Below are 144,179 nucleotides of genomic sequence, written 5' to 3'. Positions count from 1 at the left end.
TACTAGAGAAAACTGTCTATCGTTACTTGATTTTAAAATTTCCTTTCCTGTGTCAGGAGCATCTTGAACATCATTTATCTGAACATCTGTGTCATAGCTGAACTGAAATGGGTCATTTTTTTATGGCTGTTAAGTCATGACTAACACAGTCACTCTGGATTTTCCTGGGAGATAAGGAGGGGGTTTGTTATTTTGGTTGCAAGTAAGCAAGAGTTGAGAACTGCTTGCAGCCCTTGCAATGCTGAGAACTCTTTTTAAAGCATACAGAGGAGTTCTGTATGTACTTTGAAAAAATGTACTTTTAAAATTCTCTCAAAGTACTTTTCATGGACTTTGAGCTTTATTCCCTCTACTATTATGTCCAGGCTCCTGAAGCTCTGGGAATTTGCCAGCAATGGTGCCCATGTGGCTGTGTGTTTGAGGGGTGTGCAGGTGACTGAGGGCTGTAACCAACCTGCCAGATACTGCTGCTCATCTGCCAGGAGCTCCAAGGCTTTTCTCCTTCCAGTTTCCTTTAGGATTCCTTACAGCTTCCAGTACCTAAAGAGGAACTTTTTTACAAGGGCATGGAGTGACAGGACAAGGGGGAATGGCTTCAAACTGACAGAGGATGGATTTAGATTGATATTAGGAAGAAATTCCTGCCTGTGAGGGTGGGCAGGCCCTGGCACAGAGAAGCTGTGGCTGCTCCATCCCTGGCAGTGTTCCAGGCCAGGTTGGATGGGGCTTGGAGCGACCTGGGCTAGTGGAAGGTGTCCCTGCCCGTGGCAGGGGTTTGGGAAGGGATGGTGCCTTCCAACCCCAACCATTCTGTGATTCTGTTTTTCTAATGAATGATTTTCCAGCTGTTCAGCCCTTGCAGGTGGCTGGAGTAACCTCCAGATGGGAGACACAGATTTAAATTCCAGCTCTGCATCCACCATGAGTTCCATCCTGGACTTAAAAAAATATCTATCAATCAAAACTGAACCCTGTGATAGCATCAGCAAAAAATGTCCAAACTGACCTTTTAACTTTTCTGAGAGATGCTTTTTTCCTATTTTCTGCACCAGCCATTGCCTTGATTTGGGGCATTTTCTTTAAAAAAAAAAAAGCAAAAGCAGGACAGGAAAAATTACTTTCAGCTGAAGTGAACACTTCTCTCCAGGTGCCGAAGACTGAGAGAAGGTGACAAAGAGGAGGCTAAAGATTTAATACAGGAGCTTAATAATATCTGGTTTCTACTTTCTATCTGTAACAAGATGCCACCTGCTGCTCCCTTTTTCTTTGTTTGTAAAATGCCAGTAAAGAAGAAGGTTGGAAAAGTAGATGACCGAGCAGCTTTGCTAAAGTGAGAAAGATTTAGGCAAAGCAGAAGTTATTACTTACATATAATAGTAATATTATAGACTCATAGAGTACCCTGAGTTGGAAGGGATCCATAAAGATGATTGAAGCCCAGCTCCTGGAAAAATTATTTATATTACATTACATTACATTACATTATATTATATTATATTATATTATATTATATTATATTATATTACATTATATTTTAGCCATGCAACCCCCTCCCAGACAGTACCCTGAAAATCCCTGCCCTGTCCACATGAACACACTCCTTTCCATGAGTAATTTAGAGCACACAGTTAATTGAATACTCTCGTGTTGCCACGGCTGCCTCCCGAGGGATGGAAAAGGCTCTTAGATAAAATCAAAATTAGTCTTTAATATCAGCAAGAACAAACAAATGAGCCCTTGGAGTTGGATGCATTTGGTAAAAGAGGTTGATGTGTCACTCCTGAATTGAGCTAAGTGTGCTCCAACCCCATTGACTCTGAGCAGGAGGGTTTGCTGGAGGAGATAATTATATAAAGAAGAAAATCAGCTGCTCTTCAGACAAATTAAGGATGTCCTTCTCCCTCATCTCCCCTCTCCGTGCTGATGTGGGAGTCCTGCAGCTCTCCAGGAATGAAAAGCAGTTTCAGGTTCAGCCCTAGTAAAAGGCTTGCACCATCTGTGGCTCCTGCTGCTGGTCAGTGATGGAATTCACCAGAAAATGGGATTTTTTTTTCTTTTCCACCCATTTTTTTGCTCAGGTGATTTGATCCAAAAGGCTTTTGGTGTCCTTAGGTCCGAAGTCTCTCCTGTGGCTGGCACAGGGCTGCCTTTCTTGCACCAATAAACTGAGCTTGTTAGGGGTGAGTGAGCTGGGCTGCCTGAAAATGTAAACAGCCTCAGAAAGTAAATAAATTGGGAAGTGGTTCAAGCCACAAATGGCAGTCAGAGCCTTTTCCTGCAAATAGCAGAGATTTTTATCTCACTATCTTGAAAGTGACATTCAGAGAATTGCTCTCTTGGGGCTGGAAAAGAAGTTCTTCATTACAGGAAACAGGCCTGGATATGATTAAAAAGCAAAAACGTTCTCCTTGGGGTTTGGGGTTTTTTGTTTTATTGAAGGGAAATTGAAAATCTGGTGATCTCTGGGCTGTCAGCGAAGCAGAGATTACTCCAATGGCTCCATTTATAAACTGACAAATGGAATATGAAGCAGACATTTACAGAGGTGCTGCCTTGCATTGGGCTCTGTAATCTCTGTATTCTCTGTCCTTCGTACTGTGTCAAAATAGGCCAAAAATACATTTATTGAAATGTCAAACTTCAGTGTTCTGGCTCTGTCCATGTGGAAATAGCTTTTCTATCTCCCCAACAGGAATTTTGCAGTTCTCTGTGAGATTGTTTTGCAGTTTACTGTGTGTTCTTGGAAAGTCCTTTGGAAGAAGTGCGCTCGGAAAACTTTCAGCCTCAAAATCCCAGGAACATTCTGAACCTACAGAAAGAGCCCTTTTTTTCTCACAGATCCTGCAAGTGACCTCCTGTTTTTTCCTCACCAGCTGAAGAGCTTAATCCAAGTGTGGAAATAAAAATCAAATTCTGGAAAAACATTTTTAAAATGTCTTCTTAATGATCTTTTGCCAGCTTCATCCCTCTTCCCCTCCTGCTTGAGCTCTGCAAACTTTTCATTTCAAGCTGTTCTAACACTCAAAGGACGGATTACTGTGGGTAAGTTTTCCTTGGTAAATAGTTTCCAGGGAGATTTAGATTTCTTTAAGCTGCAAATTTCTGCTCCTTGAAATGCAAAGATAATTTTCTGGGGTTTCTTTTGGTTCTATCCAGCCCCAAAACTCCTTTCTGTCAGTGTGCATTGGATGCACTGTCAGTCAGCATCAGGCAACCTCCAGCAAGGGTAAGGAGGAGCTCCCTCAGAGAGAGGAAGAAGGGGAAACTGAGGCAGGAGAGGCTGGGTGTGCTGGAATCCTTTGGATACACGAATTCTGGAAATCAGAACTGCTGCTTCTTCAGAGGCAAGTGCTGCCATCATACCTTGGAGTATGTGGATTGCCTGAGCCTTGGACAGATGAGAGGGTTGGGATGTGCTGGGGGGTGTCCTTAGCAAATCTGCTCATCCTCCACGCTTTTCTTCTCTCTGTGCAAACAAGAATGGCTTGAAGAAGCATTATCCTGCTTAAAACACCGGATCACATGGCAGGGGAAAGGCACAGAAAAGGGCAAAGCGAGGATTGGGTTTGGGAGTTACCATTTCTCAGCACTTGGTTGTCACAGGAGCCCGACCTCATGGACTTCAGCCAAAGCAGTTTTTGCTGGGGACTTTCTGCAGCCACAGGGATTAATTCTTAAAGCTGGTCCTGACACAGGATGGGGCCTCTGACTCCTGTGACTCAGATGAGGCTCGAGGCTTAGACCGCCTCACTTCGCCAAACAGAAACCAGATTTTTCTTTAAAATTAGGGGAAAATGGTGAACCACAGTGGGCTGCAGCTAACGAAACAGAAATAAAGCAAACCACCTCCTGAAACAGCAGCTACACCAGAAACTGTCTCAGCCTGGGCAGCTCTCTGAAATCTTCCTGGAACAGGCAATGGCACTTCTAAATCCCTGCTGCCCATCACAGCCATCCTGGTGGTCACCCTGCCTTGGGACACGGCTCCCCTTCCCCAGCAGGGAGAGCAGAAGGACCCCCTGGCCATAAAACTACAGCCACAGTCATATCCCCATGTCTCCTGGTCATTTTCCACATTTCTGCTTGTTTTCCAGCAAGAGCTTCACCCATTTGCCTGCAGATAGTGAAGGCAGTGATGGGGTTGGCATCAGTTTAGCTGTAAACGTGTGGATGCAGGGCTGGGGGCCTTGACTCCTCCTGGTCTCATCTCCCAGGTCAAAAGTGGCAGAACAAGAGGAAATGGCCCCAAGTTGTGCCTGGAGAGGTTTGGATTGGATACCCATGAAAATTTCTTCACTGAAAAGATTGTCAAGCCCAGGGCAGTGGTGGAGTCCCCATCCCTGGAGGGATTTCAAAGCTGCAGGGATGTGGCACTTGGGGACATGGGTCGGTGGTGACCTTGGCGGTGGTGGGGGAATTGGTTGGACTGGATGATCTTAGAGGGCTTTTCCAACCTAAATGATTCCATAATTGTCCACATTGTTGCTCTGAACACATGGTGTTCACTCAAAAATCTTGAGGTACAGACCCTATAGAAAGGATTTGTCTTTTTGAGAGAAACATTTCATCCAGAGCAGCCACTTTTTGCTCCATGGGATCACCTGGGCACCTTTCAAAGTCAAAATTTACAGCAATTCAAGACTTTTCTCCTTCTGAAAGGTTCTGTAAAGCTTCCAGCTGCTTTTCCAGGCCTGGATCCTACAGCCGTGCCCCACAGTGCTCTTTATGTGGTTCAACAAGTATTACCAGGCTGCTTCCTGAAGATCTGGAGTATCTGCATCGCATCTGGATTCTGCTGGGAGCCTGCTCTGCCACTGCCTAGGTGATCCCACTCGTCTGTGTTGGGTGAATAATCTGCAGCAGCAGCAGCTCGGGCTTGCTGATAAGAGCTTTACATAGAAATGAGGCAAGAGAAGGTTGGGATGCACAGGTCTGATCTCTCCACTTGGTTTTTTAATAGGAAATAAGGGGGGAAGCAGGGAGGCAAGGCTGTGCTGATGGATAAAGCAGTGCCACAGGGCAGAGGGCACAGAGCTCCCATATTTTTATGTGCTTTACACACTGGGGCAAACCAAGCCTAGTGAAACAGATTCTTCCTTCATAGTAAGTGCCTCAAATAGGGTGGGATAACACAGGTGTGGAAAAGGGGTAAAGGCCTGGGGAGGGAGAGGAAAGTGCCAGGGATGGGAAATCAGAGGTGTGGAGCTGGTGAAGTGTCCCCAGTGTCTCCTGCATGCATGGAGATGGGCACTCTGGCTTGCTGGGAGGAGGATTTCACAGATAATTCGGGACTGCAAAGCATGACAACAACAGGATACCTGTTGCAGAAGGTCAGGAGGGTCTGCACTGGAAGGGCAGCACTTCATTCACCTGAGGAGTTCTGTGTGGCCAGAAGGAGATCCCTGAGCAGGTCGAGAGGTGGTAAAAAACTGAGCTCCTGGTGCAGAATGGGCTACCAGAGCCTACAGAAAGACAGAAACAGGGTAGAAAAGCAGCCCTGTCTGCAGCGAGGTGTGTGCCCTCCTCTGAGAGGACTGTGTCCCTCAGCAAAAATATACAGCTTGTGATGTATTTCTGCCAGGCTGATGAACTGAGCCAGCTCCCAGAAAGGTTCAGCTAGCAGAGGAAAAGCTGAGAGCAAGGGAAGGGAGAGGTAGATGTCCATATATCAGCTGTGAGAGCAGCTCAGCCACCATGAGTGACCTCCTCCAGCTCCCAGCTGACCGCTGGCAGCACTGGCCACCCTCCCTGTGTGTGCCCCCATGGAGCAGCTTCCAACTCGGTTATAAAATAACCCAGACTGACCCCTGCTCTTGTGTCCATCTCCTCCAGGAGCACAATCACCTGCCCTTCAGCCTCTGGCTTTCCAGCCCCCTCTGATTAACCTTTCTTCCTCCAGCATGGTGTGGCAGCGAGGGCTCTCCCGGGGGAGCAGGAAGGCAGTGGGACTTCTCCAGAAGCTGCTCCCAACTTCTGTGTCCACCTCATCCCTGACATGCACATGGCCAGGGAAGGATCACCTCCTTCTCATCCAGGGCTGCTTAGCAGAGAGATGAGCCTCCACTGGGATGGTGTAAGCAGGCAGATAAATGTTGTCGTGTTTAAGAGCAGGGAATTAATCACATCTGCCAAATCCGTCTTGGTAAACAAGCTTAAGCTTTGCCCGGGAAACCTGAAATGATAAATCCTACTTTTCCATTTGGAAACTCCGTTGTTTCCTTTCAGTTAAGCTTTTTCTGACCTAAGAACTCTTTTGGGGTTATTGTCTGTTTCTGGCCAGGCACTGAGAGGGGAACAAACAATGAAAATTTGTGCAAAAACCCTTTCTTCTGGAGGTAGGAGGTGTGGGCTGCATCCTTCTGAGCCAGCTGTGTCCACTCTGAAGGACATCAGGGAGATGGATGCTCAGGGATCCCTCAGAGCCTTCACCATGGCCACAGCTTTACCTCATCAGCTCCCTCCTGGAATTGAGCCCAAGCCCATAAACTTTTCAGAAAAAACACTGTGGGGAGAGATCCCTTGGCTGTAAAGGACCAAGAGGCTACAATCCATAAACCTTTAGGAAAAGTATCACTGCAGCAGAAGGTGTGGCAGGTTGGGAACCTGGTCAGGGCTGATAACGTCACCTCAGGGGGTGGGAAGAAACCCCACACTGTTCTCTCAAACCAGGCTCTGCTCTCCTGATCTCCCAGCACATTTAACCCCAGATCTCCATCTGGGATGAAAAGTTTCATGTTAACAGGCTTTAATGGTGTGGGCAATGTGCTGCTTCTCCAGGTGTTGGGTTACTGCCTGTCCTCTAAAAGGAGGGACATGTCATCAAGGTCAGGGGCTTGGTGTGCATTTATTTGGTCACCAAAGTAATACCTTCCTTCTCCTGACGGTGGGAAGGTGGTGGTGCTTTCTGTGCTGTGAGGAAAATCATCAGCAGAAAACCTGAGCTGATGTTGTTCACATCTTTGGGGGCGGTTGTTTGCTTTGTTTTTCTGTCTGAGGTATTTCTTTGTCTTTTTTTTTTTTTTTTTTTTTTTTTTTAAATAATCTTTCTTGGGCTCTTTGAAATGTGCCGAGTGGATGATTAACTGCAGGAAGCATCCAGTCTCCGGGCGTGATTTGCATGTTAATCAGTGAAATCAGCACCGCTGAATCCTGTTACACCTGGACATCAAAGCAGGCCATTAGGGAAGGGATGGAAGATGATAGCCATGGGCCTGGGACCTGGGGGTGGCTGGAGGCGGCCCTGCAGGACAGGAAGCCCCGAGGGCCAGCAGGGAAAAGCTCGACTCTACACCTGACTCATCGCTGTGGGGAATCCGCACATGGTTGGCAAAATCTGACACGCAAGGGAAGAGGCTTCGGGGAAAACGTTGCCCTAAAAGCATTTCATTATTTCTCTCCTGACAGAAGCTGTCTGATGAGAAGGGCTTTAGTACATTGAGCCAAATTTTATGATGCCCTCACAGATTTTGCAAAACCTTCATTGCAGAAGAACCCCACTTTCAAAACCAGCCCTTAGTGACTGTCAGTCCCCTGACCCCAAAGGCAAAGGACCAGAGAATGGTTTGGGTTGGAAGGGACATTAAAGATCATCTCATTCCACCCCCTGCCATGGGCAGGGACAGCTTCCACTGTCCCAGGTTGCTCCACACCTCATCCAACATGGCCTGGAACACTTCCAGGGATCCAGGGGCAGCCACAGCTTCTCTGGGCACCCTGTGCCAGGGCTTCACAGGGAAGAATTCCTTCCCAATCTCCCATCCAGCCCTGCCCTCTGGCAGTTTGAAGCCATTCCCTGTGTCCTGTCCCTCCATCCCTTGTCCCCAGTCCCTCTCCAGCTCTCCTGGAGCCCCTTTAGGCTCTGGAAGGGGCTCTGAGCTCTCCCTGGAGCCTTCTCTTCTCCAGGTGAACACCCCCAGCTCTCCCAGCCTGGCTCCAGAGCAGAGGGGCTCCAATGGCTTCATTCTATAGAGCAAATAGGAAGGGTGGCCACAGGCAGGTGTTATTTTCCTGAACCTGGACACAGCTGGGCTAAGAGCAGTGATTTTCTGTGGAGGTTTTTCTTATCACAGATTCACTCCCTGCTCCAGATCTCAGTGCCCCTCTCCAATTCCCAGTGTGAGCACAAAGCCAGGTCTCACTGTGTTTAACTAGAGCATCAGGTACAGAATCTGAGTACTCAAAAGCTGGGAAATGAAGGGGGAAGAACTCACTCATTTTAACTATTTCCACATCGTAACCACTTACATGACTTTTCTTGCCAAGAAAGAAAAGCCTTTCCCTCTCTGCAGCTGCTCAATTCCAACTCAGACAGATATTTCTCTGGATTTTTGTTGAGGTTTTTTAAATCCTTTTAGTGTTTTGTAATTGTTTTTTTTTCCTTCTTACACAGATGAAGACTGAACTCCTGAATCTGAACACCTGGATCAGAAAACTCATCAGTACATTGCAGCCAAAGAGGAAAAAATTAGGGCTAACCTTGTATTATGTGCAGCTTAGTATCTATGTTCCCATGGTAGGAGAAGATTCCAGGGATGGGGCAGCCACAGCTTCTCTGGGCAACCTGTGCCTGGGCCTCACCACCCTCACACGGAAGAATTTCTTCCAAATATCCCATCTAAACCTGCCCTATGTCAATTTAAAGCCATTTCTCCTTGTCCTGTCCCTCCAGATCCTTGTCAAAAGTTCCCCTCTTACTCTCTTGGAGTCCCTTTAGGTTCCAGGAGGTGCTTTAGCCCAGCTGTGGGTTCACACTTGGATTCTTCCTGTCAGTTAGCTGAGAGGGAGGAAAACCTCAAGTTTTAAACATCAGAGATTGGGATCTCAGACAGGGGGTCTTGCCATGTGATGGAAGAAAAGAAGAAAACAGGGCAGAGCTGGGAAAATAAGTCGGAACATCAGCTGGCAAGGCAAAAGCTGGCACTGACTCTAGCCCCATATATCCTAATTTTTGTCCCATTCAGGTGTCCAGGACTCCAGCACCAGCAGGACCAGGACTTTAACTTCCCACCACACTCTTTCTCTAGGAGATTATTATTTTGCAGCTGCCTGAAGCCACCCCTGGATATAAAGGAGGCTTAGCCAGGCTGGGGGTGGTTTCTTCTCCCAGGGAACAAGTGACAGAACAAGAGGAAATCACCTCAAGCTGCAGCAGGGGAGGTTTATTAGGAGGATATTAGGGGAAATTTCTTCAACCAAAAGGGCCAACAAGCACTGGCACAGCTGCCCAGGGCAGTGGTGGAGTCCCCTTCCCTGGAGGGATTTCAAAGCCATGTTCATGTGGCAACTGGGGACATGGGCCAGTGGTGGCCTTGGCAGTGCTGGGGAATGGCTGGACCTTGGAGGGCTTTTCCAACCTAAATGATTCCATGATTCTGTGATATTAGACCTCAGTGGGAGTGCCAGATTTGGTGCTGTGGTGGGAGATGCTGCAAATGCTGGCACAGGACCAGTCCCTGCTGTGGGGAGGTCAGAGCCAGCTCCTAGGACCGAGAGCATCGTGTGGAGGGAGAAAAGGGAGAAGCCCCTCATCCTCAGAACCTGTGCAAGGCTGGCTGCCTTCAAAGCAAATTTCTCAGCATCAACTGAGCTGCACAAGATCCCTGTGGGTCATTAATTAAAGTATCATCTTCTTTTGAAAGATGGGATGGAGGAGGAAAAAGATAAACAGGGCTGGATATCAAACCGAGAGCAGCAGTGGGCTGTGCCCAGCTCCTCATCCTTGGCCTCAAAAGAAGGACAGGTGGTTTGGTTTCACAGGTAATCCTTCAGCAAAAATAAATTTAGGGTCTGCAAGAAGATTTTTTTTTTTTTTCTTTTTGGCCACTTCTGCTTGCAACCACAAAGTGAATCTGGAGATCCTTGGGAATGAGAAAATTCAAAATAGAAGTTGAAAGCAAGGGTTGCTGCAGAGAGGAAGCCTTCTCTTTTTTTTTTTTTTTCCCCTTTGTTCCTGCTCTAGCTTTAGCATGGTACTTTGCCACATTTCTGCCACATTTTTGGATTACTTTTAGTAATATCTTGCCAGATCATTGTTACAAGTCATCTTTACCAAAATAGCAGCAATAACTTGTTGTGGCTGAAAAGTGGGATTTCAATAAATGAAAACCAGAGAAAAATCTCAACCCAAAAAAAAACCCCCAACCCTGTTCTTAAACTCAGTGGCTTTCTGTTTATTTGGTTCTTAAGAGTGGGAGATTCTTAGGGAAAAGCAGAATTTCTAAAATATATTTTGCAAAGACCTACAGACACATTTTGCAGCAAATTAAGTGTCTTATTTTATCAATCCCTATCCCAGGGCAGCAGCAATGGCCTCACAGTCCCTGTGTAGTGCAGCATAACCAAATGAAGCTTCAGAAGGTTTTTTCTGAGAGGAACACTGGAAAAAAAAAATCAGCTCCAGCAACTCTCAAAGGCATCTTTGTGTGGCAAAAAGCTGTATTTTTAGGTCAACTTGGCTAAACTGAAGGAGGTGGTTTGTGTGTTAAGTAGAAGTAATGCCTGGCTTTTAAGCTCACCCTGAATTTGTGGGAGTCCTAAGCTGTGCTGGTTGTTTTGGGTGCTGTTTAGAACTGGGATCAAGCGGCCACCAGTGAGAGACACCTGCCCAGTATTTAATTTGAAGTGTGTATCTGCAAGGGGTGACTGCAAAAGGGTTCCTTTTTGCTCCTCTTTTCTCATGGAACAGTGGTTACTTAACATTTTAATCAAGAAAAATGAATAATTTTGGATGTTAAATCATGGCTGCATGGAGTAGCAGTTAATGCCAGGGTGGGTATCAGCTGTGTGTCAGGAGGAACAGGGAAATTTGGGGCTGGATCAGCAACACAGCAGGGTTTGCTCTGCCCCATCCCCGAGGGAGAGCTTCAGCACTGATGAGAGTGAACAAAATGCATGGAGCAAAAAGGGAGAAGCTGTGGGCAGATGGAGGATCCCCCAGATTTACAGCTCCCCAGGACTGACACAGATATCTCCTGTGGGGACACTTTGGAAAGGCTCCTGTCACGGAATCACAGAATCCCAGAATGGTTTGGGTTGGAAGGGACCTTAAAGATCATCTTTAATTCCAACCCTCTGCTAGGGGCAGGGACACCTGCCACTAAAGCAGGTTGCTCCAAGCCCCATCCAACCTGGCCAGGAAGGGAATTTAGAGGGAGAGAAAGGGGAAAAAATAGGTGAACTGGGGCAAGATAGAAAGGGAAGGAAGCAAGGCTTGGTTTTGCAAGCAAGAAGAATGATTTCTCCCATGTTTCTCCTCTCCGGAATGATGAAACGAGGTGCTCAAAGGCTGAGACAAAGAGGGAATTATAGCAAGGACCGACCAAATATTGGGCCTAAGGACCTGAAGCTGTGTCAGTGTGGGGGTTTGGTTGGATATTAGGAAAAAGTTCTTCACCCAGAGGGTGGCTGGGCACTGAACAGGCTCCCCAGGGCAGTGGTAACAGCACCAGACTGACAGAGCTCCAGCAGGGTTTGGGACACACTCTCAGGCACAGGGTGGCATTGTCAGGGTGTCCTGTGTGGAGCCAGGAGCTGGACTGGATGATGTTTGTGAGTTCCTTCCAGCCCAGGATGTTCTATGATTCTGTGGGATAAGTGTTGCTCTCCTGGCAGTGCACCAAGTGCCCTGTTTACTCCTGGTTTTATTTTTGTGTCCCTCTCAGCCAGGGCTGGATGTACCCTCAGCCAGAGCCAGCGCAGGCCTGAGCCTTCCTGCAGGAATTCGCTGGATGAGCTGTTCCCACAACGTGTCAGTAGGTGGCAAAAAGCTACAACCCTTGTGCTAAGCAAGAAATAAATGTTTTTCCTGCCTCTTTCAAGAACGGGAGGGATCTGTGGGCAGCCCTGTGGAGATGGATTGTGTTCCCACTGGGACAGAGATCCCTGCACCAGCACTTCTGGGAGGGAAAGGCATCTCAGAATCCGGTGTCAGGAGCAGGTGAAGAGGCTCAGAGAGAAACAGGACCTGCCTCCTTCCTCTTACTTCATCAGGGGACCCTTGTGCCATCGCTTGACCTTACTCAGGAATTATTTGAAGAAAGCTGGGAACTGTGAGGACGTGGGAAAACAGCAGGTTTGGGGCTGTGCTATCACAGAGCAGTCTGAGGATACCTGGTGAGGCAAACAAAGACCTGCCACGCTTGGTATTTTTTCAAGCTGGTGATAAGACTTTAATCTTCATGTACAGCCTGAAACGGAGCTGCTCAAGTCGCTGTTCTTGGGGGCTTTTCTCTGCAGCTTTGTGTAAGCAGATTGAAGCAATCCCAGCCGCCTGTCACACACCTTCCAGGGGGGCAGGGCAGATAAAGGGTTTAATAAGGTTGCTGGATGTATCCCAGTGGCTCAGATGGTGGGGTTTTTCCTGCCTTTGGATGCCTGTGTGCATCGGGGAAGGAGGATGTTACATGATGCTGAAGACTCGCATTCCTGAGGAGGTCAAACACTCTGAGCACCAGGTGGGACTGAGCCCAGGGAGGTTAGAAGATCCCATTAATCCAGACTAGTCAGTGAGATCCAGTTACAGTGTGGCTTTGTTCAGCTTTATTTACCTAACACCTCTCTTTGCTAAGTGTAATTAAATCTTTGGTTTTTTCTCAGGAACAGTAACAGAGGTGTTATAGCAACCCCAGCTGCTCTTTTAAATACAGAAGTACAGTTCGTTGACATTTCCTCTTATAAAGTGTACATTTAATTGCTAATGATTTTGCCAGGCTGGTGCTGACTTCAGGCTGAGCATTATCATTCTGATTTAACATTTCAGCAAATCTGGTTCAACTAATCGTGAGCTGGAAGAACTTGGCTTGCTCTGGCCATGTTTGTACTGACAAAAACATCCCATAACCATTTCTCTGGGGAGATCAAATGTCCTTTGGGGCAGGGATCTATCTGACCTACATCTTCTGGGCTGTACCATTTGCTGTTACCCATACCCACACCATTAACTGCATAAAATCTCCATTCTTTGCTGTTTTGGTGAAAAATGATAATGTGAATTCTCTGAAGATGCTGAATCTGGGCTGAGCAGCTTCTGCCCCAGCACAGCTCCTATGTGGAGACACCTCTAACCTGCAGGACGGGTCCAGCCTTACCCCAAAGCTTTGGGTAGTGTGGGACAGCCACAGAGACACATTTTTATCCCAGGGAGGCACAGGGGGGTCAGGGTGAGGGGCTCTGCCAAACACAGACTCTGGTTTCTGTGGGCTGTGGCTGTGTGTGCTGGGATATGGTGAGTGGCAAGTTGTGTCCTCTCTAGAGCTGCTTGTAATGGCTCAGCCTTCCAATGGTTCCAGCATTTGGAGCTGGGAACTGAAAACATCTCCCTAAAGTCTCCATTGCTGAGTTGCAGAACACACATTGTGGAAGGTTGGTTGGGGTTTTTTTCCCCATCTTCTGCAGTTTGTAGAAAAGTCCAAGTTTCACCTTTAGTAACAAAGAAAATGTTTTCATTTCCAGTGTCTGGAAGGATGTTAGAAAACACGAGAAGAGGGTGAGATGCCACTTGCCTCTCTACAGGTTGTGATGAATGAATACAATCAAGAACAGCACAGTCAAACAATTTTGAGCACCAGGATTTCATAGACTCACAGAATGGTTTGGGTTGGAAAGGACCCTAAAGACCATCCAATTCCACCTCCCAGGGACACCTTCCACTAGCCCAGGTTGCTCCAAGCCCTGTCCAACCTGGCCTGGAACACTTCCAGGGATGGGGCATCCACAGCTTCTCTGGACAACCTGTGCCAGGGCCTCACTACTCTCAGAGTCAGGAATTCTTCCCAATATCCCATGTCTTGTGCCCTCTGGCAGTGGGAAGCCATTCCCCCTGCAATGGGAACAGGCTTGCTGATTTTATTGCTTCTGCAAGAGCAAATTTTGTACACGGTAGATTGATAAATTAATGCTCAGAGTCTTCTCTGCACAGTCTGTGAGATGGATCGAATGGTCCACAGGCACTTCTCCGTGGGCAGCACTCTTCCCCAAGGCTGGCAACACGATTATTGGAAAACTAATCAGCTCTATCTGAGATAAATTACATTTCCACCAATTATAGCTTAATTGTTGACAGATGGGAACACAGAAGGGAGATGTGTCACATCATTAAGAGAACAGGTGTATAGACAAGTGCCAGATTAATTGTTCCAGCCCATTAAATCATTGACCTTTTCAGCACACCCTCAACACTGAGTTCAAAGCTCTCACGATATTTCCAGCTCACACAGGATGATGGTGTTTATCAGCAAAGTTCTCAGGGCATTTTTAAAACACACAGACTCCAGACATGGACTCATTAGCCAGGAACAGCTCTCCTTCTCATTAAAATGATTCCTCTTCTCCTTCCTTCCCTGTGCTGGGGTTTGTTTTCATGTTTTTCTAGTGAAAACCCACACGGTGTGTGGGCTTTCTCCAAAGTGCAGTTTTCCCCACGGAGCATGTAGACATTCTGTAATGGGCCATATATTTAGGGATGTCAAAGGCAGGTGAAATCAGGACAGAACAACTCAGTCCTGGGCAGCTGGGCTGGAGGCTCCAGCTCGATTTGGGGCTTTGACTGAGATTTCCAGCTCCTGCTCTGCCTGGGATTTCCAATAAAGATAAATACTTGTGAAAGTGAGTCAGCCATGGGTGTCTCATTCCCCTAAATGAGTGTAAAAATGTGTCTCCTGCTCTTTTCCTGGCTGTGTAAATCAGGAAGCTGAGGGTGCAGCACGGACACATCACAACAGCTTTGTGGGAGGGAGCACAGGTTTGAGACAGTGATGCAGCACAAGCTTCATCTGTCTTGAGCTGTCCAAGCCCTGCTCATCCTGGGTAACTGAGAACTGGCTCTAGATCTTGTTATTCTGGGTGTCCTGGATTGAAAAATGAAAGGATAAGATTTCCAGCTCAAAGTGGCTGTGATGATAATATTTGTTACACCTGGAGTCCCTGCCCTGCAGCAAGGAGCTGATCTGAAGATGTTTTGGCCCCTGGTAGTTGTAGAAAGACCAAGTGGGAAGGGAGGGAGACAAGCAGGAGGCACAAGGACGAGTTAATGCCATTTGTCAGCTCTGCAGCTTCAAACAGAAACAAAACTGATGCTGGTGATCAGACCTGTCTGTTCCCCAGGGCCAGGCCTGGTGGTGAAATCTCTCCCTCCTTTGTGTTTCACCAGTTCCCTACTTATCCAGTTTGCCACATTAAATAACCATGTGATATTTAACTGAAATCTCCTTTTATATAAATGCTTTGAATCCACAAACTTGGTGGCCTTTATGGGCCTACGGGGACAACCAGATAGGAGACAGGAGAATTGGGTGAAGTTCCCTCTCAGATAACAAGTTATTTCGTAAGGAAAAAGAGAAAATTTAATAAAAAATAGAGTCTATGTGAGATGGAAACTGCAAGAATCTCTTTGATTGATCAGACACCTTCATACAATCATCTTCTTCAATATACTTGGAAATGTCAGATTGCAACAGAGCAGCTTGTTCAAATTCCTGGTGAGTGCTGCAGCCTTGACCAGCATCCCTGGGAGAGTGTCTGCAGGAAAAGATGGAAATCCCTCCATTTCCATCATTCACTCCCCAGCACTGAAACTTGAACAGGGAAAAAAGTGAACCAAAGCCAGATTTTTTAGATTGCATATAAAACTGGAGGTTAGTACTGAAGAAAGTACATATATTTTTGTGTCCAGGACAGGGGAGGAGAGGAAATTTTTTTTAAATAGCCACAAAAGTAAAAAAGGAATTTTAGAAATGCCAAAATAAATATTTGAAAGGCTTTCTAAATAAATCATTTTACCTTGCATTTTGAACTGGGGTTTGTGGTTTAGAAAAGGTTAACCCCAAGTTAAACAGGAAGACTGAGTAACTCAAAGGCAAGTGAAATGTTTCATTTCAGTTGAAATTTAATATTTGGGGTTAACCCAGAACTTTTCCCAGCTTTCGCTTGTGGTTTTTTTGCCAGCCGCCTTCTCTTCTTTCAACCCCCATTTCCCTGTTGCTCCACCCAAGGCATTTTTCCCTAGATATTTTGATTCAGCCACACAACCCAGAGGGTCACTGTGCACCCCACATCAGCGAGCTCCTCGTTTCCAGCTGTCCTTTCCACTGGCTCAGGCTGGCAGGAATTCCATGTACAGCCAGCACTGTGTCTCCAGCCTCAGCCCATCCACCTGGGAGGATTCCAGCCCCACTGGAGCTGGGGCTCGTTTCTTTGGCACAGCCCAAGCCATGCCACTAGAAATCCCTGTCAAAGAAGTCATCAAAGAGGGAAACTCTCTCTGTCTTGGTTCTCACAAGCGTGGGTTTGCAGGGAATCTTCTCTTCCCTCTCCCACTCGTCTGACCCTGTGCTGGAGGAGTCCCAGAACAGATCCCTTGCCCGTGGCTCCATGCAGAACCACAGGTCAACCTTCCCACTCCTGTCTGGAGAGAGTTCAGCCCTGTCAGGCTGCCTGGAGAGTCCTCCACCCCACGTGTTTCCTAGGGGAGAGAAAAGAGTAAAATATCATGGTTTTGCAGAGCTGCTCAGTCACCTGGAATTCAGCTGGAAATGGCTACGGACGAAGAAAATCCTGAGAGCTCCCTGCAAGACTAGGCCCCATGTCTGGGTCAGGGTGGGGTACAACACACTCAGGATTATATCTGGTGAAGTTACAGAGTCTGGCAACTGGCTTTATTCCCAAGGGGAAGAGAGCTGAGGTGAAGAACCACGAGGGAATAGGAAGCCAAGCTTGTTCCCCTTCCTCCTGGTGAAAGTTCACCTTCAGGCAAGTTTTTCACGGATTTGAGCACTTCTGGCCTCGGTGATACATTCCCAGCCTGTGCCAAAGGTTGTCATGTGCAGGCAAAGCAGGACAGGGCTCATGCCTTGGACAGGTCAGGATGAAGTGGTGGCTGAGATCCACTTCGCTTCCCCCTTCTGTAGGGACAGTGGGAAAAAACCCTAAACTTAAAAAGTGATCAGCCTCAGTGAGCGTCACACTTACCCCAGAGAGCTCTCTGAAGCATTCCAATGCTTTGTCCTACAAACACAACTCCCAGCCTTCTCCCCCCCAGCCTTCTGAACCTGCATCTTATCACTGCAGGAGATGGAGCAGTGGAAGCATCTTCCATAGGGAAACTTCTCTGGTGACATTTAGGAGGGCTGGTGAGTTTTACATCGCCCTGGAAAATTATTCCACTTACCAGGGTGGTCTTCATGAAAATGCTGATTGTGCTCAGCAGGGATGGGGTCTCGGCTTCTGGCACTGTCGCCTCTCTGGGGAGTGCCAAGGACATCCTTGGGGCTGAATTGCTTGGTTTTTTGCTTATTGATTTTTGCCTCCCTGTGGAGATTCCGCTTCAGCTCCGCCTGGGTTTGAAAATGAGTTGTCAACACAAGCAGCAGAGGAGCAAACACATTTTAATGGCCCGATGTGGCCCAGCATTAGGGGGGTTGGCCCTGGAAATAATTGCACAGTCAAGTAGTTTAACCCAAGCAAATGGAATTTGCCAGACTGGGTACGTGACAGAACATGACTGGGACAGGGAGTTTTGGTTTCTCCATGAGTCATGGCCAAATGAGGGCAAAGCGTTGGAAAAACCACAGGGAATTGCTGATCACAGGGGCCCTGGGGATGCTCCCCACCAGCCTTCTGCCTTAGACACAGGGAAAGCTTCCTTTCACCTTCCCAGCAAGAGTTCTGAGGCCCCCTGGTCCATAGGAGAGACACCCCCATCCCCTCCCCAAATCCATCCTGGTATTACCTCTCGTCGCTTGCGGGTCAAGTCCAGCATCTGAAGCTTGTGCAAGTGCTGCCTCCTGCCAGGGAGAGGGTTCAGGCTTTGCCCTCTCTTCTCCAGCACCTATGGGGTATTTAAAGATGCAAATAAAGACACCTGCACTTTGTGAAAGAGAAAGGAAGAGCCACCAGCTCACAAACCCCTCGGGCACTCCCGGATAAAGGGAGTGAGCATCTCCCTGCATAGCCAGCTTGCAGGAATTCATCACAGATTTCCACTGTGCTTGCAGTTTATCCCGCAGCTCTGGGGCATGAGGGAAAAAAACTTCATTAAAACAATGTATTTGTGCTTCTGCCCCCCGAGGTGTTACCACGCGGAGTTGGTTCTCCAAGTTAATCAATCTCATGATCCAAAGGGAAGAACTGCTTTTGCATGTTTGGGGCTGCAGGGGGTGTTTATGGCACACAGAGTTTGCAGCCTTGAAATCACACTTATGGAATTGTTAAGATGGGAAAAGGTGTCTAAGATCATTGAGTCCAAACGTTCCCACAGCACTGCCAAGGCCACTGGTAACCCATGTCCCCAAGTGCCACAACCTCACATCATTTAAATCCCTCCAGGGGTGGTGACTCCACCACTGCCTTGGTCAGCCTGTTCTAATGCCTGACGGTGCTTTCAGTGAAGGAATTTTCCCTAAAATCCAATCTAAACCTCCCCTGGCACAATTTGAAGCCACTTCCTCTCGTCCTGTCCCTTGTTCCCTGGAAGCAGACCCCAACCCCCACCTGGCTCCAAATTCCTTTCAGGAAGAGCAAGAATGTCTCTCCCTTCTCCCACCAACTGCAAGTGATGGGTGCTCAAGTGAGCCATTTAAAAACGTGTCTCTCATATTTTCAGCCTCTAAAATATTTAATATCCTGGCTCAGCAGGTCCATCTCATCCAGGGAATTGTCATGCTGGCAATTCAGAAGCTTTTCCCTTATTTTGGATCCTCTCACCCACACCCCAGTGTTTCAGCTCAGCGTCCTGGGCTCAGCCAGAGACAGGAGCACAGCCAGTGGTTAAATACCAGCTTCTGCCCTTCAGGCTGCCCAAAGTGTGAGGGAAAGGAGCCTGCAGCCAGGAATGCCTTGTGGAAGGGCACAAACTCATGCACTTACCTTTGATTTTGGGCTTGCAGCCACTTCTCGCTGACTCCAGGGCTTTGCAGGAGGGATTGCTTGTGGAGGGATGGCAGGTTCAAGCCTCTGCAAGTCCAATATTTATAAAAGTTAGCATTGCTCTTTTCTACACAATCATAAAACTGGATATGAAACTACCTGGACATTTTTCCACCTCCTATTCTGGCCCAGCAGCTTGGGATACAGGAAGGAGTTTGGCATCTCAGGGAGATGAGCATCATTTGGTCTTTCAGGAGTGGGCAAAACTGGGGGAATCTTTTGCATTACAGCAGAAGCAGCCAGGCCCCAGTTTGACAGCAGTTTCATCCCTGCAGGTATTTCTCTTTGAGCCTCAACAGCACCCAAGTCTCCCTCCAAGACCAGAGTGAAGCCAAGCTGCAGCTCAGATTGCTTCATGGCAGAGCTGGAGCATGCAGAGGTGTCATCATTTAATTTAAAGTATCCTATCAGGTCATCAAAGGGCAGATCCCACTTAGAGGAGACCTAGAGCACCATTCCCTCTGTCCAGCCTGTCTTTGCATTGGCTTAAATAAAACTCTTTCTGCAGAACTGTGCATGGTACAAAGTCCTTTTCTGGTGGCTGGTGGAACTTGGCAGAGACTTGCTCTGCAGGCTGCTCTGAGCATGGATTTTTATCTTAAGGAGCAAAGACGCCTCCTTAAATCATGACAGGCTGGGAGGTGTTGCAGGGTCTTTTCATGGCTTGGCATTCATAGAATCACCAAGGCTAGAAAAGACCCCTCAGATCATCAAGGCCAACCAATCACCCAGCACCAGCACCACCAGGTCCAGCACTGAACCATGGCCCTTAACTGCCACATCTACACAGCTTTTAAACATTTCCAGGCGTGGTGGTTCCTCCTAGAGTTCCCTGCTAGGATGGGAGCTCAGTACAGCTTCCATAAAAATTGAACAGGACATCATCAAGGACTTTGTCTCTAAGACCTGACTTGTTCTTTGTTTGGGACACCATGAACTCCTTGATTATGAACAAGGGTCCAATAAATGGGGACACATCTCTGTCTGCACTGAGCTGCTGCTGGATCCTGAGCTGTCATTTTGAATCGGTGCAAAAATGCAGGAGGGAAAACCAGCGTCATGTAAAGGGAAAATTCCCCACTAGACCCCAAAGCCAAGTTCACGTCTCTTAGCATCAAAAAAACTCCACAAAGCTAAATATGAAACTGGAAATTTGCACTAGATGGCAGCATGTGACACCACAAGCTGTGGTCCGGGCTGGCATCACTCCAGGAAGACACCAGTGCAGGGTGGATGGAGGCAAAAAGCCTCCCACATCCCTCAGCTCATCCCCCTGCCCTGCTGGGGAAACCAAGCTTCAGGCTTTTGGGTGAAGTTCTGTCCCAGGCTGGAAAGTTCACTGTTCCCTTTAGTTCTTGTGAGCCTCACAGGTTTTTGTCTGGAAACACTCACTGACCAAGATCCTCTAAAAGTCCTTGAGAAGGCCACGTCATCCTGCTCTGCTGCCTTTGAAAGTATTCCCACAGGAAAAGGCTTTTGCTGGAGCTATGTCCACTCCCTGAGAGCACCAGCAGCAGAACAGGGTAGGATTAACAGAGTCTTTGTCCTGAAATGAGTATAAACCGTGTCTCCATAATACACAAGTAGAGCCATGATGGAAATAAATCGGTAACTAAAAAGTCTCGTGCTGGGCAGGGGTTTCTAAAGGAAACTGTGATGCCATATGACAGTTTTCAGCATGTAGGTGGGCTCAGATCAGATGCTGCTGTTGCATCATCCCACCAAACCCAGGGACACATGATTCCATAGCTGGCGGCCTCCTCTGCTCTCTGAAGCCACCAGTGACACCCAGAGCCACAGCCCTGAGTGGAGGGGGCTTAAGTGACCTCATTTGGTGGCTCTTCTTTATGATAATAAAAAGATTGTAATCACAGCAAGGAAGTCTCAAGCAAAGCATCCTTGCTCCAGTGGGTTTGCTGTTCACAGAATCATGGAACCCTGAAATGGTTTGGGTTGGGAGGGACCTTAAGGACCAATCCCCCTGTCATGAGCAGGGACACCTTTCACTAAAGCAGGTTGCTCCAAGCAGATTCAGGCTGGATATTAGGAAGAAATGCCCATGACTGAACACTGGATTCGAGCTGTGGCCTCACCAGTGCCAAGAACAGGGGGAGAAAAAAGGATTTAAAGACATTTCTGAGCTTTAGTTATGCAGGGGTAGCCCTTGTGTGGAGGAAAATCTTGACTGTTAGGTCAGGTATAGTCATGGGGTTCGGTTCTTGGGTAGGAATGGATCAGGGAAGTGCAGGACAGGGAAACTGAGGGGAGTTTGGGCAGGTACAGAGCATGAACAGCAATTCCTGAAACCCAGAATGCTTGCTCTGTCTTTCACTATCCCCTGTTGCACAGCATGTCTGTCTGCTCTATCATCTCTGCTCCTAAGCTGGTGCCTGACCCTTACGGGATGCTGGGCCTGAAGAGCCGAAACCAGCCCCACACGGTGCAAGTTGGATCCTTTCTGCAAAGGGCTCTGTCCTGGCCACACTGGCCCCATGGGAGCCAGGATTTGGCTGCAGGTACCCAGACACCCCAAAGGACAGTGGGACATCACAGCAAAGGTGGCCCTATGTCCCACACATGTCCTTGTTGGGTGTCTCCAGAGCACATAAAGCTGGTGATCACCCAAAAGCAGGACTTCCCCCTTGTGTTGCTGTAGGATATTTGCTTCCCCCACCGTGGTGCTGTGACACGTGCCCCTGTCCCCAAAACCCCACTTGGAGGAGTCAAGCAGAGCAGCTCCCAGGGAGCTCCTCACACTCTCCTTACTTGAGGCCTTCGAGGCGGGTGCTGTTTGATGATGCTGGTTCCATCCTTCCCCGGCACGGTGTTCAAAGAGAGGGGCCCTTCAAGGTTAAAGAAATGGATGAAGTTACTTTTGGGTGACCATCTGCTGCTTAGGTGCACTCAGCAATAGATTTGTGCCCTGGATTTCAGCTGGCACGTCCCACTGAAGTCCCTGTCTGTGTATTCCAGTAACACATGGAATATTCTGTGGGCTGCAGAGGTAAAGTGGGCGTAACTGTGTCTGTGATTTCTAACAGACACCCACCACGTACCCCTCCAACTTCCCTCTACAGCCACTCACATTCCTAATCATGACCACCACCATCCTCGTGTCTCCTGTGGCCTCTCCCAGCCCCTGGGACTCGGGTGGCCAAGGGACTCTTCTCCTCCCATGCCCTGTGACCATCAGCTGGCCAAGAAATCCCTGATCTCTGCTGCCTTCCCACTGCCTGCCCTGTTAAAGTCAGGCACAGGCAGCAGTTTGGGTTTTTTCCTGCTGCTCAACCCCTGAGACTTGATTATTGTTATTTTTTGGTGGGACTGAGCAGTACCTCTGCTGATTTACTGACTCTGGCAGAGCAGAGCTGAGCTGTTGCAGCAGGAGTGGGAGGGCTGTGCTCAGGCGAGTGGTGCACTCTCAGACTCTGGAAATCAGCCCAAGACAACGTGTCACCCATTAGTGATCCCATTAGGTATTAAAGCAGAGCTTTCTCCGAGGCCTGGATGGGATCTGGGCTGAGGTCTGTTCTGTGCTGGTGCTCTCAAGTGGACACCACTGCCCCTTTTGTTCTTTTCTTGCACAAATAAATACTTGCATGAGCAGAGGTATTTCTTTCAAACAACAGTTTACCTGTTTATCTCACCTATTCACCCCAAAAAACTGTCCTGGTGTGATCAAATGACATTTTATACATGGAGTTAAGTGAGGTGGGGCTGAGCAGCTCCTGCTCCCATGTGGTGGGAGCCCTGAGATGGTCACAGGGGAGGAGAGTTGGGGATAAAGTGCAGGAAGAACATAACAGTTGATGCCAAATTTAATAATCATATCTAACAAGAAAAGTAATTCTTTTGAAGGTCGGCTTATGGGGGACTTCCTTGAACCTCATGGAGGATCACCAGGCTGGGCTCCTGGAGAAGAGAGAGAAGATAATCACAGAACCCAGAATGGTTTGGGTTGGAAGGGATGTTAAAGATCATTTTTTCCCAACCCCTGCCAGGGGCAGGAACACCTTTCACTATCCCAGGTTGTTCCAAGCCCTGTCCAACCTGGCCTGGAACACTGCCAGGGATGGGGCAGCCACAGCTTCTCTGGGCACCCTGTGCCAGGGCCTCACCACCCTCACAGGGAAGAATTTCTTCCTCCCATGAGGGTGTTGGGATATGGAGATGGTGACTCCATCCGGTAAATGTTTGCTGGGCTCTGCAGAGCCCTGGCAATGTTTAACCACTGAACAAAGCTGTGGCTGCTCCACACATGCAGGAATGGGAGCCTGAAGGGAAAATTTTCAGGAAAGAGGCTCCTCTGGAGACAAATCTCATCTGCAAGGAACACGTGGGGAAATAGCAGCTTGTCAGAGCAAAAGGGGGTTCTGGAGTATTGCCTCTATCTGCAGGGCAAGTGAGTGCATAGGGAATTTCTGGGGGAAAGGGAAAGGTAAAGAGGTGGTTCCTGGACCTGGGAACAGGGACACGACACAGGGAAGTGGCTGTGAGAAGCTTGTCCTGGAGAAGGGTACGGCTTTGAGGAAGTTATTTCTCCATTATGAGGTCTGATGGTTTGTGTTGTGCATGTTTGGGGTTGTTTTTAATTTTTCCCTCCCATCCTATCCGTGCATGTGGCTTGTAGGAGATTTGCCCTTACCCTCTGCAGATACAGAACTGGGGGCTGAGGGTTCACTGTGCCCAAATCTGCTCCCCCCAGAGCAGGGAGCAGCACCAAGCCCCAGCTCAAGGCATCCTTGTGACTCCTGTTTTTCACCCTTGCACTTCAGCAGCAGCAGATCCTCCCCTCTGGGGGAATCTGGATTTTAAATAATCCAAGCTGAACCCTCATAAACCAAATAAAACCTGTTCTCTTGGAGGCTTTGCTTATTTAGACAGCAGCTCGAGCTAATACATGGATCAAGTCCTCCTGAGCACACCCTTCTTGTTTCTGCAAATGGAAAGCAATGGAAGATTACATTTACTAAATTTTTTATAAAACACACATTTTTAACAAGCATTTGTTAAATGCCCAGTGATAATTTTCCAGAACAGGAACATTTGGTTGTTCTTGTTCTCACTGAGTACTTAAACCCTGCTCTTCTCCAGCAAGACCTGATCTGTATTCTCCCCAAAACCTCAGTTCCATGAATGTCACTGCTATCATGCCAGAGATTTATTTGCTTTCACTGCTTCCTGATGTCCCCTGATGAAAGGTCCTGGAGGAAATACCCAGCCTCTGGTGAAGCAGCAGTGCTTAACAATGCTTGGCGTGGGTCAGAAATTGATTTTTGGGGAATGGAAAAGCAGGGAGGAGGATGCTGGGGCTGCAGATCCTCCTCCCTCTGCCTCGTCCTTCCTCCCACCCCGCTGGTTTTCATGGATGTTTCTCCCTCCACTCCCCTAACACGGCTGTGGGAAGCATTTGTCACCATCCAGCTCGTTGTGGAGAGGTGCACATCCACTTCCAGATGGATGCAAACCTCCTTCCTCACCTCTGGGAAGGATTTGGGTATGGATGGAGCTTAAAGGCTGAGGGGAGAGGCTGCTTGTAGGAAAACACACACAGCCAGGTCTGTCTGCCTTCTTCTGCTCCTGGCTTGGGAAATTTGTCATTGACTCCAGTTTTACCTGCCCAGAATCTAATTCTGATTAGGGCAGTGATAACGAAGTGCCTGGCAGGGGCAGCTGAGTGGGACAGGGGTGTGATGGCAGTCACAGGGTGGCTGGACAAGGGCTTGTCTGGACACAGGCAGGTGCCAGGGCGATGCTGGGGAGTTGGGCTGTTTCCAGGGGGTGACTGATGGGAGAGCAAGGAGCTGGGATCTGGGCTTGGGTGAGCGAGACGCTTTCCAAAACAGTGGAGCGGGGAAAATAAGTTTTCCCATAGCTAAAACGTCCTGGAAATGGCAAAAATGGCAAAAAGCTGAGGATGCAGAACAGCACACCCCCACACCCACCCCACACCGCAGCCAGCAAACCCACAGCCCCAGTGACCCCCCAGGCCCGTGACATTCCAGCAGTGACCCCTCACCTGCAGAGGCTCTCCCGTACCAGGTCTCCCGGAGAGGTGGAAGCTCCAGGTGGAAGATGGGCTTTCCCCACGGTGCCCCACTCGGGGGGATGTGTGGGCTGGGCAGTCCTGGCATGCTGGGGAGCCGGTGCAGGGCAGCCAGAGCGGGCACATCCCCCCGGATGGGCACCGGGGCCACCTTGGTCACCTTGGGGTGCCCCTTGGAGGAGCTCAGACCCATCCTGCAGAGCCAGGGCTCTGAGAGGAGAAGGAAATCCCCTCATGCACCATCCTCCCTGAACGTGGAGAGGGATCTTTGTGAGCGACTCAGAGCCCAGGCAGCTCCCTGCCAGCTCCCACGGATGTCCTTCCCACCTTGGTTAAACATTGACCCATTCCCAGGCATTCCCCCGCTGGGACGAGAGTGGGCTGCTGCTGACAGAGAAGGGGAAAGCAGCTTGGGAGCCAGTGCCAAACCCCAAAGAAGATTTGCTTTTACCTACAAGTGATTTTCAACCAGGACCACCACCTCAGCTGGGTGTGAGGTATTTCTTCAAGCAGCTCTTTTTCTAAATCTTCAGGTTTTGGAAGGAAATTCAATCCTTGGAGCACCAGAAGGGTTAAAATGTCTCCCATCCTGCATGGGAGAAGCAGGCTGGGAATAAGGCCTGGCCCAGGAGCATCCTCCACCTTTGCTCCTGCTGGCTGGGGGCACTGCTGGAAAAAATGCAGCTTTAGGACAATGCTAACTGGGAATAATGGTCAAAGTGAGTGATATTTGATAGTTCATAAAATCATAGGATCGTAGAAGGGTTTGGGTTGGAAAGGCCCTTAAAGATCTTTTAGTTCCACCCACTGCCATGGGCAGGGACACCTTCCACTAGACCAGGTTGCTCCCAGAAGAAAATATTCAGCACTGGAGCAACCCAACCAGCTCATGTTTTCAGCCACAAAGCACCAACATCTCTCGTGACTTTGCTTTTCCCAGGTCACCCAGGACACGAGGGAGCACAGCAGCCTGGACTGGATTTTTTTTTTGTCTTCTTCCTTTCAAATGGAAATGTAAAATCAACACCCTGCTTCCCTCCCGTGTTTCTCAATGCTTACTGTCTATTTTTCCTTTTTATTTTAATTACGCTTCCCCTGCTGAGAACAGGTCATTCCTGTTAGGCAGCTTGGGAAAATCATGAATTAAATGCAATGATGGATGTGTGGGAGCAGTGGAAACCCACGTTCAAAGTGGATGTTAAAGCCAGTGCTCACGGTGCTGCATTTGGTGTTTTACCAAGGTGCTGCCAAAATCCTGACAGGGTCCCCCTGCTCCCCACACTCCCCAATCCCCTCTCTTGTCCACACTTCCTTCCCACAGGGCTTTACTCTGTAAAGCAAAGAGGACCAAGAGCAGCAGGTGAGGGTTTGGGGTGAGGGAGAGGCTGCAGGAGGATGCACTTCCTGCAGGTCACTGGGGCAAGCTGAGATCCTGGTCAGGGATGCTCATCCTTAACTGGGGGTTATTTAATGCAATAATGTTATTTTATTTTACTTATATTTAAAGTTCAGTGAAATTCCTGAGTCCTGTGCTGTAGAAACATGGGGCTGGAGCAGCTTTGGTCCCATACAGTGCCCTTAGGGACAGCTCACAGTCCTTCCCAGCAGAGCTGGAAGAATTTAATCCCTTTCTCCCATCTAATTTACTGCTTTAAACTCTGTAAGTGACGATGATCCCACCAGAACTGGATTTCTCAGCAAATTTCTTGCAGTCAAAATGAAATCATTGACTCCTAAGCGCTCTGATGCCCTTTCTTTAAGGAAGATACTGGGAAAAGCTCAAGGGTAGGGCAGTGCCATGACTTGGGGCAGGGCATTTTCACACGGAGGGGCAGAGTTTGTTACTCACCTTCACACAGAGCAAAGGTGAACCAAGGGGAGGTGAGCCAAGGGTCACCGCTCTAACACCCAACTGCAGCAGTGCATCACCTCTGCTTAAAGCTTCTCCTCAAAACTGAATTTTAAATCACAAAAAAACCGTGGGCAAAGGAGGAGATGGCGAGTGGGTGGAATGGATTTTAGCCAAAATAACGCCTGGGCTTTTATGCAAATCCCCAGTGAGTGAAGTAGAAACAACCCCAGCAACGTGAACAGGCTGTTGTTTATCCTGCTTGCAGCACATTCAGGCAGCGACAGTGTGAACAAACGGGTCAGCAAAGAGAGGAAAATAACCCAACATGGCTCCCCTGGATGGGATACAAACTTCTGTGGCTGATAGAGCTTGTTATTACACACCTGTAAGGTCAAGAAACACGGCTTGTTCCTCCCTCTGCTCCTTGTCGCCGGCATTGACAGGGGGCATTCATCTTATCTCAGCCCAGGCTGGGGACATGGGTGGTGCTGATAACACCGTCCTGCTGCTGGCTCGCCGAGCCCTCCAGAGAGGGCAGGCAGTGCTGGGGATGCTCGGGGAGGGTTATTCACAGCACGTTTTGTTTTCCTTCCAGTGATAAGGAGAATCTGATAACGCAGCTGCCAGGTCAAAAGCGGCACTTTCCTTGGGAGATGGTGCCACAGAAATGGAACCTCACATTGGTGGGGAGGGCAGAAGGGGGTCATTTGATGGGGGTCATTATTGGTTTGCCGTTCCTCTGATGGATCACAAACAGCATCAGGCCAAAGAGCCCCCGTTTGTTGTCTGATTTCTTGGGTTTGATGGGTTTTGCTCCAGCTGAAAGGCTGAGCTGAGCTCCAGGGAAAACCATTATTTCCATGCTTAATGAGGAATTCAAACTGGAAGTTGGGCAGAGGCTGAATGAGGGGGCTCTAGGTATTGCTGGGGATGATGAGCACCCTCGGAAAGAATCTGGGAGCAGATTGCCCAGAGAAGAAATATTCCCATCCCTGGAAGTGTTCAAGGCCAGGCTGGACGGGGCTTGGATCAAGCTGGGACAGTGGAAGGTGTCCCTGCCCATGGCAGGAGTTGGAATGAGATGGGCTTTGAGGTCCTTTCAACCCCAAACCATTCTGTGAACATCAAACCAAAGCAGGGTTGCTCTGCTCAAGCCTTCCTTGCTGGGATTAGAGTCTTTTTAACACCCCGTGCCCCTGGCCATGCAATGTGTCAAGCATTCCATGAAACCTGACTCACACATGAGGATTTCACACAATTTTCCCTGCTGAACTCCCAATGAGGTTCCTTAAAGGATCCAGTCCTGGGCCTGAAGATGCTGCCATGAGGCTGCTTGCCAAAAAAGTACTCATCAATGCATACTGAAAGTTTTGATTTCCCCATGTGTTCAGCTTGGCAGGAGCTAAAATTTCAGTAAAATTTCAGTAAAGTCCCCAAAACGATCTAGCAATTTAAATGAATGTATCAGCTCCAAAACTGTGGGGAGGGGCCAAGCTGCCCTGTGCAGGGTGCTCTCAGCCCATCAGTACCTCCATAATTAACTCTTCTGGAATATTTCTAATGTCTACCTCCTCTCAAAAGCAGCAGACCAGGAGCTGTAGAGGCTTGTGTGTGTATCCAAACCTTACAGGTCTGGGTTGAGGGCACAGGGGACAGTTGGTTGGGTTGGTTTCTGCAGCCCTAGTTCTGGAGCCATGTGATGAAAGAACACAAGTTTGTGGGGTTTTTTAACATACACAAGTATTTTGTCTGCTGGGGACAGTTTAGACATGAACATTAAAAAAACATTCAATAGAAGAGTCAAATAAAAAGAGTCCAATAACTTATTATTCACATGATTTTTTTTTCCCCAGGCAGAAATACCATCAAAACCCACCCCTACTGGCTGCTAATCAAACTCACAAACTGTGGGCAGGAAAGTCAGAAGAGCTCAGCAACCTGTGATGCTTTCCAGTTGGTTTAATTCTTCCTTTAAAAAAAAGGGGGGAAAAATGTTTGTCTGCCTATCAAGTGCTCTCAAATAAAGACAGTCTTGAGTGGTCAGTCCCAGGAATGCTGTAAACCAGGCTAAATTACACATCAACAGGCTTAGGGAAGGGATTGGATTTGGCTCTAGAAAACAGGAAATGGCATTTCCCAGGGACACCGGCGATCCAGGGTGTTCCATCTCTCCTGAGACTTCTGTAGCTCAGCTGGGAGTGCAGCTTTTCTGGGAGAAAATGAGGTAAATAAAGCTACTTTTTGCTTTATTGAAGGCACCCAAACTCCAGCACTACTTCCAGAGAGGCGGTGTTGGAAAGAGGCACAGCTCAGTGTGGTCTGGGAGGGGCCGGCTCATGTTTTGCACATCATGGAATATTTATTCTGATAATAATTGGGAATATCAATGTGAACATCAGTGCCTTTCAGAAAGGAACTCTCCAAAATGCCAGAAGAGGTTTGAAATGCTTTTCCAAAACTGCTACCTTGCTGAAAGGGCACTTTATTGAAAGTAAGTCAAGACGTTAGATTTTGAGATTTAGTTGGAAATATCCAAAATTTGTATCCTCCAAAATGACTCTACTTGTGCCAGCAAAGGGAGATAAATGATGTAAACTTATCCACATTTTAAACCCACCAGTTCATCAAGACAAAAGCTTAAATGTTTATTACAAAAGATTTTATTGTCGTTATTTACACCCGTTCCTTGTTAAGTGTACAAATGTAAACATTTCTTATAGATGTATTTCTCTTATCTTACAGTTCATCCCCTGCTCAGGTTGGATGACATCTTTTGAAGCATACAGGTGGTGAGGAAAGTTAAGCTATATTCACAGAATATACATCTGCGTGCAGGGAGAGTCCTCCAGCCCTACGCCAGCGGGATGGACACTGTCCCGTTGGCTCTGCTCCTGCTCCTCGTGTGGACACTGGATTCTGTCATGTCCTCGGTGTGATCCTCACTCTTCTTCTCCTTCAGGCTGTTGATGAACCTCAGGGTGATCTCATCCCACTCTTCGGGGAGCAGCATGAGCAGGAACCCGATGCAGATGATGATGGTGGCCCCCAGCCGCACGACGCTGAAGATCATTTTGTGCTTCAACAGGTCCACGGCTGGGAGGAGGAAAACAACAGCATCAAACCTGCAGCAGGATGGATGGCAGCACCAAGGGCAGCCTGGCACATCCCTGGCTGCTAATCAAACCATGGGCTGCACTCTGGGTGTCACAGTGGCCTTGTGGCTCTCAAATCTCCAGAGGGAGCAGCTCCCTGAGCCCAGGGAACAGCTCTGACCTGACAGTGCAGCACTGGAGGTGCCACATCTCCCCTGTCCCTCACTGCTGTGGGCAGGATTGGAGGAATCCAACCCTGAGGGGTTGGATTAAGCCTGAAGATGTCCATGGTGAAGGAGCTGGAGGGAGTGTAAGGGAGCTGGAGGGAGTGTGAGGGAGCTGGAGGGGCCCAGCCGGCAGAAAAGGAGGTTCAGGGGGAACCTTCTTGCTCTCTGCAAGTCCCTGACAGGAGGGGGCATCCAGGGGGGGATAGGGCTCTGCTCCCAGGGAACAAGGACAGGACAACGGGAAAAGACCTCAGGTTGGACCAGACTGGACATTAGAAAAAAATTCTTCACTGAAAGAGTGGTAGAGCACTGGAACAGAGCAGTGGTGAAGTCACCACCCTTAAAGTGTCCAAAGAATGAGTGGACATGGCACTTCACTTTATGGTTTAGTGGGCACGGTGATGGTTGAAGATTGGACTTGATGATCTTGGAGGTCTTTTCCAACCCTAATTAATCTATGATTCTGTGATTTCTGCTCTGATAGAGAAGGCCCTTTATGGTAACTCTATCTACAACAGGCTGCACCAGCAGAGTGTTTCCTCAGGGGGCAGGGACCAGGGATGGGGAGAAAGCAGCATGTGGGGCAGAGAGCTCCAGGTGCCTCCAGGCCCAGCCTGAGCTCCAGCACCAGCACCCACAGCACACCTGAGCCCTCAGGCTCAGACATTGTTTCACAGATGCATCCCCCTAAAACCAGATGCGTTCTTGTGCTCAAACCCCCAGAGGGATGAAGCTGAGGAGACTGAGGAGCAGAGACAGAGGCTGTTCGACAGGACTCTGGAGAAAATTTCCACCCAGCAGATTATTTAGGCAATAAACTGCTTTCTGAGTGCCCATGGGCTTGTTTTCCCAGCAGCAGTCGTGGCACTGGTACCTGCATTTCCAGGGACGCTGAGCACGGTGCCGATGGAGATCAGGATGGGGTAGGTCAGCACCACCCCAACATTTACCAGGATATTGAAAGCTAAGGAAAAACAGAGAAACAGAGAAAATAATACACCAGAGTGAGACATTTCTCCTCCACCTTGACCCTACAGGTACAATACGTGGCATTAAGTATCCACACCACAATGAGAGAGTTGTCACGAAGTGATTAATTTTTGGTTTTTTCCATGTGAGCAGGAAATCAAGGGAAATTCTTCACAGGGGAAAGGGGAGAGCTGTATGGCCTTTCACAAACTGTAAGACTGAGGTTATCACACTCATATTCCATGGCTTTGCCCAGGCTTTAATCAGGTAAAAACAACCTGGCTTGGTTTTTTGGTTTGTTTGTTTGTTTGTTTTTACATGACAGCATTCCCAGAGAGCTCCAATTTCCTTGAAAGATTAAAAAAACCCTTATAGTTTGCTTAAGTTTCCTTAACCTGTCCTTGAAAGATTAAAAGCAAACTTATGTTTGATCACCCACCACCCAGTCCTGCTGCTGAGTCCCCTGCATAACAGGAACACGAGGTTGCTCCACAAGGTTGCTCCCTCATGGTTGGGTTTATACACTTGGGTGATAAATGATCCCTAATTTTGGTCCCCTAGGAGCTCAGGGGGCAGCTGCAGCTGTGGTTAGAGCAGTTCAAGGCGTTCCCAGCAGCTCAGCTGCCAGCCTGGCCACATCTCAGGACTGGATGGGCAACGACATTCTCTTTGCTGCCATTTAATAAACGTGTAGCAAGACAAAAACCTCTTCAATTATGGAGTAACAGAGACTTTACTGAAGGAAGGCTGTTGTTTTATGTGGAAATTAAAATGCCCCTGGGTTGAATCCAACAGATACTTTGCTGGCAATTGTGGCTCAGAAAGAGGGAGCCTTATGTGAGCCCTGCCCAGAACCTGCAGCACCCCCAGAAAGATGTCCCAGCACTGGGGGGCCCCCTGTCAGTGCACAAACATCCCCCAGGAGCTGGCTGGGAACATGCAGACCTTTGAAATGGGATTTACAGCAGCCAAGCTGTGCCAGAGACAGGGGCATTGGTGTGGAACTGCAGTAGGGATGAAAAAATGGGCAATTAGTACGGCTGCTTCATGTTTACTCCCTGCTATTACTGTTAAATATTAAATATTATTAATTATAACTATGCTTACATATCAATTATTAATTATATATCAATTAATAGTAATGTTTCATAAAGTGTAATGAAAAACACGAATCATTTCTAAGGAGCACCAGTTTGCACTGGGACCAGAATTAATCTGTGAGAGAGCTCTGCTGCTTAAGGGGACAGGGGGAAATTGCTTGTGCCCGAGGCTAGTTTTGCAGAAAAATAAATGCATTTTTTTATCACCTACCTAACCAGAGACCAGCTACTCCACACAGGTAACCCCACGGCACAGCAGAGAAGGGGTACCAGTACTCCACTTTTGTGAAGTACAGGATGATGGGGGTGATGGAGATGAAGATGAAGTTGAAGAAGCCCAGGGTAGACACGAAATGAGCCGCTTCTCCGAAGTTTGCACTCCCAAGAAACATCTTGAACAAAACCTGGAGATGAGAGGAGAGAGGAGAGGTTTAGACTTCATACCTATCACGGAAGCACTCCATTTCCTTGGGGAGAGTGGAGCAAAGCACAATATGCCACAGCCTGGCCCTTTTCCTGCACAAGAGTTCTGCAAGGGGATCTTTGGTCAGATTTGTGCCCTTTCCTGTGTTTTAGCAACATGTCTTTACCACGGGGATGGCTGAGTCTGCATAACTCCAAATGCCACGAGAAGCAAGTGCAGAAGAACCCAGGAAAAACCAAGAATAAACCAAGAACCCAAGGACACACCATTCATGCAGCAAATGTAGAGGATTTGGGCTGAGTGTGGCACTGTTGGGACTTGGGAGAGGACTCCAGTGACTTCCACAGCATGACCCTGCTTTGAGAGGAAAACCAGCCAGGAGGGGCTCACTCTGTGAGAACTTGTCCTCTATGAGCCTAAATTCATGAACTTTGAGTGACTTGTGAATGGCCACAATGAATTTATGAGTGAGATGAGCGAAGTCCAAAACTGTGAGGGCAGCTTCTGATCCTCACTCCAAACTCACTCCAAACTTTACACACGCAGCTGAAAATAAACACAGCCACACTCAGCCCAACCTGTTCCTGAGACACATCCCTGCCTTTTCCATCCCTCACCTTCCAGAGCAGCCACTTCTTCCAAGCAGAGGTGTCTCTAATGAATTGCCTGTGCCAGGCTCACACCAGGGCTCAGAGCCCAGCATGTGCCAGGGAGCTGCAGTGCAGACCTGGGATGAGTTGGCCATCCCTGCCCAAAGAAAGCAGCATTTCCCTGGCTCTCCTCCCTGCTGCACATGGAAAGCCCCTTTGAAACCACCCTTTGAAAGCCCCTTTGAAAAGTGCTGATAAACTTCACTGGCATGATTAAAAAATGACCTTAAACTCCTCGTGGCATGGCAGTGGAGATTTCATTAAAGACTCATCAAGAAAAGCCATTCTGGGTAATTGGCAGGTGACAACTAATTACCCTCATGGTAGACTTCCCGACATTGTGGCATCGCCTGGTCACAACACGAATGATGCAGGAGTGACGAACAGAATAAAACATTGATTTCACAGCGATTCTCCTTGTACTTGTGTCTTTTTAACAGCCAGTGGTAATGAATTTAGGAGTGCCAAGAAACAGTTGTGACCTACCTTATACAACGCAGACGTGGAGGCTGATCCCACAGCGTAGGCCACCCCGATAATTGAATCACCCTGGAAACCATCAGCATATGCCATCATGACAATTCCTGTGATTGCCATTATTGCTGCCACTATCTGCACAGACAAAGCAAAGCAATGTAAAGCTGAGATCATCACTGGGAGGGGCTCCTCACAGCGTCACTACCCACTGGCTCTGACTTGGAGCTTTCTTGTTTTCCCTTACATGGGAAAGATCGTGGGAGAGATGTAACGCATAATGAAAGTGTGTGCACTGATAGGGAAATGGACCTATCACTGCAAATTCTGCTGGGGCCTACTGACAGAACATCCATCATTATGTACTTTGTCAGCTGAACCTCCACCCTGGAGAGGCAACTGCAAGATCAAGAAATTTTAAGACAGACTGTGCTGCACAACAAGAGAAATACTTAGCAATGCCACCAATTTGACTTGAAATGCAAACATTAGATGGCCAAACATCCTGGAAATTTAGTCCAGGGGAATGAGCCCTGTATTTTGGAATAGCAGGGTACCACAGGGAGCTCTTCCAGATGTTTTGGCCATGCCCTGCCATCTTTTTTTGGACAGACATGACCAGATTTCTTCATGAAGCCTTTACCTTTGTGCTTAGGTTTTTGGTCTCTTTTGAAAACCCCACAGAAAGCATCTAAGGAGCTTCAAAGAAAAAGAACAGGAATCATTAACTACAGAGTATCTGAAATCCTGGGTCTTGACTCCAAGAACCTTAAGGAAGTGGTGGAGAGCCCAAAGTGTTTTATTCTTTTAAAAACTCCCCCTCTCCACCTAATTGCCCTCAGCAGGTAAATGTGGAGTGTGAATTTCAAAGACACTGAATACCCAACTTCCATGGAGTGCAGAGGAAAAGGTGTCTCCTGAGCCAGTGCACAACTCCTGAGCCAACACCAACGTGACATGGGCGCTTCTCTTCTTGAAAACATCACTGAACTTCATTGAAAAAATATTTAGTCCTAGATAAATCTAAGCTTCAGCCCACAGACTTCAAAGGCATCTTGATCCAAACATGTGCCCTCCTGCAGAGCAGCCTGACTCTCAGAGCTCACAGTTTTACCACGAGTCCCAGAAAAACCACTGATACTAATCCCAAGCAGATGTGAGCCAGACTGAGGCATTAAGCACAAAAAGTCCCACAAAATAACTTCAGCAGAGCCAGTCAGTAGAGTAAAACTGTTTTTCAAGGGACACACCGGACAGGGACACATGACAGACTCAGGTGAAGGTGCTCCCACACAGGGGACAATGGGGAACCCAGAATTAACTCCCAGGGCAGGGCTAATCTGAGACTCCAGGTAAAAATGTCAGTGCTCCTAAATCCCTTAGGTATCCAGGCCAACATCTTCCCAGGAAAACTCATTTCCTGGGGGCAGCTTTAAGTCCTTCCCCCTCACCATCAGCCCTATTTCACCAGTCCTTGAGGCACACAGGTGCCCCCTCACATGGCAGTGGCTGTGCCAAAGGCAGAGTCACAAACCCCACTGCAAGTCTATATCCCACATTACCTACATGTGGAACACCCCAGCTCCAAGATACAGTTGAACAAAGCTGCCACCTAAACCTGAAGGTATCACTGATAGCTCCAAATTCACCATGAAATGGCAGCTGAAATCCAGATCCCCCAATGCCGTGGGCTGGAGGCACCTCCCAGTGGTGTGATGAGATCTGGGGGGGCTTTAGCAAAAGGGGACCAGGAGGTTTCCCCCTTCTCCTTCCCAGGATAACACATTCCAGCAGTTGGGCCATCCTGGGAGACACCACAGAAGTCCCAGCCTCGAAGCAATGCCAAATGACAGCCAGGACCCCTCAGACATCCACAGCCTCTCCTCTCAGCGCCCAGAAACGCCCCCTGCCCTGCCAGACTGCCTGGCTGGATCACCTCAGGCTGCTCCACACGTCCTGCCCGGCACAGAAATTCAGGATTTCAGCTGTCAGCTGGAGTATTTCCAGCAGGGTGTCTGTCTCAGAAGGCAAAACAGAAGAGCCCAATGTAGTAATCCCCTTCTTCCAAGGGCAAGGATGGAGATTTAACTCTTGGTGCACTCACTGCTCACTCCTTTCCTTGTGTCAGTGAAAATGAGTAGATCCATCATCCCCTTTCTTCCTACCATGAAAAACTCATTCCCAGTCTGTCTACACCAATTTTAGAGAGCCAGTTTCCTAATTTAATCAAGTACTTATAAAGCCAAGCACTTTTTTGTCCCTGAAACAACTAAAATGATGGACACATGTGGAGCAACAACACCTCCTGAGACCTAAGTAAGACCTGAAACTGAAAACAGCAAAAACATTATTTAAATTTCACGCTCAAGGCTCCTCCTGCACGTTACATACCAGGGCATCAGCACAGCTGACCTGAACCTGCCTCAGGTGCTGGCTTTAGAAACCTGAGCTCACATCTGGGCACTGCTCTGTGCTGACAAGCAGCAGCAAGGTCGCAGGGAAGCAAAGGTGGCTGTCAGCTCATTAAACAAGGCTTTTAATTAATGGAAGAGCATAGAAACTTTCTTTTGGAGCCTCCTAGGTATGGAATGAAATTAGCTTGCCTCTTTTATTTTTTTCCCTGAAAGAGAACAAGGCCAACCAGTGGCTTATCAGAAACATTTTTTAACATTTGGAGCACAGTAGAAAACAAGGTGCTGTAGTAAAGAATCACAGAATCCCAGAACAGTTTGGGTTGGAAGGGAATTTAAAGATCATCCAGGTCCACCTTCCACTATCCCAGGTTCCTCCAAGCCCCATCCAACTTTGCCTTGAACACCTTCAAGGATGGGAAGAGAACTCTCTCCAGGAAAAATTCAACATTTTCAGGGCAGAAAAATGTCCCCAAACTACCTAAAAAAAATTGATTCAACTCCACAGATGAAGCCCAACCAAGGGCTTAAATATGCAAACACATAAGCATGTGTCTAAATCTAAGCAGCAAAAGCCAGCAGAACTACTCAAATACATAAAGTCTTTTAAATATTTGTGCTTTCTGTGTTCCAAAGCTGTCAGGACTTCCCAAAGTGTAACAGAGGCACTTTATTAATGTGAGAGAGAGATGTTCAGAAGTGTCCAAGCGAAGGTCAGGGTGCAGGCAGGGATTGTGCTGTGTGTCCTTGCCCAGGGCAGGAGGTACTGCAAGGTACCTAAGCTCTGCCTGCACTACTTTTATGGATAAATAGAACCAGAGGATCGTTGAAAGTTGGAAAAGACCTCATTGAGTCCAACCCTAACACTGCCAGATCCACCACTAAACCATGTCCCCAGGCATCACATGTACACATTTTCTGCACACTTCCAGGGTTGGTGACTCTACCTGGGCAGCCTGTTCCAGTGCCTGATCACCATTTCTGTAAAGAAATCTTTCCTAATACCCAACCTAAACCTCCCCTGGTGTTTTTCTCTCACGGTGTGGGTGCTACAGCTTCACCACTGAGGGCACGTGGCTGTCCCTGCAGAGCACACACTCTGGGTACCTCAAACGCAGCCACAAGCACCCGAAACTTGGTGGGGAACCCTTCTGCAGTTTTCACTGCTCCCACAGGTGGGATTGTGCCATTCCACAGGGTGGCCAGCAACGCAGGGTTGTCTTTAAACGTGGCACCTAAAAATCCAGCCTTGCAGCCCGGCTGGCAGCTGAGCAGGAGTGGTGCCAGGAGATCAGAGGGATGTCAGGCAGCTCCCACATGCCCGTGGGCATCCATGGCCAGTTTGGGGACTGCTGCAGCCACACTGGGCACACAAGGAGCTGGGAATGTGCTGCAGAGCCACTGCTGTCCCAGGCACTGGAGCATCCCCACCTTGATGCGCCCGACGGCTCTGGAGCTCTGGAAGAGCTGCTGGGAGCTGAGCTCCTTGGAAAAGCTGGTTGAGCTCCTGGGTGCAGAGTGCTTCTGCAAAAACATGGCTCAGGGTATAGGATTAAACCTGTATTTCTTTTCATGTCCTCACTGTCCAAATAACCCAATTCCTGCTGCTCTCCGAGGCGTTGCGGGCGAGAGCAGCTGAGGCATTCAGAGCACAAAAAGCTGGGTTTGTGCTGCTCTGTCGTATTTTAGCTCTCAAACTCTCTCCTGCGTGGTTATTAACATCATTAAGTGTTATTCTGTCAGGAGAGCTGCTGGAAAACGCTGTGAATTACCTCTCCAGCAATGGGCATGCAGGCTCTGCCAGTGAGCAGTGAAATCCAGTTCACGTGCAGGATTTGCTGCTCACTTTTCCTGCCAGGTTTTTCCTGTGTGAACCCCACAGTGTTTACAGCACTAATACTAATGCATATTTATGGCAACCTTTTTTTAACCAGTGAAAAATAAATAATAACTGAAAATAGCTTTTATTTCTAGATTTCTTCAACAGAGCAGGCTAGGAGAATACAAGAGCTATGCTTGCTCTCCCAGAAAGATGTTGCTTTGAGACAAAAATTAGCTTAAAGGGTACCAAATTTTCAATTTTTTCAGCTGGAACCTGAGATGATCAAGGGACAGAGGGGGGTAGTTGTTCCTGTTACTTCTGTAGAGGAGAACTGAGGTTTTTAAACCCTGTTTATTCTTTGAGTGAGTCAGTGGGCTGAGCGTGGGTCCCATTCACCTGATGTTTCTGTGTTTTCAGCTGTGTATGAAATAGGCACACAGGTGTCTGGCTTTACCTTCAAGCACTGGTTCACTTCCACGCTTTCCACGGAACTTAAATCCAGCTGCTGGTGGTCCCTTCTGGTCACACCCATCACACCTGGCCCCAACCTGCCCCTAATGAAGGTTCAAGGCTCTCAATAATTCAGTCAGGATTGTGCCCAACACGACCTTGAGCCATTTCAGGGGGGAATTTGCATCAAAGAACTGGCAGAAATCCTCACTACTCCTCATCCAAGGTGTGAAGCCAACAGTTTACATTGCTGCATGTTGGGAGATTTGTGTATGGAAAATTACAGGGAACAAGTTTGCTTTCCCCAGATCCAGGGGCACATCATTTTGAGTTCTGTTTTAAATTTCTGCAGGGTCCATTTTACTGGCAGCGAGTCCTGTAACACTTCAGTGCAAAACACGCCTTCATACAAAACAGCTTTGTTCCTTTTAAAGCAGTTTTGGCCATGCACATGTGTGTGTGAAAAGTGACAGAGTAGCACAAGAAAAATACATCACACATTGAAAATAAGGAATAAAACCTGTATGTCTACCCAAACAAGAAATAAAACCGCTTTGGTTAGAACCTAAGCATTCATCACTAAGTTTAAAAGAAAATGAACTAAACTTCAGCACAGTAAACCAAGACAGAATAGGTTTATAGGAAACTGGAAGTTCTTCTGTTGTAATTCATGAAGTTACACTTGGCTGTAATAGCTCCTTGAAATGCCCACACTGAATTCCCTCTGAAGTTCTGAGGTCTCTAACTGATCCTAAGGTTTAGGCCTGCATTATAAAACTAAATGAGAAACGTTTTCATGGTGTATCTACACCCCAGTGCAGCAGTGCTATGGCAGCACCACGGCTGATGGGTTTAGGTGCAATTATGAAAACATGAGAGAGAGGAAAACGAGGCACGTTCATTACCCTTGCTCCCATGAACCTGTCTTTGAGCACAATCCAAGAAAGCAAGAAGACAAAAGCTTTGTTACAACAGAACAGGGCAGAGACGTCTGTGGCTGTGAGCTTCTTTAAAGCCAGTAAATACAGGTAGTTAGTCAAAGTCCACAGAATAGAAAAGGGAGCAGTCCTTTTAAGAAAGAGTTTCAGCGTCAGACCATCTTCACCAAAAATCCGACTGCATTCCCTACGAAAAGAAAAGAGTTTCAGTCTCAGCCAGGGTTTTCCTTAGCATTCACTCCAGCACAACAAACATTCATTAGGCTTTTATCGTTCCTGTGCTTTTCCTAACTACTTCACACGCCCAAGAGAATCCATTATTTAATTTACATAGGGAAAACAACCTACAATCTTCTTAAAAGAGCAATTTCGAAAGAAGAAAAGAAGTAACTTACCTGGAATAATCACACTCTGGGCAACAATAATCCCAGGAACTCACACACAGAAATGAAGGTTATCTATAATGCTCTGACAGCTCCCAGACTCTGCCTTCAAGGCCATGAGCACAAGGATTAGAATCATCATTTTTTCTCTGCAGCTTGCCAATTTTCTTTTTTTGGATTGCTCCAAGCCCTGTTTTCATTCCTACTGAAATACATTTTTATGTATGGCCAAGGAAGCTTTAAGAACTGCCTAAAGATACTCAAAAGGACTGCCAGATACATCAGCGTGGTGGGGAAGGGAGCCACCAGGCAGTGGGAGTGAGCCAGGCAAACAGGAGTGTGTGAGGAAGACAGGAAAGGGAGGGAAAAGTATTTAACAGCTTCATTTTATTATACAGTGAAAATCTGTGTTTTCTAGGAGGTATTTCCTTGAGGATTAAATTCCAAAGAAAACCTCCAGCTTCCCAAACACTGTGTCACACACAGCTCAAGTGAGCTGCTTGCTTCTTAGGATTTCAGGAATCCCTGCCTTTCCCAGGAATCAGGGAAGGATGTTTTTTAGCAACTCCACTGTCTGCACCCTTGGCTGAAGGTATTCCTGAAGATATTCCCAGTGTGCTTCACTTCTTGGCATGGCAGGCTCTCTGACACTGCTCAAAACATGGGAGGTCTCACAAGTGACCCCAAAGAGCAGTGGAGTGAACCAAGGCACCCTCAACCTGCAGCACATCATTCCAAGGAAAGGGACATGGAGGGAATCATCCAAATGCCCGGAGGCTCTGGGGCTCCAAAGTGCTCACAGCCAAACATGGCTGTGTTTGGAAGACTGCTGAAGCACCCACTATGCAGAACTAATTAGCAACTTCAAAGATTGCACTGCAATGTGAAATCAAATATATTTGTTATTTGAGGGTGCTGGGGGTGGTATGCTAAATACCTTGATTTGGAAGACGAAATCGTTTTCAGGGCCCCTTAACCATTTTTACTATTTCCTGGGAATTTTGCTGTTAAAAACATTGCAGCTTTTCACTGTTAAGACTGGAAACCATCACTCTCATTTTGAGGAAAGTAGAATAGTAACATCTGTGTAATAACTGAGATCAGCTACATCTTAACCTAAATGATTCTATGATTCTACGTAATAACCACTCTTCTGCTGCCACCAGGACAGCCTGGGGTACAAAGCAGTCATTCCTGGTAATAATAAATTCCATTCTCAAACTCTGTTCCAGGGCATCCCGTGAGTTAACACTCAGGCTGGTAGATCTGCTAATTACCTCCTTCACTCTAGTTGACCTCAACGTTCTCAGAGTCCTGTTCACCAAAGATCAGGATAAAAATGCTTAAAATATAAAAAAACCCAGCTACTTGTGTGCATCATTTATCTGAGATACAAAGCCAGCACTTGGGGAAGCAAATAAATCAGTGCCTAACTTTGCAGACTTTTGTAACTGATTTCAACAGGAGTTAGAGGTGACAAGTTTCCCTGTTTGAGAAAGGACCCACAGGTGGCACTTCAGTGTTTCCTGGCACACAGATACAGCAGTTTACCTATAAAAGATGCTTCCCCTTGAGACTCAGGTGGATGCAGAGGGTGATTCTGGGCTCAGACCACATCTCACCTCAAGACAGGTGGGTGCACCATGGCTGTGTCACCATTCCACAACACCAGAGCCAGCGTGCCCCATGTCCTGACAAGAACAGACCTGCACTGTGAACTCCGGACCTCTGTGGTGGGAATTCTGCCATCACTTCTGGGGCATGACTGGATCATGATAAATCCAGCCTGCCTCAGGAGCTGTCAAGATTTTAGAGGAAAGAAGCCTATGCTGTGTTAAAACAAGGCAGAAAGGTGCCTGGGCTGCCTCCAGAAATGCGGGGCACAGCTGGACCCGGATGCCAGAACGGGCCAGGTTTTGCTGTCCTGCAGATCTCTGGGATGTCTGCACACAGACAAACCCAGAGCAGAGCCAGGAGGATGGATCCAAGTGCCCCGACAGGGTGAATCCTCCAAGGAGGAAGGCTCAGTGGTTATTACATTATTCTGGGTCAGGCTCTGGGCACCTGGTCAGTGATTTGGGAGAGGCAGCTGTGGCTGCCCCAGCAATGGCACTTATCTCTGAGTTCCCAGAGGCAGTGGGAGGGATGAGCAGGGATGCACAGCTAGGAAAAGAATCTGGAAATGCTTCACAGGCCCCAGGCGATGGGCTGTTTTAAGCAGGTGGAAGGGCCTCCATCACACAGCAGTGACCAGAAAAAACAGGCGGTGGTGGTTCCTCAACTCTCAGTGAAGAAAATATAGCAAAGTCTCTGACAGGGTCGTGCTGAGTGAGGCAGAGACTTGATGAATTCACCCCTGTGCCTAGGAGAGCTCCATGAATAATGCTCAGTCAATGAGGAGATGGGGAGAATACTTTATTTTCCCAGTCACGGCTACAGCAGATTGCCTGAGGCTTTGTGAGGGATGGTGGCTCAGTGGTTAACTCAGCCTCTTTGACATGCAACTAAAATTAAACTTGCAGGAGTCATCAGACATGACAGTGATTAAAACCCTGGGCTCAGGAGAGAGGGCTCCCTGGAAGCCTCCCCACACAAATAATGTTGCAGGCTGCTGACTTACAGGCACAGACGTAGCTAAGGGCAGCTGACCCTGAAACTATGACAAAAACTATTTCCAAATGCACAAGAAGTCTATTTAAAACCTGCTCTCTAACACAAGTAACTCCTTTTACTTGCAGGTAGCCCTCAGCCATCAGCTCTGGGCAGCATGCCATGCTCTCAGGAATTACAGCACCTCAGGCAGTCGTGTAGCTTTGCCTCTGGCACCCACTAAATAGCTTGTGTGCCCTCTCAGTTATTCTGATGCCAGGCCCTGCACAGGAACGGGTTTGTTCCCCCCTGACACACAGCAGCCTCTGGAGTGAAATCCAGCAGCTGGTTATAAGCAGCTCACAGAACAAAACAGCAAACAGGCAGAGACCTGGGGTACAGGAACACAGAGAATGCAGTGACATCACCTGGATTAGAACTTGGCAAGGCCACAGTGACATTAGGGCAGCAAACAGCACAGCAGCACCTGCTGTGAGCACAAGTCATTCAGTGCTTCTGCCTGAATGACGGCATCTGCAGCCATAAAATGCCTCCCAGCTCCACTGCAGGGGACAGGCACCAAACTGAGTGTGGTTAAGCACACTGGTGAGTTGTCTTCCCAGGACTGACCGAATCTGAACTGTCAGAAAGAGCCTGACCAGCTCTATTTGTCTGGTGGAGAGCTGGAGCAAAAGGAAAGTGAATTCTGCGTGGAACTCTCACATAAGCAGTGCCTGGCTCAGGGGGCAGCACCAAGGAATGCTGTGTCCCACAGGAATGGCCCATGGGAAGCCTAGCTTTGTGCTGATGGTGTTCCTCATGTCTCCTCTGAAAAGCCCTTTGCAGTCAAAGTCTGGATTTGCAGTTTATTCCACAAGTGGCTGGAGGAGCTGGACTGAGCTACTGCTGCAACACAGAAGGAGAGGTTTGTGGGTGAGAAACCCGCAGTGACAAGTTTCATGTACAATACCAGCTACTTATGGCTCAGCCTGCCCTTCTGCTCACTTCTTGTTCTCCAAGAAATCCAACTCTTCCTGGTGTGTTTTGTTCACATTAAACCTCCACCTACCAACGCTTTCCCTGGCCAGTGGCTCGAGGCTGGGAAGAGCCTGCAGCACCAATCTCAGCTCTGACACCGTGGGTACATCCTGGCAGGAAGCTCCTCAGTGTCACAGTGTTTGTCCCTGAGAAGCCAAGACGCCAGATGGGGAGGCAAAACGTATCGACATTGAAAATGTCACCCACCTACTCCACACCACAACTGCATGAGGACCCTCAATGAGGTCTGTGCAGCTTCTTCTGCTGTGGTAAACGCTGGCAGGGTTTGATTTCCTACTGCTGAGCTTCCTGAGCTTCAGATCATCTTACCCAGCACTAGTGGAAGGAGTTTCAAGCTCTTTATGCAGGACACACTTTTTATTTACAGTGCTGAGGGGATACCAAGAGCCATGTCCCCTGCCTGAAAACAACCAAGACCCTTCACCTAAACGCAGCAGGGAGTTCATAACCATGAATTATTTTCTCAGACCACAAGATTGAATCTCTAAGGTAAAGGGTGAAAGGTAAGAAATACACAACTTATAATCTCAAGTATTATAATAATAGAATGCTAGAGTGGTTTGGGTTGAAAGAGACCTTAAAGACCACCCAGTTCCACCCCCCTGCCATGGGCAGGGACAACTCCCACTATCCCAGGTTGCTCCAAACCCCATCCAACCTGGCCTGGAACACTTCCAGGGATGGAGCAGCCACAGCTCCTCTGGGCAACCTGTGCCACAGTCTAGAACTTATTTTCTAATAATTAATCTAAACCTGCCCTCTCTCAGTCTGCAGCCATTTCCCTGACATGTCCTTGTCAAAAATCCATCTCTCTTGCAGCTCCTTTAGGTACGGAGCAGCCTAAACTTTTCAGAAAGCCAATCTGAAGTTGAGGATTGAGACTCCTGTCCTTCCAAGTGGGATTTATTAAAGGAGCAGTGGCTCTCTACAGTTTTGCCACCCTGGGGCAGCACTCTGCAAGTCACCCACAGGATCACTGATCACTGCCAAGGTGTCACAGACACTGTTGCTTCAGATCCACTGGGAATATCTGCTGGACAAAACGTCTTAGGTCTTTAAAGCTCCTAGAGAGTAACTACATCCTCCAGAAACATAAAGACAAATCACCTCTGGTCTCTGAGGCAAGCCTGGAACAGGTACAAATGGGTTTATTGACAAGAATTAGCCACTGCACAGGAATAAAACAGGCAAACGAAGCAGCAAGAGATCTTACAAAATGTAATAAAAAGCTTTGTAATAGAACAGTATCAAGAATGCAAAGCAAGAAAATACACAAACAATCAATGCAGGTTTGAAAACGCCCCTATTCTGGGGAGGAGGCTGGGTGAAATAATCTCCAGAGATCCTTTCCAAATTAAGTCTGTCTATAATTTAAAACTACAAATGATGCTTTTCAATTCTTTAAGTTACCAAAAAAATCCAAAGCTCATCCTGAGGAGATGTCCATTCCATATCCAAACTGAAAGAGTCTGGACAGTCAAGCTGTAACACAGCACAGACCAAGCAGTTGGTCCCCATGAAGAAATCTTCATTTACCAGCAGTTACTTCCTCCTCAGGATGTGAGTTCCTGACATATCTGGAATAAGAAATACTCTGGGAAGATTCCCATCAGCTCTAACACTGGTGTCCCAACTCAACACATTCACAGACCAACTGCAGAAATTCCTGTGGGCATTTAAGACTGTCCTCAACTTTCAAAGCTGAATTCTTAACAGAAATGGGGAAATATATCAACCATTTAAGCACAGGGGTTTTTTATGCGTTGCCCCAAATGTTTTGCCCCCAAATTTCACTCTGATAGAAATATAATCAATGAACCAACAGCAGGGGATTTATCTGCAGGGATATTTCTTCTCACCTTCTTCCTTATTTGCTGTGCCATTGTTATTACTTCACCCCACATGCAGAAGCCAAGCTGACATGGTTAATGTTCTCACAAACACTCCAGCAGAAATCTAAATGAAGCATCATTAAAAGAGAAAGCACCAGGGTTTGCAGAGAAGCACTTAATTAAGTGCAACTGTTCAATTTCAGTCACACTGATTTGACAGAAATGATAATGTAGGGCCAAATTACATCCCAGATCCTGGCAAAAAGCAGCTGAGGGAAGAGTTTGGCCCTGCTACACTCCACCCTGACAGTCACAAATGGGACTCCCTGTGTGCTCAGTGACAGCAGGAGCCAGGGACGGGTCCCACGCTGGCTGATTCCTGGTGGAACAGACAATTCTGCTGGAGTCAGTCAGGTTGTTTTCACAGCAAGCCTGCACTGGAACAACAGAATTGGGTCCCAGCTCAAAATGACCCCATGAACCCCCTCCCTTCCTGGACAAGGTGTGGTATCTCTTGGTGAGCTGAGTTTTGTCCCGTCCTTTAAAGCAGCTCCCACATCACTGTGAGATCAGTGGAAAAATAACAGTGGAGGAGGAACTGTGAAATGTCACAGAATGTGAGGTACTTCCAAGCCCCAGAGACAGATTAGATGTGGTTTTCTTCAGAACTGGCTAAGGGGAAGCTAAGCCAGCCTGGTCCTGGTGGTTGGACTGGATGATTTCTTTGGGTTCTCCCTTAACCCTGTATTTCTCTGATTTCCCAGAGCTACTGAAGAGGGATTTATAAATTTCCAGCAGGATGAAAGGGCAGTTTGCATCCTGCTATACTTGCTCAGCATAGAGAGCAAGCCATGATCTTCCACATGGAAACCACCTCCTCAACTCTGAGCATCTTTCTTCTCAGCTAGGAGTTGGTTTGGTTGCACCCAACACTGCTATTCTATCATAAATGGACCAGGACAGATTAATCAGTGGCCTGATCCAGGCAACAACACAAAATATAGAGATATTAGACAATATAACAGCAAGATTATAAGCGGATTATTGACCTTTTCAACTCATCAAAAAAACCCTTTAACAATCAAGTATCCCTTTATTCAGCACACATCCCTCATCTGTCAGCCTCCTGTGAGCTATTTATGAATGAGGTTTTCTGCAGCATGACCTTTATTCTGCCTCCTGACACCACGGGTGGAACTGAGCACAGCAGTGATCTGAGCTCAGCCCTCAGGAATTAGGTTGTTTAAAGGGATACTGCCACAATAAAGCCTACCTGAATTTTTTGATTGGAGACTGCTTTTCCTGCGCAGTTGCAAGGTGCCCGGAATAATAAATTGGAAAAATCATAATGTTCCAGTTTGTTGAGAACCAAGTCATGAAAAAGGGACAGTCAAAGGTCTCAAACGTGATTTTGACAAACTGCGTGGTCCCAACCCAGGAGGAAGAGACGGACAAAATGATCAGGAATCTCCAGATTAGCTTGAGAAACGTGGATGTGCAAGACTGGCATCGTGTCTGGCTGTCAGCCTCTTGACTGCTGCTCTCTGTGTGCGTTTGTGTTCCTTCTTCTCCTGAAAAACAAAAAAAGGAAGAATAGAGAGTTGTACATGTAATGAATGCATTCACAACAACGCTTGGCAAAACCTCCCCTTCTGGTCCAAGTCACAAATCATCCCTTGCCTTCTCCCTATAACTCCTCTATGTCTCATAAATACTGAAATCCTGCACGAAAGTATTAATAATACCATCTCTGTCACTTCAAGGAGGCAGAACCAAACACAAACACAACACCGAGGGCTGAGGTAACAGTATTACAAATAAGCTGCTGTCACTATTTGCTTCATCAGCCCTTCATTCCCTCTGCCAGCAAACCTCCAGAATAAAAATACATCCCTTGGAACCAACAACGTTATAGAGTCAATTACTGTGCACATAAGCAACAGAAGAGCTCCCTGAGCCTGTAGGTCTGGAGACAGGAACAAGTTCTTATTCCTCAAGACTTTTAACTCCAGAATCACTTTTTTATTTGCAAGCTGGGATGGGGAAAAAAAAGAAACAGTTTAGTGGTCCTATGTACCCAAGCAGAGAAAGGCTTTTTGCAGTCAGGTTGGTGTACTTACATTTTTGAAGTTAACAAAGGAAGCTGGACGGAAGTGAAGCTTGGCACGCCTAGAAATAAACCTCTGCACATAAACAAGGAGCAAACGGAGAGTTGGCATTTCCCATTTTAGCACAGTGGTTTTCAGACCCAAGTGCAGATTTCCTACCATAGGTGGGGAGAATTTAATCTCACTGACTGGTGACTTGCTCTCCAGACCCATCTCCCAGAGATGCAACCCATGATCCCTGTTTTGGTTTGCTAGATCCCAGCTGAAAACAAGGAGCACTAACACAGCTGTCCTGGGAGCTCCCGGGGCAGCACTGAGCTCCAACCATTCACTCTGTTTGACCACATCACACCAGTTTGGTAGAAGAAACAGGGAAAACTCTTCTAAAAATCATGGCCTGAAGGCCATTCTCCTATCAATTATCAGTCACATGAATACATGATGTGATATATAGAAGAAATAATATGATTTTGAGGGAAGTTATAGATGCACTGAGTGATAGATGCACTGTCCAATATTCAGCTTTTATGTGACAGAGGTATCTTTTCACACTCAGGCTTGGTTTCCTTTTACATTAATGCTTTTGCTACAGCCAAAAAGAAATGTCAGACTAGGGTTCCAAGCTATTACTGTAAACCAACATTACACATAAAAAAAGATTTATCATAGCAGGGAGTGCATTTGCAGTCAAGAATTCTCCTAACTAGGACAGGGAGCTTTTTGTAGTTGTAATTGTGTGATGTGGTTTTTTTCTAAAAATAATCTGCATTTGGTGGCTCCATTGTTTAGTGGTGAATCAAGAATTTAAATAAAATTACAGGTTTATTAAAAACATGCAGAGGATAATCAGCCACGGGTCTGAAAAGGCAAGCATCCTTTTAGCATTCTCCTTGGCTGCTGAGAGAAAATAGATATTTTTATGGTACTAATAATGACTGACATCTATTGAAAGGTAAATTACAGTTTATTTGCAAGTTAGAATGGCTTAAAAAGACTATATTATAGTAGCATCGACTTGCAGGTCTTCCTGCTAAGTAAAACTACCATGCAATTAGTCCTTTTCAGCTACCACTTAAAATAATCACACAATGATAGAAGAATAAAGCACTTTTAGCCATGCTTTCTATTTTCCAATTACAAAATAATGATGCAATTGGTGTCACTATGCATGACAGTACCATCAGCATCTGACTTGGATGTTACAGTCCCAGGTCTGAGTGCAAGTGAAAGGCACAGAAACACACTCTTGTTGCAAGACCTACCTTGCATTTAAAGTCCTGAGTAAGTTTTTAGAAACAAATGTACAGTGAGGAGTTGCTCTAAGTGTTTAATCAGCAGGAATTCACCCCATGTGATGTAGTCAGCAAACAACTGAGTATTCAGGATAAACATGTTGTCTGGGGGCCCTTTATATTTAATGATAATGGAAAGGCATGGTGAGAGGGGAGCTCATTCCATCCCCATATATCTATCTCTATCTACATCTAAGCTCACTGGAGGCACTTAACTCTAGACCAGATATCTGCAATTAACTTAAGTGAAATTGTGATTGATCCCAGTGACAGAGTAGCTTGACAGCTGCTTTCAAAATCCATGGGACATGCACACCTAGTTCCTGGCCAAAGAATCAAAGGCCAAGATAAGAAATATCTTTCAAAATAATGACAGGGCTTGAACTAGAAGGCACAGGGTGAGCAGGCACATGGTTCCTATTAAAGAGGTTTAGGGATTTCCAAGTCATGAAGCTCGGGCTGGAACAAGCACTTGTGTTTAGACACCAAACGATAACGAGGAGAAAACAAACTAATAGCCAAAGTAGCTGGGAAACAGCATTTTACAGTTGGCAAGCTAGCAGGGTCTGCTTTTAGATGGGACTGGAACAAACCAAAAGACTTATCCGTGGAAGAGCACAGAAACGAGCTGAGGACTTGGCAAGGATGAAAGGACAGGTAAGAATTCAGATCACACAACAGGTGACACGAGGAGGTGGCACTGGCCATCTGAGTGGAAGGCAGTGAGCAGAAACACCCCTGGCATGGTCCTTTGGTCCACGGTGCAATTCTTACTGACAAGATGGTCACAGAAAAGCCTTTCTCTTGCAGTTTTCAGAAGAGTGAGATGAAGAAAATCAAAACCTACAGCTTTTCATTGGAACTCTTTTGGCTATTTGGCAACTACACCCTAGAAAATTATATTCTTTTATTTGTTTACCTATTGGGTAAGTCCTAGTTAGACTTCTCTGATGAGGAAGGGAAGATCAGGATAAAAAGGAAAATTAATAAAAGCAAAGTAAATGTTTAGAAGAGTATGATGTCCAGGAACTACTCAAGTGGCCTAAAGCCCTTTCTTGGAGAAGATGGGTTGTGATTTTGGATGTACCTTAGTGCCAGCAAGCACAGTTATGTCAGCCTGATATCTGGAAAAATGAGATTTGGTTTTCTGGTATCTTAGCTATGATCTTAACTGCAAGATGCTGCATCCACTCCTTGCAGCAATGATCACCTCCAATACTCCCCTCTGAGGCTTTCCATCAAGAAAGTACTCCTGGAGTACGAGATCACTCTGTTTTCCAACATGAGAAGGGCTCTTGCTGCCATTGGTGGTGAAGTGACAAGAGGAAGGTTCAGCTCCCCCAAATCCAGTGTGCAAGGGAGATCCGACCTGTTCTTCCTCCCCTTTTTGCTCACAGTATCTACACAAGCAGTCTTCCAAAGAACTTGGGCAATTAAATTATTTCTTTCCCAAAAACCTGGACAGTTAAATTACTTCACTCATTTAAAGTCTGTCCTCCTCAACAGTGTGGCTTAGCAGACTTGCAGGCCTGTGGCTGCACATTGTAACTGCTACCATCCCATCCCTGCAGCTGCCAGATGGACACCATGGTGAAGAGCTCAGTGTTCACCACACCTACAGGTTCATTTGAGCTAAACTCCTGCAGTGAAGTGGGTGATGGAAGCCCTGACGTGCAGCTGACCGATGCTCTGAACTGTGACGGTCTTCCCTAGAAATCCTTCCACCTGCTGCTCCTTCTCTTCCTCTTCATCAGACCATCCGCGGTGCGAGCCGAGGTTGTCACTGTCTTTGAGAAGGAACTCTTAAGGGCCCTGGTCTGTGGCCAGGCTGAAGCTGAGGAGACACAACCACTCTGTGAAATCTAACCGTGTGCTAGGGCTAACCATCTCTGAGGATCTTCCGTGCCTCACGCCGTGCCGGGTACCTAATGCACGTCATGTACCTGCGAATCCCAGGCTTCTCCTCCCGTCCGTGCCGCCTTCCTGCCTCACGCCCGGGCTCGGGAAGGACCTGCACGAGAATCTGCTGCTCGCAGCACCGCAAACCAAACGTCAGCATGCTCGGGCCCTGCCCCATCTCTCCGGAGACACAGGGAAGAGGCCTCTGGCAGGCACGCGGTGGCGCCAGGAGTGCGGCTGTGGTTCCTACCTGATCTGCTCTGCCTCTCGACTCTGCTGTGCCGACAGATTCCCGAGGGACTTCGATTCTGCAGCTCAAGAATGGGAGCAGCAGAATCTTCAGCAACAGATAGAGGGGAGAGCTGCCTAGTCATGCCTCTGTGTCTGCTGGGGCAGTTGCCTCCTGGCTTGCATTGGATGACAGATGATCGTGAGGCACCTGAGAAGAAAGAGTTTGCATCAGTTTTGGCTGGAAAGTCCCTGGAGGAACGCGGGGCTTTCAAACAGGCTGGCAGTGAAATGCATACAAAACGAAGCGCACAGCAAAAATGCAGGTTTCAGCTCTGCTCAGGATAAAGCAAATAAGTAAGTAAATAAATACTTAACTCTCTCCCCCCTTATAGTTAAAAAGGTGCTGCATGAAAACCAGTCTTCCCCCTGAAGAAATGAGAGCCCCATGCTGCAGTGTATTCTCAGCCCCATGGCTCCGTCCATAGGGTCTACACAGTCAAAGGAATTTGTACTCACGTGGGCCCCTTCCTGAGCACTGACACTGAATCAGGCCAAAGGAGAGGTCACCATTCCCCCTTAGGCTGGGAAGGAGGGCTGAGGAACCACTGCCTCCCTCAGGGCTGGGAGCCTCTCTAGAGGAGAGCTTCCTCTTTCCACACTCCAGAATGATCCTTGAGACTCTTGGATGGGATGAAGCCATGGTCACACACAGGTCTTTTGGATGAAGATTTCTGCTACAGGATTGAAGATGCCGATTTTAAGCCTTTACAGACACCAAATCAGAATCTCCACATCTTCAGAGAAGTTGCTTTCTCTTCCTCTGCTACATGCAGACAACTCCAAGATGAGACATTTCACATGGAGGCTGGACAGAGGCACGAGGCAGCAGAGAAGACCCAGGTCCCAGAAATACCAGTAGTACCAGATGAAAAATTTTCCAGTGAGTAGGACACCATATTTAATGAGCAAGAGCTTGAAGGGCTGAATTAAGAATCAGGAAAACAACAGCAAGGAGTGCAGTGCTGGAATCCATCAGTGTGACTGGTGATCAATCATGCATGGACTCCCAAATTTACCAAAGATGTCTCTGTAAGAGGTCAACACATGAGCAGCACAAGAGTCTTCTTCTCCAGCAGAAAGTCAGGATGACAGGCCATTTTGGCAAGCATAAATGTGTGTTCACAGCCAGCTGAGATCACCCACTGCTTGTTTTGCAGCTGCTACTTCAACTGGTGACCATCTCACCTAAACTTGTGGAATGTGCCCGTACCCAGAGCAGCCACTGACCTTGCCACGACTTGGAAGGATTTAATATGCTAATCCCAACTGTTTCATATTGAAAAGAATACAAAAATAGACACAAACCCCATGTGTAAGGTGCCACATGTGCAGCAACTGTGGCAGAAATCCCAAAGGGAGACACCGTTTATTGCAACATGAGCCATTCCAGTACACTTTGAGCGAAGAACATCAAACCCAACTACTACTTGAAAGTATATTCCAAAGCAAGGGCTGTATCCAAGACTCAAGAATTGAGATAGGACTCTTGTCAGAGTTCATACAATCACTTAAAGCTGCATTGGGTTCACCAAGTCTAACAAAGATCGATGTATAAAATATGGAATTATACAGAAAAAAAATCATCTCTCAGCCTATTTAGAGCCTGCAAGGTTACTTTTTACCCACCAAGTAGACAAGCAACTGAATCAGCAGCTGAACCCCTCCAGATGACCTTTCTCAAGATGCTCTTCCCTTTCTTCTCTGTCCAGTATGAGGGAACTCTGACTCAAGGGGGACGCCCAAGTTTACATTCCAATTGACCATGAAGTCCTACAAATCCAATCAATGCAGTAAACAACCCACACTCTGTGACAACAGACCCAAAAACCCACTTTGAAAAATTAAGACCTACATGATGAGAAGCAAGCTACGCACTGTGTTGCCTCTCCTCAATTTTTGATGAGCATTGCTTTGTAAAGAGCTTTCTAGAGCCTACCAGATGTTTTCAGACCTTTAAAAAGCCATTCACCTTCACGTATTCACTTTTTAATGGAGAAAATAATGATCTAGCAGCCACACAACTCCCTGCATGACTTTGTTCCACTTATTTCAAAACTCCAAGAGCTACCTCTCCTACTGGTCAAACAAGAATAACATCACATACTTCATAAGACTTAGTAAACATCTCACGAGTTACTCTTGCAAGTTACACCTTCATTTGTCATCTGAAAATTAGTCCCAGCCTCCATGAGGTTAAGCCAATCACTACCTTTGGGGCGAAATATTCAAAAAGGCATTTCTGATTTTTCAGGTCCACAGCTTGAAGAGGTTTTATTTTCAGGAAGTGTTTGTTTGTTGACTGCCTGTCCTTGGAGAAGAAGCCACCGAGGTGACTGGCTCCAAACCACTCCTCGTTTTGATGTTCATCACTTAAAAAGATTTCTTTATGTTGAAAGACACATGTTATGTCTCAATTCCAATTCATTTCAGAACAAGATTCACATTATACTCAGCAGAAGTCTAGCAGGTGACCTGCAACCAAAATTTGATGGAAGACTGTTTTTCCTCACATGCAAAAAGAACTCTGAGTTATTTGTATCTGGTACAACAGAGCAGCATGAATCTTCTCTTGGGCATTGACAAACCCAGCAGGTGAGACCAAAACTGTAATTCAAGAGATTGCATTAAATCGAAAGTCTCTGCTTGATTTACTGAACTCTTCTTCCCTTATATCTGAAGCAATCAGACAGCACAGCCATTTGTCAGTATTTCATTGTTACAGCCAGAAAGAGTGGGACACCTAACGCTGCTCAATCTGAACGTATTTTAAGGGTATCTGTTGATTGGGGGGGGTGGGGGGGGTTTGAAAAGATAATGCTGGGCTCACTTTCCAAACCTGGAGCCAGCAGCAGGGACAACAAATCACCATTTGCACAGCTGAGCAATGAAACCTCCCAGGTGGGCAGTACTACCCCACTGGAGAGAAAGGGAAGGCAGAGCTCATGGAACTCTGGTTCTTTGTCTCACTTCACAACTCTCAGCTCTTGAGGAGGAATCTGCTAAGACCCTCCAAATTTGGAGGGATCAGCAGCAGCATTTTCCACTGAACTTCCATACACAGAATAACAGAACCATAGAATGGTTTGGGTTGGAAAGGAACTTAAGGTCATCTAGTTCCAACCCCCTGCCATGCACAGGAACGTCCTCCACTGGACCAGGGTGCTCAAAGCCTCATCCAACCAGGCCCTGAACAACTACCCCAAGCAGAGATGTCAGCATGGGGTGGGGCTTTTTACACAGTTTGTGGCTTTAGCAGGAAGGAACCACAGGCTGAGAACAAATCTACATTTTGGGCGTGCTTTGCTATCTTAAGAGAATGCTACTGGAAGAGACTGGGAAATAACAAACAGGAATAACCTTGCCAGACTGTCAGATCTTGCTGCTAGAAGTGTTCCTTGGAGGTTGTAACCAAGTGTCAAAGCAAGACTCTGCCAACGGGATTGACCAAAGAGGAAAGAGAGAACTGGAAAGTACCACGCACGATTGCATCCTGCACATCTTAATGCACCAAATCCACCTGGATTACTTTTCATTATTGAATGAAAACAAATCCATGCTCTTTCCCATTTTTTTATGATTACTTTTAGTTTATTAATCTGTTTCAGCAAATCTATTTCCTTGCCCTGCAAATGTAGATGCTTTATAGCTTAAGAAGTGAGGCCATTTCTCTGCACAAGGAGACCAAAGGGAAACCAGCAGGGGAAACACATGGCTTTCCCCATGATTCTAACAAAGTCTGTCCCCATCTTGCATTAATTATTATACACATATCCCAGTGTACTTTGATTTAGCAAGGTAATTGACTTCCCTCCAAATTATTATAATTTTGAAATTAAGGGGCTTTCAGGCAAAGATATAAGAAATAGGAATAGCAGTTCTTTACTAGTATATATAACAAGGCAATAATACAGAAACACTGGCTTAACCTGACGGAGTCAGGATAGGACCTGACACCCTGCCGGGCAGGGTGGTGGCAGTCACAGTCCCATTAAGGGGCGGCTGCACCCTCTTTGAAATGATAGAAATGGTTCTGTCAAAGCAGTGACCCTGTAGAAGGGTCTGGTGCTCCTCTGAAGGTCCAGTGGTGGTTATGCAGCTCTTGTCCTCTGGGAATCCAGTAGGTAAGGGCTTACTGTGGTGTTCCAAACCTCAGATTATATCCAGGTAGGAATGCTTGTTTCCTCCCCCTGGGCAGAGCATCTCACAATGGGATGATGTCATTTTGAGTCATGCAGTAAGGCTTGATGGTCCATTAACAGAAGATACCCTTCCGGAGGGAGTTATCAGGGATGTGTCAGGGAAGAGATAAAGAACACTGCCCCACCTGGTTTTAACAGCTGGTGATAGAATACATACTTTTGGTTACATCTTACATTGTAACCTATGACAACAACCCATGGCATTTCATTTGGACAATGATTCAGGTCTCACAGTTGCTACTAAAAGTGAATCATAGAATATCCTGAGTTGGAAAAACCCACAAAGATCATGGAGTCCAACTCCTGGCCTTGCACAGGACAGCCCCAGGAATCCCACCATGTGCCTGTGAGCATTGTCCCAGCGCTCCTTGAGCTCTGTCAGGCTTGGTGCCCTGACCACTTCCCAACCACCCTCTGCATGAAGAACCTTTTCTTAATATCCACCTGAATCTCCCCTCACACAGCTCCATGCTGTTCCCTCTGGTCCTGGATCAAATGGATTGTCAGTTAAATAATCCATGCAACACAAAAATGCAGTCCTGGAACTAAATTCTATGGCCTGATCATCATAGAATCGACCAGGTTTTTTTCTTTTCTTTTTTTATCCAACTGCCCCGATGGAAATTTAGAACCTCTCAAACAGGTAACTTAATTCCCTTCCAAAAGCCATCTGTGCATTCAAGACACTGCATTACTGACACAAAGTGCTGGCTCATTCAGAGACAGCAACATCTGGCTTGATGGGATGCGCTAAAATACATTCTCTTTATTTGATTACACAATGAAGTCGATAGTTAAATAGCTGATGATGGAAGTGAGCTGAACAATTTCTATGTGTTATATTCCCAAAGCCCTGCAGAGCACTGGTCACCTCTGGCTACCACTGTAATCAGGAGAGAGAGCAGCTTTACCAAGAGGCCACTCAAGGCACCTACAATCTTTTACTCATCCAGTATTAAAACAGACTTATTTTACCGTGTCCTCAAAATCTCAGCTCCTGATCTATCATTGTTTCTGCACTGACTAAAGGACGTCTCCATTGCACTGCCACGGAAACAATCGCTGGGCTTCGACAGATGGATGGAGGTAGGAGTGGCTCTGGTGTGGTGTGGAAAATACGTCAGCTGAATGTTCCTGCTAAATTGGGCTCTGGAGAAAGAATTGCCAATGTTCCTTCACCTGCAGGAGCGAACAGCTGCTGCAGTGACGGACCTGCTCACACCCCACGAGCCCAGTGTCCCCAGAGCCTGTGCATGAGCTCCACCTGAGCAGCCACCTCAGCACTGGGAGGGCTGGAGGCTCTCGCAGTGAAATTCTGCCCTTATTGATGCATAGCAAGGAGATGATGTGAGTTTTGCAGCCAGGGAAATATCAGATGCACACGGAAAGGAGGTTGAGTGGTGCTGCTGCTGGGAGAGGTGAAGAGAGCTGCTTCTGTCCATTTTACAACAAAACCTCATTAGGCTGGATTTGCCATGGCTTTAATTGGATTGTTTGCTACTGTTAGCACACAGCTGGGAGCAGGGTATGCAACACCATCAGTGACTTAGATCCATAACTTAGTTTATCCCAGCCACTGCCTGTAAAATCAAATTCTGCCCTTCCCTGCACTGGTGTAAACCCACAGCGAGCCAGTACAGCCAGCTCAGTGGTCTGGGCACACACACTGACAAACCTGAAGACAACAGCTGGGAAGTTAAAATTGAAGGACAAACTCTCCCCAACTTTAAATGTGTTCAGAACCAGCAATTTGACCAGGGATATGAAGTCATGATTACATGTACTAAGGCCAAGCAAAATCAAGAAAACAAGCAAACATGCTTTGCTGGCAGCATGCTATACAAGTTTGAGGAATAAGCATCTCTTGCTCAGTGAAGAAAGTTCCTTTCAGCGTGTCTCAGGCAGTTGGAGATAACATTCTCCATTTAAACACTGCAATGGTCTCTGTGTATTAGTAACACACAGATGTCTGTTCAGAGTGATGCCTTGCTCATTTATTATTTGCTTGTTCTGGAAGTTTTTATGTTTGAAGGGGATGAGAAGGTTACAATAATTTTTTTTTTTGTCCTAGGGGAAAAGATTTTCAGATTATAATGAAAAACAAATGACTCAGTGATGGTGTACAGCATTTCTCTTGTACTATGATTAACTATTGTCAAGAGCAGAAAGCAGAAAAAGTAGGTATTTCTGTTGTGGTTTACTAGTGACATCCATCAGCAATTTCTGCCAATTATCCCTTCAGTATACAGCCCCCACTCCAGATCAGCAGACAGCAACTTTGCTTGCAACTAGGAATCTCAGCAACTTCCACGTGCCCTCCCATCCTTGCAACAAAATTAACTAAGGCAAGGAGGGGAAGTAAATAACTTCAATTTCACATCCTGTAATTCACTTAGTGCCTGATCAAGGGATGTGCCACTCTACATCCTTGCACCTAATTACCCTTCCAGATGAGCAGTTCCAGCTTATTGGTCAGGGGAGAGAATCCGAGTTAAACAGTCAAAAAAAAAAAAAAAAAAAAAAAAAAAAAAAAAAAAACCAAAAAAAAAAACAACAACCCCCCAGACCTGCATTTCCTTGGCTTTATGATGGGAACAATGTTGGGACCAAGTCCCAGGGGGCTAACTTGTGATTTAGGGCCCAGACTGCTGAAAAAATAAGGACCTTGATTCCCCTTATAGCTACAATCTGGAAAAGAAACTCAACAATCTGAATCAATTTATAAACAGCAAGAAAACCTGGCAGTAACTGGATAGACAGAGGGTAAGACATTAAATCAAAAAGATGTGCCCAACTCTGCCAACTACAAAACCACAAGTCAGTTTCGAGCAAAAGAAATACAAAGAACTGATAAGAAGGAGCTGAGTGCATCTGCATCTAACACTATGAGATCTGGCAACTTAAGCAATTCAGAATTTAATTAAAACAGCCAGGAATGGGCAGGACCATGTGTGTGTATGGTCCACGTCAGTTGTGTGAACAACCTGAGATTCCACTTGGCCCTGGCACCTGCAGCGTGTCTGCTCCCAGATGCTCTGGCTGATTTCGGACTACACAGCCAATGTGGAAGCTTCACCATGCTGCTGTCCCAGTGCCTGGTATGATGTGACAGATGAAACCTGCAGTCGGAGCACCACTGACATCTGCTCATACACCTCCAAGGTCTGGGAGAGGCCCCAGCAAGTCAAGCTGTGGTATTTGTACACACTGGCTGTGCTCGGGATGGAAAGACAGTGAGATTTGCACACATGGTACTGCAAATGCACCAGGTTAATGTTAGAACTAGTAGTAGTGATAACAGAATTACAGAATGGTTTGGGTTGAAAGAGATCTTAAATATCACCTCATTTCACCCCCTGCCATGGGCAGGGACACCTTCCACTATTCCAGGTTGCTCCAAGCCCCATCCAAGTGGCCTGGAACACTGCCAGGGATGGAGCAGCCACAGCTTCTCTGGGCACGCTGTGCCAGGGCCTCAGCTCCCTCACAAGGAAGAATTTATTCCTAACATCCAATCTAAATCTCTTTCAGTTTCAACCCATTCCCCTTTGTCCTGTCATTATCTGCCATGTAAAAAGTCACTCTCCCTCTTTTTTATAAGTGAGAAATAGTCACTACATAAGTTGCACAAAGGCATCTCCTCACACACCCCCAGATCCCCACAGCCTACTGCTCATCTCTGGGATGGGGCTTCCCTTATTAATTGCTCCAAGTTTGATGCCTCTACATGCAACCCTGATAAATGCCAGCCTGTAAAGGCATCTTTCTGTACATCAGCTACATGTTCTGCTGAACAACCTGCTCTGAGATGGAAGCTCTTGTGCCAACCAGCGAATGTGCCCTGCATGGTTGGCATCCAGTGCTGTGTCCTAAAGCCTCTGACCAAGGACAGCAGCACAACGTGGATCCAGGCTGCAACACCCCTGATGTTCAAGAGCTGCAGCTATTAAAAAACAATTAAAACAGCAAAAAAAAGACATTAGCAGGAAGCATGTAAAGGTGCCATTGGGTGTAGGAAAGCTGTGAACTACCTTTTCCAGGGCCCTAAGTGTAAAGGCCACTCTAGAGGACTTCTCAAGTTCTTTTTTTCTGAAGTAAGTGGCTCCTGTTTGTATTGCTCTGGGTCAAGGCCTTTCCTCAAAATATACAAAAAAATTTATTGGAAAAACCCAAATCCCTGTTCAAACCTTTGTTTTATCTACATTTTATTGAAAGTATACTTAAAAACATGGAAATATTTTTTTCTCATTTCAGCATAACTCAAACAAATGTATCACTGCCTCTTTTTAAGCATGGACAAGGAATTTCATTGATTTAACACCAAAAATAACACACCAGCACCAGTGTGGGAGTGTCAGAACAGATCCTGGGAAAGAGGCTTATTTGAGAACATCTGTGGTGGAACTGGCAGCTGGAATATGCACTTTGAAACACAGTGGCTACTCATATTTTAAAGTTACTGGGCATGACAGCATACTTAGATTTTGAAGGTATGTAGAAGGAAGTGGTGCAAATGAAGAATGATTTTTAGATGTTGAAATCAAAACTTCTACAACACAAAATGACCCACAAAAAAAAAAATTTAGAACACCCACTTGGAGTGGAATGTTTTGGACTGAATTCTCCTGTCAGAAAACGTTGCTGGCATCTCCACTGAGATATAAACACTGTGTTGAAATCTTGTAATTAACCATGGCAGCTCTGGAGCCTGGACACTCTGACCTCCCGTGGGGGGGGGGGGGTATGGACATCTCCTTCTTCAGCACAGAACTTTTCCCAAGCAAAGAGCCTCTGCTTATTGCTCCTTCCTTAACCCCTGGACATGGTATCTGGAACACAGCCTGGGAAGGGCGGGACCGGGCACACAAATACTCTCCCTCCCACACCATAAATGTCACAGAGAGCTAATTCCTGGCTAAGAGCTGCTGGGGGAAGCCAGGCCAAGCTGCAGAGGAAGAGGAGGCAGCACAGGGGCACCCAGAAGTGTGTCTGCACCCCACTGTCCAGCCAAGCAAAGCCCACGCCAATGAACGACTCCAGACCACGCGGATGGATCCAATCTCACACAGCTCCTGGGAAGAGCAACTGATTTTGGCTTTGGCTCAGCCCCTGGGAAGGACAACAGGGATGGTCCCACACCAGAGTACTCTGTGAGGAGCAGGCAGCTGGACTGACAGATGTTTTTATTCAGGTGGAGGCAACACCTCCTGTCTGAGGGAACAACACTGGAACTTAAGACCTCTTGTCCCCTTATTGCAGAACCAGGGCTTTATTTTAAGCTTGTGCTTACATAAACACTCCTCTGAGACCATCTCAGTGACAACTCCTGAGTGAGACCTTTGGGACTCACAGATTCAAAGGGATATCCTTTGCTGCATCAGACTAGATGTGTTTTTCCACTCCAGATATACCTGATCTGACCCCAATTCAAGCCAATCTCAGGATTCACTGGTCTGGGATCAGACCATCTTCCCACCACTCCACCATTGACTGAGCAAGATAAACACAAATCATTTGATTCAAAGCTGCACACCATCCCATTAAAAAAGCCCTCTGCTATAAATTTTGTAATGAATTGTATCAGATGTGCTTCCAATTGTTTCACAATTTATACACTCTACTCCAAACCAAAAGGTTAACAATCCATTAAAAAAAAAAAAAAATCCTCTGAAAATCAATCTTGCCATTGCTAGAATTTGGTGGCATTTCCAAAAAGGAACAGCCATTCCCAGTTAAACTCTCACTTTTGCTTTCACCGCCGTAACTCAAGAGTAGCTTCAATGAAAGCCATGAGGCTGCTTTGACGTGAAGTTGTTGCGAAAGGAATTTACACCCAGGACAGTCCAGATATCACTCATACGTATCTCATTAACAAATAATTACAATATAGCTTCCAGTTTCAAGAAACACTGCAATAAATCCAGGCTGGTTCATGGATCTCCCAAGATCCACAAAGGCAGCCGTCACACTGACGGACAGCTCAGCAACACTTCAGATTTGTATTTGATAGTGTTGACCTACACTACACAAACTCGAGTGCCTCCAGGGAGTGGTTCATTCCAGATACCAATCTTGGGAGGTGAATCACCTCCCAGAGGTGCCCAGCTCTCCTGCTGACCCCAGGAGGCTCTGACGACTTTCTTGGTACTCACATATTTAGGTGGATGTGGATGAGTCCGAGCCCGACTGCCTCAGACTTGGGCCATGGCAGCACTGCAGTACATTGAGCACATGCTTCAATTTCCTTGCCTGACTTAGAGGCTAATAAGGCACATTTCAAGAAGAGTGGGTTAAAGGAACATTTTCCAGGTAAGCAGCTGGGGCAACAGCAGGGATTTATCACCATATCCCTGCATTTCACAATCCCAGGAGATACTTCCATCTGTTTTCTCCAACACCCTTGAGGTAATTGCCCTGACAGGTCTCATCCCTGCCTTTCCATGGTGGCATTTTTGGGACAGGTCTCCTCCATGCAGTGTCCATGCCACACACCTGGCTGATGCTGGGGAGCGGAGGCTGGCCAGGCTGAGGTGAAGACACGTTCTCCAGAGGATTTGGTGGCTGTGGTGCCAGCTTGGCACACACCTCACATCCTCCAGAACCTCTCATCCACGTGCCAACCCTTCTGGGCAGCTGTCTCTGCTCCATTTCTTTCCACATGAGCAGGACTTTCTGACCACTTATCTCCAAGCACTGGGTGTCTCTTCACTACTGAAGGAGCCCTTCTTGCCTGGATTCCACTCCACTCTCCAAGAGTCAGCCGTTCCTGTGGTTTTATCACGAGGTATCTAGGAAGCCACAAACCTCAGCTGTGTGAAAACTGCCCACACAGAGCACACTCCTCCCCTGCTCTTGGGAAGCTGGCTGCCCTATCCCATTAGGATTCTTTGGGAATCCATGCTAAAATCTTTGCTGATCTGTAAAAACCACCTGCACACACATTTAATGTATGGGTCCAGTATTAATTCAGCTTGGCCAGGTCCATCCCGAGCAAGAACCTTTCCATTTGCAGCCTGTTGGATATGACAAGTGCTGTCATGTAGTTACTTCCAGTCTATTGCCCTTTCTTCCTACAAAGACTGGATTTTCCCTCCCTGAGGAACCAGGCAGCGCAGTTTTGATGCTGCTGCTGCAGCCCAGCATGGGCAGAAGGTTAAGACAGGTCTAACAGAGGCACTTGACAGCAGCTGGACTGGTGAACCACAGCTTGTCTAGGGCCCCTGTGAGGCAGGGACAATCTTTAATCCTCTGCACTCAGCACCCAGCGCGACACAAGCCTGGCCTGAGCCTTCAGGAAATAAAGAGCAGCAAATCACCCCATTTTACCAGCAAAGCCAGCTCACCTGGCTGTAACACTGCTCCTAAAAAGCAGGTGAGAGTATGAATTACAATATCACACATCCTAAAGCCTGGTGCTGTGCACCAGCAACAAGCAGTCATCTCCTCCAACTTTCCTTAAGGCGTTTTTTCCTCAAGGGAGAAACACCAGGTGACTACCAAGCCTGCAGAATTCTTAAAATCACACACACGATTCCGAGAAAAACAACGCAAACTACTGCCTGGTTTATTGAACCCCAGCCCTGTTTGTAATTGAAGGCAGCCTGAGCCAGGTAGATCAAAGAACTGGAAGTCACGCTCTGCTGACCGGTGCTGGACCGTGGCTCTTGCTTTGTTTTGCTCCTGGATGTAGGGCTGAATTCAACTCACAAAAAGGAATTACATTTTCATTGCTGGTTGGCTCAAACCAGAGACAGCACACACACCTCGCAGTTTTACAGCTCCAATGTCCTCATCAGACATGCCTGCTGGGAAAACTGCTCATTTCTGGCACAAGCAGCAACTTCAGGAAGTACCACACAGCTCTTTAAAACATTGGACACTGAGAATTATAACTCAAAACGGTGCAGTTAAAGCCTGAGATTTCTACAGACATTCAAGTCAAAAACTCAAACCTAACATCAGGAGTATTTTTAAGAAAGCTTTCTTTTTTGACCTCTGATTTATAAAGCATGTGTACCCACTGTAAATTTCCAGCACACTGACTTTTATTTGTTTCACCACCAAGGCAGTCAAATCTCCTGCTGGACAAGATCATCACATTCCCAGTGACTCTGAAGTGTGATGGGAAGTTGGTGGGCAGTCTTAAAGAAATGAGACTCTTATGTCCTATCAAGAGCATACAAAAGAATTCCTAATTTCTGTCTTGTGGTTTTTGTATTAAGAAATTGTTTCAGAGCTACCACTTCTGAAAATGAGGGGGGAAAAAGCATTTTAAGGGGACAACTGCTATACTGAACTGAGGGACAGCAAGCACAAAAGAAGTTGGTGCCTCTGTCTTTACAGCAAAACAATAAATCTAGACTCCAACAGTAAATTACTCCAGAAAAGCCAGTAACATTACAAGGACCTAATTTCATATAATTTTAAAAGCCAGAATTGAAGTACAACAACTTTATCCATTGTTCACGTTTCAACATCAGTTTCTTCCTCAGCAGCACTCACACAGCAGTTGAACACGGGCAACAGAAATTTAACTGCCACTTATCCCAGTCGATATTAAAGTGCTCAAAATGCTATCTGAGCATTACTTTAAAAATACACACACCACACACACACACACAACATTCCTGTTACTCTGCATGGAACGGAGCAGGAGGAGCATGCGGAGTGAACTCCTGCCTAGGAGGAGATATACAGGGGAAAAAAAAGCATTTACCGTCAGGCACAGGCGAATTTAATTCAGAAACATTGTAAGATGGTAGCGGTGCCACTCTTGCTGAATGTTTCTTCATCCTCTGGAATTGCTCTCCTACTCAGGCGCTCGCTCTGGCTTCAGTCTGCATCGCCCTTGGTCCCGAGTACTACAGCAAACACGGGGCTATGGCTGGTGGCTGGATGTTGTTCTGGAGATGCTGCAGGAGCCTATGAGTACTGATTTGCTGTTTCCCTGGGAAACCATTTGCAACACGTTCAAACAATGCTTGACCTCTGCCAACACTTCTCTTTCATTCAATTGTTGAGCATGGCAGATAAAATATAAATATATCAGTGGCGGCGCCTGGCAAACTTGAAACCGTGGCAGCCCCTTTGCAGGAAATTAGGATTTCACATCAAATCTCTGCGCTGTGCTGGCAACGCAGACAGGAGATTTCTCAGACAACTGCAAGGGAATTATGCAATGCAATTTTCTGGTTCCTTACACTGTGACAATATACAGATGATTACAGTAATTATTTTAAGTAAACTTTGAATAATGGGAGTCCTATAGAGCTGCTAAATCAGGAATGCCTTGGGCAAAAGAACAGGTGACATCTAGGTCTGTGTCTGATAATAAAGCAGTGGTATTGCAGGAGGCTCTTCTATAAAAATTGTCACAACCAAGACAGATACAGAAATACACACATATATATATATGTATATAAATATATATATATAGGCTATGGCTGGTCTACATTTCTTCCTCACTTCCCTTGAGACAGCCAGGACATGTTTTGTCCCTCCTTCCCTGACACCTTCTCTCTCTTCGACTTCCTTATTATTACTATTAATATTTTTGGAAGTTGTTCACTTGGTGCAATGGAAAAGTTACACTAAGCAAACTGGTGTCAACCCACACAACTTCTGGAACTCTTGGAAGTTCCCATTCCCTTGTGCAACCAGCACTGTGCTGGGAGCTTCCTTTGCCAGGAAGTGGTTACTGACACCTCTAAAGAGCCCTGGCTCCAGAACTCTTCACCAAGAGATCAACTATCAAGTCTTATCCAAGAATTTGTAAGGAGAAACCTTTACCGTTTATATTCAAGGTATTTGTTACAGGAACAATGGGAAATAAAAAGGGAAAGACCTGAAAGGCAGCTTAGCTCTACCAGAATCTTCTGGCAAAGCTGCTGAATTTTGAAGGGCACTAGTATAGACCTTTTATCCGTAGTCCTTGTGCTTTTGGTAGCAGCTGAGAGTGGAGATTCTTGGCCCAGGGCTTGGTCCTTCTTTCCCCACTATTCCACCAACAAGGGAGAAGTCACTGGCTGTAAGGAAGGCTGAAGTGGTTTGAAAATTATAAGGAATTGCTGGGCTAGAATTTTCCATCTTGGGCTTCCTCCAGCACGGTGCTGGAATTTCACACGTTTTACACAGTAACGTGTGGAGCATACGTGCAGGGACTGGTCCCTTCCCTAACCCTTAAGGAGGAGAGGGGAGGAAGCAGAGTCCCATCCTTTAGATGCACCGTAGAAGAGGCTGGCATATGGGGAGAACTGTCCTGTGGCATCCTCATGGAAAAGGCAGCCTGTGACTGCACTGTACTGAGGGGTGGGAAGGGATTCTTGGGTCCTTGGAGCAACCAAGCAGGACATAATCACTTGATCTTGCCCTGCACATTCCTCTAATGCTGCTCTCTTGTCCTTCTTTGGGGACTGAGTGGCATCACTTTTCTATTGGTGACACAGTAAGGAAGAGACAGTGATTAACCCTATGGAAAGTAGGGAGAAAGTACCTCATCCCACTCCCACAGCCATCCCATCCAGTGGGACACACTATGGAAGGAGTACAGGGAAGAAAAATGGGTACAGCTGCCTGGTTTTCCACCTAGCACATCCTTGCCTGAAAGGCTTGGAGATCTCCTTCAGCATCTTCATTATATCCCTGGTGACTCATAAGGCTCTCCACCATGACAATCTATTCCAAAGCATCAACTGCATTGCCTAGAGCTAACTGGCTTTTACTGCTCATCTGCATTCAGAGGATTTCCAGCACTGTGTAACAACCACTATTCCAAAGGAAATTATCTTCCCAATTTGCAGAAGGAATTTTTTTCTCCTGTCCAAAGTGCCGAGAGTCAGCAGAGTCTGTGATAGAGTAATCACCAGTCAAATAATTGCTGGCTCCATAATCACAAGGCTCCCTATTAATACATGTCTAGTCCTTGAGCATTTATATAATATAAACAACATAATAATATAACACAGAGATTGCTTTTAGAAAACCATTTCTGCAAATAGGGGTTTATAATGGAATCATTAATGAACCTTAACAATGGTGAGGATGAAACACATGAGACAATGTCAGGCAACTCCAGACAATTCCTTCAGACAATTTCAGCACTAATAACAGAACGTGACTGAATCTAAGAGCTGCTGCCTTTTTTTATTCAAAGGAGAATCAGCCATTGTTTCAACACAAAGTCAGAAGCCAAATTCAACTCCTCAAAGCAATCTTTCAAATCTCTCCCTCAGCCATCTCTACTTCCTACAGCAGTTACACAAGAAATGAAGAAGACACAGAACTGCGTGAAACCATGTGGAATTGGAACATAGAACTTCCATCAAAGTTTGCAGTTTCAAAAGCATCAGCTTCTCTGGCTACACAAGCAAGAGCTTTGGCCATCTGTTTCTGCTCCTGCATTTCTGATCCTTCCTCTGTGCTCTCTACCTCTACCCTACGTGTGCTGAAGAAAAGAGTAAAATAACATGGAGTGGAAGAGAGACAAGGAAGCTCTGTCCCTCTCTCCAATCCATCCACAAGTGCAATGTGATGACTCACTTACCAGGATGGTGTAATAGTTACTCCAAGTAACTACTGCAAGACTACAAGCCAACATAAAATCTGCAGGCCTGTGCCACCTTACTCACCTCATGTTCATGCAAGGCACTACAGTAAGAAAACAAGGGGGTTTCCCTCCAAAATTCAAGAGTAAACTAAGTTTCCAGGTACCTTTAAAACAGTTCTTCATATGTTGTTGCTTGCTTCAAGTTCTGTGCTTTCAGCCTGGAACATGTCAAAGTTTTTTTATTCTCAGGGAGTGGAAGCTATGTGATGGTCCTGATAATACATAATAAAAGCCTCTGGAGCACAAGTCTGATGAGAAGCAGCTGAGGGAACTGAGGGGGCTCAGCCTGGAGAAAAGGAGGCTCGGGGGGACCTTCTGGCTCTCCACAACTCCCTGACAGGAGGGTGCAGCCGGGTGGGAGTTGGGCTCTGCTCCCAGGGAACAGGGACAGGACAAGAGGAGATGACCTCAAGTTAAGCCAGGGGAAGTTTAGATTGGATATTAGGAAAGATTTCTTCATGGAAAGACTTGTCAAGTCCTGGACCAGGCTACCCATGACAATGATTGAGTCACCATCCCTGGAGGGATTTAAAAGATGTGTGGATGTGATATGTGGGAACATGGGTTAGCGATGAGCTTGGCAGTACTGGGGGAATGGCTGGACTTGTTGATCTTAGAGGTGTTTTCCAATCTAAATGATTCTAAAATCATCTACATATCCAATTATTTTCACTCAGGAGTCCCTATTTGCCAAGGAAGCCTGCAGTGTGAATCACAGCAGTGTAACTACACAGTGTAAAAGATAACTGGGAGCAAGCCTGCAGCCTGGGTTAAGGCAAAAACTGTTGGGACATTCACCAAAGCTCTGGAGACAGACATATCCACTCCCTTGCAGCAGCTTTATTGTAAGAGGAAATCACTGAATAAGGTGTGTCTCAGGACAGACTCCTCATCCCAGCCAGAAGTCGCCGTGGCTGGAGGCCTTTGAGGCACATCCCGTTCGCTTCTCGCTGTCCTCCCTGCACAGGCACTGCCTGCAGCAGCTTCTATCCCCTGGCTCAGTAAAATTCATCCAGACAAGGGCAGGGTGAAGCTGCAAGTTTGCTGACTCACTAACCAGACAGCAAACCAGCATTGGCAGCAGAGTCAGGACTGAGGAGTGCTGAATCACATCCGCTAACAAGCCTTGCACGCTCCCAGCACAGAGGGGCTGATGCCGTCAAAACATGCTCTGCTCCTTGGCTTACCCCAGCTCTGCTGGCACTAGTTAGTCATACATATTTTAGGGACCTACTACACAAGGAGAGGCTATTTACTCTTCTCACTGAAGCTGCAACCCACGTCACAGCTGGAGTTGAACTCCAGGCAGCCACAGGTTTCTCTGATCCAGAGAAGATGACAGGTGTGGTATCACACACCCAGGGAGGGCAAACCATCACTGCTAAAGGAAAACAGCAGCACAAGTACAGGCAACACTGAGTTTCCATGGTGGTAATGAGATCCATCTCACTGAACTCTGGATGCCAAAGTTTGAACCAGCCATGCCAACATCTTTATGTGGTGAGTAGTGAGAAACTGGTAGCGTTAGAAGACAACACACAACTTCCTCTCTTACGGGTGTATTATAACCTGATATTATTAACTCTGAAGGCACACACTTCTTCCCCTGGCTGTCATAGCAGTAATGTGACTTGCTCCCACCTGGTCATACAGCTTTTAGACACCCTGGGTAGGGCAGATGCTCCCAATGGGAAGCACAGTGTGTGAATGCCTGATAAAGACATGGAAGTGTTTCTTTGACTGCAATTGATTCTAGAACAGTGCTCAGATCCAAAGCTGTGCTGTTTGCTAGTTTTGACATCACTAACTAAAAGATCCATCTAAAATCCGCTCTGCATATGTCCCTGCAGCCGGCAGGTCAGTGCATTCCCAATCATTAGACTGTAAGACTCTCATAGACATGACTTTTATTGTCTCTTCCAGGCTGAGCACGTGTTTTAAGATGACAAGCTAAAAGGCCATTACCAAGTTCATTTTATCCCGTTGGAATACAAATTAGATACAAGATGCAGAAGAGACAAACAGTCAAACTGAGATCAAAACAGATGTATCCTACAAAGGAATTTTTATGTATAGCAAAGTCAAGACTTCAGTTTGAACTTTCACTTGCTTCTAGCGAAATCAGAAGCATGCAGCAAATGCTACTTGATTCAAACTATTCAATCCAAAACAACTTCCAAGGCTTGCAGAGAAAAGAACCCTTCACCTCACTGCTGTGCCCAGTCATGTTATATGGATTTTAAAGAATCGAATTCTGAATTACTTACTCTGTCTGAACTCTCACTGGCTTAAAAACTGTTGGATATCCCTGCTCAGCAACTAAGAATATCAGCAAAGCATTCCATCACCATCTACCAGGCAAGGGAGGGTCCTCCAGCCCCACCAGTGTGTGCCACAATCACACGGGGCAGGCAGGACTGCTGACACCTTCTCCCTCAGTGCTGCCCTCAATCCCACTGTCCATGTCACCAAAGATGCTAAACCAGATCCAAAACTGACCCCTCAGAAGCAGCTATGATTTAATTGAGAATGTTCACACTGAAGGCACACTACAGTCTCCTGTGCTTTGTTCTCTCAGGCATCAACTGAACTTTATCCAGAATATCCTGTATTTTGCAATTGCCAAGAAGTAGAGCAACTCTCTAAAATCTCACCTAATGACTGCAAGAAATACCTACTAAACTTCAAGAAATTTTAATACCCTTGGGGGTTGCATGTTTATACACTGATCTCTGGTTCGTGTTAACATGGGTTGCTATTTTCAGTAAATCAGTCCAAGAATTCACTCTTTAATACTCACCCTGATTTTGTGACAGAAAAACACAACGTGATCTATTTTTAGCCTCCCCTAGCAGGCAAGTCCTGGAAATAAGATAAACAGCATCAGCTAAACATCCACTCCAAGATGACAGTGTGAAGATGTGCAGCTCCCACACCACTGAAACCAGTCCAAAACACTCAGACAGCCCACAGCCAGTGGTCTCTTGGCTACCAGTGGCCAGGTCCTCTGTCACAGACTGGTTTGGGTTGGGAGGGACCTTTAAATCTCATCTGGTCTGACCCCCTACAGCGAGCAGAGATGTCTTCAACTGCATCAGCTACATCACATGTTGGTGTCCCAGCCCAATGGAAGTCCTGCCTTGACCCTGCTTTGTCCAGCTCCTTCCCCTCTGCCTCAGGGCCTAAGAACATGCACCTGGAAAGCAATCACAAAATATCTGACAATTCCCCCACCCCCTCCCTCCACGAGCACTCAACTGCCTTGAAAGTGGCAACATCTTCTGCTACAGTGCCTTTGGAAAGCTTTTAATTTACTGTGTGATTTTACAGACCTGACAACCAGAGTGTCCCTGGGAAGCACAAGGATTAAATTTTCAATTAAAATAAACCTCAGATTTTCCTTAACCATGTGAATTTTGAAACATAAACCACCCGCCCGCAAGGATCGCGAGGTACAAGCTGATGCCTCCAGAGCTGGCAAAGCAGCTTCTTAGGTTTTTATTCTGCTGGAAGATGGAAATATCCATACAGCAAGAAATATTAAACTTTTAATGCAATTAAAGATGGAATGAAAAAATATTAATTGTGGGCATGGAGAGCGATTCTTCAATTTCAATAAAAGTCATCCAGCGTTTCATGGGAACAGCAAACGTATCAACTTTGATGCATCTTCAATATTTTGATGTTTTAAGAAAAAAAATATGGATGGACCCCAAGCAACCTGGTCTAGTGGAAGGTGTCCCCGCCCATGGCAGGGGGTTGGAATGAGATGAGCTTTAAGGTCCCTTCCAACCCAAACCATTCTGTGATTCTGTAATTTCAGACTGACAAAAATACTAAAAGTTACCTCCAGCATAAGAAATTCATTCATATGAAGAATCAGAAGGAAAAGAAAGTTGCTCAATGAAAACCCAAAAAGGAAATTTTTCCTTCAAGAGGAACTTTATTTCAGGCACACAGTGTTACTGGCCTCAGAGCCTCTGCCCGACTGGATGGATCCTGCTATCCTAATCCTGGAGACAAAATATGTTTAGTATTCAATCAAATTTCAGCTTAGTGGCTTTATCCACAGCCAGGCATGGTGAAGAGCAAGAACCTCATGGGGAACACACAGAAATCTCACCTGGAGCATGCACAGACCTCATTTGAAAAAGCAGATCTCACCAGACTCCCTACAACACACCCCACCTGCTCGAGCTGGAAGGATTTAGGTGACCTTTAAGGTCCCTTCCAATCTAAACCATTCTCTGGTTTTGTGATCTGATCATTTGAGAAGTGCTGACAAAACAGCAAGGCCACAAGCTTCTGGAAAACTACCAGAGTCTGGGCATTCCCCAATCTGCATTTCAAACTCTTTCCAAGTTTAAGAGTTCAGAAGAAAAGTTCCTACTTCACCCTGGCCACTCTGAAACTCCCTGGCAGTAAAACACAACCCAAGTAGACAACCAGTGCTCAATCTGCTCAATAACAAAGCATAAATCGAGTATCCATTCCAAATATCCAATACAGCCTTTCCAGACAGGATAATAAAATCAGACGCCAAACACTTCTACTGTGGGTTTTTTTTTTCCCCAAGGAAAACAGCTTAGATGTAATTGCATGTCAGATAATTATTTGCCTTCCCAATGTTTTATTAACAAAGCTGCCAGGAGTGAAATAAGCTGTCTCCATTTTCTGGTTCTGCAATTATGAAGTGCCTCTTCTGTATCATAAGAGAGCATTTGAGTTGAGAAAACTTCCATTTTGTGCTTGTCATCGTGACTGTAGAGTATGTCAGTGTGACAGTAAATCACTCCTCGTATTTGCTATCTATTTGGGTAGCCAGCAGTTAATTAGAAGGCTTAGGGCTTCTTTCAATTCCATAACTCAGAATTGTATAGCAGGCTAGGAACACAGGGCTGGCCGGTCCAAAAATTTAGCCACCAGCATGTTCCTGTCTAGGCAGGTTCTGTGGTAGGGGTAGGAACTTGGATCATCCAACACTGCAACCCCTACCACTCCAGATGGCATCAGAAAGCTCCTTGCATAATAAAAATATTTTTTAGGAAAAATTACAACATAAGATGAAGTTTGTTGCCATGTTAGTGGTGCTGCATTACCTTTTCCAGCCCTTCTGATTCTAAAGGCTGGGTGCAGAATTCCCAGAGCTTTTGAAGCAGGATCTGAAGCTTCAGCAAAGATGTGAAAATGGATCAGACTGACCAGAAGTCTTAAAAAAAACCCCCCACATCTGTGAGTGGGGTCAAACAACTTCAACAAGACAGAGGGGAGACAGAAAATCATAGAATGGTTTGGGTTGAAAGGGACCTTAAAGATCATCTAGTTCCAGTCATCTTCATGTGCATTTTCCTGCCCAAAAGAAAGGTTTCATTAGGCATGTCCGTGTAGACAAGGCCAGGACCAAGAGGCTTTAATTGCATTAATGGGAAGTTCAGTGGGACAGCAGGTCAGCCCTTCCACAAGGAGCACAGTGAACCACTAAATGAGATGTTGTCAGGCAGGAAATTCCCACTGCTGGAAGATTTTCAGATCAGGCTGCCCGGGATGGATGGAGTTGAACACCTCAGAGCACAGGGACAGAACAGGTCCATTTTCCAAAGGGTGGTCAGATACTGGCACAGGCTGCCCAGGGAATTGGTGGAATCACCATCCCTGCAGGGATTTAAAAGCTGTGTGGATGTGGCACTCTGGGACATGGGTTAGTGGTGGGCTGGCAGTGCTGGGGGAACAGCTGGACTGCAGGATCTTGGAGGTATTTTCCAACCTAAATCCCTCTGTGACTCTGTGACTCACTCAACCTGTATTCATGGAGCTAATAACAAAGGGGTGCTAATAATAAATACCAGCTATTATTAGCTGGGCTGACAAGAAAAGCTAGGGTGAAGGGAGCCTGCTGAGAGCTCAGAATGGGTGTCAGAGGTAGGATGCTCTGCAGAATTCCCAGATGAGAATCCCACCACTGCAATCAGATCACTGCAGGTGGTGTTTCCCAACCTGTATAGAACAGGGAATGCAAGACCACTGTTAAGGACAGGTAGGAAATGTTAGAAAAGCTGTCAGTAAGTACCATTTATTATTCATTATTTCTATGTTTTCTTTGGAAAGAATGGATACCTGAAAGTCAAAACAGCCTCACACCCACCAGCACCAGACACTCGATTACAGAAGATTCCTGAGGCAAATGTGAAGTCTTGGGAAAGGCTCTTGTGGCAGAGCATCAGGCATTCACAGGACAGGACACAAGCACTGTGTCCCAGCTTGACACTGAACACACAGAGTTGTAGCTTTTGAAGCAAAACAGAGTAACCAAATCCCAATTCAGTGGTAGGTTCTACAGTAAGATTAATCTCCAGTAGCTCTGAGAGTTAACCATACAGTCTCTACTCCTCCTTGGTTTCTGCTATTTTATTCTAAAGTATTTTAATTTTCCATTTCAGGTGCTGATCTAATGCAAGGGTGCCTTTGCTCCTGCAAAATTCCAGCTACATTGTTTTACTGATGGTGAAATAACAGCCCAAAATCTCAACTGCAAGACATCAGCCCTACTCCACCACAGCCAGGCCTTAGAGGTTAAATAATTGTGGTTATAAAGGCTCAGCACAAAACAATTTCCAGCACCCAGAGAGCCCTCTGAAATCTGTGATCTGAGTGTCAAAGTCCATCTGCACTCATCAGCAGGGGTATCATGGAGGATGCTCATGTGCACCTGGTCCAGCACAGAGAGATCCCATGTGAGTTCAATTCCCCCTCTTTTTTTCCCCTCATAAGTTGGGTCCACTTTTTGAAAAAAAAACCAAAAACAATAAAACCAGATGACAAATACAGCTAGTAGCAGCCTGAACATAACCAGTGCTTCAATTCAAGAGAATTCTTTTGAACAGTAGCAACTTTTTTAATTTTCTAGGAGAAATTCTCTATGAATTCTTTGAAAAAAAAAAAACCAGTAAAATCCTTGCACTACAGAAATTCAAAATTTGGGTACTCAGAAATCTCCAACCTATTGTGAGTGTTTCTTGTCTAATCTTCATATAATCCTCCTTAATACCTTTCAGTGTAAATCTCTGCTACGTGCAACATCTTATTAGCAAGACAATGAAGATAACACAAGAAAAGTCACTGAGCAGCATTAGGGGATTAAGGGAGGATTAAACAATCGTGACACAAAGAAAATGTCGAAGCTGAGTATTCACCATAATTAGTCTGGTTCCTCATCCTCTCCCTGGGTCAGTTACTCAAGTCTCTGGATTGTCCTGTGCTCAGTGTGATGAGAGCAGACAGGACTCAGACATTGTCTCATGACTGGTAATGGTTTTCCAATGTGAGAGAGGGACCTGGACTCTGTTCTAAACATACATGAAAAGCTGAGTGAGGAGGGGAGATTTAGATTGGATTTTAAGAATAAATTATTCCCTGTGTGGGTGGGGAGGCCCTGGCACAGGTTGCCCACAGAAGCTGTGGCTGCCCCATCCCTGGCAGTGTTCCAGGCCAGGCTGGATAGGGGCTTGAAGAAACCTGGGATAGTGGAAGGTGTCCCTGCCCTTGGCACAGGGGTTGGAATTGGATGGTCTTAAAAAGTTTATTCCAACCCAAACCATTCTGTGATATATCAGAAAATGGGCAGCAAAAGTGAAACAGGCTTTTCCTGGAGAGAGTCTGCATTTCTTGAGGAGGACGATACCTCTTAGTAATGTGGTTTTATGGGGTACCTGAAATGTCTCTTTCCCAGAGAGAAACTGGCAGCCCCATGCACAACAAACCTCTTCTGTGCTATAGGACTCAGCCCCCAACAATTAATCTGGCACCCAAGAGTTCCCTTACATCCCCTGCTAACTATTGGCACCTTCAAGCCCAAAATGACCCTCTGCTCACAGGACCTGAACGTCATGGATTATCAGCGGGCAGGAATGGGCAGGTGTGGCCAGAGCAGGTCAAATACACATTTCCTGAGAGACTCAGCAAGGGAAGCAGAGCTTTCCACAGCCTGTGGGACTGAGTCACTCAGCTCTTATTTCTAAATACCTAAGGAAGGGCTGCCCCTTTTTTCCAAAATCTGTCAGCACCTGGAATCCACATCAGTGAAAATATAGAGTTCTTAAAGACCTTTTTCCTTCCCCCTGATGACTGCCTGGCCATGTTTTGCCCCAGCCATGCAGTAAATCAGAGCACAACAGCTGATTTCCAGTGTTCCTGAACAGGCACCACATCCTGCTTTCTGCACCAAAAACTGCACCAAAGGGCTCCTCCCAGAAACTGCTGTTTGGGGGACAGAGGGACCACAATTATTCATACAATAACAGAATCATAAAATCATTAAGTTTGGAAAAGACCTCAAAGATCATCGGGACCAGAATCATCACGTTCACCACTAAACCCTGTCCCCAAGTGCCACATCCACATGGTTTTTGAGTATTTTCAGGGACAGTGATTCTACCCCTGCCCTGGGCAGCCTGTTCCAAATCCTGACCACCCCTTCAGTGAAGAACTTTTTCCTAATACCCAAACTAAACCTCCCCTGGTGCAACTTGAGGCCATTTCCCCTGGTCCTGTCACTTGTTAGGTGGGAGAAGGAACCAACCCCTACCTGGCTACAGCCTCCCATCAGGAAGCAGCACTTGAGGAATAATGGGAATGCAGCAATATGGTGCAGAGGCCCTGGAAGAGCACACAGACTCCTCTGCTTCCTACAGATGTGTCTTGACAGCGAGAAAACCTTGCATTAGTTTTTCATGCACATAAAATGCCTGTAGGCCTCTCTCTTCAAGAACTCGGTACAAGTGCAGATTCCTGGCAGGCTCAGGCTGAACACACTTTTTACTCTCTCCACCAAAATTTCAAGAGCATGAAAAAGAAAAAAAAAAAAAAAAAAAAGGAAAAAGGGAAAACCAGGTCTCCATGTGTCATGCTCACTCAAGCCTCCTCAGCTTCCAGGCTTGCAGTGATGCAGCACACCCAGAAACTCAGATCTGTATTTAGAGAGCACAAAAATTGCTCTAATGATCCAGAGTGCCCAGTGAACTTACCCTGAGGATCTCCAAGTCACCCCGTTCTGCTCAAGCTCAGTTACAAGTGGAGCTGGCTGACCTCCCTCACACCATACTCTCATCTGAACAGCAGCTTTTCCCTCAGGGATTGTCCCACCAATGGTATTTGGAACCGGTTTGATGCTGTAATCTGCCATCCAGGATGGTTTTCCCTGCTCCCAGGAATCCTATTCCAGGAGAGCTTCTCCAGCTCTCCTCTCCTGGGGTTTGAAGCAACTCAGCATTAACTTACCTAATTACTGCAAAAGGATGTTACAAGGGTTTCATTCCACTTGTTCTTTCACCAATCCTTTCTCTTTTACATGTATTCCCCTGTCCCCCGCCCTTTCCATTGTGGGATTCGGGGTGTTTAACATTGCCAAAAGCAATATATGAATGTATAGAAGAAGCTGGGGATTGCTTCAACCCAGGTGCAGCCTCTTGCACTTGGTCTTGTTAGCTGAGGAGTGGTGCTGAGCTGGGCTCTGACATGGGCAAAAGGAAAGTTGTTATGAAACTGATCCCCAAACGACCTTGTGATGGCTTTGTTGGGGTAAGAGGGGAGCTGAAAAACAGGACAAGGACAAATGGCTGAGCATGCACAGCCCAGCCCTTTGGCATCATGGACTAAGTTTGGAAACTGATCATGAAACTCAGCCCTCATTCCTTCCAGAAGAGCACAAGCTCCTGAGTTCCAGGCTCAGGAACTCCTGGTCCCCACCAGACCATATCCACCCTGAAGGATCCCAGAAGGACTGGCAGGAGGGGGCTGGCAACAGAGGAAGCTTTCAGAAATCCCATAAGCCAAATTCAGCTTTAACCTCCTCTTTCTGTAATCCCTGCTTGCTTAAAGTAGCTCTGTAAACACTCTTTCCAAAGAGGGAAAAGCTGTGTTAGGAGAGGGCTTGGGAAATGTAGACTGAAGCAGCTGCTCTTCCTCCAGCAGAGCTCGGAGCAGTGGAACATGATGCCAAGTACTTGTCTTGGTATATGAGCACACAGGAGGCTTGGAGGGAGAACCTGGAGGCTCTTAAGCTAACAAAGAAAACCTGTTTTGGATGCTCTGTATGCAGACCTCTTTCTGCTTGATACTCTGTGTACGTTCAGGTTTTGTAGAGCAGAGCCCTGGCTTACACAGCTGTAAATGGAGAAATGCAGCAACCACATCCTCTGAGGCTTTTAATCATCCTCTACCTGTGCCTTCCTAACCAGGGGCACAATTTAATTACAAAAGCACAGCTGCCAAAAACACAGTCAAAAGCCCAGAACTATTTTTCGTGGTGGCAGGTAAAGCAAGTATTTCTCTTTGCAGTGTCAACAAGGATCTATCAAACTGGCCCCTCCTCTGTCATCCCTTCCCTCCCAGGTCCAGCTGCAGCTCCCTCTTATTCTGCTCCCAGGCAATCCGCACATGTTTGTTTGTTTTTTTTTTTCTGAAGCAAAAAGCAGATTGAAAGACAAAACTGATGTCAGCACTCTGGTGAGATATTTCTTCCACTTGCAGAGCCCATTTTCCCAACTTATCCTGGAGCAAGATGAACCCATAAGGAGACTCCAGCAGAACAAATCCATCACCTCCCTTGATGATGCTCTGTTGAATGAGCTGTCATGGCACGGGTAAAGTAGCCACAGGGGCCACTCTTTGATGATCTTCCTACTGTGTTTCTAGAAATTCCTAAACTAGAGAAGATTAATTGTTTCCTGGCCCATTTCCCAACACCTGCCTGGCTCAGCAGCCTTGGAAGCATGAAGGTGAGGGCAGGCTGCAGAGCTGCTAAGCAATCCATCCTTCGGTGCCCAGCAGCCTGTGCTGAGGGCTCCAAACCAGGCTGAAAAGCACCAGGCAGGGTTCCCAGACCAACCCAGTCTCTCTAAGCTTTAACACCTGGCACTGGCCACAGCAGAGTCAGAGCACAGCACAGGCTCCCTGTGTCCCCAGCCAGGCCAGCAGCAAGGGTTTAGGTGGCATCAGTGAATTCCTCCACCTCGGGAAGGAAAAATACAGAGCTGATGTTTCCCCCAGCATTAACAGCTGTATTGTGGTTGTTGTGCAGCAGGGGAACAGCTCCCTGGTACAGGAAGCAATCCAAATGAAAGTCTGCACCTCTGAAGTATTTCCCTTTGCATTGGTGCAGTGCTGGCTGGGAATTGTGATTTCAATTAGCTTAATCACCGGGGTAATGCACATGTGTTGCACACACTTAAAACACAAACAGCAGCAGCCCACAGCTGAGTGCATTTTTAGGAGCACAACCAAGCTGTCCCTGTTCTGATTTTCATCAGTTCATTGCCTGTCAAAAATCAAAGACCAGGAATTCTCTCTGTGGGCATTTCTAGTTGTGCTCATTAGTGTGGTAACGCAGTACTACACACTCAGCTGGACAATCTGATTTGAGCTGAAGACATGGAGCTGCCACAACTTTATTCTTCCATTTGCCTAAATTCCAGATTCTTATTAAAAAAATTCTCACTCAGGCTTCTGACTGAATCCTTGTTGTATTCCATGGACAGCAACACTTTCAATGACTGCAAGAGAATGGAGCTGGCACCACTTTAGGACAATTACAGGGAGATGAAGCTCTGTGGTTACCTCCAGCCATAACTCACCAGGAACATTCCTGCAGCAGATCTGCAGATGAGTCCCTTTCAACAGTGTTCAGATCAGGGTAACAATTCCAGCCTGTGACCACATTTCAAAGTGAAATGATGGATGTGAATTCAAGAACTTGCAATTTGTCACCACAGGGATGTGAGTGAGTCCACAGTCACCCACTGAGAATCTCATACTACCCTTCATACACAGGAACCTCCCTCCCCAAACCCCCCACTTCACTCTGCTGCTCGGTAAGGGACTGACCTGGAACAAGCTTCCAATCTGTCCATGACTTAATCTCTCCACTGATAACACAGCAGTGGAGATAAGGCTCTTCCATCCATGCCCAGGACCCAACTATAAAAGTGACCTGATTTCCAGGAGTCCTGAGCACCACCAATACCCATTGAAATCAAGGATAACAACAGGATTCAGCACCTCGGGAAACGAGGACAGGCACACTCTGAGGTGCCTGGGCACAGATTTAGAAGCGTGGTAGAAAATCTGGCCTGCTAATTTTACTTTCCAACAAACTGCTTATTTATAGCTCAGACTGTATCAAGTATAGCACGTAGTATCCACCCAGGAACTGGGGTGAAAGGCAAGAACGAGGACAAAAATGCAAGAGGTGTTTAAAGAGCTTTAAAGAAGAGACAGGGAGGGAAAGCAGCAATTTCGTTCAAGTGAAAACACACTGGATATTTGAGAAGAAGCACAGTCAAACACACAGAGCAGGGAATGGACCAATGGTCAAGGGATGCAGAGCTCCAAACCACCTGATAATTTGAGCAATGCTATTATCCAGAAAACGAGGCTGAGCCAGGGAATATGGAAACTTGAGTATCTGCAGAGTACCAAGCACTAGTGATAGCCCTGGACTCGCCCAGCACCCGATCTGAAGCCTCCAGGAAGCTCTGCTGATGCAGCTGATGCATACAGAGCTTCACATAATGCAAATTTTAGAGGATTGCCTGTTTGTGACATGGAATTACAGCCAGTTGTAGTTTTAAATGAACAGGTAGGAATAAGCAGTAAAGCTGAACACTCGGGCAGCAGGTGTAATTCCACACATCTAACTCGTATCTCCACAATGGCATCAGATTCAGGAACTACCACAGAATCACTTAGGTTGGAAAAAACCTCTAAATCATCGAGTCCAGGTGCTAACCATCTACTATTTTTAATCTGTATTCCCTGGGGAAGATGTTTGCCCTTCCAACCTCCTCTCCAGATCACTTAGGGTTAAGCAGTAGCAAAGCAACCCTAGAAGGGCAAGCACAGCAGATGCCTGGTCTGCCTTTCCAGAGGCTCCTGTGCTCCCGAGGTTCCTTCTCCTGCCCATTCACACGTGTTTCCATGCCTGGGCATCTCAGGAGAGTCCATAGCTCCCCTCTTGTATCACTAAGGCTGGCACTGGTACCTGTGCACTCTCCAGCCACCCTCTGCACCTGGACACCTCACCTCCGAGCACAAACACCCCTCCTGCACCACAAATTCCCTGGAAACCTGCAGTGTCTCCATCTCAGCCTCCTATTTTTCTTGCCTCCTGCTCACACAAGGCGCTTTCCAGGCTGCAAGGTCATGGATCAGCATCTCCAGGCAGTGCCAAATGGAGCCAGAATGAAGTCAGCTTCCCACGGTTTCTGGGGCAGACACTGGATATATTTGTATCTGGATATATTTGCAGGAAGACAGGAAGAGTCTGTGGTGACATATTGCTGTAATTCAGCACCTGATGAAGCAGTTGGGTTTGGGCTTGCAAAGTACATTTGAAACCAGTCTGGGAGAAAATCTTTTCTTACATGTTAGGAGCCTACATTATTCATCATTCCAAAGAAAACAGCAATTAAAAACAATATTTTAAGAGCTAGGAACAAATTCAGAGAGAGAGAGAAATCAAAGGTGCCCAAAACAGCCTTATTTGAAGGAAAAGGTGCTCATTATCCTGCTTTTTGCAGCACAGAGCTGTCAGACTGCCTGACCACAGCTACACGACAACACTGTATTTTCACTGGCACTCCCTCCATGAGGCTTCTCACACACACACACACTGTCCCTTTCTAATTCCTCCTCAGATCCAGAGGACTTGAAGAACCAGCTGAATCATAGCCAAGATGCATTTGTATCCAATTTTGCCCATCTCCTCTCAGTTTTGAGCACCAAGCGTTACCAGAATGTATTAAATGGAATTACATTGTTGTTGAAAGGCAGCAACAGAAAGAAAAGAGATTTGTAGGCTGAGCTGTCCTGCACTGAGCAGATTGACTCTGATGGATGTTAATCAAACATGAGTCACCATCAAATGAAACTCTGAATCACCTGGCCACACAGGTAAGGAACCCTGCAGCAGGAACTCGCTTTGGAGCATCCTGGTCCAGCAGAAGGTGTCCCTGTCCATGGCAGGGGGTTGGAATGGGATGGTCTTTAAGATGCCTTTGAACACAAACTGTTCTATGATTCCATGAAAAAACTGACTTCACTAACAAGTCCAGACTTTAAACTGATAGTAAGTGACTTTATTTTGCTCCATCCTCTAGAAGCTCTTCTCAATCAGGGATTATCCTTGCCAACTCTTTATTACCACAAGCTGTTTGTTATAGCTCTGGAGCATTTGGAAATTTCATCCTATTTCCAGGGCTTTATCACCTTCCAAAACTGCTCCTTTTAAAGCCAGTATTTCTCACACTGGCATTCAGCCTGGAGGTGAATTTCTTTAGAGAGTTAAAGCAAATCTGTTCAGTATTTTCTTTATGATCATCAGCATGCATAGCAGTACAATCTTCTGGTGACGTATTTAATGCAGAACTGTGCTTTTTGTTTTGCTTTAAAAGGAACTCGAGCACAGAAGACAAGTAGGAGGTCTGGTGAGAGCAAAATCAAGACCCTGAATCGTACAAAATCGAGAGACAAAGATGGAAAGCTGCAGCACCAGCTCCAACTCTCTCCCTTCCAGTGTTATCTACTTCATCCCTATGGCACAACAGAAGCAAGTGATGAATGCTCAGAAAAATACTAGAATGGAACAACACTCCTCCTCCAGGAAAGCTGGATATTACTTCAAGCTTTTATATGACATTTTACCTTGAAATGGTAATTTTACTTTTAAAGCAGGATTTTTTAGGCACACTGTACATTTTAAAGGCAGAGGCCCAACATGTTGCAGTCATGAAAGGACATGAGCACAACCAGGGGCTCACAGCTACAGTTTGCTCTGGGCATTGTAACTGAATTCCATGATTTTGTGGCAATTAAAATATGAAATTATTGAGAGTGTAATTTTAAGGGAAGTTTCTGATTTCACCAAAGTCTCAGAAGGTTAAGTAATTATTTACTTTCCCTTTTCCCTTTAGGAAATTTTAAAGGGTGTTTTTATTTTACTTCCTTTGCATAGTGCTTAGTCTTAGCAAGAAAGCTGCTTTAAACTGCTGGTGTTAATTATTCATACATCATGTTAAAATTCCCTTGAGTATTCAGCTGACATTGAAAGTTAACGTAGAAGTTTAATTATTTCCAGATTTAGGGTTTTTCACTGGTCACTTATCCACTAAAAATACTGCATGGAAGTTGCCTGCCTCTGAGGCAGATCACAGACACAGACTGTGTGAGCCAGAGCACGTAAGAAACACCAGATTTGGACCTAAAGGGTGGAACACCAAGACTACAACTCACCTAGACCAGCCTTGCTGAAGCCTCAGAACTAGCCCTGGGGAAATATTTAGTGGGATGATTTGAGAAAACCCATGTGGCAGTTAAATTCAAATCACTGAGTGTGGATGTGTGGCCAAAACTCCAAAGTAAATGAGCATTTTACTGATATGAAAGTTTTCAATGGTGACAAAACCAGTTGGACACACACCACGCTTCAAGGGGCAATCTCAAATCCTACAAATCGCCACAAAAGTGAGGTGAAACACATTTTACCTTGCCTCTGCTGCCTGCCAGCTCTCCAAGACATCCTGGTGGTGGCTGCCAATGCTGAGGGCATGGAGCTAAAAGGCTCAGCTGCTGAACCACCTTTGTAATTCTCTCCTCTACTCCACCCCTACTGCAGCCTAGAACCAGACTAAGCCTGTAAGGGGTCTTGAGGGCAACGCCTGCAATGTAATTTCATGTAATTGGAACCCCCCAAGAAAAGTTAATTCTTCAAAGCTACAGCTCTGAATGATTAAACAGGGCTAACGAGACACCTCCAGAGGTCACTCAGTCCATTCCTCTGGTGCAGCAGAGGATCCACTCAGCCTTGCAGGAGGATGATGTGAGCTTGACCTGTTATTTAAACCCTCCTGAAGCGACTTCACAATCTGCTTGAGGGATTCACTGCCCTGCAGAGATAACCTAACTCTGCCCGACTGCAAGTTTGAGCCTTTGGCTTCCTGCCCTGCTCCCAGTGGCCACCACAACCAGTGCAAATTGACCCCCAAAGTCTGCCACCAAGCAGGATTTCCAGCATCCAGCTGGAAATGATTGCTCCAGCATCCCTCTGTGCTCCAAGATGCACTCCAAGTGTGCCTGAGATTAGAGCTAATTCTCTCACACGTGGCCACAGGCAGGATATAGCTGCTCCCCACAGCAGCAAGGCAGGCATTGCCAGCTGTGCTGTCAGGGGCACTGAAATGGATGTCTGCAATGGTCACACCATGGATTTTGGGGGCAAAATCCAGGTGGGAAACTGCTGCCTTTACATGAGCAAATAGGCTGGTTAAGTTTGACAAATGTAGCTCAGCTGATCCCAAAAGGTGTTTCCATGTAAATTAACTGATGAGGGAGGGACACACACTGAGCAATATTTACACACCTTGAAGATGGATTTTCCTGCACATAAGGAAAAGCAAGTGTTTAGTCTGCTCTGGCAGAGACTCTCTTCCCAGTGACTCTTCTTGCCATCCAAATGCCCATCCAAACTTCTCTGGACAGTCCCACAAAGAATGCCTGTGCAAAGGGTCACACAGGACAGCTCACACTGTCCTGCTGAAGCACCCTCAGTCTGTGGGCCATGGCAGGAGCTGGGCTCCTCTAGACAGCTCCTTTGGGATCAGGTCTGGAAGGGAATCCTGCCCTCACTCATTTTTATGTGCCTAATTAACAGCACAGAGCCTCCCGTCCCATGCACAGCCAGCTCTCAGAGACACCGTATTTCCTGGCCACTGTGATTTCCACAAAGCCATTAGATTTTCTTGATAGTCTCCAACAGAGACTCATAGGATATCCTAAATTGGAAGGAACCCCCAGGGATTATCCAGTCCAACTTCTGGCCCCAACAATCCCACCCTGTGTATCCCTGGGAGCATTGTCCAAATGCTGCTTCAGCTCTGGCAGCCTCGGGGCCGTGCCCATTCCCTGGGGAGCCTGGGCAGTGCCCAGCAGCCTCTGGGGGAAGAGCCTTGTCCTGATATCCGACCTAAACCTCCCCCTCTCCCCACACCCATGATGATATACGTGTGCTTAGCAAATGAATCCCAGGAGTTAATGTAACTTCCCGTTTGATTTTTTCAAGGAAAACATCAAAGTGCTGTGCTCTGCTTGTTACCAGAGGCTGGTGCTTCACTCTGCCTTTCATCATTAAGGTTTGAAGGAACCTTGTGGTGCTGCAGCACTGACAGGGATATCTCATTATGGAAAGACTCTCTTCTGTCCTCACAGGAAAACGGATCCCTGGGTAGGACATGGTTCAAACCTCTCATTGTCTTATGCACAGACCCTGTGACAGCCACATTACTGGGACAGTTCAGCTGGCAGAGGGACATACGGCATTCACCTGCTTCACAGGGGCCTAGGAAAAAAAATCAGACAACTGCTTCCTGAGCACTGCTCTGAGATCCATCAGTGGACAAAGCCAAAACCAGCCCGACAGCACCACAGCTGAATCCCTCAGGAAGAAACTGGGCATCAGCAGACTCATGGAGATCAAGGTACCAGTGAAGTTATAAAGCACCACAGAGATGCTGTTTTTTTGAAAATACAGCTCCTGAACGATGTTAACCACCTACACCAATCCACTAATGTGCACACTGACCCTCTATTTATCACTGCTCTAAGCAATCTAAACCAGAGTGAACAGTTTCCTGCTGACTTTTCTGGCATTTGGGAAACCAAAGTTTATTGTTTTCCTTCCAGTTCTCCAGAGTAAGCAGCTCTGGTGCTTACAAGCCCTCTAAAAGCCACCATCTCTGGCAGTCCTGACCTGCTCTGCTCCAGGAGCCTGGCTCAAAAGCCTTTCAGCTTCTGGATTCATTTGCTTCACTGATCTCTAAGCAAGGCAAGCATCAGGAGTGCAGGAAACAGTGCCAGGTTAGGAAACTGTGATGCTTCACATGTTTTTTAAGCAGGCATCAGAAATAGCAGCTAACAGAGAATGGAAAACAAGACCGCAGTCTGGGATACTTTTAATTATTCAGGTTTTCTTCCTATTAAAAATAAATAAATTAAAAAACCAAACAGTAAAGTATTTCCCCACTGAAAATGACGGCAGTTCTAATATTCACCTTGCTGGATTTAGAATTTGGCCCCAAATATCTGGGTTTAATGCCGGCCAATGTATCACAGCAGGCAACCAGAACTGAACTCAGGCTTCAGCTGCTGCCCAGTGACTTCATCACAAGCCTGTCCTCTTCCTCCTCCTGCCCTGATGTCTCAAATGGAAAAAAAAAAAAAACCCAAACAAACCACACCAAAAGCAACCCCAAAACTATTCTAGTCAGCCCCAAAAAGATACTCACAATTTAAAGGTCAGTGTGAAACTTTAAAGTGCCAGAAGGACAAGACAATTACAGCAACACCCAAGTGAACCCTGTAAAGGCCTGAAAAAAATCCCACCCTGACCCTCAGCACTGCTCTCCAGTGTGTCTCATGACAGGAAAGAGAGAAACTGCCTCTCCCTTGGCCATATACCCTTAATTAAAGCAAGAGGGGGTACACCCCGCTGGAAGACTCCAAAACTCTAAGCACCACTCCCCATTCCAAAGAAAATCCAAACACAAACACCCTGTAGGTGAAAAGATAAGATAAAATCCTCTGTACTGGAGGCATCATTGAAACAACGTGGTTACGATAATTAGGAGCACATCAGTTGGTAGCTTTGCAAGCAAGAATCTTTTACAGATGTCTCAAGGGACATCTCCTAAGCCAGGCTTTGTTTAAAAAAACCCCAAGAACAGCGGATCTGGGAGCTGTGCATTGTGAATGCTGAAATGGGGCTGATAGTCAGAAGATAATGGAACTTTAACTCTGGAAAAGGAACAGTATTTGAAGTGCAACACCTCAGAATCACCAGGCAGTTCGAAAACTTGCCCGAGTCCCGTCCTCTGCTCCCTGCAAAGCCATAATGAGGATGTTCCACTCCCGTGGCCATGGGAAAATAGGACCCATCTGTGCCCCAGCCCCACATTCCAACTGCAGAGCACTCAGGACCACTGACCCATCCATCCCTTCCAGAGACTCACAGCAGTGAGCACCAGAGCCAGGGCAGGGGGAGGCAGCACAGACCTCTGAGCTATTCCCTGCTCCACCCTGGGCCAGATGCCTGCAGCCAGAACTGGATGCATTTTTAAATCAACTTACACAGTGCTCAACTCAAAACTGTATGGATCAGTGCTTCCAGGAGAAAAATCACTGCAGCTTGGGGATCTATTCAAACCCTCCTGTTGATTAATTTCAGTGCTTAACTACCTTCTGTGTTGACTGGAGGATGAGAGCACCTCTCCACACACCATTCCCACATTTTTTGGCTCCTTGTGCCAGGGTGGATGGGAACCAGAAGGAAGGAGCTCCATGTTTGGCTATTTGCAGATATTTCGAGTTGACATGAAGAACAACTGACAGGGACGTGCAGGAGGATTTAAGGTTTCAAGTGCTTGGAGGGAGGAGGGGTAGGGAGAGGAGGATCACCCGGCTGGAAGCGTTTGGATGGAGCAGGCGGGTCAGGGAGAGGTGACTGGCCAGAGTGGAGCTGGAGAGTCCCAGGAGAGCCACGCTGCAGACTCACAGCTCATTTCCCAGTCTTCCTCCTCTCTTTTCCCCTTCCCCTTCTGCCTCATTTGACAAAGTTTCCTCCCTGGCAGGATTTGATGCCAATGTTTTTAAAATCTGCACTGCCTCAATCCCTGTTCTTCCAGCAACCCAAGGGCACCAGCCAGAGCCCCTCACAGCAGGAAAATACCAACAGACACTGAGTGCTTTGACTTCAGCACCTATTTACCAGTCCCAGAGACTCAAATGAGGTATCTGAGCTCAACAAACGTGAAATATTTCCAGTCCTTTTGGTACTTTTCTCTCTCCCTTTCCATCTGTGGGGGCACAGCCAAGCACATCAGAGGCAGGCTGACAATCACAGCACCAGGCACTCCTCTCCCTTCTGTGGGATCTACCACAACATTCACTCTAGCGGGTAAAGGAAGGAAGATTTTAGGGTGATTATCCTGGAAACAAGGGCCAGCCTGCTCAGGATCTTGTATACAGCAGTGATCCAGCTGAGAGATGCATGAGTTTGCATTTAGCAAGGCTTAATAAATCTGTCTTAGCTCCACGTGGGTATCCCTGTGCTACACATGCCTTGTTCTTGTGCATCCTGGCAAAAAATGCAGCTTTGCTTTGAAAAAGAGAAAAGAAGACCCTCTAGTCTGTTATGGAAGCATCTCCTCTTCCTGTCCTGGTTTTTTTTTTTTTTTTCTTTTTAGAAGGGACGGGTGTGGGGTTTATTTTTCATTATAGCCATGAGTTCCATTTGGATCTGTATCTACAACTGACCAAACTGATCAGGTCTTTGCTTCAACATCTTTCATGTACTGCACAGTTCAAGAGCATCCCAGGACAGGACTTTTGTCCTGCTCCAGATGAACTCCAGAGTCCTAAGCAAGGCTGGCTTAGACAGACTGCATGATCACGTATCACACACCTGACAAGCCAGCACCCCACTGCGATAGCCACGGTCAAAAAAACCCAACTGGAAACACTTTCTGGTTTGAAGTGTTTTGCATCAAAGAAGGAGGAATATTTCATAGCAAGGCTTCCCCAGGGTGCCTGATGAAAAGCAGGCATTTCAGGTCACCTCTGATGAAATAGAGTGAAAATAGAGAGTGAAAACATTCAGGAAAACTCACTTATTTTTTTAAAAAATAGATGCTTGCTCTGTAAGTCACCCAGCCTCGCACTTCTGTTCCCACAGACAGTAAGAACAGAGACACAAAGCAAGAGCATCAGCTCAGCCCTGAGAAACAACCTCAAGAGTCTGGGTATTAAGACTTGCTGCAGAGGTTTGGAGGCTCAACAGGAGATGAGCTTTTTAAGCAGGGATCTGAGAAATGAGCAGAAAGGACGTGGCTGCTCAGAGGATGCCTCCCTCATGCAAAGAGCAGTGGAGGTGACAGTGTGAGGGGACTTTGTGAGAAGTTGTCTCAAGCAGGCAAGGAAGAGCAGAGACAGCCAGCAGGTCACAGGGAGAGGTCAGCAGAGCCCTTACAAAGGCAGGCACACTGAGGCAGTGGGAATAAAATGAGCTAGAAAGAACAAAAATACAGCACCTGCACCATGCCAGGGCACTGAGCCTTGCTTCTGCAACTGGATTTTCTTACTCATACAGTTGTTACATCCCCTCTATCTCTCTCTCCCCTCTTGCAGGGCTGTAACAGTGATGGATTTCAGCTCTAGGCACATCATTGCTGACCAAGGTTAACCATGTCCTCCACTGCAGTTTTTTTTCCCCCCCTGTACTGCTCACATTGGCAGAATATGACCTTTCTTCACCACAGTCCTACACTCCTCCCTGTGTATCCCCCAGCTTCTTGCAGCCTATTTGTTCATGATGGACAAAATACTAACCTATTTGGCACCCCATGATGAGCTTCCAAATGTTTTTCCCTGACAAATCTGAAGCCAGCTGAAGACAAACTTCAGGGCTGACATAGTGTGCCTCTTGTCTGTACAGAGGTTAAAGCTTGTTCTGCTCTCTGACTGCAACTCTGAGGAGAAAATAATGACAACTCTGACACTGCTGAGCAGAACCCCTGCGCAGGCTCTGCCCCCGGCTCTGGCTGCCTGGTGCATCGCTGCTGTCACACAACAGCCACAGCGTGGCAGACGAGGTACCCGGAGAGCACATCACAACACCCTCTGACAGCTGAGAGCCTGGCAGCAGCTCCTGCAGGACCAACCTCCCTGCCCTCAGCACGGGCAGGCAGCAGGTCCCAGCCTTGCTGTGCTGCCAAGGGATAAAAAGGATCATTAGCAGCCCTGGGATAGCTCTGGGTTTTGCAAAAAGCACCTATTTGATGGGCCAGCTTTGTACAATCCAGCCCTAGATATGATGGTATTCGACCAGCCTGCACACAACTTTGTAAAGCCGAGGCAGAACAGCTCCACTGTAATTAAACAGCAGTGAATTAACACAGGGAGGCCAGAGTTGTTGGCAGCAAACCCCAAACCTCCATTTAGCTGAGACCCAGTGACTGTGTTCTTCAGAGAGCAAAAGACAAGGTGACCTCCAAATCATACAACCATAAAATCATGGAATGGCTTCGTTGGAAGGGACTTTAAAGCCCATCCAGTTCCAGCCCTGCTGCCAAGGGCAGGGACACCTTCCACTATCCCAGGCTGCTCCAAGCTCCATCCAGCCTGGCCTGGAACACTGCCAGGGATGGGGCAGCCACAGCTTGTGTGAGAAACCTGTGCCAGTGCCTTACCACCCTCACAGCCAGGAATTTCTTCCTAACATCTAATCTAAACCTTTCCTCTTACAGCTTAAAACCATTCCCTGATCAGAGGATTCAGCCTTGCACAAAGTCCAGGGAAAAGGTTCTTCCCCCAGAGGGTGCTGGGGCACTGAACAGGCTCCCCAGGGAATGGTCACAGCACCAAGGCTGCCAGAGCTCCAGGAGGGTTTGGACAATGCTCTCAGGGATTCACAGGGTGGGATTGCTGGGGTATCTGTGCTGGGCCAGGTGTTGGATTTGATGATCCTCTTGTGGGTCCTTTCCAGCCCAGGATATTCTGTGACTCCGTGGACTGAGCCCCTTTCCCCTATCACACTGAAGGGGATTCGCACATATAGGCCATAACCCAAATACCCTGCCTTTCCACCTGGAGTCAGCAGAAAGAGCTGCCTTCAAATAAAAGCCACATTATCTTCTGGGAAATATCTGTGCCATAATATGCATGAGCCAGAAATAGACACTTCAGGAGAAGAGAAACTGCCTCTGGTACCAGCAAGCTACCATCAGTCCCCTGCTCCATCTCCTCTGCACTTCTCTGCTTACCCACCAGTGCTTCCCTCCTTGGCTGTCCCATGGCAACAGGAATGGGCTGGAATGTGTTTCTCACCCAACAAACTTGATTATACGCTTTAAATTGCTGAACTATAAATATTAGGAAAGATGCATGAAATCTTAGCCAGCTCACACTTCAGCACTTGTCTCTCAATGGGAATTTAATGGATGCCTGAACTTCTCTTTTCCAGTCACGTAAGGAGAAGGAGGGAATGCAGGCTGCTCGTTTCCACACGAGCACCATGAAAACACCAGGGAAGAGCCAGATTGCGAATGTCAAAACAAGAGATTGGTTTTGAAATATGGGGAGAAGTTCGTTCTAATGATCCTAGCAGCTTACATACTTATGTAATGTGAAGAAGAAATAAGAAAGCAACAAAAGCCTTCTCCAACTTTCCCTTCGTTTGGTGGGGTGGTGGCAGACGTGGTTTGCCTACAAAACACATCCCTGTCAGCCCAGTCCAAGGAGCTGGCAGCCTGCTCATAGCACAAGCCACAGGCTGCAGCCAAAGGGAGCTCGTGAGGGTTTTGTTTAGTGTCTGCCACTGCCCTCTTGACTTTGTCCTAAATATATTCACTTCCCTGCAACTTCCTTGTCCACTGGAATCAAATGCTCTCGGGGCAGGAGCGGTGTCTAAAATTCAAGCACAGGAATGGTGCTCCAGCACAACACACCTCACATTTCAGAGACGGCCTCCCAGCTGCTACCACAACAGAAAGGAGAATAAATATTTGCTGTAATTCTTCAGCACCCTGGGATTTGAGCCTGTCAGACACCGATGCAAAAGCAAGTTAAAAAAAAAAAAAAAAAAAAAAATCAAAACTGGAAGCCCCACAGGCTGTTTAGCTGATAGGATCCCAGATTTGATCTCCTGTGGGAAGCCACCGAGCTGGCACTTCCAAAAGGCCCTCAAACCTAGAGATGGCCCAGGGAACTGGAAACAGCCCCAGCAGCAGGGATGGGCCAAGCAGGAGAAGTCAGCGCTGGGTTTGGTTCAGGAGCTGAGTGTGAGCTCTGGGGAGCTAAACTGGGAGCTGACCAGTGGGAAGGATCTGGCACCTGCCAAAGGTGCTGCCTCAAGACTGGTCTGGAAAATCCTGAAAAGCAGCCTGTCCCTGCTCAGTACACATGCCAAGGAAGAAAAGAAACTATCCTGAGAGCCAGGAAGAGCAGAGGGACTCTAGGATAACACAAATCCAGGGATTTGAGAAGTGGTGACTCAGTGATGGCTGACAGCAAGGTCACTCCTATACCCGGGGCCAAATAATACCCAGATGGCCAAGGCCACTCCTTGCACAGCTTATTTGGGGATTGGGGTCTCACCCAAGGTAAGCTGCAAACTTAAGGGCCTTGAAATCAAAGCCAAGAACATCAAGAAGCTTTTTGAGCCCAAGGTAAGGATGGGGAAATCTGAACAACTGATACCTTGACTATACTGGGGCAGTAAAGAGGGTCCTCAGTCACAAACCACAGCAGAGCCACAAGACAGGAGAAAGGGAAGAGATCACAAGTTGTGATCTACTTCACTGGGTAAAATTCCAGCCTGTTCTGATTGTTTCTCGTAAGCCCAGTAGCTCCTCAAATCAGGAACTGACCTGGACTCACAGGACTCTGCAGAAAGAATTATTTGCCAATATCATTTATACTGTGAAGAACTATTTCTTTTTCTGTTCAAATATTTTTACTTAATTTCTTCACTTTTCACCTAAGCTGTTCCTTCCTTTTTACAGCAGGACTTCAGAATATATTTAATTCTTTGATTAATAACAGAGTAAATTAGTCCTTACTTAGTTTTTTGCTTAATGACCTAGCAAAGGCCTCGGAATTTGGCTTAATAGCAGTGTTGCAAGATCCTTCAGCTGATGAATTATAGCATAATAATTAACATCCTTGCAGTTGTCAGGCACAAAGCCTAGTGATGTACAAAGCTTCTGCACACACAGCATATCAATGATGCCAGTAGCTCACAGTTTGATGTGCTTATTGCTGTCATATTGTAGCTGATATTCAGCATAGCTGTAAAGTACCCAGAGACTATTCTTTTTTTTTTCACTTATAGAGGCTGTAAACATATTTAAAGCTCCAGAACATCAACAACAGATTGAATACAAACTGTTAGGAAATGAGCCCTCACACAGACGGTTTTTTCCTCAGAAATCCATTAAAAATATAAATTCAGATTTTGATTCCAGAAGAATCTTCTTAACATAAATCAGAGAGCTGTTCTCAGCTCCACAATTCTCTAATCATAGTTGATCTCAGCCTGACCTAAGCTAGAGCAATTAACAGCAGTTAAATGGCTGCTCTGATTCATGTGACCTGGTGGGGCTCTTTGGGGAGCACCCACCAGCCCAACAGAGACATCCAGCCCCTGTAGGTCCTACCCAAGCAGCCCAGAGTGTTTCATCTCTTCCAGCTTTTAACTAAACAGCCTGTAATAGTGTGGAAAACTCAATTTTCAGAAAGAAAGAGTAGGTCAATCTGGAAAGGGAGAAATAGAACACACTTGGACAAATTCACCTGAAGACACAGCCTGGAATCTAATTTCCTGCACATGGCACAAGCAAACTGTGGAAGCAGAAGGCAAGCTGCTGACCTCCCTGAGCATTAGTAAATAACAGGAGATTCCAGTGACTCCCAGTGCTCCAGCAAGGGACAAGGGAATAGTCTTGGGAGCTGTGGGCAGCTGATGATGCCCAGAGCTGTAACTTACCGGGCAAAGCAAGGACTTCCCTGACCAACTTCTCCATTCCAGTTGTGACAAGAATTGCAGGAAAATCCACACCAGAAACTCCTCAGCTGCCACAGCAAAGAAGCACCTGGGTGTTTCTAACCCTTCCCTGAACAGCACAAGTAAAACCAAATATGGGCCAAGTTCCACCTAAATTGCTACAAGACCACAAGATCTATTCAGTCAGTAAGAAAAACTATCACACCAATGCAGCTCAAGTTGCCTGGATGTGTGGATACCGCCATAAATATCAGAGCAGAAACTTCTCCAAAGCCCTTCAGTTTCAAATACACACCTTTCACTCAGATGCTGACACGGCAGTCAAGTCTGTTTGAAAATCTGCCCTTAAACAATAGATGAATGTGCCCCTCTTCAATAAAAGAGCAGCTCATAAAGCCCATCTCAGCTCATTCAGCTGGAAAACAGCTGGATATGTGCCCTAGCTGGGTGGCCTCATCAGCTGTGCACCTCTGAGACCCCTGAACACTGCTCTGAGGAGGAGGCAAGGGCCAAGGGGCTTTTGCAGGGCCTCTGACAGTTGTTTAAGGTCTTCTGATCACTCATCTACTTCCTCTGAGAAAAAGAACCTGTGAAAGTGTCTGTGGGAACGAGGAATCTAGAGCAAATGCTTTACCACAGAGACATTGAAATCCATCTGTTTTACTGAAAGCAGCGAAAAATGAGGAAGGCAGTAACACACTTCCTAGAAACTGGTTCTGTTGGAGTGTTAAGATACTAGTCAAAGCTTCAAGACAAGGCTAAAAGAAGCGCAGGCTTGGGCTGTGACTACAAAACATTTTTCTGGCCAGGTTTTCAATCACCAGGTTAATGGAGTTCTCCAGGACACTGGCGTAAGTGGCCACTTTGGCTCAGGAGAGCGGAACGCGTTCCCAGGAGCAGCAGTGCATGCAGCCATCATCTCCCAAAGAGAGGTTTCAATTCACGAGTGCAATTTCTGTAAAAACAATTAAACAGGAGCTCTGTAGCAGCTCGAGCTGCCGGGGAAGCTGTCAGTCCTCATGACACCCAGGCACAGCAATCTCTCTGGCTGCCAGGCTGTCTGGCCAACGTGGAAACAGCTGCCCAGTTCTTGCCTGGCCTACAAATAGGGCTCTTTGGTGTCAGCAGGAATCACAAACTTTCAAGGGCAGAGCATAAACTTGATGCACAGGCTCCACCAGGTGCCTGATGCCACTTTGGTTTAGCCACTACTAAATATGTGCATGCTGGAAGGCAAATGGAACACTCATGAAAGGGCTCAAATTTGGAAAAATTCAGACGGTTTTGAATGCTCAAGACTGAGCTGATTATTGTATCACAGAATGGTTTGGGTTGAAAGAGACTCCAAAGATCATCCAGTTCCAACCCCCTGCCATGGGCATGGACACCTTCCACTAGCCCAGGTTGCTCCAAGCCCTGTCCAACCTGGCCTTGGACACTGCCAGGGATGGGGCAGCCACAGCTCCTCTGGGCACCCTGTGCCAGGGCCTCACAGGGAAGAACTTCATCCTAATATCTAATCTAAAACTACTCTCTGTCAGTTTGAAACCATTATCCCTTGTGCTATCACTCCAGGCCCTTGTAAAAAGTCTCTCTCCATCTTTCTTGTCAGCTGCCTTCAGGTATTGGAAGGCCACAATTAGGTCACTCCAAACCCTTCTCTCCTCCAGAGGCTCTCTGATTTCTTAACAGAAGTCTCAGGCATGAAAAAGATGTTCCAGCAGAGAAGGTGATCCAGTTTGGGTAGCCTTTGCTTCATTGAGCCCACTTTAGCAGACCATTTAATCAATCCATTTAATGCCACGTGATGGTTTGCCTGCATATGCAGAATTGAAAGGACTTCGGTTTTAAGCTGGAGTGGTAGAACTTCAACCTGACAATGAGAAACATCCCAGTGATTTAATGACCACATCATTCTGGCCAACACAGCAGTCTGCCTACAGTCTGTAAAAACAGAGCAGATGGTCCTAAGCTTTCTTGCAGTGATTTTTAAAAGTTTTAAGTGTACCACATGGCAGACTTCAGACACAGGAATGGCTTTGAGGAAAGGACAGCTTTACAAAGCCCACCTCAATGACTGTAGATGTAGCCAGGGAGTGATTGCAAAAGCCAGCCAAAAGGACTCATAGTACTTGGTGAGGAAGGGAGAAGATACCAGAGGTTAAAAGGAAGGAAAAGCAGAGATACCATAAAAAGTCACTAAAAGGCAGGTGAAAAACAGTGGAAATTGGCATGGAAGAAGAATACAGAATAAAAGAGGGAAACTGGAAAGGAGAAAAAATGCCAGAAGGGTGGTCAGGCACTGGAAGAGGCTGCGCAGAGAAGTGGCAGAGCCACCATGCCTGGAAAGTGCTCAAAAGCCACATGGATGTGGCACCTGGGGATATGGGTCAGGGGTGGCCTTGGCAGTGCTGGGGATCGGCAGGACTCGATTTTTGAAGTCTTTTCCAACCTAAACAATTTTGTGATTCACTGACTCCAAGAGAAGGGCGGGACAGAAAGATGAATGACATTGAACAGGGACCCACCCCCTCGCTACCAGGATGGAGGGCCAAGACATAAAACCACATAGGAAAATCTTCTCATTCTCTAATGAGGCCTCAGAGGAGATTATCTGTGACTGTCTTTTGGGAAATGCATGAGATTATTCTGCAGGTACAGAAATGCCACAGTTTGAAGGCTTTTAAGAGCTCTAAGACCTCAAGAGGCTTTCAACTAAGGGGCCCAGTGTCTTTGATGTGAATTATTTTGGCAGGAGGCTTTGTAAGAAGGGACAAATTGAAGACCCAGAGGAATGTCCTAAAAAACTGACAGGTGATCAGAGACCTCACAGCTTTATCAGGTGCACTGCAAGAAGTCCATGGCAAATTCTGTGACCATAAAGTTCCTGTAAACCTCTTAGCAACAGCTCTGGCTCAGGTGTATGTTGGGTTCAAAGTGGAAACAATCACCAAGCAGCAGACACTGGATAGTTAAAACTCAGAGAGAAAAATGCAAAATGTTTTTTTCATGCTGCAGCACAACAAATGACAGGAGTCGTTTTTCAAGAAGAAAATGCTACTCTGCAGACAACAGGCTTATCATGTGCTATTAAGTGTAAAAATTAGTGTAAGATAGGCTGCTAACATCATCACTCAAATCCTTCCTTGGAGATATGCTGCAACATAATAGAATTTCTCAAACCCCAGATAGGAAGAGCAGGCAGTCTCCTCTGCATGAAGATTAGCTAAAACGATGGCTTAATCTTTCTTTTTGGACTGCTTAAACCTATGCTTGTCTTCAAGAATCCAGAAGGCAAAGTTAAATGTAGATAAGGTCACTGTCAGCACAGGCAGGACCTGGGAAGGAAAGCCACAAACCCTTGGAAGTGTCTCTGTTAATCATAAATCACCGAAAAGTTCAGCCAGTTAAGGTGGCACAGACTACAGCTGGTGCAGAGAAACAGCAGAGACCTTTTGTGGCTGCCAGCAGCGTCGAGTTTATATGGAAAAGTTACAGAAAGGGACAAGCAGGGACACCTTGGCCATGAGCAGACAGAGCCACAAAAGGGTTTTTTCCAGCTTAACCAGTGGGGATAAGCAGTGGCAAGCTCATAGAGCAGCTTCAGTCACTGAAGGATGAGACAGCATCCTCCAAACAGGACCGAGAAAGATCCAAGCCCACCAGGAAGCAAAGGAGACAGACTTAGCTGAACTTGGTCATCAATGGAGCTGCCAGCCCACAATCACTCCCCATCTAAAGGAGAGAGGAGGAATGTTGCCTGACATTTGCAGAAAGCTTAAGAATATTCCCAAGGTCACATGAGGAGCTTGTGGAACAGCAGAGAACTGAAACCAAACCTCAGACCCATTTTCAGCCTCAACCCCCAAAGTCACCCCTTGTCTCCTCTGCAAAGGCTCAGCTGGATGGACTTGAGATCATTCTCAAGCCCTAAATAAAGTACAGAGAATGGAAAATAACTTCCAGCACTGACAATATTGTCCCTATTTAGCTAACAAGTATTGATTTCTTCCTCAGCCACTCCAGTGCAGATGAAAGCAGCACAGATTTGGTTTTTTTGTATAATTCCCTGAATCCAATCAGTTTTACTGATGCTATCACCAGACTCTGAGGACTGATCACCCATGTGCTATTTAAAGTCAGAGAGGTGCTTACATCTCATTTTATTTGGGACCATTGGGAATTGTAGGTTATGCAGGAAGTTTTAACTTTTCTTCCCTTTTTTTTGTTTGTTGTTGACAAAGCTCTCCCATGTGAAGGGACAGATCTCTGTAAAAACAAGCTGTTCTCAGAGCAAGAGAACAGATGATGCCTTGTTCTTCTACAGATTTATCCCTTTTCCACACAAGTGCAGAAACACTGCTTCCACTCCTGCCACAGTTCCATCTCTCCGGGAGATCTGGAGGGCTGGGCACTGACCAGGCTCCCCAGGGAATTGTCACAACCCCAAGGCTGACAGAGCTCAAGGAGTGTTTGGACAACACGCTGTGGCACAGGGTGGGATTGTTGAGGTGTCTGTGCAGGGCCAGGAGTTGGATTCAATAATCCCTGTGGGATTAATGAGTCCCTTCCAGCTCAGGATATTCTGTGGTTCTATGATTCCCTTTGTAAAGCTCTTTCCCTGCCATTTCAAGCTGAATAAGCTCAAGTGGTCATACACGAGCTGCAGCTGAAGTTTTCCACCTGAGACTGAGAACAACAGAAAGCAGTGGGGTAACTATCTATCTATCATTTATTCCTTCTCCATAGAGCTTCCCTCTCTCAATTCAGATGCAATGAGCACTTGCCTGCAGCCTCACCAGTTGTCCACATCTGTTGTGAAGATGAGCTGTCCTGATCGAGATGGCAATTAAAGATGACAATTTATGAACTGCCAATATTTCTGGCAGGTTTGCATTAAGCAAAAAGCCCCAGAGCCTGCAGGCAGGAGGGTCACAAGGCATCACTCCAAGCCTCACAGCTGAAGGGCAGAAATAAACTTCAGAGATTTTTACAGTGTTTACAATCCTCTGCATTTAAAGCCATCCCAATGGAAAATCTACTCTGCAGAGTGGACTTTCACACAAAAGCAGAATCTCATTCAGGACCTTCTACTTTAGTACAGCTTTGGTTTTGTGTTGCCAAACTGAGGACACACAGACCTGATATCATGATTGCAAGTGACAGAGAACTGCAGAAAAGCCAAGAATGTCTGTGTGACTGCAATATCCACATCCACCTGGTATCCCCATATCCTATACAGCCTCATCTACCAGCCACATTCAACGCCTCTCTACTAAAACCCTCCCCAAAAACCTCTTGAAATGACTGCTAGACCATTCCTCACTTCCAGTCAAGGGTACAAACACAGCCAGGGTCACCCTGGAAGTAAATGCATGGAGCCTCCAGACACAGCTGTTGCTGCTGCTGCAGCACCTCTGCATTTCCACAGCATCCTTAAGGAACAGGGAGCTGAACCACAGCACAGCAGAGGGAGAGCCATCAAAATTCCGTGCCCATCGCCACCCTTCTTTCCAGCAATTGTAAATCTATTATCAAATACACTCTCAGACACAATCTGGGACACGTGTCTGGCACACATGGTGTCAGGCTATAAATAGTCAGATATAGACAATCATACTAGATGTAACAAAGATTATTTGATTAAGCTGAGGCTCTGCCCTGCTGAACAGCCTGTGATCAGTAAAGACACCTGGCAGGAGCTGGCTCAGAGCAGCACAACCATGTCCCAGGAGCAGGAAGATGCTGGAGGGCTGCAGTTACACCCTATGCCTTTGTAGTCTCATGTTCTTTTAGCCCACATAACCAGGGTGTTTCTAGGGTTCCATGTGGGAACTCATGCCTTCTGATCTACAAATCAATATGATTTTGCAGAAGCTTCTTATTGTTTAAAATACACTCCACTCACACATCTCACAACTTGGACATCATACCTTGCTTATACACTTTCTTACTTACTCATACTTCTACATAACACAGTACTTATGCATTTTACCTACTTACACATGTTACTCTACTCATACATCCTACAACCTTTACATGATACTCTACTTACACATTTACAACTTTTACACAATACAGTACATGTACATTTTGCAACTGCTGTCCATGAGATCTCACATTGCTTGATTTGCTTGATTGGTTTCTCTATTCTGTCCATGAGCTCTGCACACACTTTTCTGAAAATATGCTTAGTTTTAATCTAGTGCAGCACAATCCTTTTTATCTATTCCTTGCTGTCTTGGTATTTATTTGGCTTCTTCTTTCTCAATTATTTTCCAATTTAGCACAGTTTACCTTCCAGTCCTTGATGAATTCCTGAGGGCTCTAACAGGTGGGGCTCCTGATCCAGGCAAGCAGCACCAAGATGGTGACAGCAACAAAACCCATCCAGTGACCAGCAGCCAAATTAATCCAAGAAATACAAACCTATCCCTTCTTTCCCCCCTCAAACCTTCAGACTGGAGCTTAAAAACCCTCTTGGGGCTGATGTGCTGCAGCTGAAGGTGGAAAGGCCAGGTGAAGGCAGTGAGGGTAGTTCCAGCCTGGTCCCACTCTGAGGGCTCTGGTAAAAATAACTAAAAATGGTTTGGCTGGGGCACACTATCAAGGTTCAAATACCTTACAACAGTTCCAGTAAAGCCTACATGAATTTTCAGAGGTTTTTTTTACTGGTCCCTACTAGTTTTATTTGGGGAGTCAGGACTAAGTAGCTGCTTACTGCTACACTCAAAAAATCCTTGGCTGGCAAGCACCAGTAGGGAGTATTTGAACATTTGCACCTGGACTTCCTAGAAGGAAGGTAGTATAAGGTCAAACCACTCTAAATACACGTTGTTTTCACTTTATCCAATATCTCTGTACAACCCACAAATGTTTAGCATCAGGGGAGCTGCATTACTCTTTTAGAACTGCCACAGCTCATACACTGGGCATGAAATTGGAGCACATTCCCACAGCAAGGAGGCAACAGAGCCTGCATTGCTGAAGTGACGTGCAAAGCAGTTCAGACCATGGCAGCCCCAGCCTCAGCAGGGCAGCAGAGCACAGGACAGCAGACAATATTTAAATACAGATAAATCTAAGCACATGTGCTGAACCCACTCTTTATATCACATCTGTGTGCTCACCTTCTCAGAAACACTGACAGACAGCAAGCTCAACCCTCCAGGGCTTTGGATTTGCCATGGTCACCCACACCCTCACAAACCCACACTGCACTTTTCTTCCAAATTAGATTCCCCACACTCTAATCCTACTTTGGTCAGGTGGGACAAGTTTTTTGAACCACAGGTAGCAATCACACCCAAAGGCTCAAGAAACTAGTTTGTATTCCATGCAGAAGAGGAGCATTTGGAGCCTCCAGACCCTGTGTGGGGAGTCCAGAGCGGAACTCCCACCACAGAGCTGTTCCCTGCTGCAGCTGACAGGGCAGCAAGCTCCCTGCCTGGAAAGAAAATAAATTGTATATAAACCAAAGTACCTGCTGGGAACATCTGAGAACTGTGGTGCTGCCATTTCCTCTGAGTCACCAAAACCCATTTCTGAGGTGTTCAGTGATGTTCACACAATACAGATAGTGTTTACTATCCAGTCATGACAGAAGTTCCACCTCTTGCTTCCCAGCTGGGAGGAGACCTATTTTGAGTGCCTCTCCTGCCCGGACCCTCAGCCATCCCAGTGGCTCTGCAATACAAAGCTCCTGAGGTCCAACCCTCAGCAGCCCCAGGCTGAGCTGTTCTCCAGCTCACAAACAGCTCTTGCAAAGCTACTTGATCCAGCTGACCACATGCAACCTTGAAAGTATGAAACACAGCTGAAGAGGTAAAGAAAAAACTAAAAGAATGTTTGGCCTACATATGCATTTTATGGGTTTACAGAGGGGGGGAGGAAAGTGGGATATGACCCATCTGCTTTCCATATTCCCTCAGTACACATGCATACAACCCACAACAAGCTTAAGCACAAGACTGACAGGGAAATAACTGTGACAGAATAAAAAGAACAATTTGGGAAACCTGGAGATGATTCTGTTAGAAATCCTGTTCTCCTCGGTGTTGTCCCCTGCAATGACTTAGCTTTGATACCCAAGATGATGCAAACTCAGACTGCAGAATTTCAGCAGTGGGTAAGGACCATCTGCTTCTTCCTCTTCTCCTTCTGATGTCTAGTAAGGGTTGAGCTCATACTACAGACTTCCAGAGTTTATGAGAAATTCTTTCCTCACCCTGCTTGCTGCATGTCCAGAACTAGCAAAAAGATGCTACCTTTCAATTTTAATTCAAATGAGATTGCAAGAGTTTGGATCTCTTTAACCTTCTGGATGGTCCATGAGGTTCAAAACTCAGAAGAGGATGAGATGAACATCACACACACAAAAAGACAGCAACCCTCATTAACTGCCTCGTATCCTGAGAAAATTAGCTCAAAAGGAGGATTATAGGAACTTGCATCTGAAATCTGTGAATGAACAGCCAGTGATTTAAAGAACAAGATGGAAGGGTTAAAGGCCAAACCAGTACTTATTAACAACAAAATGAACTTGTTTTGAACTTGTCAGAAATGAACAACAAAACCAATCAACACCAGGTAGCTTCCACCACCTGTAATCCCTGCAGGAATGTGTCAGAATTGACCTCCACCTTCTTATCCAGCAGCAGTGAAACAAGAGAAGGGAAAGAGACTGACACAACTGATGTCACATCACTGATCCTGTAGTAAAAACATCCATTATTCTCAGGAGGTAAGCTGAAGCTGGCAAGTGAAGCAGGATTTTCTGTCCCCTGGAGAATCCCAAAGCAGCCAACAATATCAAATTCATTCCCCAACATTCCTCACTGGAGATAAACCCATTTCGTAAGAAGCTGCAAACTGCAAGCAAAGCTTGCTTTTAGGGAGAGCTACTAGCTTTCATTAGCCAAATTGATATATCATCATTAAATCTGACACTTGAGCTCTTCCAGCTACGAAGGGCCAGGGTTATTTTTAAAAAGTAGTATTAATCCAGGAGAAGTTTCTCCAGCAAACTACAAATGTCTTCAGGTAAATTGGCTCAACTGCAAAGACCAAATTCAGCTGGAGAAGTTTCTGTGGTTCAGGGTAGGAGTCTTCCTTAGTGATTAGTTTATTGAAGGCTTAGTAACATTTTATTTTTTTAAATTGCATGCAAAGAATTATCTGGCTTTATTGTGTTCACAATATGTTTGTGCAGCTCAACAAAGCCTATGTCCCCTTCCCTAAAATAATAGGTTGTATGCTTTCTTTCTAAGGACAACATACTGAAATAAACTGTCTGGGGAGCTGAATTCTCTAGAGAATTTTCATTGGGGATTTAATTTGAAACATTGATTTTTTTTGCAAGTAGCTCTCAATGCTTTTGTTAGAAATTGAGGAGAGAAGCAACATTCTGGAGATTCTGAAATTTATCTGTAGACAGTCACTGGCTAATTTGAGTACAAATCTGAAAACCAAGCTTTTTTTAAAAAATCAAGAAAAAAGGTCTGTTTACAGTATTTGGTAGGGGAGCCCCCCTAGGCAGAGCTGCATGGTCTGGGTGACATCAGTCACTGTAGGTGATGTCCAGTCCAGTTTAAAATCTCCAGGACAGATCTCGAGGAGCAGCTGAGGGAGCTGGAGGGGCTCACCCTAGAGAAAAGGAGGCTCAGGGGGGACCTCGTGGCTCTGCACAACTCCCTGACAGGAGGGTGGAGCCGGGGGGGGGGTCAGGCTCTGCTCCTGGGGAACAAGGGACCAGACAAGAGGACATGACCTCAAATTTCGTCAGGAGAGGGTTAAACTGGGTGTTAGGGAAAATTTCTTCACTGAAAGGGCAGTGGCACAGGCTGCCCAGGGCAGTGGTGGAGTCCCCATCCCTGGAGGGATTTAAAGCCATGTGGATGTGGCACTTGGGGACATGGGGCAGTGGTGGCCTTGGCAGTGCTGGGAGAATGATTGGACTCTGATCTGGGAGGGATTTTCCAACCTCAGTGATTCCATGATCATTACTAATACTAGTTCCTACTGGTCTGAACATTATTAATAAGCAAATATCTGCTGTAACAATGTGGGAATTCCTCCACAGTGAAGACAACAAGTGTTACTCTTGGAACATTAACACAGACTCGGAGTACTAAGAGAGCATCAGTCAAACAAAGTCTGCCTTTTATGAGCACAGCACAAAGCACACAGGTCCCACCTCACCGTGGGGTTTGCTTGGTCTACCAAGCAATTAGTAAAGTTTTACACCAAAAGTGGGTTGATTCACACTAGATATTAGGAAGAAATTTTTTGTACAATGAGGGCAGTGAGGGCCTGGCACAGGTTGCCCACAGAAGCTGTACATGCCTCATCCCTGGAATGTTCAAGGCCAAGGTGGATGGGGCTTGGAGCAACCTGGGATAGAGGAAGGTGTCCCTGCCCATGGCAGGGGGTTGGACTGGATGGCCTTCAAGGTCCCTTCCAGCCCAAACCATCCTGTGATTCTGTAATTCTGTTAGTGACAGCACAAAGGACCATTTCTTCCCCCAGACACCTGAGGCCCTGTGCCAGTCCCTGCCCTTGAAAACTGCGTTTGGAAACCAAGTCAAAGATTAGAAGTCCAGTCTAATACAATGTAGAAGATAAACCCCAAGCTCCAGCCCTACACAGTCACAGTCCTTACACAAAACCAGTGCTGTGCAACCACCACAGACATTCCTCTGCAAAGGATTCACTGTGTTCTCCTAATCCAGAACTGGCCTCTTTAGCAGCTGGCAGTAAAAAGAAACCGCCAAGTCATCTATTTCCACATTTGGGGATGATGAAAAGCACTTGGAAATGCTCAGCACTTCTGCAGTAATTATAACAAGCACAGTACTTGTTTTGGGAAAGTATAATGTATTCTGGGGAGCAGAATCACATCAAAGAGGAAGCTTTCAGACACTTCAAGGAGCAGAATATGAAGACATATATAGAGAGATATAATTATCATCACGGTCACAAGTCCCTCTTAGGCAAGGATCACAGGAAGGAGAAGCAGATAAGTGAAGCACTGTGGACACAGAGCTAAGGCTGTAAGTTGATGTAACATCAGTTCTCATTACCTGGATATGGTACAAGCTGGGCTGCAGCAGTGCATTTGCAAATTTTTCCAAGATTTTCCAAGATTTGTAAGTTTTTGCAAGATTCTCCTACCTGAGGATGAGCTATGACTATTCAAAACCCCCACTCATTCACCTGGGCCAGTGCCCCACAGCCGTCTGAGTCCCCCACAGGGCCCAAAGCTGGTCAGCAGCTCCAACACAACTAATCACAGCCTTTTCAAAGGTGAAAATCCATGTTCCCTACTGCTCAACCTTCCTGCTACACCTGGGTAACTGTTTGGGTGTCTGTGCATGTCTGTTGGAAAGATGCCTCCACCCCAGCACCTGATGGGTGTCAGGGCAAAAAGACTGAGACAAAAAGTCATGTCTGCAATTTGCCTCTATCTGTAGCCCCAGGGTGGCCCATTGCAAAGGAAAGTTTGGCCAAATCTTCATTGTTTCGCTGTCAACCAAACTGATTAAACGTGGTTTAATCAACATCAACAACTGCTCAGAAATCTCATGTGGGACATGCAAGCAAGTCACAGATGCAAGGTGAAATTGCATGAAAAACTACTTTTCTTTCAGTTTTGGCAGAATATAAGAAATAGGTGGATATGGCCTCATTTGGATGTAAGTGGAAGAAAACATCTGGTGCACCTGGAAAAAAAAAAAAAAGGTGACACAAAACCAAAATCCACTTGAAAACCTTACTTGATTTTTTTTTCCCTTTTGACTTCCAGTCACTGTTGTGCATGCTGCAGTTCCCTTGGCTCTCTCTCACATGGAAATAAGCAAATCCAGAACAGCAGAGCCAGCAAAGCCTGGCTCTTCAGGATTTCCCACTCCACACTGGCCTCTTGCATCAGTTCTCTGAATTTCAGTACTAAATAATAGAATTAGTTAGCATTGACATAGAAATTAGTCACTATTGTAATGGAATCTATAGGATATTAATACTAATAATTGTTACTCCAATTAGAATATTTTGTAAATTCAGATAGCCCCAAGATCTGTATAATTTGCTTCAAATGGAGCAATGGGGTTCAAAAGTTACTAAGAAAAAACAGATCCTCACCAACACAGTATCAACTGCCTCCCAAGAAATCATGCTAAAATACAGCAAGGGGAGAAATTCTTACATTTTTCATGCATCTGAAGCCAGGATCTATTGAAAACATGGTACAGTTTCTCAGATGCATTTTCTCTATAACATTTCCTACAGCAACCTGGTATTTTCAGGAAAGAAGATTAAGAACTGAGGTCATTTTCTGAACACCGAGGCTGGCAGCTTTGTCTTGTTAGTCAACCACAGAAATCCTTTGCCTGGCAGGGTGCAAGCACACAAGTGCCAAAAATGTACAGCAAAGATGGGGCAGTGTGACCTTACCTGAACAAGAGGAAGGGGAAAGTGAGCACAGAACAGCTACTGGACCATTTCCAAGAGCTCAATCCACCCCAGCCCCTTCCTCCAGATGCTCAAGGGGCTTCTTTAGGATTTTAACTCAAGGATTTTTGGTTTTTTTTTTTTTTTTTTTTTTGCCATCAAACCTTGGCTGTAGAGAAGATGAGATGATGATGGTACCATCCCAGGCTGAGTGCAGCAAAGAGACACATTCCTCCCTCCTGCCCGACCAGCAGCTCTGCTGTTGCCAAAGGATTTATGGTGACCAGCTCCAGGATGAATCACACCTCGCACCCTCACTTAATGGCCCTCCTAAGGGCAGGAAGGTAAATCCTGCTCCCCACACTGCTCCCAGCACTCTTATTAAAACTTTATAACTTCCATTCTTCTAGAAGGCTGAGATTCTGCTCCAAGGTGCTTTTGAGACCCCCTTGACTTGCACAGTTAGAGGTGCATTTTGCACTGTGCCTATTACTGGGAAAGGTCTCTCCAAGCCCCACTACCTGCTCCTGCTCTTCCTTCCACAGCAATCCTGGTTTTGCCTCCACTCACCCAATCTCGACTCCCTGCACAGCTCACAGTGTTTAAAATGGCAAGTTTGGAAAGATGAAAGAAATGAAGAGAATATTTGTGGTGCCTTCTCCCACTCCCTCTTTCTGTGTTTGTTTTCTGCCATTTGGGGGAGTTAAATCAGCACAAATCATCCAGAGTCTGTGCGGGGTGAAGTGGGAGCACGAAGCTCAGTTCCTGCAGTCTGACTCGCAGTGGTTCAGTGCCACAGTGCTGACAATGCAGCAAAAGTCATCTCAGGATCTTTAACTTCAGGGTTTTTTTCCACAAGAACCTTCTTAGGATGAGAACTATTCCTTTAAGCCTGGATGTTGCACCTCAGGGTCTCTCTGAGCACCCTGTGTACCAAATCCATCAAAATTTACCTGGAGACAGCACTGCCCATTCCATCCTCTGTTGTTCAGGAGCTCCTCAATGCTTCATCATCAAACATGGGCACTGCAGAGCCTGGCCTGGCTGGCACCACATGCACCATGACATTCCCTTCCCTCTCTGCCTTCCCATAAAGGAGGATCCGTCCTGTTCACACAGCCACCAGCACTGGGTACTCCACAGTCTCCTCCTCAGTCAGTCCCACTGCTCCACATGTTTTTCCCTACCAAGTCATGGGCAAGTATCTCCTGGTACAGAGCCAAACTCCCTTCCATCAGCTTGAGGCAAAATACCTCTTGCCCTATCCACAACAGTCCCAGAGAACGATTTGTCCTGTCTTTCTTTCACAGGTTTGAAAGCTCATGTGTTCCTCAGTGCTGATTCACCAGGACTTAAAAACCCTAACTCTTAAACTCCTTGATAGTCCTGGACACTGATATCAAAAAAACGAGCCTGATGTTTCCCTCCACAGCACTCCTACCACAGGGCTGACATGGGGTATGCAGAAAATTTTCTGCTGCACAGATTTGCCCAATTAATGAGAAGTGTCTGTAAGAGGGAGACATGGAAAAGGAAGAAAAGTTCAGTGCAGTTCCTCATCTGTAATGTCAGAATGACAGAATTTGCTCCATGGCATATACTCAGAACATCCCAGAAGGGAAATGAGTCACTGAAGGAGCAGAGGCCAGTTTTGATAGATGGTATGTCCACAGCATCAAAACAGCCACAATGATTAGCAGTGCCATCGCATTCCTAAGATAAACAAGGACCTGATCAGAGAAGAAGAGAAATGACCACTGTGATAGCAAGCCAACTCTTCCAGGAGGAAAAATAAGTCAAGATTTTTCACTTCCTCACCTCAGTCATCCATCAATAAATAAGTCTTCTAATTGGGAAGCAGCAGAAGCAACTGCCTTTGACCTGATGCCATAAATGGGCTTTCAAATCAACCAAGTAACAATATTCCGCTCCAAAGCAGAAAATGCCTCAGCACTTCTCTGCCACATATGTTGTAATGGCTTAATCATCAAATCAGACAGGCCTTGGGTAAAGCCGGGTGCTTCACGAGCATCTCAGCCCCAGCTGGGCACTGACAGAAGGAGCTGCTCACTGGCAGTGCCACTTTTGGGCCTGTAACCAGCAGAGACACTGTCCCTCAGTGGAACCACCAGCATCCCCCCAACCTTCCATCCCCCCCCCCCCCGCCCCAGATGCCAGCGAGATCCAAGGAGCACATTTCTCATCAAGACACAGATCTGGAACCAGTCCAGCCCAGCTGGAGCATCTGCTTCGTATTTGCATCACTTCACAGGATCTTTCTACTGGTTTCTTTGCTGCAGAGATGAGAGCAATTAAAAAACCTCAAGCTCATGTCTGCCGTTCTCCCTGTCTTATCTTGGCTCTCTGATTGTCATTGAAATAACCACAACAAAAACTGGAACAGAGACCCAAACTCTGCTCTCAGTGAAATCATCTGCAGGCTCAGAATAAACCATGGGCTTAAGAGCTTTGCTGTACCAAGCCCTAAATAATGGAGATGTATTACTGCAGTCCTAGGCCCTAGGGTATATCGCCGTGTCCCACAGCCATAGGGAGGAGGAGGAGAGAAGATCCAACAGGCAGAAACTGTGCAGCAAGATTGATTTATTTAATTATTTTACAAACTCTTTTATAGACTTTTTTCTTCATAGTCTAATCGGACAAAGGATCAGCCACCCCTTGGGGTGATTGGCTAAAATCCTAAAACATCCACTGTCAAAATATTTTTCTACTGTACTATAAACAAGACTTTTCAAGGTTGCAGGTGGTGGTTTGGTTGTTTACATAACTCTGCTACCTCTTCAGTGTGAGAGAAAAGTCTCTCGCTGACTTAGAAAATAGCAAGAAAATCCTTGCTAGCAGCATTTTTGTATCCACAGAGGTGGGACGGGAACAGAGTCCACAGCTCCTGCAGCACTGGAAGAAGCTATGGGAGACTTTGCATGAATAACTCAGTGAGACAGAGAATCCAAATGTAACCACCTTGACACGCTCTTAATCAAATCATAAAATCCACTTCAGAGCAGGACAATGCTGTAGCAAAACAGGCAAGAACACAGGATCAGGAGTGCTGGGAGCACAGAACACCAGCCCTGCCAGGGGGCTTCACCTGAGCATCAGCATCATAAAAGCACCCTGCAAGAGACCTTCCCTCTGCCTATTGATAAGCAAGGACAGAACAAGTGAAAGAAGCCAGTGAACAAGTGCAAGTTTTCTAGTCTCAGGTCACAATCCTTGCTGATGTGTTCATCAACGGTGGAGGGGGGAAAAAGAGAACAAGTTGCTCATTTCAGTCTCTCTTTTTGGCCATATCCTGGATGACAAAGTCACAAGTTTAAAAAAATGAGGACACCTACATTCTAGCTCTCAAAGAAAGGCAGAACTGAAGCACTGCTTTTCCTTCCTTCATCTTTCAAGATCATCCAAGGTATTTTCACCCCACACAAGTCCTGCTTCCCATCCACCACTGACCAGCAGCTGCTCCACTCCTCTGATGGAACACATCATCCTTAAGAGTCTCAAGGCACTCGAGATTTGAGGATTGCTCATCCACATCCCACATTCCTGAGGTGAAGCCACTCAGCCACATGTGACTGGCCCCCATAAAGGTGACTCCGAGATGCAAAGCAGAGGAGGATTTACACAGATTAAACCACAAGAGGGCCCTCAGGCAGGCAGGTTGTAACTATCTAGCAAGGAATATTATATGGGACAAGGACTTCAGAGGTGACTTTGGCATCCATTAGGACAAAACCACACAGGGAAGTCATGGGATGGGAAAGCAAATCCTGCTGAAGCATTAGCATCTGTGAGGGACATCTCTACCAGACCCTGTGGAATGACTTTGCTCTGGAACTGGAAGTCAGGCGGTGTTTTCAGGCTACAGCTCTTCCAAACATGAACGCTTGCTGCAAGGTTTTCAAGGTAGGACTGGGCCAGAATTTCAATAGGGATTCACAGCCAGCCATCCCTAGCAGGGATTTGCCAGGCTCCAACATCAAAGGAACAGTGAAGACAGGTGGCTCCTGTCTCTGAGGGCACCTTCCTGAGCCAACTCTGACATCACCTGGGCCAAGGCTGCCGTGGACAAACTACCCCAGCATGTACAACAGAAACACCTCAGGGAATGGGCACAGGGCTTGGTTTTTCTGAACACATGAGAATAAAGAAAAATTGAACTAAATTTCAAAGGAGAACACACCATACCCTTAAAAAAAAACCCCAAATCCTCTGAAATTTCCTCCCAGTCTGTCCAAAAATACTGTAACAGTTCCTCAATGAGGCACCTGCACCATAAACCTAAAAGACACAATCCCCTGAGCAGAGGGGCCACAGGAACGAGGATGCACAACACATACACTGCAATCCAGAGTGCACTGTATGGAAGTAAACAGAGCTCAGCTTTATTTCCAGGTACACAGGGGGTTATATTATCATTTTTCCTTTTCCTTAGCAATGTGGGATGAGTGTGAAAAGGGCTCCTGTTCTGGTGTGGGCTGTGCACGTCGCAGGGGACGCCAGCACGAAGGCAAGAGGCCAAGTGACAGCTTTGGAGCCAAGAGATGACAGAGATGACTTCAGCCTTTCCTGTGTCTACAAGCTGGAGCTAATTAACTGAGGATGGAGTGTGGGCCAGGGCACAAAACACTGGCCAAGTTGTCCTTGGGCTCTCTTGCTGGCTGGCCTGTGCAGGGGAGGCAAATCCTTTTTGTGCCTCCCCGCCCCTTCCCATGTGGGACAGAGGCTGAGGAGCTCCCTTGCTTTTCCACAGGAAGCACTGAAGCCATGTCCCGGCCTCTGTAACAGCAAAGAAATAATTAAGATAATAAAGCATCAAGCCCTAAATACAGAGAAAGCCTCACCAGGAAAGCACCTTCTCCAGCCCCACCATTTGAACACCCACAGCAGCAGAGAGTGGTTATAAAGCACTTAAAAGACCAAACACCCTGGTGGGCTGAGATCAGGATGAGACACCTCATCTCCACAGGTAATTTTTCACTAAGTTATAAAGCAGGCAGAACTGTGACTTTGAATGAAAGAGCCAACTCAGCTTCCACTGGAGCTCCAGTGCTGCTGTGCCAGCATAAATTTTAATAAAATACCAATATAAATTTAGTCTTTTTACCCCTTGAAATGTTGCTCTATATAGAATGAGACTCACGGGCCTTTAAATAACAGTCTATTCAAGCATTACAATGAGCTATTTTGCCCACGTAAGTAGATACTTTATTCCAGCAACTTGACAACGATTCAGAGAGCTGCCTTGCCCTGCTCTGAGCCATAAAGCCACTCCACATCTCCACAAACTGATTTTTCAGGTATGCTACTACTACAGTCTCTTCTTTGGCCCGTTGGTCTGTGCCCTTTTCATCAAACAACTCACAAAGAGCACATTTTTATTCTTAAGGAACCTGTCTGACACAGCACAGATTTCAACTGAGATCAGCGTGAGAGATGTGAATATTCCTTCATATTCAACGTGTGTGCCCAGTGAATTCAGCCCCAGAGCAGAGCCAAAGGCTCCACAAAGACCCTTCATTGCCTGCTGCAGCTGCAAGCAAGGTCTGTGTTACACAGATGCATCTTTATAAGCTTATTTAATTTTAATACCTTTAAATTATGGCACTGATTTTACAGTGGAGCTAGGAACTGACATTACCATTGGTAGGACATTTATTTCCAACCTGCTCTAAAAGGCTGCTTTCCCCATGAACTTCCACTGCACACCTTTATAATCCATGTAGAACTTGGCTTGCAAAGCCAACCACAAATCAGTCACAGCAAACCAGAGGTGAGATACCCTTTTATACGAACACATCACCCTCTGAGTGCTGTACCTCAAAGAGGTAAAGCCTAGAAAACCCAGAGCTGCCTTATTTACAGCTCCTAGGAGAGGGACAGTATCTCAGAATTTGAAGTCTTGATGGTTAAAGGAAAGAAATAGCAGTTTCCAAACAAAAGTATCAGCTGGTTTTGCTTCCTGCTGACATTAATTCATCTGTGGGGTTTACATGTTATGTGAGGCAGTAAAATGGTGCCGAACGACACAAGACAAGCTGGCATCACCCCCACTGGGAATGTGCTGAAAATGCAGAGTAAAGGAAAGGAGGAGAGAGCATCACTGAGCAGAACATGGATAACCTCTCCCCCGCAGGTCAGGCACACCAGTAATCTCCACTCAAAAGGGGAAAGAGGGCTGTGTTACATAAAGGTGTAGGTTTTTTATATCCTGTCTCGTTTTTCTCAGCATCCCTTGGGCTCCTCACAGTACCAGCATCGACTATAAAGGAAGCAGGGAAAAAGCTTCTCCTGACTTTACCCCAAACGTGGTAGGGAGGGGAAGTGATGTAAAGGCAAACAATGCTGTAGGCAAAAAATACCAGAGAGGAAAGTCCTCAGACAGAAAACCAAAACTATTCAAGCAATGCTACAACCAGAGCCCACCAGCAGGAAAAGGGACATGACCTCCAAGTCAGAAAGGCCACCTGGATCAACCTCTGCTCAGGGCAGACAAAGAACAGCTGTCCTGAACATCCCTGAGGCAGAAAGCAGCCCTGGCACCTCCCCTTGCTGAGAAGCAGCAGATTGTTTCCAGGACAGAGCTGGCTTTTGTGCCGACATCACAAATCCACTTCAGAGACCCGAAGTGGAACAGCTTGTTCTCCTGCCCATGGATTTTCACAACTGTGCAGCCTCAGGAGCTGCCAGGCTGTGCTGTGATGGATGGCCTGGTGTCCAACACGGGCTTTCTGGAGGACAGCAGGAGCCATGCTGTTTTCACTGGGACAGCTGCAGACCTGGAGAAGGGATGATGCAAGAAGGAGTGGCTGTGCCTACTGCCCACTTCCACCTTGTGCCTCGTGCCATAAAGGCAGGAGCACCCAGACATCCCTTCCGAGCCTTTATGACTCCGAAACCAGGAATCCTCCAAGCAGGTGAATCAGCTCCATGGATTTTAGGGAACACTACTGATGTGTGGTAGCAGCATGGTAACCACTGCTGTCAATTACTCTGCTCCCACGTACGTGAAGTAACACGTGGTGTCAGTTCATCCTCTCTTGGTGTAAGACACAGCACACGCTTTGCTCAGCCACAAAGGGCATCTTCAGTCTCCTCTCAGCAAAAGGCACTGGAGTGACCTTGACAGAACACAGAAATTGATACTGAGTCTAAGTGACTGGCCCAAACAGTTTAAATTTTACTCTGCAGCAGCTGGGTTGTGATTCTCACGTGCTGAACCAGAAACAGACTGCAGCATTTGCTGAAGACAAGCCTTGCCAAAGGCTGCCAAGCTGGGAGGGACACTCCATCCCCTCCAAGTCACTGTGCTTTCCCACAACAAAACAGTTCTTGGAAAGATTTCTCGCAATTTCAGGCACAGTGTGAGCATCAAATTTGTTCCTTTTAACTTGCAGAATGTCTCAGAGAGTCACAACTTCATGATGAGGCTCCTGCCTTCCCCTCCAGGCCCTCCAAGCTGTCCAGGTAGTGACTGCGTGGCAGTGACAGAGCAACTGAGGCTGCAGAGACCTCCACATGCTTGTCCAGCCTGCTCAGGCCAGGACCCCACATCACAATTAGGTTGTCCAGGACCTCAGAGAGTTGAATTTTTATTGTCTCCAAAGATGGAGTTTCCTCAACTCCAGTGATCCCCATTTCAGCACTTACCTGCTCTCATGGTGGATTCCACCCACCCTGATAGACAAATTAATTTTTCTTGCTGCAACAAAAATCCATTACCTCAACAAACATCCATTACCTCGTCCTTCTTCCATGGAGCTCTGAAAGGAGTCCAACTCCATCTTCTAGGTAATGCATCTTTAACTAACTGGAGATCAAAACTACAGGATGTGCCCTGGCCACAGGACCTCTCCTTGGTGGCCATCACTGCATTTTCTCCAGTTTGGCAACCTCTCTCAAAATGGGGCAAACCCGAGCAGTCCAGATGTGGCCTCACCAGTGCTGGGATGAAGGAATTCATCCCTTCCCTCGGCTGCTGGTTGCACTCTAGCTCAGGCAGCCCACTACACAGCGAGTCATGTTCCACCTGTGGCTCCCCAGGAACACCAGGTCCTGCCCCGAGGTGTTCTCATGAGCTACTCCCTACCCAGCCTGCAGGCTGCTCCATCCCAGAGGCAGGGTTTTACACCTGTCCTTGTTGAAAATTCCTAAAAATGACAAGTTTCGAGCTCCAGCAGCACAGCCCTAGCACCATGGTACTGGCTATTCTCTTTGGTCAGAATTTCTTCATTGACCTGAAAGGTGTTCCTCATTTGTCAGTTCAGATGGAACATTCCCACAAGAATGCCATCCCTCCTATAAACTGCTATCTCCTGGCATCTGTCAGCTGGAAAATTCCCAGCTGGATGTTATGTGATAAATCCACTGCTCCCATCTGAGATCTGCCCTGCCTCAGCTGGCTGCCCTTCACACTGCACTACTTGCTGCCCAAAACATACCAATAAAAATGCATGTCTGATACGGGATGGAAAAGCAGGGGAAGTTGTAGCACTCTGTCAACAACATGGACACCTTCCAGCAGCAAAGCAATGCCTTCAAACAGGGATGGATCATAAGCAAGTAGAGCCAGCTTCTGATTGCTCTTGCACTGACTAAGGAAACCGTACCAATAAAAACACAAAGAAAAAAAACCCAACAGGTAATAATTTGAACTTGGCTTAGGCTGTGCATCTTATGTGAACACTCAGGCAAAAATAACACATCCATGTAAGCTGGGTGCACATCTGTAAATTAAGGATGAAAGACCGGGACAGTCAAGTTTTAACATTTTTGCTACCTAAAAGCAGGGGGTGACCACTATAGGCAGCCCATCTAAAACATGTTCCTGAGTTTCACAGCAAAATTCACTGCACCCTCACATTCGTTATGGGATCAGGCACAAAGCAAACAGATGGACTTTAAGTTAAGATTGCCAATCCAGACAACAGGAGCTGTAAACCTGTGCCTGATGAACTGAGTTTTCCAAACACAACCATATACCCAAAACCTGAAACTGAAGTATTTCATTCACAAGATCAGCTGAAGAACTCTGAAGGACTTAGGTGGTGTAGGAACAAGAAGCCTACCAAGAGCACAACCATTTCTAAATGCCCTTGGGCTGACTTCAAGTATTTAGATAAATAAGAAGCATGGACAGATACCAAACCTCTCCCATAGGCAAAACTCTGCTATTTGGGCAAAACTATCCCACAACATCCAGAATTGTCAGAGGTGAAGGATGCACTGGTTTGCTGGCAGGGAACTTTCAAAGAGAATCATTAAGCTCCATTTCATTCATCCCTGGAAGTGGAGGCCTCATCCCTGAAAGTATCCAAGGCCAGGCTGGATGGGGCTTGAAGCAACCTGGTCTAGTGGAAAGTGTCCCTGCCTATGGCAGGGGGCTGGAATGAGATGTGCTTTAAGGTCCCTTGCAGACCAGACTATTCCATGATGATTCTCTGATTTCACTCCATGGAGTTGGACACTGCACTGCCCTACACAAAGGGGGTAAATGTGACTCAGCAAGTGCCAAGCTGGGGTGCAAGAGCCTTAATCAGTCTGCATCTTTACCTACTCCTCCTGCCTGGAGGGCAGACACATCTGGATTCTCTGTCTGACACTACTTTCTCTTTGAATTATGCAAGGTGCTGGCTCCTGTGCTCCTTCCTCCTCAGTGGTAGGGAAGGGCTAAAAAGTTGGTGTTGGCCTCAAGTTGAGATGCTCTCATTTGAAAAACCCAGAGAGCAGACCTGGACTCAAGCAGCCACTGCAGGAAATTTTATCAGAGACTGAGCTGGCCCAGAAGAGCATCAGGTCTGCAGGACACAAGAACGACTCCTGAGCATGGAAAGGTCCTGAAGTCACCTCAGACATTTTGGAGTGCACCAGAGACCTTCAGTCCATTAAAATCAGCACATCTCACTCTCCACAAGCAGCAGTGTTGGGCCCTTCATCATACAACAAAAAGGATCCCAAGCCAAATGCGTGCATCTGGTTTATTATCAATTAAAAGCAGGAAGCTACAAATCGCACTTAGAGCAGAAGGAGCAGAGCAAAGCCTGCTGAATGCACCCCTGGGAAACACTGGCACCCTCTGCAAAATTAGCCATGCTTCAGCAATACATTTAGTGGAATTATCTGAGGATCAAAATTACTAAATGTTCCGTGAAGACCCTGGATTATTGTGCTGTGGTGTTGTGTCAACAAGATGGAGAAATAAAGTACGAGAAAAAATACCCTTCTTAGAGTAAAAAGGAGGATTGTGCTCTCACCTGCACCAATACTACAGATCCAAGTAATCAAGCATGGATCTAATTTTGCTGTTCCTTAAAATGAAACAGTTCAGCACAAAATAATGGCTTCTGCTCCAACCTAATGTGACAAATCTGGACATGCACACACACCAGGCAATCTACTTCATTACTGTTTCAATAAAAATGATTTCGTGGGTTCTTTTTTCCTTCCTCCCCTGAGATGCCAGCATATTGGTGATTACTTAGGATTATAGCACTGCTTATTCCATTAAGCAATCCAATTCACCAGGCACTGCTGATTTAGACATGCAGTTCCACAAAAGGCTTGATACTGCTCTGTGTTTTCCTTGGAAATATGAGGCCCAAAGAATGGGATGCAGAGACTGGGAAGTTCTCATCAACTGGAATGCCTACACAGCCTGAGGACTGAGATCTTGGGGGTAATTCTCTGCTGGCATTGACAGGAAAGATCTGCCAAAGTCCACGGAACTGAGTAAGGGGAAATTGTTTTCAACCTGCGCTATTGCCATCCAACAGAACAGCACAGCAGGTCCGAGGAAAGCAGCCAGAAAGTGGTCCCTGAAATAAATGCCAGGCCACGAGGGAGTGTTTGTCACCACTGTTCACTGCTGCTCAGATCTTCTTCCCATTTTTCAAATGTTCAACACCAAACAAAACTCACTGGAAGAAGTCTTCTTGGATTTCTGAAGAGAACCACAAAGTTCCCACTAAAAGGCCAAGCACAGCAGTGCTTTCATGCCACATTTCATTTCATTTAATCACAAGACAAGAACAACTCCTCAAAATGTGTTTTTTCTAGAAAATGTGCTTGTTTTTTACCAGCCTAGCTGGGAAAATCACAAAGCTTTGTGCTGACCTCAGTATCTCTTCTACAGCCTACAGGAGATTATCTGCTCCAGCAGTTAAAGAATCTTCCTAAAGACAGAAAAACCTCATCTTTGATAAACAAACACTGTGTTAGCATTCCAGCCAAAGCATAAGAAGTTCACTGCAGAAGGTGGATAGATTATGTAAGGCATTGATTCCTGCCTCACGTATTTTTTTACTCTATAATAAAGATGTTTGAGAGCCAGAAATTCAGCAGCTGCAGTAATAGATGCAGAAGAGAGAACTTACTATAACTAGCAGACAATCTGGTCACAAATTTGAATTTTCTTTCTTTCAAAAGCCTAATTAAATAGTAGGAGCTGAAATGAAAGAAATCTACTTAATACACCCTGAATCATTTCATGCCAGTATAAAGCAAAGTTCAAGGAACTGAGAAGAGACCAAAACAGAACCTTTACCTGCATCAACCAAAATTGACAGCAACACTACTATGGAGAAAAGCACCACAATAAAGCAAAGCAATAGTCTTAATTTACTGCTGAATCTTTCAGTTCTGTTTCCTTCCCTTGCCTTCCTCGGAAAGAAAATGTTTTATTTATGATTAGAGGAACTTACCCCTGAAGGGCATGTCTTGCCAAGCTGCTCTTTTAGGGGACAAAGTAAATTTAAGATGAACTTGGTCTGCTTTAAATTGCCAGAATGTTATTTGAGCCCATGAATTTCTATCAGGTTCCCTCAGTCAGTTGCTGTGCCTGGGTTATCAAGGAAGGAACAGGCTCTGCTGCTGGGATTAGGAATGGTTTACTTTCACTCGGTACTTCCTTTCACCATCAAAGACTCCTTGCACATGTAATAACAGACTCCTGAGAGACAGGAAAAGCTCCCTTTACTGATAAACTAAGCCAAAGCTCTGCAAAAAAAGCTGAGCAAAAAAGGTTAAAAATCCATCTACTTGTCTTTGGCCGATTTCATCCTGCACAGAATTTCAAGGGACAGATCATTATCAAAGGTACCAAAAGCACTTCAGAACAACAAACAAAAAACAACACCACACAGGCCTCTAACTCCAGCACTCCTCGTTCCTTATTCAGCTGACCTAAAACCCCTTCTAGGTTATCCTAGACTCCTTGGAACTGGACATCTTAAGAATGCCAGCCTTGAATTATCCACTCACACATGGCACATTCAAACAGGATCCTTCTCCTCGCCCCAGCGTGCACATTACCAACGGGAGCAGCGGACACGGTCTCTTGAGCAAGCTCAAGCTTATATTTAGCTCCAAAGGACAGATTTGACAAGTGTTTCTATTTAGATAGAGAGTGAATAAGCTCCACTGGAGGCTGGACATTCGATTTAACTGGCACGGTTTGCACCTATTGTAGTGCGATTCTTCATCAGCAAGGGCCACACCTAAATAAATGTTACGAGGTTTTAACTTTTGCTGCATGGATATGGAAGGAAGGATGACAGTGTGGTGCTCAGTACATCAGTCTGTTGTCTCCTGCCTCCAGCAGATGAAAGGAATCCTATCCTTGCCTGATGACTAAGTAGTTCAAGGGGAAAAAACCAAAAAAGCCAAGGATTAGTCCTATGAAAATGCCCTTTCTGGAGCTAATCAAATCTTATTTGCACTAATTTGATCCTTATTAGACTTTCCAAGGAAGATTTTCCCCAGGCCATCTAAAAAAAGTCCCCTTTTCATTGTCATGCTGCTTGGAGGATGACAACACATTTACATGCAAAGAGCAAACGATCTCCAGATTTTCCAGCAACACCGAGATGCTGTTTGCACAGAAAATCCTCTGAAAGCAGAGAGAGCAGGACTGAAAACCTGCTGTTGCCCAAACTGCAAATTTTTTCTTTAGCTCTTCCTTGGAGTGTTTGTTCATCCCATTAGAGAACTCTTACCACTTGCAAATAATTTAAGTCCCTGCCAGGACAATGCTGAGTCAAATGCTTCACTATACAAGGCAATTCCCTAAGCACCCTACTAGCTACTTGCATCAGGCTTTACCTCCAGCTTTCTCAGCTTTCTCACACCAGCCCTAAGTTCTGCCAGCTCTATCAGAGGTAAGTTAACACTCAAGTGTCACAGAACAGCCTGGAATGACATAATGGAAATGCCCATCAAAAGCTACAAGAAGTTTGTTATGGTTTGTTATGAAAGCCCAAATTTTCCCACATTACACAGCCCTGAGAGGTCTGACCTCTGGAGCTGAAAGATGACAGCTTATCATAGCTCAAACTTCTCATGTCAGGACAGGGCACAAATACTTGAGGAATAAGGAATAACACAAGTAAAGAAAATATTCCAAGCATGAATAATCAACTCGAGCTCAGCTCTCTGAATTTGAAGGACAGAGGGAAAAGTGCTTCAGATCCCGCTATTTTGCAGGCAAGCATGTGCTTACACAAAGCCAGGTCCAAAGTTAAGCCTACAGAATATATTCTAGATAAACATTTTTCTGTCCTGCTGCCCAACTCCCTGTGTGGAGAGAAGCGGGTGAAAATTAAAACAGAAAAAACATCCCAGTACACTAACACTGTCTCTCAATAACAGCAGAGATACTGCTGGAAACCCACAGAGTGCCAGGCATTAATTAAACACTACTCATTAATCAGGCATGGATAAAAAGCAGCTGTTCTGCAACACAGGCATAGAAATGTTGGAGACATTTCCTCCCTTCCCACCAGCCTCTTACTCGAAGTGGTACCAAGGCCAGCATCAGACCAGGTCAGCCACAGCTTTATCCAGCTGAACCTTGAAAGCCAAGGATGGAGTTTCTGCCATTCCCAGGGACAGCCTGCTTCAACAGAAAACACCAAAAATTCCCCAAACCAACCTCCCAAGCTGCAACTTGAAGGACAAGGGTGTTGACCTTTCTCACCCTTTTAAATCAGCTGTAGGGGTGCACTGTTATTTTTACCTCCAGCTGAGGGAACAGCTTCAGAGGTTTTCAGGAGATGTAATTGCAGCTTGTAGCTACTGCAAAGGTTAATGCCAGTGCAACAAACAGAGCAAGCCTGCAGTGCTGAGTTTCTTCAGGTTCCTCGGCTCTGAGTGAGCGCTGAGAGACAGAGGAGAGGTTTGAAAGCTCTCAGGAGCATTTTGTATCATGCTCAGAAAGGCAGTTTCAGAGATTTCAACAGACAGAATTCAAGCATCCTCCAAGATTGACTTGCACACATGCACAGTGAATGGTGGAGCCAGATCACCCCAAAACAGGCCAAAGTAAACACATGGACGGCCCCATAGAGATTCAGACACCCTCTCTAAAATGAAAAGTCACAGTTCAAGGCAGACTCACTGCCAATTCTTGTAGCTCTCTCTCAGCTATCACATCTGGGGCAGGGAAACATCATTTAGTTAATCAAGATGTGCGGCTTGGCAGCGTGGACTAAGGAAAACAGACATTAGAGCTGCCCCTATTCCTATCCCTGCTGCTGCCAGGTTTGGGAGTGTGCCCCATCCTCCTTGCTACTCTCACCCCAACAGAGGAGATGTTTTCTGTATCCAGACATTATCTCCTCCTCTCCAACTGGAATCTTCAGGCACTTCTGTAAAACAACTCACAACTCAGCAGTGCAACAACAAAACATCCCCAGGATTCCATGAAAAGCCCCGGGTATTTTTCCTTCAAGAAGTTACTGGTATCGCACAAAGTGCAAACCTCTTTTTTTTTCCCCTCTCCTAAAACGAACATTTCTTAGGCTTTGAAGCATGAAATAAGCAAGCCCCATAGAGAATGGTATTTTTAGCTTCCAGGATCACATGATGTGCCAATGGATTCTGTCAGGATCATCAGTCTTGCAAATTTAAATTGATTGAAGTAATAAGAGTGCTTGGCAAACATACCAAGCTGAAATATATAAAAGGCCAAAACTTCTAATCAGACAGCATGAAGTAAATGCAGTTCTCTCTAGAACACTTCTAAACAATTCATATTAGCTGGGAAAAAAGCTTGCTGTGTTGCAAAATTATAAAGCATTTTTTTGTCTTGTTTTTTTCAATTCTTTCATAACCAGTTAATTTTTTTGTCATCACTCTGTCCTTTCTTTCCAAGTGTTTATATAAATCATTATGATCCGCATTAAGAACTAATTAATTCAGTACCAAAGAATAATTTTTACTACAAACAAACAGCTGGATCCTTGCAGTTATCCTTGCATTATTCTTATCCTGGGTGGATGTGCAATGCAGTATACAAAAGACACAAAAATGTATGATGAAATACTCTTACAGGGCTGGATTTAGACTGATCAAAGGCAGAACAGCCAAACAAAAAACTTCCAAACTTCTCAGTTTTGGTGTGGTTTTATTGGATTGTTTTATTCACTGTGATCAGACTTTAGTATAAAGCCCAGTGGACAGAGATTTTCCATGCCCATGGCCAGACATCCATCACCATTCCAGCTTTGGCTGGAGGCCCACACCTCCTGACTATCCATAAGCACCCCTCCTACAAACACTAGAAAGGATTAAGGGCAAGAAAAGCTGAAGTAAACAAGGATAACAGAAAAACATGTATTGGTCAAGGTCGATGAAATTAAAAATGAAGATTACTCGACCTGTATTGTCTTGTAAGATTTTAGGTTTCTGTTCTAAAGATTCGTGCTGTGGGACAAGATGCATTGACTGAAACACAAGGTGTGTTTAGGAAAAAACAGGCAACACCTGGGCCAGGTTTTTTCAATTGCACCAGGACAAATCTCCAACAATTCCATTAAAATCTGTGGGTTTTCACTGGGGTAAAACCAGGGGAAAGATCTCCCATGATTGCCACTGTTATTCATGAACTACACTGGCAAAAGCAACTAGAATTTCTCCTCAAGGCTGCTACCTTTCTGTATTTAGAATATGAAAGCAAAACTTCATTCAGAGATAGAGTCTGTCAACTAAATCACATAATTGTGGTCAAAAGTAGGTGCTAAAAGGAGGTGAGTTATGGGCAAGCTCTGCTTGACCTCAGGAACACACCAAGGATGAGGTGTTAGAACAAGCCTGGACACTACAAAACAGTTTCCATTTACTCACATGACTAAAAATAATTGTCCTCCCTTTCCCATTGATTACTATCTATAAATATTCACTTTGAGCTTGCAATGACTTTCCCCTAAGCAGGAACTGACCAACTTCTGTCCAAGCATGGGAGGCTGGGAGTTAAGCATGGTGTCCAAGCTCACACCAAGCTTCAGGCATAAAATTTCATATTCCCTTGCTAAGATCCAGAAACTGAGTCCAACTACAGCCAGAGACTACTCTGATTCTCCAAAGATTTCTCATAGCTTCAAGAAAAAATAACTGATGCCTACACTATGGTTTTAACACATATGAATTAAAACTATATTACATGCACGACTTGGTTTATATAGCAAAAGAGACTATATAATAATGGGTATTTGTATATAAGGTAGTACAAAAATAAAGGAGGTCAGATTAACCTTTATTGTCCCTTCTGGCCTTAAAAACGTCTATCAGTCACAAAGCTTTAGAAACACATACACAGACCCAGCTGACTGAGCTGCCAGACAAACCCAGTCAAGGACTCCTGAGCAGATGAGAGCTCCCTGTTCCAAATGTCACTGGAATCTAAGGATGGCACTGGCAGTAGCAGAACCCAGCAGCTCTGGAGCTCCTTCACAGCTTGCTAGGAAAATTGCAGTCCAGGCAGGATTCTTTTTCACTGATGCAGGTAAGCACCAAAAGTGGTAAAGGTTGAGTAGAGCTTGCACCAAAGGCATTTGAAACTTTTATTTTCCTGTTTCGTCTTGGCAGATCACAAAGCTCAGATGTGAAGGAGACCTCTGGAGCCAAAATACCAGAGAAGATAATTCCTTGAGAAGTGGTTCCAAGGTAGAGCTGTCCTTCTGAAAATTCACAAACACCCCAGAGGTTCAGTGATAGCTAGGAGGCTCATTTCAAGAGTTACCAAAACTTCTTTTCCCACGTGCATTCCAAGCAGACACCCTTGGAAATTTGGATGCATTAGATCTGCATGAGTTAGATCTGAATAGACAAGTAGAGAAACTCCATAGAGGAGAAAATGTAGAGCTTGCTTTTCTTAAGATATTTATCATGTTTTCTTTAATGTGTGTCAGATTAATGAGGAGTGAAATCATTAACAGATGATTCCACAGAGCTGGAAGAATGCAGAATACATTTCATTTCCCCTACTAGCCACCCCAGCAGGTTCATCTGCAAGTCCCCAAGAATTCACAGAATCCCAGAATGGTTTGGGTTGAAAGGGACCTTAAAGACCATCTTGCTCCAGTCCCTTTGCCATGGGCAGGGACAACTTCCACCAGACCAGCTTGCTCCAAGCCCCATGCAACCTGGCCTGGAACACTGCCAGGGATGGAGCAGCCACAGCTTCTGAGGGGCAACCTGTGCCAGGGCCTCAGCACTCTCTGAGTAAAGAATTTCTTCCTAAAATCTAATCCCAGTCTTTCCTGTCTTAGTTTAAAACCATTCCCCCTCCCTTGTCCTGCACAGATAGCAGACAATATTTTTATTCAAAGGCAATTTAAATTCCGAGTTACCACAAAGCACTCTAAAAGTGATCTCTGTTTCAGAAGTGTTTGTGGATCCCAGTTACATCAGTCTGAACTGGAAATCAATTCCCCTGTTCTAAGGGAGTTATTCATAAACAGCTACTTCAGACTGATCCCAAGCTCACATTTCCCAGCGTGGAGGGGAAGGTGACAGCTGAACGAGGCAATATTTAAAAAAGCATTTTCAACTTGAGCAAACTCTGTGTATTCTGCATCTAAAAACCAACCTGACTGTCCACAGGAGCTTATGTGTCAGATGCTCAAAACCTATGCTATAAATAGACTCCAGGAGCCTTCTGAAAAGCACCAAGACATGAGAATTGTCAAACACAGACAGACCACCTAAATATGCAGTGATCTAATTTTGATCTCACTCACACAAGGTATACACTGGTGTAATGCTGTATTTTTTTGTAAATGGAGAGAGGATTCATCTAGACACAAGATTACTAACCTATATTTATTTCTATTTTTAATCCTTGTGGTTAATTATTTATGTTACATGGCATGTTTAAGATAAGAACATATTGCTGCTCTAGAAAAAACTAATAGAATGGGCTTTCTTGCTTTCTCAGATAAAAGAAAATAACAAAGATACAATCTTCTCTAATTTCACACAACAGTCCTGTCTTCCTGTGATCACTAAATTAACAGTGCTGCAATTGCTCTGAAATAGTATATAACATTTAAAGTTATTAGTCAGCTGTTTGCTTTTCTACAAAGAACTCAAATAACATACTCCACAAAGCAGCAGACAAAACCTGAGCACGCCCAAGTGATCTGCTCTCCCAGCTTGAGTCTTTCTATTCTGCAAGTTAGATCTGCAGAAATGGCCATTGAACAGGGCAAAAGAAACAAACACAGGCTGATAGATAACTGCAAATAACTACAGGCCAAGATCAAAATTAACTCACTTTATGCACCAGTAAGTGCAGTCAATTTGCAAGAGGATTCAAACAAGACAAAATGCAGCAGAGAGGAAAAAATAGACCAAGGGCTACTTCTGCAGCCCTGACTCCAGGCAACATTCCCATTCCTTTCAGTGGTTTTGCCTGAGTCAGGAATCCAGCTCTAGAAACCGACTAACAGCTGAATATCCAACCCACAGACAACTCTGCCAGTGAATCAGAAAAAAATCTCTGTAAATCATGTATCGGGGCAAAACTCTACTTTTCATCAGCTTCTTCTCCATCTCCCAAGACACCAAAGTCACAAAGGGTTTGTCACCAGCATGCAGAACTCAAGCTTTGGGACTCAGTGAAAAAAACCAGATGGTTCTGGAGAAGCCAGTCAGCAGGCAGCTGATTCGAGGCAGCTTCTCCATGCAAAACAAGACTGGGGCACAGAGGAGTCGTGATCCCCCTCTGAGCTGTGCAAGGATTTTGAAGCTTAAACCAAAGTTAGGCCGCCACAAATGTGGCAAAGAACTGAGGGGGGGGGGAGAATCCTTAAAATATTAGTGAGTCACACTAACAAGACACACACTGATGATTATGAGCTTAAAAATAATCCTCACGAATTGTCAAAGAGCAATGTGGTCATGACCCATCCAGCTGGGGCTTGGTATGTGGCAAGGGATGAAGAGTTCAGCTTGTTGGGCCCTTTCCCTGCATGGCGACGAGGAGACACTTCCTCCTAGATACCATTTCTAGGTAGATCTCCCATCAGCCTGCCCTAACCTAACTCCAGGAGTCACTGCTCCCTGTTCTTCTCCTTTACAGCCTCATCACAGATCACTCTGAATTTTCAGCCATGGGCTAGGTGTTAGTTTTGAATTCCAGCCCCTTCACCATTTAGACCTCCCATGGATACAGGTGCAACTCGTGGTCCAACTCAGCAGCATTTTCATGCAGTGATGAAGTGGGAGATGTTTGGCTGGTGGGCCAATCTGCTGTTCAATGGATATTCTTGATTTGCCAAGGCTACAGGCCAAAAGGCAGTAGGTGAGATGGCCTGGATTGGACAATCTCAAACAATCTCCTAAACACAATACTACACAGTACTTCTTTATCAGGGCCATTAAATACATTTCTTCTGGTATTTAAGCAGTTTCAGCTTCACTATTCCTTTTGTCTCCTGTAATTCGTTGTGTAAGTGAATTTTTCAACCTGTGCCAAGGTCGGGGTGGTGTTTACAACGCATTTAAATCTAACTCCAAACGGTACCTGAGCCTTGCTTGCCGTATACCACATCTAACAATGTCACCATCTGTGAGCAATATGCTGACATGACTTCACTTCCCAAGGGCTGGCAAAATGCTGGAGAGAAAGATAACAAAGTAAGTTGCAAAGATCATTTCAAAGTCACTGATAGCTTGGCCAAAAATTTTGCCTCATTATCTGCCCAGCTTCTGCCTTGATCTCATAAACATAAGGCAAAAGCAGAATTTTATCTTAACATATATGTTTTAAATTTATAATGGAGCAATGAAATACTGTATACTTAATGTGCCTCTGCAGTCACTGTTCTGTGAAGCAGTAAATCCTGAAGAGAGGTGGCACCAAACCAAGCCCTGTCTGGAGTTCTGGGATGCATTTCACATCAACAATTTGGTCTGGTATAAAAAGCACTGGTCTCAGTTCTGGGAGCTCAATGGAATTTTTAAACTTAGCTTTAAAATGTTACAGGGACCTTCACAGAAACAAAGAAAGGGTTTGGTTGGAAAGGACCTTAAAGCCCATCTTGTTCCAGCCCCCTGCCATGGGCAGGGACACCTTCCACTACAGCGGGTTGCCAAAGCATCTTTGACAACTCTAGGTTGGAGAAAGAAATTGGAAAAGAGTGGAAAAACACAAACTTGAATAGAAAATAATTTGGAGCAGTCGGATGTAACCAGCAGCCATTATCTTCTGTTCCCATCAAAGTACCAGACCAAATAATCAAACAGCATACATGTAAGGAAACCAGGAAAATGCCAGTCAGAGGTTCCTCGAGACTAAATCCCATCAGAGTAATGTCATTTCTTTCCATGACAGAGTAACAGGTTGGTGAATAGTGAAGGACAAGAGACATCACAGATCCTGACACCAGGACAGCTGCTGACACTGCCCAGCACGACATGACAGAGCAACAATTTCACCAGGAGGAAAAGTGCTCAAGAGCCAACCCTGGGGATGGCATCAGTGGGTCACTGTCACGCAAAAGGATTTTAAGTGAGGGTCCTTTTAGCATTTGTTATTTCCATAATAGGGAGCTTAATCATTTTGCCTAAGTTTATATTAAACAAGAAGGCTTCAAGTACATTGAAGAAAGATCTGGAATGATTTTAACAACATGGAGAAATCACCTGGATAAAGAATTATTTGCAAAAGTGAAAGGTTGTTCCCACCTAAGTGGAGAATCAGCTGTACAGACAAATTCAGGGAACAGCTGCAGTTTTCTAGAAGAGGACTGGGAGTTCAGAGGAAACCCCAAGCTGAAGCTGCATCACCTTTTATACAGTCGCCAAAAATTCAGATACTGAATGAGGTGAAAAATCCATTGTACCTTAAGGATGTGAAGCAATTCTTCTCTGCAAGGCTGCACAGGTGAGACCTCAACTGAAGACCTGCGTCCAGTTTGAGGAACCACATTTTAAGAAAGGTGATGGTTACTGCATAGACTTCAGAAGATAAAGACAAGAATCAATAATCAAGTTTCCAGGAAGAATGACTACACAGAATGAGTGGAAGAATTTGGTTTGTTTAGTAAAGATGAAGGAAAACAAGAAAAAAAAAATCCTGAGATCTGTAAGATATTGCTGCAGTGAAGGAGACCAGTCACAAGGCACCAGGACAAGAACTGGGTCTGAAGTACACCAAGAAAGATTCAGTCATGAGAAAATCACAGTAAATGAAGCACTGGAACAAAACACTTGCAAAGTGGGCAATCCCCACCACAGATGTTTACAAACTGGATTAGCCATATATCCATTGACAATGATCCAGGTGACCTTGCCCACTAAGACACAAGTTATTTCTCCACACCTCTGCCAGCTCTGCAATCCACTTATCAGATGATCACTGCTCAAACCATGGAGCTCACCAACGACAATTTTTGTAAAAGTGGCCAAATCCCAAACACTCTAGTCAGTCAAAACTCCCCCTGACTCTGGAATCTGCATTGATGGCAAGAATGTCACAGAGCCAAGTCAGGTTCTGCCACTCTTCACCATGTAATGTCATTATTCAGCCTGGGAAACATCCCACTTGAGAAAGATCAGGACAGACTGACTCACAATTTGGATGCCTGTCCATGATTTTGCCAAGTTTCAGGACAGCCTTTGTGGCTTCACACTTGCATCCTATCTCCACAATTGCTTTAAAATGTTCTGCTGTAATAGAATAATCAGAGGCAATTACAGAAAGTCAGGGAACGAGCAGGCATAAATATTCTGTTAGCTTCTCCTGACACTTCATGATGTGGAGCTTTATTAATGTGTCTGGGACACGTCCCCCAGCCCACTTCAGAAATGCCAAGGCTTCCCTAAGGAATGGCACTGAAGAGATTCACAGCTTTCAGATGTCTCTTCAAAAAGATAAAGATGATGATTTTCAAAGAAGTCAAAGGGAATTAGAAAACTTTTCCCCAAAATCAAATGGGGGCACACATAGCATTAAAAATAGGTGCTGGGGCAGAAGGTTTAAGGCATCCTTTCACCAGCCTTGAGGCAAAGGTCAGACTTGGTCCAGATTTGTACTAAAGGCTGCATTCCCAATGATCCCAGATCTGAGCAGCTCCTTGCTCACACAGCTCCAAGCTGCTGGATAGAATGTCAGCCACTCCATACCCTTATGCAGTGAAGATTATGGGCTCTGCTGTGCTTTAACTTCACTCATCCGGTGGAGACAAAGTTTGAGCGAAATGTCACCATGGCCAAAATCCCCAAAATCGAAGAGGAAAATTTCAGAACTTTCTCTGCTTGTCTCGCAAGTCCACACCAAACAAGTGCAAGTTCAAATTCATGGGCTGGTTGCCCTTTTCCTCTGATCCACCTCATGACATTTTACTTCCCCTGCTGCTTCCACTTTTATGTTCTGATGGAGCTGATGCCTTCGCATCTCCACCCCTGGAAGATCTTTCAGAGGGCAAAGAGATAAACTTCTGGTACTTTGTCTGGTACTTCCCATTATCAACACATTTACAAAGAATATACAGAGTGTGAGTAAGTTGCTAGTTATATCTGAAACCACCAAACTCAAAAGATCACCAAATAATTCATGAAAATTCATAGTCATCTAGTGATATGCCCCCCATCAGCTGTTTATATTTCTGTATTAATAATAAGATTAATCAATCTGACTAATTTTACATTAAGTTACTGCTTTGCTCAGAAGTGGAGGGAAGAAACATTTCTCTCTTGGACAATTCATTCCCCTGTTTTTGACACCCTTCTCTGCCACATTACAACTGACAAGTTATGTATGATCACAGTTAACATCCAACCTTTAACACTTTAACATCATCTCAGTATCAGCCACTTCTTTGCACCTATGCTTATGAAAGCAAAAGGGAATTTTGTATTTCATCTCCAGAGCAGAGCCGCCCCATCCAGAAGCATTACATAAATGAGCTTCACACCAGTGGGAAGAGCCTAATAGATTTTGTAGGTCAGTGCTTCTGGCAGATGTTTCTCTGAAGACTCCTTGGAGTTCAAGGGAAGAAAACTTTCAACGAGATTTTCGAAGGCACAGTCCAGTAAAAGTTAATAAGAGTGGGGAAAACACAGGATAGGGAAAGACCTCAACTGATTTGAAAATGTTTAGAAAATTCAGGGCATGTGAGGACAAAATAAAAAATAGTCTACAGAGAACAACTCAAAAATAAAAATAGCAGCAGTGGCTAAGAACAGTTCTTCAAAGAGATGTGAGACTTTACAATACTTTGCGCAGCAGCGGCGACTAAAAAGGCTTCGTGTTGTCACCACGTGGTGATATTAAAAACTTGCATTCATTTGGGGGGGAAAATAAATAAATAAATAAATAATGAAAACACATACAGCAGAATAATAAAATGCAATCATGGGATGGGTGCTTTAAATCCTGTTTATAAACCCCTGGGGCATATTTCCTTGCTCAGTGAAGTCACCACAATGTCAAATTCTAATTGGCAACACAGGTCACAAATGTCACAACTGGCAACGTGATGGATGGCATGAGTGACAAAAATAATTTCTAAGGACTTAGCCTTTAAAATAAACAGAACTGGTGTCACTTCTTTATTGCCTGTTTTAAACCTTGTAGTTACACTGAACATTAAATTCCTCAATGGACAAACTTTTATGCCTTATATGAGCCCTCTTGAGCACAAAGTTTTCTTTCCCTGGACTCCAAAACGTCTGTAGAAGCCTCTCTCTAACCCACAGGAGAAAGAGGGAGAAGCTTACTTTTCCTTCTCTGGACACCATGACATACTTGTGAGCCTAATAACATCCTTGCAAAGTAGATAAAATATTAAATATTATCATTACATTACACCAGCAAAGAAATAAGGGGCCAATAGTCAGGCACTAGATTTCTACAAGTACAAAATTAACCTTGGATTTATTATTTCAAATAAGAGGAGATGGTCATCATGAATATTTGATAACATTTTCTGTAGCCATAATAAAACAACTCCATTCTCTCCATTTTTTAAAACTGCAAAGTGTTCACAACCATCGCCTGTGATGCTCTACAGACCTTTACCAATAGCTGGGATTCTGCAAAGCAATCTTTTATTCATTGAATTTCAGACCAAAACCTGAAACTGTCCTGTGGAATCATTTTACATTTTTTCACTGGATCATCTCAAAGTCCCAAACAAAGGCAGGTGCACCCTGCGAGGCTCCTGGCATCCCACCACAGCCTGAGGAAACAGCCAAACAGTACAAAGCCAATTTCTCTCCTCCCAGGATAGTATCTTATCTCCATGCTGGAAGGAATTATGAAATAAAACATGTGTTAGCTCCACAGGATGTTTATTCACACTTAACAGGCCAACATTTTGTTCTTTTTCTCCTCCCCTCTCTCCACATCCATGGGCGGGTGGGAAGAACCTGCCTCCAAGATTTCGTGGGAGTTACCCTCACTCCTCAGCAGGAGAGCCACATCCAGAGAGCCAGCAGCAACAGAGAAAAGAAATCCTACAACAGCAAAATGGACAAAGTCACATCCCTACAAACTCATGGAAGAAATAGCCATTAAAAGCTACTAAAACAGACAAACACCAAGAGCTTCCCAAAGCACAGATCAGTGGTGAATGGAAACACACCAGGAACCTCCATTCTTCTCTTCCCTGCACATCTCCTGTCTGAAGCTGGATATTAACTAGATGTGTCTTTGAGAAGACCTCAAAACTTGTATGCAGTACATCTCATCTCCAGGAGTGAGGTAATCCTACAGCTTTCCCACTGTGGGAGAACCAAGAGCCCCCTGTTTCTAGCTGTGTTTTTATAAGGTCCATCACAGCTTCACGCCTTTCATGCTCTCTAATTCCTGGTACTTTCACTTGGATTTGGCCAATAGATTCAAAAGTTACAGGGGGAGGGAGCAGGGGGAGAGAGATGGTGTTCACATAAGCCTTGTTTCCTTAAGAAACCAGGTTAAAAAAATCAACAGCTGACGAGTTACAAGACGTTCTGTAATCTGCTTTTAAAACACCCCGGAACGAGGTGCAAAGTCCTAACAGGGCACACAAGGATGTGTTTGACAAGGAGCAAGTGCTTACATTAAGGAAAATAATATCCTTAAAAGAACGATTCTGTGATAAAAGAGAGACCCAGCAGCAACTCCAAAGAGCAGGAAAAATTATTCCATGATAAAAGAGACCCAGTAACAACTCCAAAGAGCAGGAACCTGCCCGGTCACAGACCTACCAGAAGGCACAGGATGGTTCTTCCCTTTCTAAATCATCCCCTTCACTTTCTTGCAGACCTTAACAGACTGCTACAAAAATACCATGAATTATAGAGTATGAATGATGTCAAAGCTTGTTCTCAGAGGAAGGCTGGGAACAGCAATCATGTATTCTTCAGTTTGGGAATACACAGACACAACTTTTGTTCATAACCTATAAAGAAAAAAAAGGCTTTGCACATCAAAGGCACCAAATTTATTTCCTTTCAGATCATCTCTTCAACCAGCCCAGTCTAACACCACAGTCAGGGAGAGAAGGGAGGTTGACAGGATGAAAAGGAGAGTCAGGACCAAGGAGAGTGGCTTAAGTCACCAAAATACACAGGGAAAGCATAAATGCAGCAGAAGACCCAATACCTACACAAGTCAGTTCAAAGTGCACTGTGCAATTCCAGCTGGCTTTCAGAAACACCTGAAAATGACAGCAGATGGCTGTAACCCTCAAATGAAGTCCTATGAATCTTGTCTTTGTGTGCAAGAAGGATAAAGCAGCAACTCAGGCTGCTCTAAACTACAGTTTCTGTCCATGGTACCAAGCAGGGAAACAGCAAAACTTAGGGATCATGAACAGAATGAGATTACTGGCTTTAGGCAGCCCCACACCATCCATCATCCACAGGGAAGATGTGAAGGGCAACAGTCATTAAAGCACCAGAGGATTCTCCTGCCCTAAAGTGATCATTTTCCAGGTAACACACTGCTTCACCATGGACAGGAAGAAAAAAGGCATTGAAAATGATCAGAACTTTGACACTGTTCTCCAAAGCCATGTTCATCAGAAAATCATGTTTAAAAGGTCTTAAGTCTGGTCTGCAACTAAACCAAAACCACCCTCAGCTGGGAACATCCCACATCTGGGAGCAGCCTTGGAACTGAAGTAAATCTGAACCCAGCCAACTGAGTTACTGTTCCTACAGCAAATCTGAGATCCCAGCTAAAATAAGAGACCAAAGCCAACATCTGTTAATAATGTGCAAAAAAACAGCGACAGGTTTCTGCTACCCTCCATTCCCCTAAACAGGGCAAATCTGGGAGCTGCACCACCCTTTTGCTTCTTTGTTTTCTAAAAGCAATAAACTATAATGAATCTCTTATCTCCACAAAGTGCTACGAAACTTCACTAAACTGCATAAATATTTTATACCAATAATAATTAAGGTGCACATTTTCAAGGCAGTGCCTCTAAAAGTCAGGCACACAAACTCTGAGAGCACTGCAGCTTCACACACGCTCTCCAGTGGTATTTCCAGGTCTGCCCAAGAGTCTTTGGCTCTCAGGGGAGTCACTGCTGTACCTGTGCACACTGTGAATACCTAAGTTTACGGAAGTTCTCTGGATTCTGGCCACTTGCAAACACCTTTTCTTCTGGCTGCCTTCTCAAAACTCACAGCTGGGGTCGCCTGTCTCCACCAGGATGCTCAAAACAGTCGCTCTGAATTTACTTCAAAGTAGAAGTGCACAAAAACACTGCACAGACCCCAGCTAGAAATAGAGTTGGCCTAATTGGATCTAATTAACCTCCTTTCCAGCACTGAAACAAACAGGATGCCTTGGAAAACCCAGCTAAGCAGCCTCCTCACCACTTCCCCCTGCCACAGAGCATTTATGAGTGAAGGACAACTCCTGACTCTTTGAACAACCAGTCAGGGCTGCATCCCAGCACAGACGGACTTTGGAATGAGTGTTCCTGGACACACAGCTCCATAAGGAGGTCAGAGGACAGTTGTGCACTCCCCTGCACACTGAGATCAGCCCAGTGCTCCCTGCTTTGTGGAGCACAAGCACAGACAAACCCGTGCCCACTGCCAAAAGGCCCCCCCAAGAAGAGGGACAGAAGGCAGGGCTTGTATGGATGAATCACCTCGACAGGACACATATGGCTTGGCACACCAACAGCTCAGCTCAGTCTTTCAGCTGAAAAATGCCTTTTGTTCCTTCCTCCAAGGCTTGTTTTCCAATGCATGTGAAACGTGGCGCTTCTTTAGTTACATTTCAGACCTCGATTCTTTTTCCTTAGCAGAAATGTTCTTGAAGTATTTAATTTTCTAGTTCCTCACTCTATTTTTTCCCATCCCATCCCACCTCGCAAAGAAGAAAAAAACTGATAGGAAACTGGGAAACTTCATCAAATAAATGGTAAATGCTAAGTTCAATCATTTTCCACCTGGTCTTTGTGTTAGCTGCCTCACTGAGTACTGAGCATTGAGTAAAAGCTTTCTCACATGTAGAACCAACCCTCCTGAGGTATAAGTCCAAACCATGGTGCAGAAGCACCATGGAGAGTTCACCTTCCTGCTATCCATGCTGTCAGCATTGAAGAATTTCCTCTGGTGAAACACTTTGAAGCATCTCACTTGCACACAAGCTGCTACAAATCCTAGCCCCTGTAACGTATCACACAACAGGTTATTTCTGGCACTGCAGAGAAAAACCCCAATCTGCACCCACACAATTCCAGGGCTGCACACTCCACATGCCAAGCTTTGTATAAGAAAGGATTTAAAAGTTCCAGGATTCAGATATGCAAAAGAAAAGGGTTGCAATGACTGCACTTGTCGACTGCTCTATAACAACTCTGCTGCCTCACTTCAAGATGCAGAATATAAATCACACCACGAGGACTAATGGGATCACTTTTCTCACCCTGACAGAGAACATGTGTTCCAGCCCTGTTTCATGCTTATCTTACACAGGCACAGATGATTCCTGTGCTGTCCTCAGACATTCAGGTGTATGATGCCCATCAGCTGGAATTTGTTGTCTTCCCACAAATCCTATTCAAAATCAGTTCCCAGCAAGAAAATACTTTTTTAGTGAAGTCTCCAGCTACCCCATTAATAACAGAGGTGTGTTAGCCCTAGAAGTCCCTCAGAAGAGTAAGCCTCCACAGGAAGAGAGGGAGCTGTACTGGATATTGCTACAGCAGGAAATTGCTCAAGCAGTTCAGTGCCATAAGCAGCCACTTCCCAGCCACAACACAAGCAGGAAGGAATAAAACTGGAAGAGTCACCAGGTTGGCCTCAAGCTACAATGTCTTTCTCACTCTGGATGGAGAGTTCACTATCAGGACTAAAACTGGTCTAAAAGTGGATCTGAAAGACCTTTTTCAGTGGAGTTTTACTGACCCATGAGCTGTTGTGCTGGTGCTTGCCTCTCCCTCCCTCTCCCCCCAAAATGCAGTTGGAAACTTAATCAAGAATCAAAACAGGCACGGGAGCTCTTCTTGTATCAGTCAAAACAGACTGGACAGCTTTGAGACAAGGAACAGATTTCAGATTGCCAGGAACAGCAGGAAACATCATATTCCACCTTGGACCTGAAACCTCCTCCTTTGTCCCAGAACAGGAGCAAATCATCTTCTTCTTCCTTGCCTCCACAAAAAGGACAGCAGAGACACCTTTCTCACTCTCTCACTCTGCTACTCCTGATCCAGCCCAGCTGAATGCAGGAAAGGGCAAGTCCATTTTAGCAAAAGTGTTTGCAAGGGAGGTCTAGGAAGAATCAATATGTTTTTAAAGTACTAACAGGAAGGTCTCTGTGCGGCAGACACACCAAAAGCCTGTCACTTGAGCACATCCTGCATGCCTTGGAATAAATTCACTGCTGGCACTCGAAGTGCCCAGGCTGCTCTCACTTACAGCTCTGTGAAAGCCATACCCTGGGCATTAGCTCAGCATAACCTTACAGCTTCCACCTCCCTGCAGTGAAATCTGCCACTCTGCACAGGGCCAGCCCAAACCATTGGCCACTAGGGAGTCTCACTTCACCTCACCACAAGAAAAAACGATTTTCAGTCTCACTCTAAGTAGAGCTGGTGCACTTGGTGAATAATTTAACCGCTCAGTTAAGCACTTCGCTTTTTGTTCCCCCCACCCTATTTGCACATTTGCCTCAAAGAGACACTGACTTTTTTTTGCAGGCATTTTCATTATTCATTGCTGTGATCATCCAGCAGCAGGTTTATGTGAAAAAATCCCGGCCACCAATCCTTCCACAAACAGTAAGTTCACTTTCATGGGTGAATTCCCATGCAGGCATTTGAGCAAAAGCCCATCAATTTCCAAATGTGCAGAAGAAATAATTGCAAACCTTTAAAACCACTATTAAAAAACAGGAATGCAAGCACTGGAGGGATAAAAGTCTGCCAGAACCATCTGTCACTTTGGAATATCATTTTACCATATTCAACCAGGATAAATACACAGCTGCCTGCCTGAGTAAATGGGGAAGGCAATGTCAAGGAGAGAGCTGGAAGGACAGTGAAAATGAGGGGTATCCCTTCGGTGCACTCCAGAAGAGCATGGAGGAGCTCACGGCATGTCCAGGTCATTTCCTCAAGGGCTGTGTGCAGCAGCCACATTTTTCGGCAAAACAAGAAAAGAAGGAAGTGCAGCTCCATGCAGCCATGATGAGCGAGGTTGAAGCCACCTCGGGTGAATGGGTGAGGGCGAGGTGGGACAGGAGGGGGCCGGGAGCTGTGCCACCATCCCATCCATCAGCCAGAGGGCCAGGCAGCCAGCAAGACTTTCTGTGACAATCACAGAATCGTTGAGGTGGGAAAAGACCTCTGAGATCACCGAGTCCAACCTCTGATCAATCACCACCTTGTCAACCAGACCAGAGCACTGAGTGCCACGTCCTGTTGTTTCTTGAACACGGGACTTCAACTCCGTGGGCAGCCCATCCCACTGCTTAACAACCCTTTCCATGAAGAAATTCCTCCTGATGTCCAACCTGAACCTCCTCTGGTGTAGCTTCAGGCCATTTCCTCTCATCCTATCCCTTGTTCCCTGGGAGCTGCACCCTCCTGTCAGGGAGTTGTGGAGAGTGAGAAGGTCCCCCCTGAGCCTCCTTTTCTCCAGGCTGAGCCCGCCCAGCTCCCTCAGCTGCTCCTCATTAGACCTGCTCTCCAGGGCTTCCCCAGCTCCATTCCCTTCCCTGGACACAATGTCCTTCTTGTTGTGAGAGGTCCAGAACTGGACACAGCAATCGAGGTGTGGCCTCACCAGCGCCAAGCACAGGGGACAATCACTGCTCCAGTCCTGCTGGCCACACCATTACTGACACAGTCCAGGTGCCATTGACTTCTTGCCCACCTGGGCACACTCTGGCTCATGTCCAGCCACTGTAACCAGCACCCCCAGTTCCTTTTCCAGCTTTCCAGCCACTCTGTGCCAGCCTGTAGCACTGCATGGGGTTATTGTGGTCGAAGTGCAGGACCTGGCAATTGGTCTTGTTGAAACTCATACAATTGTCCTCAACCCATCGATCCAGCCTGTCCAGATCCCTCTGCAGAGCCCTCCTGTCCCCCAGCAGATCAACACTCCACACACAACTTGGTGTCATCCACGAACTTATTGAAGGGACACTCAATCCCCTCAACCAGATCATCAATTAAGTTACTAAACAGGACTGGGCCCAAGACTGAGCCCTGGGAACACCACTGGTGAGCTGAGAATGAGCACAGAAGGGCAGAGGAACTCAAAAGCAGGAAGAGAGCACATGTAGAAAGCTACCAAGTTATCAAGAGCACCTCTACCAGCCTTAGCACGAGGCCAGTTGCAGCTCCAGACCTGCTGTGCAGTCACCAGTGGAGGCAGAGATCACTCCATCAAACTTACAGCTTGTTCTGAACAACCTCTGGCAAATTAGCATCACTCCCCCCATCTTACTGTCTCAATTTTCCCTGCCAAATAGGAGTAATTTTTCTCAAAATCTTGGCAGACGTCTTTATGAAGCATCTTTAAAGCTTGGGAAATAATTCTTATTTAAATACGTAAGACCGCGCGAGATTTTTTGCCATTAATTTCAGCCTTCTGCTAATTTCCAGCCTTAATTTATTCATGGCCTGTTCCTATCCATTTGCCTGTGTGCCAACATGCCATTTCAGTTTAAATAACTCTTCTTTCCTACATTTCCTTGTTCATCCTCCCAAGACGTGTTTGGAGCAGCAGCCCTGTTCCCATCCCTAGGCAGGCCCAGCTCTATCAGCCTCCTCCTGCAAGGATATGCTCTTCACTGCCCTGCTCACCATGGTGTCCTTCCCAATTTGGATTCATCCCTCCTGCCCACAGATGTCCAGAACTGTACCCATGTCCACTACCACAGCTTCACAGCTGAGCTCCCCAGGGATTTGACCCCAAGGAGATGAATCAGCCCCTGAGGGAAGGCCAAGGACTGAAGCAATTTCCTCTCCTCCCAGCTGATGAGATCCCTCAACTTCCACAACAACTGGTGTCCCCAGGTGAGGGGAAGGTCACATATGCCAGTTACCAGTGCAAGGCTGCCAAGCTGTCCCTTCCAGCACAAACAGAAATCCACACAAAGCCTGGTCCAATTCCATTAAAGAAAACAAACTTGGTCTTGCCAATATTAGTCAGCAAAGGAGTATTTATAAAATCTGTTTTGCTGAAAGAAATTACTTCATAAGTTACTGCTACCAGTGCTGATACACAGCCATACTTTTTTTTTTTCACCCAGAGAGACAAATCTGTGAGAAAAAGCAACTGCAACAGGACTGCATCCTGTGCCATGACATCCACTTGTTCCCCAGAGCTGGGCTGGGGGGAAAGTTGTTTAAACTAGCAGTTTGCAATCCAGCCCCCACTGCAGCACACCCTCCTAGGGAATAGCTCTCCTATGGAAAATTCCCATCCGGGGGGGAAGGAAAGGCTTTGAAATAAAGCTCATTGCAGGCTAGCCCTGCATCTGGAGTCCCCGCAGCCCAAATGCTACCAGGTGGCACAGGGACAGCTGCCACAACTGGTAAAGCCAACACAGCCCTGAGACTTCAACTCACACAGAGATTCAGACACCGCTTCCTCCCTCCCAGACCCCTGAAACACAGCTCAATGAAACCAGCCTCATCCACCACAAATTTCAAAGCATCTTTCCTCGAGTGCCCCTTTCTCAGCCTCCCATTGTGCCTGCTCTGCATGGAGAAACCGAGGGCTCTGGGAACTGCTGGAGAAGCAGCTGGGTGCCTCCAGTAAACAGACGGAGACTTTGTTCCTCTTGCTGGAAGTGACAAGCCACCAGGAGGGCAGGGTGTTCAGTAAGCACAGAGATGATCGGGGTTTGCCATGTGATTTGTACTGCAGCAGAGCTGCTGGCACAGCTGCTGTGATAACCAGGAGAAAATCCTCTCCAGTGTTTCAGGGGTAGCTTTTCCCCCCACAGCCTTTTCCTCCGCACAGAGAACAAGAGCCGAATTGTAAAGCCACTGATGCTGCCTCAGCATGCCTTAATCCCAGGCTTATTAAGGCAAAGCAATTAAGCATGGACTTGACTTTGAATGCTTTGTCAAAGCCCAGTGGCTTAGAGCAAGTTCAGACTTAAGCAGGTGCTTAAGTTCAGATAGCTGACTTGAGGCTGAACATGGCCAAATTAAACCACAGACCTTTGCTAGAGCTGCTCTGCAGGGCAGTAAGAAAACACATAGCTTGCTCCTGACAGCCACTGTGCTCATGGCAAGGACAGGTCCAGCATTTCCCCAAGCACTGCTAAGGTCACACGATGCCATAAGGGCTCCCCAGCTCCCTGGCAGACACCACCAGAGGAGTGGTCACCCAGTGTCCCACTGTCACAGTCCTGCCGCTGCACAGACACGTGACAGCACCTTCTGCTTCCAGGAGCTTACACAACTCCATGGTTTCAGGTCAGGCCTGAAGCAGAGGAAAAGGGGAGATTGAATCAGCACGGGATACTGTCCAAAAGAACTCGTTTAAAAGTCTAGCATGTGCCTCATGGAGATGGGTGTTCATAACCTGCAGGGGTGGGAATCAAACACTCCAGCCACAAGTGCTCGTTAAGAGAAGCTCTCCAAGCAGGATGAAAAGGAGAAGGTGATGGCCCATGTGAAGAACCACTGCATTTTCAGTAAAGTTGTGCTGTGCTTGTCCAGGCCTGAGAAAACAGCATTAGAGAAATGCAGATCTGTGATGCCAACAGCATCCTGCAAGACTAAGGCTTAGTGGATAGTGGGAAGGGCTCCATCAGAAAGACAATGCACAGGCAGAACTTGACTTGGTGAAGCTGATGGAGATCAGAGATGAGGAACTTTGATTGGAGCAGTTTTAATTCAGCGGAAGGCACAGAAGAGGCGTTAGGACAGACTTGAAGGAGAGGAACTTTGTAGTGTGAAATTAGAAAAGGTTTCAGTACTGAGATGAAAGGCAGATGGGGTGGCAGTTGGAAAGAGTGAGGAAGAAAAAAGGAAGAAAAAAAAAACAAAAATCAAAACCCACAAACCCCATACATACTCTTGACCCTGGAGATGCTAAACATGATTGTATTGCCAGCAGAAAAATCAGAGAAGAATAAGAAGGTACAGCAAAGGTCAGGAGAGGGAACAGAGTCTCCCACTGTTCATGTAGATTAAAAAGTTGCATCAGACCAAATGAAAATGCACACATGGAAACATGAAGCCAAGGGGAGCTTCATCTGCAGCCCCAGGTCAGAGGATGGAGCATCTGATCTACAACAGCACCATGCCCTGGAAATTATGAATTCTGAAGAAATTGGCTGGAAGAGAGACACAGCCCCCCTGCCTTCCCACAGAAGCCAGACATGTCATATATACTCTGCACATTTAAAATGCAAGAAGTGAGGGATCAAGCCATGCATCCAAAGGTACAAGGTGACTGGGATCAGGAAGAGTCCATTCCATCTCAGCACCAAGTGAGGGGGGGGAAAAAGTCCTATCCTGTTCTTTTTAGGCAGCATGTAGGATTTTTGCAATAGACATGGATGTAAATACCAGACCAAAATACATTTGCTGCTTATTCAGATGATTTACAGAGAAATAAAATAGGTATTTTCCTTCTCTAGCAACCTTTTTAAGGACAAATAAAACTATAAAAGTGCCTGACTTAAAATTAATAAAAGAATCATCACATGCACACCCCAAGTCTGAAGTAGGTTAATGCACTCAAATATAGACAATGAGGCACAAGTCACTAGGAGATATTGCAGTTCTTTGTGATAACAGCTCTTGAACACCACAGTGCTTTAACATTAGATTTCATGGCTGTTTGTGAGCAGTGCTCAGCCTCCACACACAGACACCATGGCACGATCTCCAGTTAGACCATGGAATACAAACCAATCCACTGAAGGAGGGATGCAAATCACCAACACATTTCACAAAGCCTTCAGCTTTCCTTGTCATCTTCCAGGTACCCCCAAGAGTGAGCAGAACAGCAGCCACCCACTGCTGCCTTCAACTTCCCTCAATGAATCTTTCTGTCACTAGCTGGGCACTGCAGGCTGGGGACAAAGAGGAGCCTCAAGGAAGGTGGTGACCCTCAGCAGGCTGTCACCACCCAAATCATGTCCCCATCTGGTGCCTGGCCAGCTCTGTGCTCAGAAGCAGAGAGCACAAAGCCATCCTGGGGACAACAGCTCATCTTCAGGCACCCTGCAGAGCCAGGCAGGAGCAAGGTGACAGCGCAAGCAGATGACTGCATGTGCCACAGGCTTGGGCATATGACAGGAAAAGGGCTCTTCTGGCACTGGGGAGGGTATGGGCACAACCAACCTGGAATTCTGAGCACACTGTGTGCCACCAGCATTGTCCACCTGCACTAAACCTGAGTTTGGATAGCGGTGACAAAAATCATACCCTCACTGAAATAAACGGAGATACCAAATCCATTAATAATTAGGGGCACAAACTCCTCACCTTGCATGTTTACAGTGCTGCATCTCTGTGAACAATTAGCCTTGACAGGAGATGTCAGGCAACAGAACTTTGAAGCAGCACCACTCAAAGGCAACACTTTGGCTAAGAACTCCAAGCCAGGACCTCCAAGAGTGACTCTCGCTGAGTGCCAAGAGGATGTATGTTCATGATGCCTGAAGGATGTCTGGCTTTACCTCAGGTAAGGCCAGAACATCTTTGCAGAAGCATTAAAGTACTTTATAAACTCAAACCACACAATCATGAGGATAACACAGTCATCTGCCAATTGCAAGCACTCCAAAAATGATGATGATGGTTCTAAAACTTACGGGACTGCTTTAAAAAGCGTTCACAGCTTTGAAGGGGTTCACGTCTTTCATTTACCCAAAGGAAGGCATTTAAGTACTGAAATACCTCTGGGTTACACACTTGCAGTTTTCCTCTTTAAACATGACAACCACAAATTTGGCTTATTTTCTTCAAACAGCAAAACCCGGGATACTGATCACTTTTGTTTTGCCTCAGCACCCAGCCAGAAAGTCACAAAAGGCCAGGAGACTTGCCCCAAAATCCCAAGAGTCAGCACTTTTGAAAGCCTTGGCCTCTCCTGGCATGCTTTTTCTAATTTTAAGCAGATGCAGTTTGTAGCATCTGCAGAACCTGCTCATGGACTAACAGAGCTTTTCTCTGTCCAGGCAGTGCTCTCCTGGCATTCCCACTGCACCACACAGAGCACTTGGATTGACAACACTGGATTCAGATCTATAACTTGATACAGCGTGGGAGTGTTGCTGCAGACTGAAAAATTGCATACTGCCATGGAAGCAAACTATTGCAACAAACTATTAAGCCAGAATCTTCACCCTTCTCTGGTACATCACACTGCAGGGATACTCTGGAGTCACTGCAGAATTTGGGACACAGGTCTCACCTGGCTCAGACTTAACTAGTCCCTGGACTGACATACAGCCATACCTTCAGACTGTTCAGAGCTTCTTCCCAACTCCTCTGGCTACAGAAAAACCAACTGGCCTCACCAAGTAAATGCTCATAACACCTGTCATGCTGTTAGTGTGCCACAAATAACAGCTGGATAAAACCACTGGGCTTGACTTGGATTTTTCAGCTACTATTACACAGAGGAATTTTTACTTATTAAGTGGCTTCAATGCATGGCTTTCCTCCATCATAAAAAGCCTACAGATGTGTTTTTCTGATATTAGCAGTTTATGAATTGTATTTTGGTTTATTATTGCATTGGAGCTGGAGAGTACTGCACTGGCTGTTCTGGAAAGCAGAATATTCCAAGGAGAATAAGCAGAAGGAAGTCTGCTCCTTAGTGCTCACCTCACCCAAGGGGACTTCTTGGCCTTTCCTTTGTTTTGCCCCTCACTTGGCCTCAATTCCTCTTCTGTTCGTTAAGCTATGGCATGTCATAGCTTTGCCAACTGCAAAGCAACTACTAATACAATAAAACCTGATTGCACACATTTCCTTGGTGGTAAAAATGAATCATTTCTTTCATTAGCCAAACTTTCCCAGTCAAACAGAGTGCTGGGACCGCCAGAATTCCAGAGAAACCCACTAAGGCTCTCCCCGCTGCTAGAAACCCGCTGCTCCTAATTAAAAACTTCAAAAGCAAAAAAAAATACGGAATTTCTGCAAGGACAACCTGCTTTAATTTCTGCTTCTTTGTTAAAGGGAAATAAATAAATAGAAACACACATAAAAAGAAAAAATATCCCAAACCAACACCAACCCCCTAAACCGCAAGTGTCTGGTATTAAAGCGGCACGAAGGATCCCCCCCCCATCGTCGGTAACTCCCCACTTTTCTGGAAAAATCTCATTAGTTTCGAGAGAAAGATGAATAATTCAGGAGCTGACGCGCCCGCTCGGGGGGACCCACCGGGACTGAAACTTTCCCGGTGCGGCGGGCGCGGGGCAGGCGGCGAGCGAACCCCCCCACCCCGGCGGGGATGGGAGTGGGAGGGGTGGAAATGAAAAATAAACCCCAAAACGCCCGCCCTGAGAGGCTCCGAGCCGCGAAGTTCCGCGGCCAAGCGCCGCCACCCCCGTCTCCAGCCGCAGAGCCGCCGCGTCCCCTCGGGGGACAGCGGGCACCCCGCGCCCCGTGCCCGGGCAGGGATGGGGCAGCACTTGGGGGATGGGGCACGGGCACCCTCAGGGCTCTGCCGACACACACACACACCCCCTGAAGGGCCGGGAGAGGCAGCAGGGAGCCTTACTTTTCTGGCTGGAGTATCCCGGGTAATATCCATAGTAGCCGGTGATGCGCAGGATCCTGTCCTCGATGGTGGCCACGCCGTTGGGTGCTGCCTTCCCATCCATAGAGGGAAGGAGCCGCGCGGGGCGGCCGGGCGGGACGGCGAGCGCAGCCGGCAGGGCAGGAGCAGCAGCAAGAGCAGGAGGAGGGGGAGGAAGGAGAGGAGGAGAGGAGAAGGAGGAGGAGGAGGAGGGGGAGGAGGAGCGCGGCCGCCGCAGCTCGCGGTGCCGGCGGGGCGCTCGCTCTGCCTCCGCCGCCTGGTGCAGGACGGGCTCCGCAGCGCGGCCCCCGCCCTCTGGGCATGGAAGGAAGGCAGCGAGCGGCTCCGCCGGGCCTCAGGTGAGGCGGGGTGCGGGGCTGAGGGTCGGATCCTGCCCCCGGCACGCTCAGGGGTCTCCTCGCTCGGTTCAGTCGCGGTGTGTGTGTGTGTAAAGGAGCGTCGCTGTCACCCTGTGCGCCCCGAAACCCTCCGTGGGCTGCGGAGCTGAGCGGGGTTACCCCGGCGTGGGCAGCGCTTCCCCAGGCGCTGGGAGCTGCGGGTTGGGGTGGGACAGGAGGGTGTCCTGAACTGGTCCAGCAGGTTCAGGCCCTCAGATCTGACCCCTCCCCCAGGGGCTGCACACAGGTGTCAGAGGAAGGAAAGGGTCCTTTAATTCGAACTCTTGAGGGGACAAGGTTTCATCACTCCGTGCTGTCCATGTCATAGAATGGTTTAGGTTGGGAAGGACCTCAAAGCTCATCCAGTTCCACTCCCTGCCATGGACAGGGACACCTTCCACTGTCCCACGTTGCTCCAAGACCTATCGTACTTGGCCTGGAACACTTCCAGAGATGGGGCAGGCACAGCCTCTCCGGACAGCCTGTGCCACGGCCTCCCCACCTTCACAGAGAATTTCTTCCCAATATCCCATCTAGCCTTGCCCTCTGCCAGTTCCCCCACGTCCTGTCTAAGCCATTTCCCCTTGTCCTTTCTCTCCATCCCTTGTCCAAAGTTCCTGCCAAGCTCTCTCAGAGTCCCTTTAGGCCGTGGAAGGAGCTCTAAGCTCTTTCCAGAGGCTGTTCTTCTCCAGGCTGGGTGGACCCCGCTCTCCCAGCCTGTCCCCATGTCAGAGGAGCTCCAGCCCTCTGATCTGATGCCTTCATCACATCCCTCCAGAGGAGCCCCTGTCTCTCTCTGGGTCACTTGGAAACGCTGCCTCAGTGGTGGCAGCTCTGCTGTCCCACACTTTCTGAGAGTTCAGAGGAGGAAAAGAGATATCTGCCCTCAGCTACCCAGACAGGTTGTACACATGCTTTAACATCTCTCCATACAATGTCCACAAAATCCTTGTCTGCATTTGAAAAAAAAAAGAGGTGACAAATTCACCATTTGGCTTTGTCAGTCATTCCAGAAGCTGATTCTGTGTCTGGCAACAATTAGGCTTTGAATTACTTGACTTTTTGTGCTGCTGGTCTTTGCCGTGCTTCTCTGTTGTAGACTGAAAGGACCACTAGCAACCAGCCTTTTTTCCTTTAAAATGTATTTCTGTCCAGTAATCAACTCACTTTTTTTTTTTTTTTTTGGTGGCTCTCTCATACTTACCTTCGCTTACTCCTTTTCTATCCAGCCACCTTCATTAACTAGTACATGGAGAACCCAGTCAAGACATTCCATATCCTTTGCTTCCTCCTCTGCTCACATGCATTTTTCTGTGTTCTGTACTTGGCTGAATAAGCTGATGGCACAAAACTGCCTTTTATGAGCACAAACAAATAATAGATGTATTAAAAATAGCCGTTGCTGTGGCTTTGCTCAGGGAGTCATTAGCTGGTTAGTGTTTGTACAGTGCTTTGAAGATCAAGGTTTTCTGGTGTGTGGATGCAGATATGAAAATGCACTTGCAATATTAAATACCTTTTTGATGTTGGTTCCTTGTCTCTTGCCCTGCTGCTGGCTAATACTAAGGACAGTTACAAATCAGTGATAAATCAACCACCAACCACCAAAATAACTCACGAATTCAAGG

The 144,179-nt window shown here is 46.2% G+C and overlaps 2 protein-coding genes across 5 annotated transcripts; both read right to left on the bottom strand.

Moving 5' to 3' along the window:
* Nucleotides 1-16,211: 16,211 nt before the first annotated feature.
* Nucleotides 16,212-25,157, bottom strand: CCDC198 (coiled-coil domain containing 198; the record flags this gene model as incomplete). The annotated part of the gene is made up of 6 exons (XM_082282801.1): nt 16,212-16,456; nt 17,162-17,327; nt 17,723-17,821; nt 18,859-18,945; nt 21,685-21,761; nt 24,938-25,157. The coding sequence occupies 6 exons, from the start codon at nt 25,155-25,157 to the stop codon at nt 16,212-16,214; spliced, it is 894 nt and encodes a 297-aa protein (XP_082138927.1).
* Nucleotides 25,158-29,573: 4,416 nt separating this feature from the next.
* SLC35F4 (solute carrier family 35 member F4) lies at nt 29,574-142,238 on the bottom strand (the record flags this gene model as incomplete). 4 transcript variants are annotated; one of them, XM_082283029.1, is made up of 8 exons in its annotated part: nt 29,574-29,909; nt 31,010-31,099; nt 32,416-32,608; nt 33,765-33,890; nt 39,341-39,560; nt 46,510-46,807; nt 50,786-50,974; nt 142,136-142,238. In XM_082283029.1, 8 exons carry the CDS (start codon nt 142,236-142,238, stop codon nt 29,668-29,670), a joined length of 1,461 nt encoding a protein of 486 aa, XP_082139155.1. In that variant the 3' UTR covers nt 29,574-29,667. The 4 variants fall into 4 exon arrangements, with proteins under 4 accessions (XP_082139155.1, XP_082139157.1, XP_082139156.1 ...); XM_082283031.1 differs by lacking the exons at nt 50,786-50,974; nt 142,136-142,238 and adding an exon at nt 47,357-47,382; XM_082283030.1 differs by lacking the exons at nt 50,786-50,974; nt 142,136-142,238 and adding an exon at nt 46,982-47,103.
* Between the last annotated feature and the right edge of the window lie 1,941 nt (nt 142,239-144,179).

The sequence above is a fragment of the Coloeus monedula genome (assembly GCF_965178545.1).
Source record: "Coloeus monedula genome assembly, chromosome: 6".
Classification (NCBI taxonomy): domain Eukaryota; kingdom Metazoa; phylum Chordata; class Aves; order Passeriformes; family Corvidae; genus Coloeus; species Coloeus monedula.
This window is presented reverse-complemented; position numbering and strand designations above follow the sequence as displayed.